Source organism: Tiliqua scincoides, chromosome 4, assembly GCF_035046505.1.
Source record: "Tiliqua scincoides isolate rTilSci1 chromosome 4, rTilSci1.hap2, whole genome shotgun sequence".
Lineage (NCBI taxonomy): Eukaryota > Metazoa > Chordata > Lepidosauria > Squamata > Scincidae > Tiliqua > Tiliqua scincoides.
Genome location: NC_089824.1, coordinates 208137789 through 208281967, shown reverse-complemented (window position 1 = coordinate 208281967; position 144179 = coordinate 208137789). Strand labels below are relative to the sequence as shown.

Sequence of the window (144179 nt, the reverse complement as noted above, 5' to 3'; positions counted from 1 at the left end):
GGCCTGCTTCAGCAGGACAGCGAAGAAAATCCCAAACAAGGTTGGTGCAAGAACACAGCCCTGCTTCACTCCGCTTCGGATGTCAAAAGGGTCTGATGTGGAGCCATCGAAGACAACAGTGCCCTTCATGTCCTTGTGGAAAGATCTGATGATGCTGAGGAGCCTGGGTGGACATCCAATCTTGGGGAGAATCTTGAAGAGGCCGTCTCTGCTGACCAGGTCGAAAGCCTTTGTGAGATCTATGAAGGCTATAAAGAGTGGCTGTCGTTGTTCCCTGCATTTCTCCTGCAGTTGTCTAAGGGAGAATACCATATCAGTGGTGGACCTGTTGGCTCGGAATCCACACTGCGATTCTGGATAGACGCTCTCTGCAAGTACCTGGAGCCTCTTTAGTACAACTCGGGCAAACAGCTTTCCTACAACGCTAAGGAGAGAGATGCCGCGGTAGTTGTTGCAGTCACCCCTGTCACCTTTGTTCTTGTACAGCGTGATGATGTTTGCATCCCTCATGTCTTGAGGTACTCCACCTTCTCTCCAGCAGAGACAGAGGATTTCATGCAGCTCAGTGACGATGATCTCTTTGCAGCATTTTAGGACTTCAGCAGGGATGCTGTCTTTTCCAGGTGCCTTGCCAAAGGCAAGGGAGTCCAGGGCCACGTGAAGTTCTTCTAGGGTTGGTTCACTGTCAAGCTCTTCCAGCACAGGCAGGCACTCAATGTTGTTCAGTGCTTCTTCGGTGACTACATTTTCTCTGGAATATAGCTCAGAGTAGTGCTGCACCCAGCGTTCCATCTGCTGCGCCCGATCCTGGATGACCTCGCCTGTGGCAGACTTCAGAGGGGCAATTTTCTTCTGTGTTGGACCTAGGGCCTGCTTGATACCATCATACATCCCCTTGATGTTGCCCGTGTCAGCTGCTATCTGTATCTCGGAACAGAGCTGGAGCCAGTAGTCGTTAGCACATCTCCTGGCAGTCTGTTGGACTTTGCTGCGAGCAGTTCGGAGGACCTGCAGGTTGCGCTCACTGGGACAGGCCTTGTATGCTGCTTGAGCTCTCCTCTTTTCCTCAATGACTGGTGTCAACTCCTCAGAGTGGGCTTCAAACCAGTCTGCCGCCTTGTTGGTCTTCTTGCCGAATATGGACAAGGCGGTGTTGTAAACGGTATTCTTGAAATGTTCCCATCTGTTGGATGCGTTTGCGTCGGCCGGGCCTGGAAGAGATTCCTCAAGCGCTTGTGCAAATTCCTCCACTTTTCTCTGATCCCGGGTCTTGCTGGTATCAATGCGAGGTCTTCCTTCCTTTTTCGTGTGATACAGTCGCTTTGTTTGCAGTTTCACTCTGCTGCACACCAGGGAGTGGTCAGTGTCGCAGGCAGCACCATGATAACTGCGTGTGATCTTGATGCTGGGAAGGCTGGAGCGTCTGGTGAGGATCAGGTCGAGCTGGTGCCAGTGCTTTGATCTTGGATGTCTCCAAGAGACTCTATGTTGGGGCTTTGTGTTGAAGAACGTGTTGCTGACACAGAGACCGTGATGACAGCAAAACTCTAGCAGGCGTTGGCCATTTTCGTTCATCCTCCCAGTGCCAAACTGACCTAAGCAAGTGGGCCATGAACTGTTATCAGCACCAACTCTAGCATTGAAATCGCCGAGGATGAACAATGGCTCTTTTACAGGGATTTTCTTGACAGTGGTGGCCAGGTCATCATAGAATTTGTCTTTGGCTTCTGCTGGAGACGACAGAGTCGGTGCATAAGCACTGATGAGAGTGATCGGTCCTGCTGATGACTGGAGCTGCAGGGACAAAATTCTTTCACTTCCCACAGTAGGTGGGATGATGGATTTCAGCAGGGTATTTCTGACCGCAAAGCCAACGCCATGTTCCCTGGTTTCGTTTGGTGGTTTTCCCTGCCAGAAAAATGAGAAATTTCTCTCCTTGACAGATCCGGAATCTGGCAGCCTAGTCTCTTGAAGGGCGACGATGTCCATCTGCAGTCTGCTCAGCTCCATGTCGATGACAGCTGTTTTGCGTGCGTCGTCTATTTCTTGCAGGTCATCAGAGAAGCCAGGTGTCATTGTCCTAACGTTCCAGGTGCCCAGCTTTAGGGCAGTAGTTTTCTGTTTTCTGTTGCATGGTGCAGAGTTGTCGATCCGCTTGTCGGTTTTCACCCTAAACCCCACGCACCCCATGAGGTTAACGGACCGTGGCGAGGCAACACCTTACTGGCTGGGGACTGCCCAGCTTAAGGCGGGCGGTAGCTGCCCAATGAGATGCAATGATCTCTCCCACCGTCGGAAGCAGCCCCTGGCGTCATGCTCTACGCCAATCGAGCAAAGACTTATAACCGGTAAACTGCTGCTTCCCGTGTTGTGCCGACGCCGTATGGCGAAGTTGGAGTGTCCTCTCCAGTGCGCGAAGCCTGGGTAAAGAAGGTATGGAGGATAGGCTGTTACCCATGCAGCAAATCCCCCCTCTCCACGTCGCTGGAATGGTCCAATGGAAAGGCAGAAGCCAATACGGTTGGTTCCAGCGGCGTCGCAGGAGTTGCCAGAACGTGACTGTGTTCAGCCATGAACTGCCTAAGGGACTCCGGCTCCTGATTTTGCCTCGAGGTTGACTCCTGAAGCCTTTTCCAGAACTGGATGTAGCCACAAGGCAGTGGAGGTTTGAGGTCAGAGTTTCCTTCTCTTAGATGAGCTGCCTTCCTAGGCTGACGAGTCCCATCTACCCGGTGGCTGTTTAGTCGCCTCTTACGACAAGTACAGCCAAACTGAGAGCCTATTCTTAGCCCCAGCCCCCAGGGTTACACCAACCCAAACAGGCAATACAAAGCTGCAGACAGTGGTCTGGCTCAGTGCAAGGCAATTCCCTATTTTTATCAGTGTAGCTGATTGAGTTCTCAAGCTGACTCATGCTCACCTACTAATGATGTACATGTGGACCTTCATACAGGTTGCTAAATATAGCTGAGATGCAAGTGAGGCACATTTGCCCTGCTCCCTCCCTGCAACTGGTTGCAATGCAGTTATAAAGACAGTATATAGAGCTGCAATCCTAACCACACTTTCCTGAGAGTAAGCCCCACTGAACAAAACAGGACTTACTTCTGAGTACACCTGGTTAGGATTGCAGCCTAGGATTGTTCCTATGAGACTCATGTACTGTTGCAAGCTCATAACATTGTTCTTTGACTCAATAGTGGCCAGAAACACCTTTAAGGTGATGCACAGCAAGTAATCAACAGCCGTGTAAAGGCTTCATTATCCATCTGTAGAGTGGCACATTTCTGGTACTGAAGCCTTTGCGACACAAGACCAGGATGATTCACTTCAGTGGTTTGGTCACCAAGTAGTGATATTCAGTTTGATACTATCAGTGCCAAACAGAATCCCTTATCATCTCTTCTTGCTCCCACCATGCTCTCTTTCAATCTGTGACAGCAAGCAATGCTGTGCAATGTTTCAGTGCCATAGATGGAAGTGGTCATGATGTCTGGCACAATAGTATTGATACATGATGTCTTTCCAGTGCAATCTCCAAGCTAAAAATGACTGTTTTGCTCTGATTCAGCCAACTTGATATTTGGGAGGAAATGATTAGCTACACCACCAGATTAGGGCTGCAGTCCCCAGGATCACACCACTCAGGGAGGCTGCAGGGGCTTGGGTACATGTACCCAAGCCCCTGCAGCCTCCGGGGAGTGCAGGGAGCCCGGCATGACCTGCAGCAGGGCTCCCCGCAGCAGTGAAAGTAGATGCGGAGTGATCGCCCCCTGCCTCTGCTAAAGCTGTTCCATTTCTGCAGATTTGGGCTCAAATTATGAGTTACCTTTGGTTCAGTGGTACACAGATAGATTTTATTGTTACTGGAAGGTATTATCACTCAGTGGAATGGTGCAGCCTGTGCTTTGCAAGCAGAAGATTGCAGGATCCGTTCCAAAGACCACTGGTAGAAGTGGAGGGAAAGATCTCTGCCATACCTTGGAGGCTACAGCTAGATAGACCAATGATGTCTATCTCAGTCTAGAAGAAAGGCACCTGAGAAGGGACATGATTGAGACATACAAAATTATGCAGTGGATGGACAGAGTGGATAGAGAGATGCTCTTTTCCCTCTCGTATAACACCAGAACCAGGGGACATCCACTAAAATTGAGTGTTGGGAGAGTTAGGACAGACAAAAGAAAACACCTCTTTACTCAGCATGTAGTTAGTCTGCGGAACTCCTTGCCACAGGATGTAGTGTTGGCATGTTTTAAAGATGCCTTTAAAAGGGGATTGGACAAATTTCTGGAGGAAAAGTTCATCATGGTTACAGGCCATGATGTGTATGTGCAACCTCCTGATTTTGGAAGTGGGTTACCTCAGAATGCCAGATACAAGGCATGGCACCAGGATGCAGGTCTCTTGCTGTCTTGTGTGCTCCCTGAGGCATTTGGTGGACCACTGTGTGAGATGCAAGAAGCTGGACTAGATGGACCTATGGCTGTTCTTATGATGTGATTAAATACAAGACCTACTGTATGTTTCCATGAAAGACTGTGAGCTGTATTAGACTTAACTATCTGACTGGTTGGAAAAGATGGCTACATGCTCTCTCCCCACTTGCTCACAGAAGCTGTCGGGGTTCCCCTCCTCCCGCGAGTCCCCAACTTACCAAGGGAGAAGGCTGCTGGACCAGAGCAGAGGCCGCAGCCTTCCCAGCCCTCTCAGTAACAACCCTGACAGCTCCAGGTGAGAGGAGGTGGGAGGGAGACACAAAGGGGAGGAGTTGTGGTAAGCCCAGGGAAGGGCAGGCCCACAGACAGGCCCTATTTGTACCCTCCCTGTGAGGGAAGGGGAGGGGCCAAAGGGGAGGGGTCTGCCCTACATAAACCTGGAGGCCAGGGATGACAAGGCAGTTGGGAGTTAACAGAGCAGGCAGGAGGATCTGCTGACAGCAGCCCTTGCTCCTGACTAGCTAATGCTGCCAACTCAAAGAGGGGGAACCGGGTGATGCAACCCCCCCTTCTTGTGGGGGAGGTCTGAGGCCTCCACTAGGGGGCCCCCCTCAGAAAGGCCAGGCGGGCCCTCCCCCCGAGGGAGGCCTCACAGAAGCCATATAGTTTCTGTTGGCTTCTAAAGTTCTCCCATTGTTTCAGTCTACCCACCCCCACCAATTTTCTCTTTTGACTCTTGTTTTTCTTGTTGTTCTTTCCCTTTTTGCTAGAGCTGCAATAGCAAGTCCTGTTACGGAGAACGCATACCTAAATTTCAGGAATGCAATAAAGCTTCAAAAGGACATTCCAGAGTGCCAAGCGCTCAGCATGAGTGGTCTTGTACTCAGTTTCAAAAACATACTGCTTGATTTCTCTCCACTAATTGGACACCTTAAGCCTATTACTAAACCATTATTGGCAGTTGCAAGAACAGCCTCACCCATAATTAATTTACACCGCAAAGGGGCATTTTTTTAATCATTAAGGACTAAACCAACCAACAGGTTGGATTTTCCAGCCCATTAAAAGCTGTTGCACAACTGGCAACATTGTGTAATTGCTGAACAACTTCGAAGGATTAAAAACAACCAAATCTATTTTTGCTTACAGGGCATCCGTGACCCTGACTTGTGATTTAGTGTCTAATGCTCTAGACTAGACCAACTGTATTATACATAGCCTCGTTGAATGAAGCAATATTGTCTCCTTTCATAGAGGACAAAAGGATTTAGTACACATGCATGCAATTGCAGCACTTGTAGCACTCAGGGTTTACCAGCCTATTCAGTTCATTCTTTCTTATGAAGGGGGGGGCAAGCACATGTTTTACAGGCAGAGGGTCCAAGGTTGAATCTCCAGCATCTCCAGGTAGGGCTGGGAAAGACCTTTGAAGAATAGACAATGCAAGGCTAAGTAGGTCAATTGTCTGACTCAGTATAAGGGAGCTGCTTTGTCATATGTTCATAAGAAATTGGGCAGTACCCAACGCTTGGTTTTAACGCTAGCATCAAAAAGCAAGTGCTTCCTAGACAGTCACTGGGCTCAGTGGTTCCCAAAGGCTTCCTGGGCAAGCCCGCTGAATCAAAATAAACATCAGAATGTTTGTAAGTTAGTAAGAACTGATTCACACATACATGTGCGCCTGGAGTCGGATGAGTTTAATCTTGTGTGGTTCACTTTAAGCAAAAACCATGACCACCTAAGATACTCCCAGTATGTGAAATGCAGAAAGTACTGAGAATCAGCTTTGGTCTATTGCTGTCTACAGATGTAGATGTGCTTGTGTCCATCTCATTGATAACAGTGAAATTTCCATCTTGTTCCATTCAAGTGAATTAGCGACCCTTCAATGGAGGGGGGGGGGTAGGAAAGATCCGTTGGGATTAAGTGTTGCAGTCATTGGGTTCACTGGAAAAAATAAAGCTGAAATTCTATCATTTGTATTTCAGCATTATGATTCATTCTTGAGTAAGGGAATAATGAGATTCATTGTAAAAAATCAGTTTGTTCTCTGGTGAGTACAAAGCGTAGGAATGTGTGACATTTGGACAGCAAAAGTACATGGGAAAAGCAGTAATGAAAGCAAAAAAAAAAAAAAAAAAAGGTCCTTTTAAAAAAATCCAGAACTGATGTTTGGCTTGGCTGCTAATGAGCAATTCCAAAATGTATTTATTTTGTTTCATTTACTTTATTTAAAGAAATTTATACCCCACTTTTCCTATGCCGAAGCAAATGCCCAAGGCAGTTTACAAAGCTTTTAGTCAAGTACTGAGTATCACAACAAGGAAAAATATCAAACAAGACAGGATAATGTTAATTTTAACATTACATGGTGAAAAATGACTATCAAACAGAGCAAAGTTTAAGGGAAAAAGAAAAAAGCCAATGGTGAACAGATAAGTCAAGGGAGGCCATCAAGACAAGGCAGTATGATAGAGGCGCAGAGGGGAAATATCCACTCAGTAACCAAATACCAGACGAAACAAATATGTTTTGAGCCCTCGCCAAAAAACCATGAGAGAAGCAGCAGTTCTCAGTTCCCCTGGGAGGGCACTCCACAGCTGTGGTACCACTACCTGGGACAAAGGTGGCACTGATAGAAGAGCCCCTTCAGTTGACCTGAGAGAGTGGGCTGAAATATATGGAAGGAGGTGGTATTACAGGTAGCATGGACCCAAGTCATGGAGGGCCTTAAAGGTTAGAACTAGCACCTTGAATTGGGACCGGAAGCAAACGGACAGCCAGTGTAGCTGCTGGAGCAGTGGTCCAGCCCAGTCATAACGTCTGGCCCCCCGTAACCACTCAGGCCTCCGCATTCTGCACTAATTGCAGTTTCCAAACTGTTTTAGTAGGTAGCCTTCTGAGTTTAGTAGGTAGCCTTCTGAGTTCATGGGCTTTTTTAACATCTTTTCTATATCTTTTAGTATTTTTACAGGCCTGATTCCTCTATGATTTGCTGTGTTTTGCTCTTTTTATCTGACTTTTTATCTGACTACTGTTTTTATGGGTATCTGTTAATGTGTTTTAATATGTTTTAATTTGCGGTTAAATTATGTTTTTAATCTGTTTTTAATATGTTGTAAGCTGCCCTGGATCCCTTCGGGGAGAAGGGCGGGATATAAATAAAGTTATTATTATTATTATTATTATTATTATTATTATTATTATTATTATTATTATCCCCACATAGAGTGCATTGCATTCCAGTCTTAAAGTTACTAACACATGGGTCACTGTAGCCAGGTCCAAACAGCTCAAGTATGGTTTCAGTTGGCGCAATTCAAAGCTCTAAACCAGCTACAGTTAGTTGCACATCAGTTGCATTGAAAGAAATCGGCAAAGGTACCGATTTCGGTGAGAAGGAAGGGCAAAATTTCAGTTGTGCAAAAGAAATCTAGGCTTTAGCAAGAATCTGATTTTATTACAGAAATGACATAAGGGTATAAAGGTTGCCAGTGGACTAAAGAAACCTTTGTTGATGAACCGTTTCCAGACGTTCAGTTAATTGATGGATTTACAGGTGGGACCTCGGTATCCACTGATTTAGCATCCACTGATTTGACTCACCACTGAATCTGGCATCCACCTTTAAATGCTTTGTAACAAGGATAAAAGCACCAAAATCCCTTTTCCTTCCTTCACACTGTTAAACTGCACTGGTTGCAAGCTTCTCTGGGAATAGATAGCCTTAAAGACCCACTTCCGGGTTTCTTGCTCCTCCATTGTCACCCCAGAATGCATCAGTATAGTCCAGCAGTTCTCAAACTTTTAGCACCAGGACCCACTTTTTTAGAATGAGAATCTGTCCGGACCCACCAGAAGAGATGTCATGAACGGAAGAGACTTCATCAAGCAGAAAATTTTTTAACAATCCTAGGCTGCAATCCTACCCACACTTACCCAGGAGTAAGTCCCATTAACTAACATTGTTAAAAGTATATACATAGTAGGTTGTTCAGAGTACAGATCTGTCACATTTCCCAAATGCAGTCACATACCATAGGAGCATCAAGTCTTATATATTAAAAATAAAATAGTAAAATGAATGGGGACCCACCTGAAATTGGCTCATGACCCATCTAGTGGGTTCTGACCCACAGTTTGAGAAACACTATTATAGGCGCTATACATTATTCGCCACTAGATAGGACAAACAATGGAATCTAATGGAATAATTTCCACTATAGCGTCTAAACCAATGGATTCCGGGACAACAATGGAGGAGTAAGAAACCTGGAAGTGGGTCTTTAAAGCTATTTTTCCACTGATTTGATATCCACTTATTTTTTTAATCCACTGGGGGTTCCGGAACAGAACTTCAGTGGATAATGAAGCATGACCTATACATTTAAATATATTTGCATATTTACTTACCACTGTAAAAGTCCTACTTTTAGCAGCCAATGTTCCTACTACAAGCCCAGTTTATAACTGAAGCAAGGCCTGGTTTGACAAGAAAAAAATGAGAGGAGCGTTGAAAAAAAGAGAAACAAGTCCTCTGCAGATGTTCTAAGTGAGTATTCAGTATGAATGTAGAAAGAGAAGTGAGATGATGCCAGCAATACCTCCAATGCCAACACCTTTTCTGGTCATGCCTCCAAAGGACCCAACGTTCAATGGCTGTCAGCAGAAGCAAATACTGAACTCAAGGAGAGTTCCACCCTGTGACTGGGAACCCTGGCTATCCATGGTTCTAAACTGCAAGGAAAGCAACCAAGTGTTTTGTGTCACCTTAAAGGCTGACACAGTTTCAGCAAGAGCTTTCATGGAATACTGTCCTCTTCAACAGATGTGTGACGTGAGCTTCTCAGCAGGCAGGTTTGGACAATCCTTTCAGCCCAATCCTATGCTGGGTTTATGGTGACAGATCTCATGATCCGCCAACAGAAGTCCCAGGCAAGTGATGTAGCAGCGGTTCTGCCATTTGGCAGACCACGGTCACCAGTGCAAACAGCCAGAGGCCATGTAAGGCAACAGTGGCTTGCTGAACCTCCACCATCCTCCTCTGCTGGCAGTAAGTTAGCGCAGGGCAGTTTGGAGGAGGATTGTGGGTGGTTCACAGATTGGAGCGGGCTGGGCTGAAGGCTGTTCAGGGGCAGGAGGGGGAGGAACTTAGCAGCAGTGGTGCATGCCTAGATTCTATTCCTTCTTTCTGGGCCGATCTGCCTCTAGGAGTCTCCTGGGACTAATGCAAGCAAAAGAGCTGGCGTAGGTTTGAAGAGACCCACTAGAGGCCAGGCAACCTACGAAAAGGAATGTAAAAAAGATTTTGACATACCTCTTCTGAACCATCTGGTCAAGACCCCCCCCCCCCAATACTCCATGGGCAGGAGGTCTGGTCTAGAGGGTAGAGCCTCTGTCTGCCTGAAGATAACATCCACAAGGTCGCCAGTTCGAGGCCACCGGCACCGTGCGACCTTGAAGCAGCTGACAAGCTGAAGCCGAGCGATTCCATCTGCTCTGAGCGTGGGAGGATGGAGGCCAGAATGTGAAACCAGATCAGAGTGAAACACCTGGACTGTTGTGGTTCTTGAAAGATAGAACTTTCTTTCAATTGTAAAAATCCCTACGGGGATTTAATCAGCCTGCCTATGTAAACCGCCTTGAATAAAGTCTTGAATAAAGACCAAGAAAGGCGGTATATAAATACCTGTTATTTATTATTATTATTATTATTATTATTATTATTATTATTATTATTATTATTATTATTATTATTATTAGTGTGTAGTGCACACTCCATTAGCGGTGCTGCAAGCTATGGACTAGCAGGAGATAGGATTGGGTCTGTAGCCCACATGGCATGGGGACTCAGAAGGTCTGCCAGAAGCCTTAGAAAGGCACTTCTGGTTTTTCTGCAAACTGAAAGTGCCTTTCTGAGGCCCAGGGATGTGTTAAAAATTTTTGTTTATGTAAGGTCTTAACGGTTTGATGTCGATACACTTTTAGCCTGTATGTTTTAAGATTAAATGACATGTTATGAGAAGCACATTCTTAGTTCTTCCATGACTATTTTTTTTAAATAATAAGTAATAATTACAGGGGGGAATTCAGATTCTAAAATTGGGTTTGGATCATGGCATGGGGAGGAGGGGTTTAACCCTTTACCGATGCCATGGGTTGCTTACTCATTTCCATAACAATTTCTTTCCTATGAACAAAATTCCAATGCATCATTTAGAACACGGGTGTCCAAACTTTTTGGCAGGAGGGCCACATCATCTCTCAGACACTGTCTCGGGGGCCTGGAAAAAAAAGAATTAATTTACATTTCAAATTTGAATAAATTTACATAAATGAATACATTAGAGATGGAACTTATATGAATGAATGAAGGTTTTGCAATAGCTCAAGGCCTATAAAAGGCCTTGCACAAAGATAGGCCAGCCTTCCTTTGTTGCAGCATCATGGATGTGAAACAGCAAGCAGTGGAGGGAGCCCTCATCCCACAGCTCACTGAGAGGTCAAACTGTTGGCTATCATGCTGAGAGCAGTTGCATCAGGCCAGCACAGGCTCCAGCAAGTCTCTGGGGGGAGCAGAGGCTCATTGGAGACTGGGGCCTCCCTGAGGGCCACATTGGGAGTTCTCAAGGGCCGCAGGTGGCCCCAGGGCCAGGGTTTGGGCACCCCTGATTTAGAACAACCATTTTAAAGAATGAAGAGAAGCTAAGTGAGGTTCTATGACCAATAACATTGGGGGAATTAAAAGGAAGTTTATTTAGGGATCACAGAGAACTATTTCAACAGGGTTTGGCTGGCAGTTGATCAATATGTTAACCTGAAGACCGGAACCTTTCAAAGATCAAGTTGACCTTCAGTGCTGACTCTCAAAAGTATTCTGAGAAAGAGATTTTATACAACTGGAACAAACATGTAAGATCTGCCAGAACAACTTTTTGAACAAGGCAGGCACAATGCTTTCTCAATGGTTTCACAATACCTAAATGGCTTCAGTTAGGGCACCGCTGCTGTTTGTCCATCATAACAGTATCCTTCCCAGCTGAATGTATTTCTTCCCTATTTTCTAGTGCTCTGCGTCACCCAATAGCTTCTCCCAGCTACGGTCATTTCAGAATTCTGTCTTTTTTGCATCCTGTACTAACCACTTCTTCCCTGCCATTTTCTAGTTCTCATCCCAGGCATCCTTTTATTTAGGGCCCAAGCCAATCCAGTTTTCCGGTGCTGGTGCAACAGTGCCAATGGGGCATGCACTGCACCCTGTGGTGGGGAAGCAGTCACAGAGGCCTCCTCAAGGTGTGGGAACTGAGGGTTCTAAGGGCCCAATCCTTTCCAACTTTCCAGCATCGGTGCAACCACAACGCAGCCCCGAGGCGGGGAGAGGGCAGGGAGGAGGCATGACAGGGAGGCGGGAGGAGGGGAGAGGGTAGGCGGGAGGCATGCCAGGGGAGGGAGCGGGGAGTGAGGGAGGCAGGTCCAGTGGAGCAGAGTGTTCATGTGGGGCTCGGCACCTGACACGAACTCTCTTACTTCACCACCGACTTTTTGGTCAACGGTGAATCGAGTAGCCCCATTGAGGGACTACTTCCCTTACCCGGGAGAAGGGGACAAAAGTCCCCTTCTCCCGCGGTGCTGCCCGTAGCTGCTGTCGGTGCATAGGATGCAGTGGCAGCTGTTTTCTGTGCCGCCGCAGCCACATGCCACGGGAGCTCAGGACTGGGCTGCCCATCTCCTACATGGTTGCCCTGGCAGTGGTAATCATCACAATGTGGCTTTTACACATCATTCACATATGCTGACCATGTCTTCTGAATGCACCCTAATATTGTGAGAACTTTGATCTGAGGATGGGGTGCAGGTGCAGCTTGGGAGGGTGCTGTCTGTTAGAACAGACAAAAGAAAATATTTCTTTACTCAGCGTGTGGTTGGTCTGTGGAACTCCTTGCCACAGGATGTGGTTATGGCATCTGACCTGGATGCCTTTAAAAGGGGATTGGACAAGTTTCTGGAGGAAAGATCCAGTACAGGTTACAAGCCATGATGTGCATTTGCAACCTCCTGATTTTAGAAATGGGCTCTGTCAGAATGCCAGATGCAAGGGAGGGCACCAGGATGAGGTCTCTAGTTATCTGGTGTGCTCCCTGGGGCATTTGGTGCGCCTCTGTCAGATACAGGAAGCTGGACTAGATGGGCCTATGGCCTGATCCAGTGGGGCTGTTCTTATGTTCTTATGTTATATGAGTCTTATTATCTCATTTCCTACTTTGAGCATCTTTTCTCAGAAGTGCTGTTGTGCTAACATTAGTGCTGACTTATTGGCCAGGGGGAAAATTTTGTGCAATCCCAGGAGAGTAATGTAAATGGGAACTGGACATATCTTCCAATTAGGACTAAAAGAAAGCAGGTTAAAAACTATGTAAATGAATTCAAATTCCTTGGTCTAAATCAGCTGCATCCTAACACACCAAAAATAACTTGCAGATGTACTCTCAGAACCTCTGTCAATTAGCTTCAGGGAATCCTGAAAGACAAGGGAGGTGCCATTACACTGGAGACAGGCTAATGTCCTGATCTTCAAAAAGGGGGGAAATAGGGACCCAGGAAATACCAGACCCACAGTCTGATTCCAATACCAGGACAGATTTTAGAATAAATTATAATTCTCTCTCTCTCTCTCTCTCTTTCTCTCTCTCTCTGTGTGTACATATGATTTTCAGTGATATATATATTCAGTGATTTTCATATATACAGTGATTTTCAACCTTTTCTCATCTCAGGGCACACTGACAAGGCACTAAAATTGTCAAGGTTTTCATCAGTCTTTTAAACAATAGACAAGGCACATCACACTGCAGGATGAGGGCTCACATCCCCCAATGACCGTACTAACAAATGACCTTCCTCCAAACTCACACTGCGCACTGGCGCATCATGTGCGGCACACAGTGCTCCACGGCACTGTGGTTGAAAATCACTGCCTTAGACTCTATTTGCATACTCAATTTGCATATAGCACATTACCACATTGAGATCATGCCATGGCTGTCAGAAGTTGATATCTCAATCAGGTGTAGTTTGCATTTTTAAAACTTTCATTTACATATATCTCCTGTTCTGTCTCCCAGACTCCAGGCAATGGAAAAATGATAACATGACTATATCATAAAGGTGTACAAGAACAGGTGTAAGAGCCTAATGCCACCCATATCTTGCTGACTGCTGCACATTCAGAGCTATGTTAGAAGAGCTTTCTAATGATTTACAATTAAAAGTAGATTTTTTTTACCCGGCATGCTCTGCTGTTCCATGAGCCCCATCACTGCTCAGGCTTAGCAGTGTTGCAAATCTGGCCCCAGTATCGTAGCCTAAGTATAAAGAGCATTGGCAAGGAGCCCATTAATTCATTAGGACGAACACATGAATTCTATCAAGGGTTTTGATGACATGAAATGCAATTATAGATGAAATACAGAATATCTGGAGCAGATACTTTCACTACGTGTTCTTCTTTTACTACATGGCTTGGCTTGGCTTCAAGTTGGCAAACTCAATGACCCTGTTGCTTGGCAAAATAAATAGTCATAAAAATTTCCACTTCCCTTTACTATGTTCTTTACTCCTTGAATGACATGAATGCAATCTTCAGGAAAGATCAGGCATCAGCACCTACTCAAAACCAGTTCAGCATCAAAAAGAAACTCTGAGAACATTAATAGCTCAGAAAACAGCCATTGCCCAATATTCCCGCAGTCATATTAATCATAACTATGCTTAGCTTTCTTACTAGAGGATAAGCTTTTATTTATTTGCTTCCAACAGCCTCATGATTCATGATAGCTGGGAGCAGAAGAGAGTGCAGATGCTTGGTTACCCAACAACAACATTTCAGGAGTCTTAAAGAATCCCAAAGGCTTATTACACAATGAAACCCTAGAATTTTCTTGTACTGTTTTAACGTATCCCGCAGCACAATATTAATTGAACCGATTCATTCTCTACAGTTGCTTGTTTATGGAATCCAGCAGTCAATGAAGCAATACACTCTCCAGGCCAACAAAGTGGGACCTCTCATTCCTTTGCCCCCTGGGTGATGTTGGGCTAGTGCTAGTCAGTGAATCACTTTCTCCTGGGTTTTGGTCAGAATAAAAGGTGGGGAGAGACTATGTATAATGTTATGAGCTCCTTGGAAAACAAGTGAGGTAAAGCCCTGGTGTCTCCTGTTTGTGTAGGGCAGAACCATAGTAGCTCCTCACGTAGCCAGTGGTTTCTACCAAATGTATGAGTTGGATGGTTGGAGAGGGAGCAGCTTTTCTTTCATACTATTATTGCCCCTACCAAGGGCAACTTGCCGTGCAAAGGAGAATTTTGGACATCGTTTATTTTATGGTTTTATTAAAATATCCCACCTTTTCGCCCCTCAGTTATCCCTTTCCCTTGCAACAACAGCCCCCATTGCAGTGGTTCCCAAACTTTTTTGGCTGGGGGCTCCCTTGATATACTGGGTCATTGGCTGCTTCTCCCTGTTAGGGCTACAATCCTATACAGTGGGAGGTTTTTTGTGAGGATACTGAAGCTGCCCTGGCTGCTTTTCGTGACTCCCCAGAGAGCCACGACGCACAGTTTGGGAACCACTGCCCTATAAAAACAGCAGCAGCATGAAGAGGAGGAATCCTATCTCTCTTTCTGTAGGTGGCCTGCATGTTGCTTCCCATTGTGGGAATGGCAAAGAAAAGGTTGAGTGGTTTTTCAAGAGGTCAGAGAATATTCTGTCCTCTTTTCAGCTGTTGGGCTTTAGGGGCAACTGGTACATAAGAACATAAGAAGAGCCCTGCTAGATCAGGCCAAGGGCCCACCTAGTCCAGTTTCCTGTATCTCACAGTGGCCCACCAGATGCCGTGGGGAGCACACAAGACCACAAGAGACCTGTACCAACAAGCACCTCCCTTAGGGTTCTTAATTCTTAGGGTTACTGCTGCTGGAGTCAAGAAGGGCAAAATCATCAAAACGAATGGCAGCTATCTTCCCCACAGCGTTCCTCTGAGGGGAATTGGCAAACAGTACTGCTGTGAGAGAAAAAGAAGTGATTGACGTAGGAAGATGAGATGGTAGGAGTCCCTCCCGCTGTACATGAATATCCTAAGCAAAACCCAATAATTTGTATAGGGCCTTCAGGGGGTCCTTGGAAAACTGTTCTCTGTGCATCCTTCCTGCCTTGGTGATGTTTGAGGGCTGACTTGATCAAGCAGATATATCACAGTCAGGCATGCTGACTGCTTTATCCTTCTGAATTCAACTACTGTAGAGAGCTTTCCGTATTTATTCATATTTTTATACTGCCCTTCCTGCAAGGAGCTCAGAGTGGTATGCACTTTCCCTCCTTTAGTGCTCATAAAACCTTGTGAGGTAGCTGAGCCCGAGAGATGGGTACTGGCCCAAGGTCAACCAGGACGCCTCATGGCTGAGCCGGGATTTGAATCTGGATCTTCCAGGTCTCGAGTCCAACTCCTAAAACACTTCACCATCCTGGCTCTCAATCTGGAGTCAAGCCTGCCACCTCCTCACCCCAGCTTGTTAATAGCAGCTCTTCCATGTTGTGACATGATCCATAGGTGCATTGCAGAATGGTGACATGGCATTCCTAGCCATTATTCTTTGTTTTCAACTCTTTGTTATGGATATACATAATAGCTTCATCTCATGTAACTGAAGAGAGTTCATATCAGCACTGACACCTTTTTTGTACAATTATGAGTACAAGGCAGATCTTGCCAAAGTACTTTGCCAAAGTAAACAGTGCTGGATTAGATGAACCATGGGTCTGACAGTACCTGTACAATACAGACAGCTTCCTGTGTTCCTAAAGGGATATCCCATGACCCTTTTCTTCAAATTATCAGAAGTACACAAAAATGTAATAAAGGCACAATATATAAAGAGTAGCAAGTAAAGTGCATTTTTATTCTTATTTTAAATAGAAAATAAAACACTACAATATGAGGTCACTTGCTGGAGATGCTCTGGGAGCATTTCTTGTTACAGGTTGGATTAGATGACCTTGTGAGTCCCCTCCGACTCCATGATTCTATAAGCCTGTAATGCATCTGTGACCAGAAGACACATTTTTTATCTCTGGCCCAGTGCAGCTTTTTCAAAATGAAATTGTTAGCTATTATGCTTATTCTACAGTTTAACATGACCTCGAGTAACGCTTTCGTTGGCCCAGTATGGTACTTATTTTTATCTTCACAAATTAAAGTTTTACCAGGGTTGAACTTTTGTCTATTTTTAACTTTCTTTCATAGAAAACTGCCCTGGGTGAACCTACACAACTGACACTCTGAGGTTGGTGTACTATTAATAGGAGACTTTGGCCTAGTTTGCACTGAGGTGACATATCACTGCCAAGTCGATGCCAATTCAGTCGGGCACGGGTCGGGACTCACATAAGTTCATGCTCCTCACATAAGTTCATGCTCACATAAGTTCACATAAGTTCATGCTGCAGCGTGCAAGTAATAGTCCTTGCACACTGAAAACTAGTAGGTTAGGAAGACACTAAGCTAAAATTCTCCTAAACATTTAGTTTTCTGTGAGTAGGAGAAGTTTTGGAAGGAGGAACATTTGATCATGTCCCCCCTGCAGACTGAAATGATGCAGCAGAAGCAAAGGTTTTACCACCTCAGTAGGAACAATGACTTTGATGAATATGGAACGCAACCAGGGGTCACAATGGGCTTTCCAAACACCCATCACCTTTCCCTTAGATCTGTGGACTTGATACTTCATTAGTTTGGATGAAAACAACAAGACTGCCAGTAACATTGCTTGAGTTTGGGGCAACACCTGGCTTCAGGGCAAACTGGAACACATGCTATGATTCACACTCTTTTTCCTACTTGTACTCATCTGCCCCTTCCAGCCTTCCCTTCCCCCTTCCACCTGTCCCTTCTCAAGTGGTTCTTGATCTGATCCAGCAAAACACTCCCTGTGTTCAAGAGCTCATACTCAAGCTCACATAACAGACGTTCAGATTATGCGCTGTTTTGCTTGAAGCACACTGATGACCCATAGCTTCAAGCCAGTAAAAAGACTAAAGGCACAGTTCCTACAGAATGGCTATTTAATTTGTTTTGATTTGTATTTATTTTGATTTGTCCCACCTCCTCCTATCCTAAAGTCTTAGAAATTGTTACAAAATGAGATACCTATGAGATTGGCTTTTCTCCCCCACCATGACAGCTTTGCAAGGTTAAAATTTCACAAGAGGAGCCATGTTAAAATGAGCCTTTTGATAGCATCAAGACCAACAAATTTACTCAAATTTTACTCTTCTACTTCGGAGCCTGTTTTTGGTGGATGTATGAAGGACATGCAACAAAGCTGGCTCTGGCCTTACATGAAGCCAACTCAATACAGATACACCAGACAGTTTTGTTTATGACAATCAGTAGATATGTACAGTATTCCAGGAGCAGCTTCCATCTAGATCGGGGTGCCCAAACCCTGACCTGGGGGTCACTTGCGGCCTTCTGGGGCTCTCAATCCAGCCCGTAGGGAGCCCCCAGTCTCCAATGAGCCTCTGGCCCTCCAGTGACATGCTGGACCCCATGCTGTCCCGACGCAACTGTTCTCAGCATGAGGATGACTGTTCAACCTCTCACCTGAGCTGTGGGATAAGAGCGCCCTCCACTACTTGCTGTTTCACATCTGTGTTGTAGCAGTGGCAGCAAAGGAAAGGCTGTCCTTGCTTTGTGCAAGGCCTTTTATAGACCCTGAGCTATTGCAAGTCCTTCATTCATTCATATAAGTGTCATCTCTAATAAATTCATTTATGTAAATTTATTCAAATTTTAAATGTAAATTAATTCCATTTTTCCCCAGCCCCTGACACAGTGTCAGAGAGATGATGTGATCCTCCTGCCAAAATGTTTGGACACCACAGATCTAGATGATGGAGAAAAGAGTTTGCTTGTGTTTCCTCAATTCAGTCCAGTTCTGGGAAGCGGTCCTGCCTGTGCAGAACAGGCTGTTACACAGTCCCAAGATAACATTGTATGCATCCTTTTCTCCAGGATTATCTTTTATTTTTCTTTCCATTCGGCTGGGTCATATCATTTTTTTTTTTGCATCCATTTTTTGACATCCGTTCCAAGAATGTGTCATTTCACCAGCTGTGATTAATGCAAACAAACATTAATTTGCTCCTTTGCCTCACTTCCCATTTCTCTCTTTTTTCCCAGCTGACCCAATTTTTTCTGAGCCTTCCCTAACACCTTGGCTATCTAGTTCTGTAGAATCTGCCTTTGCGCCACACTCCACCATCACAGCAGGACAGATATATGTACTTGGCTGAAAGACTTTTCTGAATTACCTTCCCCTCCAGACCATTGGCAGCTTATTAGAAAGGTAGTCTGCCATTTTTTCCCTTGGATTGTCTTAAAACACCGTGTGTGTGTGTGTGTGTGTGTGTGTGTGTGTGTGTGTGTGTGTGTGTTAGTTCTGTTCTTTCACCTGTAAGGGTGAGAGTCCTTCCTCCAGGCAATGGCAATGGGGGGGGGGGGGCAAAGCGCAAAGTTTATCAGGTGCCTGAATATTAAAGTGCCCCCTTGCCTTCAGAGCTATTTGGAGTGGTGGAGGCATGTTCTCTGCTTTATTCCCACAGTTCCAACCGGCTCTGAAGGCGAACGGGACGGACCACAGCTTTGCTTTCGACACTCCAAATGACTCTGAAGGGGAAGGGGCACTTTACACATTGCATTCAGACTGGGTATAGGTGGGCATGCAGGCAGCTTCAACACTCCCTCTTGCCGTCAGCTGTTCTGCCCCAGCTCCTCCACCACCTTATGAGACTCTTTGCCCTCTTTCTTCACTAGCCAGAGCAAACCAAAGCAGTGGCTCCACTTGCTCCGGTCCCAGCCCATCAAGGGGCAGCCCCAGCACTAGGATGTGTGCCATCTGCACAGGTTTCCCATTTCTGGCTCTCATCTTGTTTCCCATGACCTGGGAATGAACTTGCCTGCACATCTGGGGACATAGCTTCCATGACAGCTAGAGCCTTTTTTTAAATTATTCTTTTTTTCCCCCCTTTATTTTTTGTTTGTTAAATGAAACTTTGGAACTATGGCCCAGTCAGGCAGGGTGTCACATGCACAGAATCCAGACCAAACCTGGCCATCTGAGTAAAATGGCAACCATGTGAATACCCCCCAGGGCTGAAGTCACACTTAATAATATAATAATATACAGTATTTATATACCACCTTTCTTGGTCTTTATTCAAGACTTTATTCAAGGCGGTTTACACAGGCAGGCTTATTAAATCCACACAGGGATTTTTACAAATTGAAAGAAGGTTCTCTCTTTCAAGAACCACCACATTCAAGGTGTTACACTCCGATCTGGTTTAACATTACACTTTAACTACAAACACATTATTAATCATTCTGTCCTCTTTAAACCCAGCTTTCTGTTATCAGTATAAGGCTGAAGAGCAGGATTTTTTCAGAGAATATAGTATATTGTTTCCCTGATAAGCCCTATCCAATCAGTTTACAGTGAAGCAACAACAGTAGACACAACTGAGAAAGATACTTTGAGAAGATACTCTGCACTTTCCTCTTTTCTTCTTCCTCACTTTTGAACCGCTCCACCTGCACACAATGGACTGATAAGAGCGTTAGGTGAGTCAGAGAGATGTCAAGTCAGCAATGACATGACCTGGAGGTAAGAGTGACAGACAAGACTCATTAAACAATTAACCCCCACTGAGAACTCTGCCATGTACTTCATGACCCCAGAGCGAGACCATCTGAAAAACTAGTTTTAGCAGCATACAGCCTTGCCCTCCCCAACCCCACACCTCCCCAACCCCACTACTGTTGTAAAACAACAGCGGTAAAGAGGGAAGTGTCCTTGAAGGTAGGTGAGACAATCTCCTCTCCAACACTCATCAGGTGGTTACCACCATAGCTCTGGAACACACATAGCAAAATATTCACACTCGCACGCCCAAATGAGCATGCTCGGGGAACTGTTTGCCATGACACACCAACCTCCCAACCTGATACCAGAGAAAATGAGAGTTAGAATCTCAATCTGACATTAAGTGAAAGAGAATCAAAGTTTATTGAGGCAAAGAATTGCAAGAATAGAGAGTAGGTGTGTAAAACAACACAATCCCAATAAGTGAAATTGGCCAGCTGGCAGGAGGGGGAGACAAGAGAGAACAATAAGAAGGGAGGCAACAAGTATGCGAAGCAGACTTCTCCCAAGAAAATAGCTTCAGGTTCTAGGCCAAGTTAGGAGGACAGAGGAAAATTTCAAGGGACGTTGTGTAAAAAATGAAGGGTGTTTGGTTCAGAGGCATGGTCTTGGCAGAGTTCCTTGAGGGGGGTGGAGACAGAAGTTAGTGGACGAGGCTTCAGACAAGCCTACCACCATGGCAAAGAAGGGAGTTTACTCCAGCCTTCTTGATGGATGACTCAAGGCCAAGAATGGGGCAACAAAGGATGCCTTTCTCTGGACAGCAGAGACATAGGCAACAGTGTATCTGCCACTAGGCCTGCTGAATAAGCAGCCAAGGTTCCTGAAGTGTTGGAGACCTTGAGGTTAAGGGAGCTGAGTTCCCAAGTAGGCTTGACTACCAAGCCGAAAGTTGTGGCTTAGATCCAGATGGACACCTAGATTGAAGTCCAAGAGCACACTAAGGTTTGCTGAGGTTGAAGGCAGGTCCTTGCTCTGGCAATTCGTTTGATCGACAGTCCAATCCTATCCCCCATCAGCAGGCACAATGCAGGGCTACCAGTGCAGTCTCCATTGCATCCTGTGCATTGGGGACCAGGTCAGCCAGGAGAGGTAAGAAAAGAAAAACATACCTCCCCAGCCACTGCCTGGTCCCCGATGGGACTTCTCAGGTCGATGACAGTTATTTTGCTGACAAGAACTGAAGTGAAGCACGGGCTGTGTCAGGTCCAAGATGGGGGCTTGGGAGGCACACAAGCCAGTCCCATTGTGATCTGCCTTGTCCCACCCCCAACTTGCCACCAACCCGCCCCTGATCTGCCCCAAGCCACCCCCAACCATCAGCAGAAACCCATCGGGGACCAGTCTCTGTGGCAGTACTAGTGGTACACAGCCTTCCACCCTTTTCACCTGTGGCAATGGAAAGGCCTCCATGACACCATATGATTGTAAGGATAGGATTGTGCCATTAAGCTTTTAGAGGGGAAGGGTGTTGGGCACAAAGCCAGGGACTATAGCTCTGAGTCAGCCGAAAAAAGCTCAACTGAAGTATGCCTTACACAGCACAAAATGAGTGACATCTCCTGAGAGATCCAAGACAGACACAGCTGAGAAAGCCAGGGATAATTTTGAACTCCTGAGAATTGAAAAGGTGAATCCTGACAGGTCAGGGCAGGTAAAAGGTGGGAGGGCAATGGGGACACTTTTGAACATAGCCAGGGATAGTCAGGCTTTCCAGTAACAGCCACTCTTGCACTAATAGTAGGTAGGTGGTTTTTAGCCACTGTAACTTGTTTTTACCTGTTTGCTTTCACCTGGTGCAACAAATGGGTCAATCAAGGTACAGGACAGAGTAATCAAGCATGGCCGGCTAGCTGAGGAGACTGGCATACCATTGAAAGGTCTGGGTGAAGATGGTGTTGCGAGAACGTTCTCACAAGCTTCCAGGCTGTCTTGATTTGATTAGCTAACCTCTGCCTGCCTGCATCTGGTTAGGAAGGCTCTTCTTCTTCTGAACTCTTCAATTTTCTGAGAGCTTGCAAGGCATTTGGATAAGGTTGCTTCTGTGTGGCCAAGGCTCCCGCCCTTCCAATGCAGGGATCTTTGCGTGCAACCTCTGGCGCTCTGATCATTTTGTTTACACACTGTTAACATGGAGTCAGCAGGCCAGGCATCAGAGGCGGAGGACTTCATCACTAGGCTTTTGCTCCACTGCTGTTCAGATGGGAGGCCCAGACTTCACTTTTTCCACTGTTAAAATCGTGGTCAAATTATGGGGTGAAAAGGAGTGCAATTCACAAGCTCCACCCCTGACTCCCCCCACATTGAGTGCCTCCATAGCCTTCTAAAATCAAGAAAGGAGGGTTGCCACAAAAACAGGGGGCAGGGGGGTAATTCAAGCACTGCTTTAAAGCAGAAAACTTTGCAGAATTTAGAGGGTACAGAAGTGTATGCTCCAAAGTGAACTCTGGAACAACTGGACTCTGGTGAGCTGTGTTTTGTGCTTAGCGAATGAAATTGCAGTGGGCTTCCCTTGGAGTGGTTTCATCTTCTGACAGCCTGTTTAATGAAACAGAGAATGTGTGCAAAACAAAGATCAGACTTTTGCCCTAAAAACGATTGAGTCCTAGAGGGCAGTCAGTCTTCATAGCACTCCTGTGGCCATTCTCTTGTCATCATTGGAACATCTTGGCTTTGTCTAAGAGATGGACATTACATAATCACTGAGACTGAATCACAAGAAAACACAGAATAAGCAGGAAACATTTAAGTGCAACTCCTGCGACGCCGCTGGAACCAACCATATTGGCTTCTGCCTTTCCATTGGACCATTTCAGCAATGTGGAGAGGGGGGATTTGCTGCATGGGTAACAGCCTATCCTTCATGCCTTCTTTACCCAGGCTTCGCGCACTGGAGAGGACACTCCAACTTCGCCATACGGCGTCGGCACCACACGGGAAGCAGCAGTTTACCGGTTATAAGTCTTCGCTCGTTTACCGGTTTACCAAGTTTAAGCAGTTTACCGGTTATAAGTCTTGGCATAGAGCGTGACGCCAGGGGCTGCTTCCGACGGTGGGAGAGATCATTACTCCCGAATTGGCCTTTTCAGCCACACTAGATGCTGTGCCAGAACCACCTTTCAGAGCACGATACCATAGTCTTTCGAGACTGAAGGTGGGCATTCCAGTGCAAACTCCCCCATGCTGATGCAGTAGTGCTGCCACCTCTTGCGCTGCATCCCACAGGGGAATTTCACAGGTGGAAAGTCTCCTCAAGGTAAGGAGACTTTGCCATGGGGGAAGACCCAGCCGCCGCTACAGGGCACCTTGGGCCTATGCCAATGATATCGCTAGCACAAGTCTGCGTTGTCCTGTGTTGGTGGATCAGGCCCGGGAAGGTGGATAGGATACAACATGAGCCAGCACTGCCAATCTGGCCCTCCCCCAAATTGCCCACCTCCCCCATTCTGTTGCCACCCTCCCCCGCCCATTCCACCCCCTCCCTACCCTACCCTTCCCCTGCCCCTGCACTACCCTGCAGGAGCTTACCTGCTCTGCCGCGTGCTGCTCCCTGCAGCAGGCCTAGATGGTGTTGTGTTGCAATCTAGTTTACGATTTTCTCTAGCAACTAGAAAAAAAAGAAAAGTCAGTGATTTGGTAGTTGAATGGAATCGTTAGTTGAAAATGCACATACAATCATGCTAAATATTCACACACTTGAATATTGTGTGCAACTGAAAATGGGACAAAATTATCTCTGTTCGTTACAGACTTCTAAATGCATTCCAACAAAAATAACAAATTCTAAGGGTTCTTTATTTTTCTCACGTGATTTTAGAAGCAGGAAACGAACACAATAAAATATTTATCTTTAAATATAACTACATCCTTCCCACCAAGATGTTTGCATTTAATGGTTTATACCAGGTAGACAACAGAGAAAGATTGAGGGAAGATTGAGGAAGACAGGGGGGGGGAAGGGGAAAGAAAATGCAATTATTTCAGGTTCATAGACTCAGGCTATGGGCTATGGAGGTCTAGGAGTTGGGCCGAAGGCTTCACAGGAAAGGTAGGCTTTCAGGAGAGATCTGGAGAGAGTATGTATCACTGAGGAATTTTGGCTGAGGGTTCACAGGGCATCGGGGATAGCAAAGGCAAAAACATGAAGATATTTGATGTAACAGGAGAACTCCAGATATCTAGCAGCAATTTTCAACCTTTTTCATCTCACGGCACACTGACAAGGCACTGAAATCGTCAAGGCGCACCATCAGGTTTTTGACAATTGACAAAGCACACCATGCTGCCAGTGGGGGTTCACATCCCCCATGGACCCTACTAATAGATTACCTTTCCCCAAATTCCTGTGGCACATCTGTGGACCACGCACAGCACACCAATGTGCCATGGCACAGTGGCTGAAAATGGTTAGCTTAAATAGAGAGGGTAACAGGTTTCTCTTACCCCCCCCCCATTCCCCATTTCGTACAGGCAGATCAAGTAGATCTTGATTGAAGTATGCATCTATTAGTACCCTAATCCTTTTTATTCCCCCCTTGGCCCTTACTGCAGTAGCAAATGTTGTGCTTTGAACTCTCAAAAGCTCTTTATAAATGCTAACTACTGTGTTGTTGTTGTTGCTGTTATAATTATTAGATATATAAGGTGACATGATTTAGCTGGAGTCGTGACTGAGAGATGACTTTAAAAGGGAGAGTTCCTTTCACTGAATCACTAACTTCATTTCCTTAAGTTTACAAGAGTTTTCCAGTAATTACACTCACACTGTGGGCCTTTACTGGAAAAATGTTCTTGACAGCTCGACTCACGAAAGGGCGAATTTTTCATCATGTCATTTAGAACACTTTCCCGACTTGGGAGCCCGGCATAAAAACATTTCTCTAAACACAGTAGTAATGCTTTGATCTAAAATGTGAGGATGGCTGGCTGTAGCAACACATGTGCTGCACAACTAAGTTTTCAGCCCTCTCCATTCATCCAGTTCAGAAATCCAGCTGGTATCATGAATGCCTCTTAATCATCCATTCCTCAAATGGGGAAAAGGTGCTGCTCAACGCACAGATTTCTCGAGCTGAAACCATGTCAAAATATAGCTGTCAAATGCTGTTATTGTTAGCAGGGTGCAAAAAAAAAAAAATCACATGGTGAGTCTTACTTAGCGGTTGGCTATAATGAGTGGGAAGAAATTACCATTGTCCATTTCCAGTTATGGGAACCTCCAATTGTGGGTTCTCAAAGTAGCTGGCCCCAGAAGGTTAAAAAAAAAAGACACAAAAAGTGCTATTTCAGGGCTGTGGTGTTGACCAGACCATGGGAAAATCAAAAATAGAATTGTGTCAAGAATTGCAAGGTTTAGCTTTCTCTTGAGTTGCTTATACTACAAACCGCAAATGCCTGGATTAGCTGAGATTCAAGTGGGTGGGTTGACAGAGCACTTTCAGGCTATCCCAGGGTATCACAGGTCAAAATAACTCTAGACGTACCCTGAGCTGTTCATATTGTTCTGGTCAGGCACAACATAATTGAAACAAACTAAGTATGCATCTTTCCTAGCACAGAAATAAGAATCAGTCTATTCACCTTTCTACCTATAGATCACCTTCTGAGAATCCAAGCTTTTCTATATCTCCCACTGCGAAGAAGGAGTCGAAGAAGTTCTAAATTCCATCACCTGCCCAAACCACAAAGCCTTTGGAATTGACTTTGCAATCACTGCTCAGAGGGATTCCAGTCAGCACCCCAAACCACAAAGCTTGCGACCGAAGCCCACTGGGATTGGTCTTGGGCCTCCTTTAACCAATTTGCTTGCCTCCATGTGTAAATGGTTCCTATTCTTCACCCCATATCCACGCTACACCTGCCATACAGAGGGCCTAGTTTAGGCATAGCATCCCATCACCCCACCTGCCAAGAGTAAAACACCGGTTTGCCGCAGATCCCTCAAAAACAGATCCATAGCTGTATAAAGTGAGCGGAGAATGCACAATATCAAGATAAACAAAGAATGCTCCATCTGACTGGACCACAATCCTCCCCAAGTTCCAATTCACCTTATGGCATTATCAACTTTACCATCTAGCATTTTACATCTAGCATCCCTCCAAAGAGCAAGCTGGAGAAGGTCAGGTCACAGAACCACCTACATCTGAATTATTGGAAATCGCTACAGGCCTAAAGGCTCAAGGACAAAGTTGCCCACTGTCCAGGTCATTTTCTCCCAAATAAACAAAATGGTCCTGGGAAGAGGGTGCCCATGCAAATATTCCAGTGTGATAGTGCTACCATCACCTCCACCTCCTCCTCCTGGACCAAGCCTTCTCCAAAGATTCAAAGCAGTCACTAATGCCCATACCATGCCCATATCCTCTTCCTCATCCAACCACACGGCATCTGATTGGAAGTCACTTGGATGTTCTTTCCCCCAACTTCTGCATGTACTTAGGTATTGCTGAAGGACAAGAGTTCTTTTGGACTTAGAAGCAATAAACACACTCACAGGTAAAGCAAGCACCTGATAACACAGGGGCAGAGTTAACAATCTCCAAAAAGCATCCAGAACAGATGGCACACTTGCACCCCTTTCATTGCAGGAGGTAGAGGATCAGCAATAGGCAAACTCCTCATGACCATAAGGGTGTGTGGCACCTCTGTGGCAGGTTGGCACTGATGCTTGCCTGATAATGGGAACAGGCACCATTATATATGCATTATAAGACAAGCACCAGCATTATATGTGCTACTATGTTTCATGAGTTTTATATGTGCTACTATGTTTCAAATGTTTCACTATATGTGCTACTATGTTTCATGCAAGGAAAGCGCCCTACAGGTAGACCACAGCTGCAATACAAGGACATCTGCAAGAAGGATCTGAGGGCCTTAGGAGTGGACCTCAACAGGTGGGAAACCCTGGCCTCTGAGTGGCCCGCTTGGAGGCAGGCTGTGCAGCATGGCCTTTCCCAGTTTGAAGAGACACTTGGCCAACAGTCTGAGGCAAAGAGGCAAAGAAGGAAGGCCCATAGCCAGGGAGAGAGACCAGGGACAGACTGCACTTGCTCCCAGTGTGGAAGGGATTGTCACTCCCGAATCAGCCTTTTCAGCCACACTAGACGCTGTTCCAGAACCACCATCCAGAGCGCGATACCATAGTCTTCCGAGACTGAAGGCTGCCAACAACATGTTACATGATAACTATTAATAGATTTCTATCCCTACACATTAGTAGGAGAGGAAAAACTTACCAGGGGAAAACCAGGGGAAATAGATGTTCGAACACACTGGGTAGGTTTGCAGGTGTTTGGCCCTGAAAGTACTATATGCCCAGTATTTTCCAAGATGAGATAAGCAAGGGTTGGGCAGAAGGCTCAGCCAAATAAAATAGATACAGCACTTGTTAGTCCCTGCTCAATTAGCATGGAATCGCCCATTTGCAGCCCAAAATGAGCCTGGCAATGCACTAAGGACACATCATCCTTTCTGATAGTCACAATGGTCTTTTGGCATGGTTGCCAAGGTGCAATATGCAGCCAAATGACCCACACAAGGGAAGAAAAGGAAGAGGAACTAGAGAAATCATAGAGAAACACTCCCCGCATGTGCACAAAGCCAGCCCAACATATATGTGCTCCCACACCCTCTCCTCTGCTCTATAAATCCCCTCAGCTCCTCAATTCATTAAAAATATTAATTATCAGAAGTGCCATGTCTCCTGCAATACTCCCCACCAAAATCAACAAGACCGCCATGCCACCAAAGTCTCTGCTGAAACCAAGGCTTAGCCAGAAGTTAGTTTTGGGTATCCTGCCACTCTCAATCATGCCAGTGGACTGAAAAGTGGCAGGGAGGTGCAACCATGGCAGCCAGTAAAGCGCTGCCCATAAAAGAGCCAGTCAGAAGGCACCACATGTCTCCTTGCCTTGTGTAGGATTGGGGTAAAGGCAACCCCGCCCCCCACCTCCACTCGACAATTTCTAGTTCAGTGCATCACAAGAATGGGGCTATGGCCATTACAAGCCACTCTCCCTTATCATAGCAATACTTCACCAGACATCATTCTGATACGCACCTCTTGACATCATAGCAGCTAATGAGGTGAAGCAAGAGCAGGGAAACGGCAAGGCATTAGGTAAGATGTGCTACAGGAGAGGGCAGCAACCCGGGCTCACAAAGTCCCTTTGTCATGCTGCACAGAACAGCTCTGCCATTCCCTGTCTGGTGTGCCACAACTCGGGTGGGGGGCTTTGCCACCCAAGCCAAGCTCCGGTAGACCAGATTACGTTAGGTGGTGGGCTGGATCCATCCCATGAACTGCAGGTTGCTGACTCCTTGCATAACATAATGAGAGGGGGAACTCAAAAGACTGTTGCCATTTTTGATGGCCATCTTGCTGTTGCCTGTGATGCTTTTCCTGAATTATTTTCCTTTATTTTCCCTAGTACTCTGCCTGCATAGGCAATCATGGGCCGTTTATGCCTCGATGCCCAACCTGCATGCATTTGCCAACCTGCATTGCATCATGGATTGTTATGCTATGGATCCACATGTCTCGAATGGCTACTATGAACGTGGGGCGCGGCTTGCCTGGAAAGCTGGGTCAAGTCCAACAAGAATTCTCTTTGCCATCTCTTGTCACACACTCCCTTGGGAGAAGAAGATGATCCCATGATGCAACATCCTGCTTCCAATGTCCCCTTTCTGTACACTCAGTGGCGTCACTAGGATTCGCGTCACTCGGTGCGGGAGGCCTGCGCATCACCCCATGCAGTGGGCAGGGCAACACCCCAGATGGTGGGCATGGTGATGTACCATTGCCCTACCCCCCACTGGTTTTTTGGCAATACCTTTTGATAGAACACAGACATTTCAATGTGGTTTGTTTCATTGCATTCTGCATGAAATTACGCATTGATTGATATATAACATGATGGTATTATTCCTCCAAACTCTGATTTTAGTGATTTTGAACACCCTGGGAATACCGGGTGCTGTAGGCTTATACCATAGTCTTTCGAGACTGAAGGTCGCCAACGAACACTTGTGGAGTCACGCACACGCACGCGTGCCAACTTACTAATACCTTATTGCAGCAGTTCTCATACTTTTAGCACTGAGACCCACTTTTTAGAATGACAGTCTGACCCATTGGAAGTGATGTCATGGCCAGAAGTGACATCATCAAGCAAATTATAAATAAATAATTATAAATAATTAAATTAAAATAAAAGAAATAATTAAATAAGGGGGAGCCAGTCCTGTTCCACCAAGTGAGTTTTCTCTGTAGTCTGCCTGCAATTACACCCCGCCCCAAAAGAATCAGTGAGATCAACAGCCCTCCCAGTGCCCAGTTTAAAGTCCTTCTATTTCATGCACATCAATACAAAGACCCACCTGGCTTTACAAGTCTGAGAGCCCAATCCTATGCCTGTCTACTCAGAAGTAAGTCCCATTAGAGTCAGTTGGGCTTACTCCCAGGAAAGTGTGGGTAGGATTGGGCTGTGAGGGAAAGTGCAAGTGCAAAATGTGAGGGAAATTGCAAGTGCAAAATAGAAAACATTCCCCTTAGCAGTTCAACCCTCTTTGTTGGTCCTTTCTAGTGGGGGGGGGCTGCTTTCTGGGGCTTTTGTGCACTCCAGTCCCATCGGATCAGGACCATTCTGGTGTCCTCACATTCTTTGCCTGGCCTGACCATCAGCCAAGGCACGTCTGCCTACTTGTGAGTAAACACTATGTGAGGCTGCTTCGCTTCCCAGAGGGCTCCATACACTCGCAGCTGGGGGGGAGCCCCCAAACACCTTTTTTGGGGGGCTGCACTCATTGGATCAGGACCATTCTGACATTGTTGGAATCCTCTTGGCCTGCCCTTTCCGATGGACTATGGCATGTATGCCTACTCATGAGTAAACGCACCATACGGCTTACTTTCACTTTCCATAGGGCTCCATGCATTTTTTCCTTCTGGTTTTTTGGCCATAACTTTTGAACAAAAGGAGTTCTCTCAACGGGGTTTTCTGCATTGTGTTCCGCTGGTCATTCAGCATTCAATGGTGTATGGCATGACACGGTGGCTCGTAAAGGCACGATTTCAGTGCGTCACCCCCGGGCACGTCACCCAGTGCGGCCCACACCCCCGCCCTCCCCTAGCGATTCCACTGTGTACACTCCTTGTTTTGTATTTGCCTATTGTGTCTTTGACCCCACTAAATGAAGACTTTCAGTATAATCTCTGCACCTTTCCTTCAACACTGTATCAAGAGATTTGCATTGATTGATGCCACCACACAACCCTCTGCTCATACCGACATTTTGCACGTAGCCTTTTTGATGATGTAACCCCATTCCAATGTGCCTGACATTCCTTGGCACATCTGCATTGTGAAACTGTACTTAAGTCTTGGTTATGAGATATACCTTGTACACCTGTGTTTTCTCTGTTACCTTATGCCACATCTCCTATCTAACTGCATTTTGATTCCCTTGATTGTGTGCCAGGAACTGGCACATCACCACCTGTTCTGATCCATTTGCCCGCCAAGTCAAGCATCTGCACATGAATACAGAAGGCTCCAGAGCCGCTTTCTCATCCTGATAATGATACACTGTTCAATCCTATCCCACCACCATTGGCACCAATTCTTAACTGCAACTGTTTATGACGAGGACCAATCAGACAGACAGCAAGAGGTAAGCAAAAAAAAATTTACTTACCCCCTGCTAGGCTGCCTGATCACCTGTGTGTTTCCTTGGACACAAGCCATTTTGCTGGCATATGTCCCAGGAGAGAAGAGAGGCAGGACGGCCTGGGAACGAGGAGATCGGATCTAGCCTAGCACATGCTGCTGCTTGTGCCACACCACTACCTACTTGGGGCAGTGGTCCAGCTTTCCCACTGCCATAAAGGGCCTTGCGCTGCCAGAATTCTGCCCTCAGCAGGATTGGGACATAAACTGCACACCACCCAGAGCTGCACAAAGCAGCAGCTCCAAAAATTACTGGAGAATGCTGACAGCAAGCTGCCACTCAACCTCATGCAACACCCCTTGTTTCCATAACACAGGGTTTCCATATGCTACTCAGAACCCTCTGGACTCCAGCACAGCTCTCAGAATCAGGCAGCTAAGATCATGCTTTGAAACTTTCTCTTTTGGCAACTTCCTATCTCTCTGCTTCACCCCCCCCCCCCCCCCATTTCTCTCTCCTCAAGCTTCGTGGTGGGGACAAAAGCAGGGTTCCCCTGGTTCTCCTTCCCTGAAAAGCATCCTCTTCCCCTTTCTCACTGGTACACCAAATACAAGCACATACATGCTCACACCACAGCCTAGGAACTTTCCACACAAGCATATCTGTTCAGGTTTAGAAACTCTTTTATTGAGCCTGTATCTTTGCAATTACATATTTCTTTAATCAACCTTTTGTAACTTGGATAACACTCTCTTGCTCGTCTCGTAAATTGATTCTCACTAACGCTGGTCTTCCTCACCTTACCCAAAGGATCCCATGTTTTCGCTGACTGCTCCTTCAGGAAAGGTGACAGCTGCAGAGGGTTTAGCTACCTGTGGTAACACTGTGTTTCTGAACATATGGAGCTCTGCCATCAGTGCTTCCCATCCTGGTAGTTCCTGCAGTTTACATCAATCCCCCACAGTTCCACATGGCTGGTGGTTACTTCCCATAGTGAACCTTCCCATGGAGATCTTGGCAACATTCCAGGGGCAAAATACTTGCTTTTTCCTTATGCACCTTCCAGGGTCCTAATGCCCTTCACATTACTAGAAGGATCTGGGAGTCACCAGTTGTGTCTATGTCAGGTTTCTGCTACCCAATATGTACTTGTTCCTACTGTGAATATATGAAAAGGATACAACTGTATCATGGTTGAAACAGTAGACTGGAGAGAGCAATGACTGGAACCCTCAGCAAGCAAAGCATAGCTCTACCATGAAGCTGTGTCCCCTTCCCAGATATGATGCAGCTGTCTAGCCCAGTACTGACGCAGGAGACTGAACCTGGGACCTTCTGCATGCAATGTTTATTTTCCATCCACTGAGCGATGGACACTCCCATATCGGTAGCCAATTCATAATCAAGTCTAAGAATGAGTCAACATTCCTTGGAGAGAAAACATGCCAACTCTGTGGGCTTCAGACTAATTCTCTGAGACAGTTCTCCAAGATATTGGCAGAACCTCAACTGAAGGTGTGGTTCTCTCATTCTAAACCTATGGGAAAGAAAAAAAAATTTTTTAAAGGTAAACCGAACAAATTTGGGGCTGTTTTATTCCAGAGAAACAGGTTTAAATGTCCTATAGGCAGACTTAAATCCATTTGTTCCATTATTTCTGGTTTAACTGACTAGGGACCCAAACCTATCCAATTTTCCAGTGCTGATGCAACCACAATTCAGCCCCAAGATAAGGGAACCAACATTCTCTTCCCTTGAGGAGGCCTCTATGACTGTCCCTCCAAGGCAGAATGCAGCACATACCCTGTTGGTACGCCTGCATCGTGGTGCTGTGAAGTTGGATAGGAGTGGGCCCTGAGGCTGCAATCCTAACCACAGTTTCCTGAGAGTAAGCCCCACTGAACAAACTAGGACTTACTTCTGAGTAGACCTAGTTAGGCTTGTGCCCTGAGAAGCATTCAAAGAACTGGATGTGTTGTATCTGACCACTGACATAGTGGCTAGAGCAGCAGTTTTCAACGGGTGTGCCGTGGCACACTAGTGTACGGAAAAAGGTCCACAGGTGAGCCATGGGAATTTGGAGCCCAGCGGTTGAAAAAAAATCACTGAAAAACTCTTCCAAATGGAAATTACAACAGAAAAACCTGCTCAAAAGAAACAGCCTCTCCATTCAATGACAATCAAAAGCCATGTTGATGAAAATCAGACTGTACTACTTTTCCAGACTGAAGTGATTGATTTCATTAGTTCCCTGATGACGTGTGACATGCCTATTATTCTCCAATTACATTTGAGTGTAACAGTTTGGAGGAGGAATTTGGCCTTTCGGAAACATAAATCCACAGGGGAATTCCTCCACATGAAACATACCATTATCCCATTGTATATTTCCTAAGAAGTGTCATTGGGATCGTAGTGAAAATGAAACTGCTGATAAAATAGCCTACTTACCAGAAGTGAAAACAAGCGTGGGCACTAGTCCCAGAATAGAACTAGAAGTGGAAATGAAAATGTTTTCTTTTTTCAAAAATGTTTCCTTAGAATCTACAGTCTTTCCTTAGAGACTGCAATCTAAACCACACCTACTGGGAGTAAGCCTCATTGACTATAATGGGACTTATGTCTGACGCACATATGATTGGGCTGTTAGTTCCTCAGAACTAGGCATTAGGACCACCCAGTGGCATCACTAGGAGTTTGTGTCACCTGGTGCGGGATGCCTGCACGTCACCCCCAGGGTGGACCTTCTGCCATGCAGTGGGCAGGGCAACACCCTGGGTGGTGGGCATGGTGATGTACCAGTGCCCAGCCCCACTGGTTTTTGGCTATACCTTTTGATAGAACACAGATCTTTCAACATGGTTTTTCATGCTGTAAATTATGCATTGAATGGTATTGTCGCCCAGGCCTGGCCCAGCCACTGCAGGTCTCCTCAGGAGCAGGGGTCTCCTCAAGAGCAAGGGAAGGGAGTAAGTACTGCACAGATCTGGCCAGGCCTGAGATATCACAAGAACTCAGGCTGATCACATGGTGGAAGGGGTGAGGTCCGCTGGGCTGGCTGCCGGATTCATAAGAAGCCCAGCAGGCAGAGGAAGGGGACGTTCCTCCCTCAGCTCCAAACCAGAGGAGAGAACAAGGGGGAACGGTTGCCCTGGGCCTTGCCCAATTTCTGCCTCTGGCCTGGGAGGGGCTGGAGGAGCCCTGTGGAGGAATGGAGGGCCCTACCCACCAAGAGCAAGCCAACTCTGGTAGGGCATGAGGACTACCCAACTCCCTGTGGTTCAGGAGTACCAGGCACCCAGCTCCTCAGGGACCTGGGAGCAGCCCCTGAGAATGCACCCCAGGCTACAGACTCCAGGAGGAAGCCCTCCAGAGGCAATTCTTCCACAGCCTCCAGCCCAGGACGGCAGGGCTAATAATCCTGGTCTAGTGCCTCTGCCCATGAGGTGCAACCGGAGAAGGTCTCTTTAACAAGGACTATTAACAAAGACCGGCGGACGCCTATGTCAGAATGCCAATGCAAGGGAGGGCACCAGAATGAGGTCTCTTGTTATCTGGTGTGCTCCCTGGGGCATTTGGTGGGCCGCTGTGAGATACAGGAAGCTGGACTAGATGGGCCTATGACCTGATCCAGTGGGGCTGTTCTTATGTATTAGCACACTCCAATTGGAGAACATGCATTGACACAGAGCTGTCAGTCCATTCCAAGAGCAGAAGACAGAGAGGAAGCCACGGTCTCTCATTCTATCACACAGTGATCTTTTGATATGGAAATAGGGGTGTTATTAACATTATTTTTCTCTGAGATATTGAAGTGCATATAAAAGCACTTCTGTTGTGCTCACTATAGAAGCATAATTTAGCTGGGCCTGGTACAGACAGGTCCCCTCCTTTCCCTACACCCAAGCATGGAAGGCCTTATCTGTTCTGTTCCCAAGATCCTGCTCACCCAGCCAGTGAAAGTGCAGAGGAGGAAGAGGTGGCGGCAGAGGGAGGCAGTGATCCCCTTTCCAGTCACTGGATCAGGAGTTGAACATCCACCCTAATTTCTTACTCTGCTGCACTTTTTGGCAGCAGAGGAGATGGTAACCCCTCCCCCCAACCGCCACTTGCTCGCTCTCCAAGTAGAATGAGTAAGATGAGGCAGCAGTCAGGTTGCGCGGGAGGGTGCAAGGTGACCCCTGCCATCTTGCTATCTTCCCCAGGCTGCCGCTGAAAGCCTGTGATTCAATCCACCCCATGGCTGGGCCACCCTTGCCCATTATCAGCATTGGCTCCTTCCCACTGTCCCAGGGGATCTGGTCATTACGATTTTTGTCCACCTCCCCTGTTGCCACTTGGATGCCACACAACCTGTTGGCTTCTGCTCTATTGGTTCCTCCTGCCCTTGTAGGAAATGCCAGCAAGGGGCTCTGGGACTTTTCATTCTTGATAAAACATGTTTCATACAGTGGCTCACATCATTCTTCTCTGAAATGACTTTAGTTGTCTACAATCTCTCCCTCTGTTTTAAAGAATGACTTAGGGCAGCAGATCTTGTTCACTGTTTCTCATCATTCTAGCAAATCTCACCAGAATTTACTTACTTACTTATTTGTTTGGGTCCTGCTGCTGCTATTGTTGTATATTCTAGAGAGCAACTTGAATAATAGTCTCTGTTATATAGTGGGTCCATGCAAATAAAGGAAGGCATAGAGATAACAGCTCAATACATTTATTCCATCTTCAGAACAGGACCTGGTAATGTGTCTGACACACATGAATCTAAAACACCTCTGGCTTTTATACCCTTTAGCTCTCCCAAGACTCCCCATGATTGGTGCAAATGAAACATTAACTAGAGGTCCAATCGGATCCATCACCCGATTGGCCAGCCATAAGTCTGGGCCAATCAGTTATGCAGGATTTCAATCCTGCATAACTTACATACATAACAGTCTAATTCTGTAGTTTTGCAACATGAATAATAGTCTCATTCGCCTCTGTTTTGCTTCAGAGCCACTTGGAATGGCTCTGAAGGGGATGGGGAGAGGTTGCTTGCATGCTGCGGTGAGGCTCCCTGCAAAACTTTGCGCTTTGCACCCCCTCTAGCTACACCACAGGTCTCATGTCAGCTTGCCAATGGGTCAGTAAAACAGCCTTTCGTGAAGGTTTCACATGTAGAAATCAGCAGGTGATTTTTCACAGTGTGGAATAATGGCTGCAAACCAAACTGCTGAGTGCTGGACCAGATTACCAACTGGCGACCCCAGTTGCATATGTAAACCTGAATTTTTTTTAAAGTAAAAGAATGGAGTAGTTCTCCTTAAACAGAGTAAAAAAAAAGTAGTTCTCTACCTGAAACTTTCCTGATAATATGAAAAAGAGAACTTCCTTCTGACTTCTTTCACCAGGAGGTTCTCTTTTGTTTTGACTGAATATTATCAGCCTCATAATATCAGGAAAGTTTCAGAAAGAGATTGTCATTGATATAATCCAGGAGTCTCTAAGGTACAGCCAGGGCTACATGAGGCTACCATAAGATTTTATCCAGCCTGCAGCAACTTTTTGGTTTTGGTCAGTATTCTGTTAATGTTTGATACTAACTCATTTCTCAGGTTAAGAATGATATTGCGTCTTTGTAATTGTCACATTTCTCTTTTACTCTGAAACATATGCTGATTCCAAAAAAGATCCCAAATAAAATTTATTCAGTCATTTATAAAAGTTATATTTTTCAGCCCATGAAAATGTGTAAAATATACAATATGCCCCTTGTACTGAAGAATTTGGAGACCACTGATATAACCCTTCACAGCCTGTACACTTAAAAAACAGTTAACTGGTTTTCCCTTTCAAAAATGTATACCCCAAGCTCCATTATAGTTTCTAGTTAGTTGTCATTTTTAGATTTCTGTATCATTGTTTTATTAGTTTCTGTTTTATTTTGTTACCTAGGTTGGACTGTTGAGTTTTAAATGCAACTTGTAAACTACTTTGGTGTGGGCCCTTGTAGGCAAATAAAGTAAACTATTCTAATTTTATGAGAAACCAGCATTGAATTCAATGAGGCTTATTTCTGAGTAAACATGGTTAGGATCATGCTGCATGATTCATACAGCCAGTGGCATAGCTAGAGGGGGTGCAAAGCACTAAGTTTGGCAGGGTGTCTCACTGCAGCATGCAAGCGGCCCCTCCCCTCCCCTCTGGAGACATTCCAGCTGGTGGGAGCAAAATGGAGGCATACACTCCAAAGGGGAGGGAGAGGGATCACTTGCACGCTGCAGTGAGGCACCCTGCAAAACTTAGTGCTTTGCACCCCCTCTAGCTATGCCACTGCACACAGCGCCATGTAGCAAATATTCAGTACTAGGTCATTGGTTAAGGCTTTCTGTACATACTGTATCCTTAAACTAATTCAACACTGCCATCTGCTGGCTGCTTGTGAAATAACAAGGTTATTGTTATGTTATTGTTATGTTATTTGCACAAGCGCTTGAGGAATCTCTTCCAGGCCCGGCCGACGCAAACGCATCCAACAGATGGGAACATTTCAAGAATACCGTTTACAACACCGCCTTGTCCATATTCGGCAAGAAGACCAACAAGGCGGCAGACTGGTTTGAAGCCCACTCTGAGGAGTTGACACCAGTCATTGAGGAAAAGAGGAGAGCTCAAGCAGCATACAAGGTCTGTCCCAGTGAGCGCAACCTGCAGGTCCTCCGAACTGCTCGCAGCAAAGTCCAACAGACTGCCAGGAGATGTGCTAACGACTACTGGCTCCAGCTCTGTTCCGAGATACAGATAGCAGCTGACACGGGCAACATCAAGGGGATGTATGATGGTATCAAGCAGGCCCTAGGTCCAACACAGAAGAAAATTGCCCCTCTGAAGTCTGCCACAGGCGAGGTCATCCAGGATCGGGCGCAGCAGATGGAACGCTGGGTGCAGCACTACTCTGAGCTATATTCCAGAGAAAATGTAGTCACCGAAGAAGCACTGAACAACATTGAGTGCCTGCCTGTGCTGGAAGAGCTTGACAGTGAACCAACCCTAGAAGAACTTCACGTGGCCCTGGACTCCCTTGCCTTTGGCAAGGCACCTGGAAAAGACAGCATCCCTGCTGAAGTCCTAAAATGCTGCAAAGAGATCATCGTCACTGAGCTGCATGAAATCCTCTGTCTCTGCTGGAGAGAAGGTGGAGTACCTCAAGACATGAGGGATGCAAACATCATCACGCTGTACAAGAACAAAGGTGACAGGGGTGACTGCAACAACTACCGCGGCATCTCTCTCCTTAGCGTTGTAGGAAAGCTGTTTGCCCGAGTTGTACTAAAGAGGCTCCAGGTACTTGCAGAGAGCGTCTATCCAGAATCGCAGTGTGGATTCCGAGCCAACAGGTCCACCACTGATATGGTATTCTCCCTTAGACAACTGCAGGAGAAATGCAGGGAACAACGACAGCCACTCTTTATAGCCTTCATAGATCTCACAAAGGCTTTCGACCTGGTCAGCAGAGACGGCCTCTTCAAGATTCTCCCCAAGATTGGATGTCCACCCAGGCTCCTCAGCATCATCAGATCCTTCCACAAGGACATGAAGGGCACTGTTGTCTTCGATGGCTCCACATCAGACCCTTTTGACATCCGAAGCGGAGTGAAGCAGGGCTGTGTTCTTGCACCAACCTTGTTTGGGATTTTCTTCGCTGTCCTGCTGAAGCAGGCCTTTGGAACTGCAACAGAAGGCATCTATCTCCGGACCAGATCAGACGGAAAGCTCTTCAACCTCTCCAGACTGAGAGCAAAATCCAAAGTCCAGCTGAAATGTCTGCGTGACTTCCTCTTTGCCGACGATGCAGCTGTCACTACCCACTCTGCCAAAGATCTCCAGCAGCTCATGGATCGTTTTAGCAAGGCCTGCCAAGATTTTGGACTGACAATCAGCCTGAAGAAAACACAGGTCATGGTTCAGGATGTGGACTCACCTCCCTGCATTACAATCTCTGAGCATGAACTGGAGGTTGTCCATGACTTTGTGTACCTTGGCTCAACGATCTCCGACACTCATTCTCTCGATGCCGAGCTAAACAGGCGCATCGGTAAAGCAGCTACCACGTTTTCCAGACTCACAAAGAGAGTCTGGTCCAACAAGAAGCTGACGGAACATACCAAGATCCAGGTCTACAGAGCTTGCGTCCTGAGTACACTTCTGTACTGCAGCGAGTCATGGACTCTTCGCCCACAACAGGAGAGGAAACTGAGCGCTTTCCACATGCGCTGCCTCCGACGCATCCTCGGCATCACCTGGCAGGACAAAGTTCCAAACAACACAGTCCTGGAACGTGCTGGAATCCCTAGCATGTATTCACTGCTGAAACAGAGACGCCTGCGTTGGCTTGGTCATGTCGTGAGAATGGATGATGGCCGGATCCCAAAGGATCTCCTCTATGGAGAACTCGTGCAAGGAAAGCGCCCTACAGGTAGACCACAGCTGCGATACAAGGACATCTGCAAGAGGGATCTGAAGGCCTTAGGGATGGACCTCAACAAGTGGGAAACCCTGGCCTCTGAGCGGCCCGCTTGGAGGCAGGCTGTGCAGCATGGCCTTTCCCAGTTTGAAGAGACACTTTGCCAACAGTCTGAGGCTAAGAGGCAAAGAAGGAAGGCCCATAGCCAGGGAGACAGACCAGGGACAGACTGCACTTGCTCCCGGTGTGGAAGGGATTGTCACTCCCGGATTGGCCTTTTCAGCCACACTAGACGCTGTGCCAGAACCACCTTTCAGAGCGCGATACCATAGTCTTTCGAGACTGAAGGTTGCCAATACAATGTTATGGGGAAAGAGACTGATATTGGAGGCTCACGAAAAATCATCATGGAGATTTAGCAGAATATTTCATCCATACTTATGGCCAAGTATGGAACAGTACAAGCATTTATGTTCTATTAATATCTATAGTCCTTTAAAAATAACATGGAAAAAGATGGGCCTTTGCACTATGGCAATCATAACACAAACTTCAAAGAAGAAGTTAAGTGATGGTAAGTGGGAAGGTAGGAAACAAGCAAGAACCTGTCTTATGAATTTGTCCAGATGCCACGATCCACTTCCCTAACCATCGGATGTGCTCCTGACAAGCAAAAGAGGCAGCCCCTATGGCAGTGGTTCCCAAACTGTGAGCCATGGCTCCCCAGGAAGCCACAGAAACCAGCTGGGGAGCCACAGAATCCTCACAAAAAACCCACTATGTATAGGATTGTAGCCTTAATGGAGAGTATAATGGCCCGGTAGGTAAAGGGAGCCACTAGTCGTAAAAGTTTGGGAACCACACCTTTATGGGGTGGTGGTGATGTCCCAAATAACTCCCTAGAGAGGTTCATTTGGTGTCATCACTGCTTACCTTTTTGGCAGGCAGCTGAGACTGTTTTATTTCTCCAGATGCTGCTGCTATATAAATAGATCTGATCGCAGCAGTCATTTCTGGTGTCCTGATTATTTGTTTTTCTGATTATTTACTGCTGTCATTGTTTGCACTGCTGAAACAGAGACGCCTGCGTTGGCTCGGTCATGTCGTGAGAATGGATGATGGCCAGATCCCAAAGGATCTCCTCTATGGAGAACTCGTGCAAGGAAAGCGCCCTACAGATAGACCACAGCTGCGATATAAGGACATCTGCAAGAGGGATCTGAAGGCCTTAGGAGTGGACCTCAACAAGTGGGAAACCCTGGCCTCTGAGCAGCCCGCTTGGAGGCAGGCTGTGCAGCATGGCCTTTCCCAGTTTGAAGAGACACTTGGCCAACAGTCTGAGGCTAAGAGGCAAAGAAGGAAGGCCCATAGCCAGGGAGACAGACCAGGGACAGACTGCACTTGCTCCCAGTGTGGAAGGGATTGTCACTCCCGAACTGGCCTTTTCAGCCACACTAGACGCTGTTCCAGAACCACCATCCAGAGCGCGATACCATAGTCTTCCGAGACTGAAGGTTGCCAACAACTGATGTCATTGTTATCTTACTGCTGTATTGATCGCCTGGCTTGGTTAGCCACCTTGATTATTTGTTAGAAGAGGTGGAGTGGCTAAATAAACAAGGAATGAATGGTATCCAAATCTTATTTTATTCCTTTGTTTTTATTACAGTATCGGCATTTATATCCTGCCATTCCTGGCAACAGGGTTACAGAGTGCCTGGCATAAGGGACCAAAGGATGAGCTTCAGCGAATGATGTAATTGTCAATTTTAATCACTGGTTATTCAAAGTGTCGTGAACAAGCTACCTGGGTTCTTGATCAAGAGTAGTTGTACCAGGTGAAAAATACCTGCACACCCCCCCCCCCCAAAAACCAAACCAAAACCTTACAAATATACTTTGTTCAGTGCCACTTTTAGGCACGGTGACCTTTGACCCTAGACCGTAGTCACTGGATAGCCCAGTAAAGTATAAGCAGAGTAGAAAGAATTAAAAGCCTTTTGGTTGGCAACCTTCAGTCTCGAAAGACTATGGTAAAAGCCTACAGCACCCAGTATTTCCAGGCGGTTTCCCATCCAAGTACTAACCAGGCCTGACCCTGCTTAGCTTCCGAGATCAGACAAGGCCTTTTAGCCCAGAGATATAGCATAATACACAATGAAAGAGAGCTGCTTGATTTTAGAAACAAATGCTTAAAAGCTTAAAAGCCACACTGCTAAAGCATAAAGGCACATAGAATAGTGAAAGCTGTTCTCATCTTAAAATCATAGTTAGTCTCACAGAAAAGCTGCTTGAAGGAATAATTTAGAACTGAGACCTTGGGCTTCAAAGGCTGTGATACACTTTAGAATTTGGAAAAGGGAGTTGCAACTAGGGCAACGGAGAAGAAAAACTCCTTCTTGGCAGAAGTATAAGACCAGCAAAGATATCACAAGCTGAGAAAACACATATATGCAACAATTGTAGTCATTAGAAGTAAGTTTTAGCGGCTGGCTTATCAGTTGGCAATGTTTCTTATCAGTTGGCAAGGATGTTCTTGGCAGACTGATATAGCGTCTAGCTAACCGCAGACAGCTGCAGGAGACGAATTTAGAAAAAGAATACATTTAATTAGATAACCAGGAGCATCCTTAAGAATCAATCTTTGTTTGAATTGCAACTGAAATGAAGAAATGAATGTTAGAGGGGGTTGGTGCAGGTTTGATTAGCAAGGTGCAGATAGAGAGCGAGAGCAGTTTGCCTAGGAAATCTGAGTACATAAGAACATAAGAACAGCCCCACTGGATCAGGCCATAGGCCCATCTAGTCCAGCTTCCTGTATCTCACAGCGGCCCACCAAATGCCCCAGGGAGCACACCAGATAACAAGAGACCTCATCCTGGTGCCCTCCCCTACATCTGGCATTCTGACTTAACCCATTCCTAAAATCAGGAGGTTGCGCATACTCATCATGGCTTGTACCCCATAATGGATTTTTCCTCCAGAAACTCGTCCAATCCCCTTTTAAAGGCATCTAGGCTAGACGCCAGCACCACATCCTGTGGCAAAGAGTTCCACAGACCGACCACACGCTGAGTAAAGAAATATTTTCTTTTGTCTGTCCTAACCCGCCCAACACTCAATTTTAGTGGATGTCCCCTGGTTCTGGTATTATGTGAGAGTGTAAAGAGCATCTCCCTATCCACTCTGTCCATCCCCTGCATAATTTTGTATGTCTCAATCATGTCCCCCCTCAAGCGTCTCTTTTCTAGGCTGAAGAGGCCCAAACGCCTCTTGTTTGAGTAACTTGAGTAACTTGTTTGAAGGTAAATGGGAGAAGGATTTCTTAAAAAGAAAATGTGAAGCAGTGAAAGTATGGCTTGTTTTATGTTAAAATATATGAAAAATCATAAGAAGCTGGCTAAAGCCTTAGCTCAAAGAGATTATACTTTAACAGGTGCTAGGGAACCACTAAAAGGGAAGAGGTCACATATACACCACTATAGAGCCCTCAATACAATGTACTCAAAGTAACTGGTCACAGTAGTCATACAGAATTAAGACATAGAGTAAAACTGTTAAAAGGAAGTTTAAAGGACCTTGCTTAACAGAGAGCCCACGATGTTTTACTAAAACCAGAAGAGATGCAGAAGAGATAAGATGGGAGGCTCAAGCAAGGCCATCCTAATTAGGAAGGGTCTGAAGGGAATATATGCCAATAAATGGGTCAGAAGTTCTGCCAAATAAGGTCTTCACACCCGTGTTTAAGTGTTTTTGTGTTCTCTTTAATGAGGATGTTACAGCGAAGCCTACTGGTTTTTGAAAACTTTTGAAAATTGTGTAATTTTGGCTAAGTTTTAAGGTGAAACCCCACCTGTATGTAAATAAGAGCCAATTGATGGTTTTGCTCACATATTGCCCACCTATTTTCTAGCTTTTATGTAAATGGTATTTTATCTAGAGCCTATTAAGAGTTAGCCCCATTTATGATGTCAAACTTTCAGCGAATGAGAAGTCTAGATTTTCAGACAAAGGATTGTGTGGTATAAAGGTTACTGTTGGCAACCTTCAGTCTCGAAAGACTATGGTATTGCGCTCTGAAAGGTGGTTCTGGAACAGCGTCTAGTGTGGCTGAAAAGGCCGATTCGGGAGTGACAATCCCTTCCACATTGGGAGCAAGTGCAGTCTGTCCCTGGTCTGTCTCCCTGGCTATGGGCCTTCCTTCTTTGACTCTTAGCCTCAGACTGTTGGCCAAGTGTCTCTTCAAACTGGGAAAGACCAAGCTGCACAGCCTGCCTCCAAGCGGGCCGCTCACAGGCCAGGGTTTCCCACTTGTTGAGGTCCACTCCTAAGGCCTTCAGATCCCTGTTGCAGATGTCCTTGTATTGCAGCTGTGGTCTACCTATAGGGTGCTTTCCTTGCACGAGTTCTCCATAGAGGAGATCCTTTGGGATCCGCCCATCATCCATTCTCACGACATGACCGAGCCAACACAGGGGTCTCTGTTTCAGCAGTGCATACATGCTAGGGGTTCCAGCACGTTCCAGGACTGTGTTGTTTGGAACTTTGTCCTGCCAGGTGATGCCGAGGATGCGTCAGAGGCAGCGCATGTGGAAATGTGATGCCGAGAATGCGTCGGAGGCAGCGCTCTTCAACCTCTCCAGACTGGTATAAAGGTTAAGGACCAGCGTTCAGATGGGGTCCATGCTTTGGAGATGAGTCCCATGGACCAATTGTATACAATTCAATAAAAACCTGTGAACCTTCTTCCCTGTGTACCGAGTCGTTCTGAGTTGCTTATCTGAGTTGCTGATTTGCCTTGCAACAACTTCAAATTATTTTCTCAGCTATGTAATCTGAGATCTTTTTCACTGGAAATAGCAGGAACTGACCCTGAGTGTTCCAATATTTAGCTTGGGAATCTTTCCTTAAAAGAGCAACAAGATAATTAGATATCTGCTGAGGTTGTAAGAGCTCCTACTCCCCAGGCATGACAAAACCACAAATAGGGTTGCCAACATAATTAGAAAATACTTGTTCAGAAGGCACAGTCAAAAGTGGGTTTCAACTGGGGCGAAGCTTGAAACGTGTTGGCAGGACTGGGCAGATGAGGTTGCAGAGTCAGAAAGATCAGGGTGTAGCAAAAATATGCAAGGGCCAACTGCATGCAACTTTAACAGCCCCATCCAAGCAGGGCTTTTTACCAGCAGAAGTGTCACTGTGGCGGTGGAAGGGGTGCTGCAGCAACACACACAATGAGGCCACTAAAGCCAGCATTGTAACTACAGTGGATGCAAAACATTAAGTTTGGCAGGCACCTGAATGCAACATGCAAGCGTCCCCTACCCCTGGAAGCCACATCCCTTTTGCTCCCACCATCCGGACTGGCTCTGAAGTGGAGGGGGAGGGACTGATTGCACAGTGCGTTCAGGTGCCTGCAAAACTTAGAGCATAGCCCTAATCAACTTCCCAGCACTGAGGTATAAGGGCAATATAGCTCTGTGGTAAGGGAACAAACATTCCCTTACCTTGGGGAGGCCCCTGTGATTGCCATTCAACTGCAGAATGCAGCATATGCCCCATTGGTACAGCTATGTCAGTATGGGAAAGTTGGTTAGGATTTGGGCTTTAGTGTATTGCACCCCCTCTAGCTATGCCATTGGACAGAGCACAAGGCTGGCGGCTGCATGTGCAGGGTGGTGGAGAGACTTCCCATTGTGAGTACCAGTAAGTTGGTGGTGGGTGTGGTCGATCAGAAAACATAAGAACAGCCCCACTGGATCAGGCCACAGGCCCATCTAGTCCAGTTTCCTGTATCTCACAGTGGCCCACCAAATGCTCCACAGAGCACACCAGATAACAAGAGACCTACATCCTGGTGCCCTCCCTTGCATCTGACATTCTGACATAGCCCATTTCTAAAATCAGGATGTTGCGCATACGCAGCATGGCTTGTAACCCGTGATGGATATTTCCTCCAGAAGTTTGTCCAATCCCCTTTTAAAGGCATCTAGGCCAGATGCCATCACCACCTCCTGTGGCAAGGAGTTCCACAGACCAACCACACGCTGAGTAAACATATGGGGGAAAAGAAGGGGGAAAGGGAAGCTCAACCATCAATTCCACCCCCATAAATGAAGCACTCAGAATGGACTAAGGACAGAACGTAAGAGGAAATAGCTCTTGGTGAGGGGCTACAAGATGCTAGCAGAGCACAGGGTTCAAAATTACTCAAACAGACAAGGTGTAGATATTCGCAGCCATTGACAGCAGCTACTGTAGGAGCAGCAATGCTGAAATGTGTGGTATGGTGTTTTGCCAAATCCCAAGCTACTGGGCCTTGTAAACCAGTCCAATCAATCAGAGTTGCCAATAAGCCAAGTTACTATCCAAAGTCAGGTTCCAGGTAGGTCAGTCCAATCAGTCAAGGTATCCAAATCAAAGTCCAAAGCCAAAGTCCAGTCACAATCCAGTCTGATTCCCAATGCCATAAACCAAGTCAGTCAGTCAGCCAGTCTCCTCTCCTACTTCCAACCTGCACTCCTTCAAAACCCACCAAACCCTTTCTCCCTCAGGTGCTCCCTATATACCTGAGGGATCTCCTTATGCTCTAGTGGCTGCAGCTGTGCAGCACACCTCCAGCTACCACCTGGGCTTTAATCCTGCATTTACTCAGAGCAAGGGGCACTGTGGACACCACACCCTATCTCCTCGGTAATATCTTCCGCAATTCCAATACATATGGGTGCCTAAATAAATAAATAAATAGCCCTTTGTGGATTACCCCAGTCAGGTGCAACTTTGATACTACTGTTGTTTTTTTCCCCCAACTCTGCCTTCATCCTGGCATCCGAGATGTCATCATGTAGCAAATCAAAATGAGCCACTTCATGACATCACTGTGGAAAAATGAAGCTGATTCAGAGGAAAGTCATGCCTCATGCAAGTGGGAGCCTGCAGTCCACTGTCTCAAGCTTTGGCATCTCTGTAGAAGTGGACCAAGTCTGGCAACACCTAGAGAGATGTTGGCTGCAGGTATTGATGGACTGTGGCAGGGCAAAAGTGAATATGAGAATAAGGCTTTGCTGATCAGGTTCTACAATCCTGGATAAAGTTTGTTTAAAACCAATTGAAGGTCCTTGGATGTTTGTGAATGTCCAGAGCCATATCATCAGAGAGTGGGCATCAGGAAATCTAAGGGAACATGAAAATGAAGAATTCAGAAAGCAGCGTAACCAGCAGGGTAACCATCTTGTCAACCATAGTTGTGCCTTTTAACTGCTGCTTGGGGTGCATTCATGAGCCAGTGATCTTGCATATTCACATGCTACAAAAGTGTTGCCGGTTGGTATCTGCACACCAGACTGCTACTAAAGGGCACAAGAGCAGGCCAGGTCTTTTTTCCCTGGTCAGTTAGCAACCCTTTAGCGAGACAGGCTAGAACAGTCAATGCCAGAGGGCGGACAGTTGATGCGTCATTTCAGTAACTGACATGGGGAATTACACTGCCAAAGGTCTAATGGGTAGGGCTGAGTTATACAATTTGGGTTTCTTAACCTGCAGCAAAGGTTCATTGGCTTCATCTTTGACGTGGTAGCACTTTTTGAAGCTGAAGCAGCCTCGCTGCAAAATGCAGGATTCAACCACTGACAGCAGGAAAGGGTCAGCCTACGTATAAATGAGCCATTCCATGAGTTTGCTGCTGGGCCAGTGGCGTAGCTAGAGGGGGTGCAAAGCACTATGTTTCACAGGGAGTCTCACAGCAGCGCACAAGCAGCCCCCCCCCTTCAGAGCCATTCTGGAGGAAGGGAGCAAAACGGAGGCATTCGTCTCCCTGTCTCTGTTTTGCTTCCCTGCCTGGAATGTCTCCAAAGGGGAGGGGCCCCTTACACGCTGCAGTGAGGCTCCCTGCAAAACTTAGTGCTTTTTACCCCCCCTCTAGCTATGCCACTGTGCTGGGCTCTTAATGCTTCACATGGGGGGGGGGGAGAGAGAGAAAGAAGACGTCAAGGAAAACAATCTCGCTTGAAAACTACAACTGCTTGTACCAAGGAGGACAATCAGCATTGCAACTTGGTAGCAGTGGAATTAAGGAAGTGAAATATTTCTCATAGTATTGCAATCAATGGGACATATTTGGTTGGAATGTAAAAGCACTCACACAGGAGCACGATTGTGCTTCCAAAATGCCTGCCCCACCCACCTCTCCGGCCTTTGCACAATGGCTTTCTGTTTCCCTTTGCGTTCCTGACACAGTAACCTTCTATCTTTCTCTAGCAGCTCCCACGTGCAGAAATAGCTGTTGTTCAGTTTGGTCATTCTTTTAAACATCACACTCATAGAAACGATGCACGGTGTGCCCTCTGCCTCATCGTTTTTTGACACAACCTTTCCTTCCCAGCAACAGCCCTGCCTTTGGCCAGGGCAAGGCAGATTTCGGGTGCCTCCAAAGGACATTCAATTTATTATCAAATAATGTTTTTTAAAAGCTACGTTTTGAAAGTGCTTCTGTGAATGTGCTCTTACGCTGTTCTGTAAAATGTAGTGATAAACAATAAGGATTGTGATATTAACAAAAATTCCTTCAACTTTTCCCTTTGAGTTACAGTGGTAACACACATTGTATGCACAGCCATTTTGAGCACCGCAGTGCACCACACTGTAGAGTTCCTCTTATCATAAGGTCCTTCACCACATCTTCCCACTTGCTGTTCCCTGGATCCTGTTGAAGCAAACAGGGTGGGCAAAGCATGCTGGAACCATTCCCAGAATGTTCTGCGCATTCCTGTTTGCACCAATAGGGCTAGTAGAAAGAGATGTCACAGTAGAAAGAAGGAGGGGGGTTGCCAGAACTTGCCTGATCGCTGCTGCTTAGGGAAGTAGCAGGTGAGGCTGTGACAATGACACTGGGGTGGGGTGCGCACAAGTTTCTTTTTTAAAAGGGGGGAGATGCAAGCTGGTGGGCTAGATGGATCTTCTCCAATACAGGTGGCAGGTCCACTGGAATCATCACTGTCCCCAGCCCACATGACACGATAGTTGAGAGGAAGCTACAAAGGCTGCAATCCTGTATATACTTACCTGACAGTAAGCCCTATTGAATGCAAAGGGACTTACTTCCAAGTAAACAAGTACAGGATTGCCTTGTCGGAATGTTTTGCCAAATTCCTGCTCCAAGGTTTATGGTAAACCTGGTCCAAGGTTTACGCCCACTTTATGCTAAGTAGCTCCCCTTTGTTCCCCGACAAACGGCCCTAGTTCTGCACTGCAGCACTGCTAGACCCCACCACCAGGACAGCTTGCCTGTTCAACCTGCAGAGGTCCCCTTTCCTCCCTTCTCCTGCCAGCAGCAGCTCCAGCCACCACAGCAACACCTTGGTCCTCAGCAGGTCTTGGGCATGGCAGCCTCACACCAGACTCCAGAAGTCTCTGTTCCAGCAGTCCCCATTCCAGCAATCCTCTGAAGTACATTCACCCATCTGTCCACTAGTCAGTTAAGTCCAATGGCCAAACAGCAAGTCCAGTAGCCAGTTCATTAGTTCCTCAGTCCATTAATTCATTAGGTGCATGCATACCCACCCTTCCTTCCCAGCTTTCCTCCTCCTACTATCCACACCCTTTTCCTTCCTGCAAGTGCTACTTTTAACCCTGAGGGCCTTTTTGCCTCCAAGTGGCTGCAGCTATGAAGCATACTCACTGGCCCTGGTGTTAAATCCATGCTTGCCTTCCAGAGCAAGGGGTCACTGCTGACACCACACCTTATCTTCTCGAGGGATCCTGTGCATTTCCATTACAAGGAGCTGCAGCAATCTCTGTCCACCAGGCTATGCTTGTCACAAACTGAATGAAGTTGACCTGTATAAAACAGTTTTAAGAGACTTCGTTCCTTTTTTTCCCCATAAGCCCACCTTTCAGGTTACAACCAAAGCATGTGTTTATGCTACCATTGGGGCTATTCACCTCTCATAAAGACATCTGTACATGTGTACTCATTTTCAGGTGATTAATTGTACATACATGTTTAAAATCAAGAAAGGAACTTGATCTCCCCCCCAAAAATGTAAAGTGTTGTTCACATGTACTTAGGTACAATGTTACATGTGAATAACTGTGGATGTGTACAGATCAATAATTATGTACACCACCCACAAATTGCATGTGCATCAAGTCCTTTACTGCTGAACTGATCCCCTGCTGCTGATCCCCTCGTTATGCTGGTTATACTTGTATATGTATGTTCCTTTCTATGGCTCAGATCGTATGGCTTAATTCTACACCACTGTTGCAGCTCCTGTTCTTACTGTTGTGTTCAAAAGCAACCACTGGAGACAATCTCTGACTTGCACAGTTACAAAATGTAATTAATTATACACTTGAGGATTACCAAACGAGCATGATCTCCATAGACTCACTCATATATGAGACAGTGACACCGCCCAACATTTTCAACTCCGTTGATCTAAATCTTAAGTTCTTTACTTAGGGGAACAAGGAGATGATAGATAAAATGGAAGTAAACAGAAAATTTATTAAGCAAACATTGAGTAAGGGCTGCAACATTTAAACAGTATTACTAATTGTCACCATCAACTTTTGTTCTCTTTCAGAGTACACACACACACACCCTTCAGGGACTTATAGGTAGTAGATACAATCCACGGATCTGCTCAGTTTTTAAGCCATTGCAAATTTTGGGTGGTTGGCCTCAGATTATAGGTATTCTGTGAAATTGCTTAGTTGGGTCAAAGATCTGTCTGCTCCAGAATTCTGCTTCCAGTAACCTGAGGAGGATCACAAGCAGGCCACGATTATTAGAACCATAAGAATTGAAAAAATCATCAGAGGGGCTGTAGCTCTGTGCCAGAGCGCCAGATTTACAACTCAGAACTACGGCTGCCAGTCTGTCAGCGTACACAGTGATTTTCAACATTTTTCATCTCAAGGCACACTGACCTCTATGGTTTTCTCTATGGTCTTCGCCTCTTGTGATGTCACTTCTGGGAGACTCTTCCAAGTTTCGTGGCTCTCTTTCTAAAGCAACTGTCTGTAGTAATTGCCTGTTCCACTTCCTCCTCCAGCTCTAATGACCAGCAGAGGAAGAGGGACAGACAATTCTTTACAACAGACAGTTGCCCTAGAAACAGAACTGTGGAACCCAGAAGAGTTTTTTAGTGATTTTCAATTGCTGTGCTCCAAACTCCCACTGCACACCTGCGGACCTTCTGCAGCGCAACAATGTGCCATGGCGCACCAGTGGAAAATTGCTAGTGGAGAATACCAAGTTAGATGATTCAATGGACTGATTCGTTAGGAGGCAGCTTCACAGGTTCACTTGCAGTGATGACAGCTGTCCAATGCCCACAAATGATCCCACCAGATTTTTAATACATGCATATGATGTGCACATGCAAAGAAATTTTATCTTCTTTTTCTGAGTGGATGTCTCAATTAAGCATACCCAGAGCTGCTTTCTCAATATGTGGAGGTTTTCAAAAGCGATTTGAGATGCAGAGGAAGTGGGTGACTAGCAGTGAGTCAGCTGTAGCTCAGTATCAAGAGAACAAAAGCCACCCCCACCTACAAACAAGATCTCCCTGCTTCCTTTGTGCTTTCCTAGAAGGCCTGGAAGCCATTTTCTCCAAAACAAAAAAGCAAGCAAATACAGTACATTCTTCACCATGCTGATGTTATCGGCATACTGAGGGAGTACTTCCATGGCTGAAGCACATGAGCCAGTCCAAGATCAAGCCAAATCAGATGACATGTTGGAGAAAAATGTTTGGATAAAATGTCTAGAAAAATGTTCCAAAGGGGGGAAAAAAACAACAATAAGCTTCCTGCAACTAGAAGAAAGTGAAAGCCTTCCAGAGCAAATTCAGCAAGTCAGAGCCAGAATGAGGCCATCCCAGTGGTGTAACTAGCGCCACTGGTACCTAGTAAGGACTCACTGTGGCAAATAGGAACAGATAGAGCATAAGCAAACAGTGGGCCAATTCCTTGCTCTGCTTCTTCTAAGGAAGATTTCATTTATTTAGCTGCGACATTTATTTGTTAATGGAGCAACTTATAAAGGTGGACTCCTTGGTCCTGTAAATTGGATTGAATATTGATATCACTAGTCAGAAGTGCCGGCTGCCATTGCAGGACTATCAAGAGAGGAAAATTCCTAGCCATATACTCTCAGAGACTGTGGTGGAGGCAGGGTCCCTGTTGTTGGAGCGACAGGTGAACCTGGAGTGGGTGCAACCTGCTGGAGCCTGTCCATCCATCTCGCAATTACATGCTTGCAAGCTACAATGCTCCCTGCCTCCACTGTTGCATCCTGGGTAATGGTTGCAGCCAGCAGGTACAGGCAGGAATTCCTCTTCCCCTTTTGGTGGAGTGCAGCATTCTGCTTAGCAAAGCACTTCATTGCCTACCGCTACCACGCCTGCGTTGGCTCGGTCATGTCATGAGAATGGATGATGGCCGGATCCCAAAGGATCTCCTCTATGGAGAACTCGTGCAAGGAAAGCGCCCTACAGGTAGACCACAGCTGCGATACAAGGACATCTGCAAGAGGGATCTGAAGGCCTTAGGGGTGGACCTCAACAAGTGGGAAACCCTGGCCTCTGAGCGGCCCACTTGGAGGCAGGCTGTGCAGCATGGCCTTTCCCAGTTTGAAGAGACACTTGGCCAACAGTCTGAGGCAAAGAGGCAAAGAAGGAAGGCCCATAGCCAGGGAGACAGGCCAGGGACAGACTGCACTTGCTCCCAGTGTGGAAGGGATTGTCACTCCCGGATTGGCCTTTTCAGCCACACTAGATGCTGTTCCAGAACCACCATTCAGAGCGCGATACCAGAGTCTTTCGAGACTGAAGGTTGCCTACTATTACCACTGGCACTGGTCATTCCAGTGGCAAGCCAATGTGCAAATACTTCATGGTAAAGCAGCTGGCCTTTCTCTGTGGAGACCTGTAATAAAGGGTCGCTTGTTGACACTTTCAGCTTATGGACGTTGCCTAAGGTTTGTTGTCTAAGGTTGGAATCTGCCACAATGCAGCACCATTGCACCTGTACCAGTAGGGGGCAGTAAGGCTAGCTAGCTAGAGGGAGGGGGACAAGAAAGTTCTCTGTTTACTAGCCCTTGGTAATACACCTTCTCTTTGAGAACCAAGAGTGCTATTCTGAAGCCTTCTGCTCTCTCTCACTCTCTCTCCCCCCTCTTCCTATTGAAGATGCATTCTCCTTAAATAAACTTACCTTTGACTTTTGAATACAAGCCTTATGCAAAGCTTCCTATCTAGACTTTCTTGCACAATGTGCCTTTTTGCATTTGAGCTCTGCCCACACTGATAAGTGCCCATGCAAACCAATAATTCCAGGGTATTTCAGCCACATGGGTCCCTTACTATCAGTTCTCTGATTCTTGTTGGTCATTCACAAGCCATTGCCACTCTCTTCCTCTCTGCATTCAGATGAGACACTGAACTCCATCCACCAGAGATAGCAGAATTGTGATCATCTACAATCATGTATTCTGGATGATGAAACAGAGCTGAGTCAAGAGCCCCCGATCTTGAAAGATGTTTACTCTCTTTCTAGTCACCCAACATCATCCACCACCACCCCAAAAAAAGAAAAAAAAAAAGAGGATCACTTGAAGGAGTCTTTGATAAATAAAGAAAGTACTGTACAGCTGGACGGTAGAGCTCCTCTTCATTCATTCATCATGGGTTCCTTCAGGTGATTTTTTTCCCCTGATGATGCTCAGTGGGCTTTGACTTCACAGTAGCCTCTTGGTTTATAATGTTTTCCTTCAAGTCACTTCAAAGTATGATTTTCCCCTTGAACATGTGAACATATCAGAATTCAACAAGGTCAGCCTGATGACAAAACAGCCTGAAGACAGAGGCATCACTACAGTTTGCATCACCGAGTGCGAGAGCTTATTGCGTCATGATGGACCTCCTGCCGTACCAGACCAAACAGAAAAAGTACAGTATCTTATGCACAACCTAAATGCAGTGGCATCGCTAGGGTTGGTGTAACCCCTATCATTATTTATTTAAATATATAAGTGCAGGTCACCAAACAAATCAGGAAATGAGGGCTGACTCATACTAACAGCTGGTTGGTTCCCTGTTGAGGCTCTCAGATCAATCTCATTGGTTAGTTTTGAGTTAAGGAAATTCATTCTTTGTTAGGGAGGCTGCTGAGGTCTCCTTGTGGGAAGAGGACTTTTATCCCCTTCCCCTGAGGAAAGTCCCAGTCCTTGCAATGGGGCTACTTTAGTCTCCACCAGCTATTTTGTTGATATAGATCAGGGGTGCCAAACCCCGGCCCGGGGGCCACTTGCGGCCCTCGGGGACTTCCACTCTGGCCCGCGGGCAGCCCCCAGTCTCCAATGAGACTCTGGCCCTCCAGAGACTTGCTGGAGCTCATGCTTGCCCAATGAGAGTGCTCTCGGCATGAGGGTGATTGATTAACCTCTCGTGTGAGGTGTGGGATGAGGTCTCCCTCACTGCTTGCCATTTCACATTTGTGATGCAGCAGTGGCAGCAAAAGAAAGGCCAGCCTTGCTTTGTGCAAGGCCTTTTATAGGCCTTGAGCTATTGCAAGACCTTCATTCATTCATATAAGTTCCATCTCTAATATATTCATTTATGTATATTTACTCAAATTTGAAATGTAAATTAATTCGTTTTTTTTCCTGGCCCCCCGCACAGTGTCAGAGAGATGATGTGGCCCTTCTGCCAAAAAGTTTGGACACCCCTGGTATAGATAAGCCCCATGTCAGACTTTGCAGTCCGACGCAGAGGATAGGTTCAGTGGAGGAGTCCCATCCCCCTCCCATATTGGTCCCTCCTCCCATTCTGATCTCCCTTCCAGAATGCTTCCCCCCACCCCAAAAAGCTGTACCACTGCCCGGCGGCTCCCGGCAGCTCTTCATGGGCATCCTCCTAGTGCTGAGGCCCAGTGCTGACTGGTGCTGGCCCAGTGGTGCTGCTCCCTCCTCTCTGGGTGCCACAGATATGCTTTACAGCGTATTTGCAACACCTGGAGCCAGCTGTATGTGCGCACTGCCAGCGGTAAGAGCTCGGGATCGGGTTCTTAATTCCTAAAAGATTATTCACTTTAAGAAGAATCCTTGTGATGGTGAATATTGTTGGAAAGCTGAAAAAAGGGATCCTGTGCTTCTCCTGGAACTTTTTGCAACTTGGAGAAGTGGTGCAGAAGCATGTAGCAGTAGAATAGATTTGGCATCTGGCTTGAATAGATCTGGAAAACCAGACACTGCACAGAGAGTTAGAGAATGCAAGGAAATGATGAATTCCTTCCTGGTCATCTGTCTATAACCCAAACAAGAGACAAGTCTGTTCAATGGACTGCCCTCACTTTGCTGTGTGAAAGAGATGCTGGCTTAGGAACTCTTGAATTACCAAGTGGTCACTCAGTGGCAGAGCATGTGCTTTGCACCCAGACTGCTCTAGGTCCAATCCCTGGCATCACCAGCTTGGACAGAGAAAGACAGCTGCTTGAATCCCTAGAGCGCAGCAATCAGTCAGTACGGAAGATGCTGACTCAGATGGACTAATGGCTTACTCAGCAGGAGACAGCTCCATATATATTTGTATCATATGTGCTGCATTCAAGATTGCAAAAAATATTTTTTTTAAAAAAAAGTAAATCCAGGTGCCTTGTAGGAAGTGGCATCTAAAAACAGTTTTCTGAAGAGGCCAGAGAGCAGATCTTGTTCTCCTCTTCAGCTTTCATTCCTATAATTCCTAACAATGATTTTATCATCATCATCATTTATATACTGCTTTTCAACAAAAAAGTTCACAAAGCAGTTTACAGGGGGGAAAAAATCAAATAACTAAATGGCTCTCTGTCCTAAAAGGACTCACAATCTGAAAAGATACAGAAGAACACCAGCAAACAGCCACTAGAAAACACCTTGTGCTGGGATGAGATCAGTCAGTTACTCTCCCCCTGCTAAATATAAGAGGTGGGCCACTTGAAAAAGTGACTCTTGCTCAGTTAGCAGTGGGGACTCATCCCTCCCTTCCTTTAATTGGGCTCCCAGGAATTCCCAGTAGCTTCTGCATCCAGGCTTGTGAGCATGAGCAGCGTACCTGGAGGGGGTGCAAAGCACTAAGTTTTGCAGGGAGCCTCACCAAAGAGTGCAAGGGGCCCCTCCCCTATGGAGCTATTCCAGGCAGTGGGAGCAAAAGGGATCCAAAGGCTCCAAAGGAGAGGGGTCGCTTGCAAGTTGCGGTGAGACTTCCTGCAAAACTTAGTACTTTGCACCCCCTGTAGCTACGCCATTGGTGTGCATTCTCCATTCTTGCTCTCTTTTGGCTTCCCAGGTTGAAGTAAGGCCCCAATAAGCACACTTTTTCTTTAGGTACACAGAAAATTGGATGACTCTCTGGGTGCAATCCATCTGGCACAAGGTTTAGATTTGCAGATCCTTCCAACCTTCCTGCCTGATCCTGACTCATTCATTCATTGACAATGAAAATGTTAATCGCCTACCCTTCAGGCAGAAGTCTCCCACAATCTAAAATAAGAATGACAACCCAGTCAATATTTTTGTTATAAGAGGAGTAGAGTTGCAAAGTTGGCACAAAACCAACAGAAATCTCCACAGCTGCTATTTGCCCCAAGAGGGAAATTGCCCATGAAACAGCAAATACATTCAGGGCAGGCTGCAGGCAGGGATCCCAGTTTCCCCCATTCCACTCAGACACATGTTCATTGCACTGTTTAAAAAGTGCTGCAGGATTTTTTTGTGGAGGGATTATTATTTATTTTATTCCCCCCTATGTTTATACTGCCCTTTCTCCAAGGAGCTCAGGATGGTGTACACAGTTCCTCCTCTCCTTTACAGGTAGACCACAGCTGCGATACAAGGACATCTGCAAGAGGGATCTGAAGGCCTTAGGAGTGGACCTCAACAAGTGGGAAACCCTGGCCTCTGAGCGGCCTGCTTGGAGGCAGGCTGTGCAGCATGGGCTTTCCCACTTTGAAGAGACACTTGGCCAACAGTCTGAGGCAAAGACGGAAGGCTCATAGCCAGGGAGACAGACCAGGGACAGACTGCACTTGCTCCCAGTGTGGAAGGGATTGTCACTCTCGAATTGGCCTTTTCAACCACACTAGACGCTGTTCCAGAACCACTTTTCAGAGCGCGATACCATAGTCTTTCGAGACTGAAGGTTGCCAACACAGGATTCAACCCTATGAGGTAGGCGAGGCTGAGAGATGATGACTGGCCCAAAGTCACCCAGGAACTTTCACGGCTGAGTGAGAATTTGAACCTGGATCTTCCAGGTCTCATTCCAACTTCTGAACAACTACACCATCCTGGCTCTTGAGGAGAACCCTTCATTATTTTGATTCTGGTTTGTTCCAGTTCTTTCTCAATTTATTTTCAAGTCAAGGTACAAAAACACGGAACTGGCTATACAATTTCCAAGAAATTGCACCAAGCCAGCAGGGACAGGCTGCAATCCTATCCACACTTACCTGGGAGCAAGTCCCATTGACTATAACAGGACTTTTGAATACATATGCATAGGATTGGGCTGTCAGTCAGTTGCAGAAAGTGTGTCTCTGACCAAACAGGTTAGGTTGGCCCTGAAGGCCAGGAAAAGAGTTGAGGGCAGGGATGTTTATTGACAGGAACTCCACCCTCTCCGTGTGTTTCCACCTAGTGCTTGTGCTGCTTCCTCCTTAAGACTGCTTTGGGCACCTGCAGGAGCACCTCTTGGCATCGGGAAGAGCTCTCCATAAGGACTGCAGCACCTGTCCCAGAACAGCCCCCAGGGGAGCTCAGCAGTGCCTGCCCAGGTCTGTCCTGAGAGGCTCCACCAGGTAAGTTGGATCTTTGTGACTATGGTCTGTCTCAGATTGTGAAAATGCCCAGTCTGCTGAGCTGGGTGGTTCTTTCTTTCCTCTGCCCTGTTCTCTGCCACAAGTCACTGAGAGAGAGAGAGAGAGAGAGCTGTCTGGGGTGCATAGGAATCTGTCTGGGGTGAATAGCTGTCTGGGGTGCATAGGGTGCATAGCTGTCTGGGGTGCAACTTCTTGAGCTGCAAAAAAGAGTGTAATTTTGTCTGCTTGTCAGTATGGCTAGCTAGGGTGACTTTTGAGTCCTCCTCGATGAAGACTGACACTTCTGATCTGAAAAGAAAGGAGCAAGAGGGAATTTGTAACTTTCTATAGCGGAGAAGTAAGGTGAGTGCCTGCCCAAAAGCTGAGTGCCTGCACTAAAGCCAGGGGGTGAACTCCAGGATCCCTTACAGTGATTCTCAGACTTTTACACCAAGACCCACTTTTTACAATGAGAATCTGTCAGGACCCACCGGGAGTCATGACCGGAAATGACATCATCGAGCAGGAAAATTTTAAACATTCTTAGACTGCTATCCTACCACATTTACCCATTTACTGTCATTGTTAAAAGCATATACACAGTAGCCTGTTAACAGTTCAGATCTGTAACATTTCCCCAAATGCAGTCACATACCGTGGTAGCATCAAATATAATATATTAAAAATAAAATATTGAAATGAATGGGGACCCACCTGAAATTGGCTCACGACCTGCCTAGTGGGTCCCGACCCACAGTTTGAGAAACACTGCCCTATAAGACTATCTGAGGGGCCTATAAGGACATCTCCTATAAGATGTCCTATAAGAGCATCTCAGCCAATGATATAGGTATAATAGGGCAAGAATAGGGCAGGAGGTCTGGCTCAGTTGGTAGAGCTGCTGCCTTGTATGCCTGAAGATCTGCCAGTTCGAAACAACCGGAAGTACCCAAGAACTGACGACACGCTGATATACTGATGAGCTGACCCTCAGTGGCAGAGAAGAGTTGCTGTCAAGTGGAGCGTGGGAGGCGAAGGGCCAGAGAGAGGCCAGACCGGGAAGGAATCCAGCTGGAACAAGGAGTTCTATGAAAGACTAGAACTATTCAATTGTAAAAATTCCTACGGGGCTTTAGAACAGCCTGCCTATGTAAACCGCCTTGGATTAAAGTCTAAGGAGAAATCTGACGACCAAAGAAAGGCGGTATATAAATACCTGTATAAATAAATAAATAAATAAATAAATATCCTACTTCATCCTCACAACAACCCTGTAAGGCAGGCTAGGTTGAGACAAAGTTCATGTGACTGGACCAAGACTGATTGATTGATTCAAATGATTTATCTCCTGCCTTTCCCTCCAAATAAATGGCATGCTCAAAGCAGCATACAAAACAGAGAAAAAGGATCAAAATGCAAAAGAAATGAAAACTAAAGTGCAATAATCGTGAACAATCAAAGAAGTGTGCAATTAAAAAATTAAAACATTTTTAATGAACATTTTTGTTTTAAAAAATTAAAACAAAACACTGAGGGCACTGTTTGCGCAATGCCACTCTTTGTGCAATACTGAGAAGTACAGGATGATGCGCTAAGAAATTGCACATCATTTGCGACTGCCACTTCATCCTAGTGTGAGAATTGTCTTAGTAAGGCTACCATTCTATACACCAGCCATTTTCAACCACTGTGCCATGGCACATTGGTGTACCACAAGTGGTCCACAGGCGTGCCACAAGAATTTGGGGGGAGGTCATTTATTAGTAGGGACAGTGGGTGATGTCAGCCCCCCACTGGGAGCATGGTGTGCCTTGGCAATTGTCAAAAACCTGATAGTGTGCCTTGACAATTTTAGTGCCTTGTCAGTGTGCCGTGAAAAGAAAAAGGTTGAAAATTGCTGCTACAAACACTCATGTGGGAGTAAGGCCTATTGAACTCAGGAGGACTTACTTCTGAGTAGTCATCCCTAGGATTGTGCTGTTCGTTTCAACCTTCGGAATGCCACTCTTCAGATAAGAAGCATCCAGCATGGGTAGCAACATAGCAATAAACTACGATAGTAAAATCTGGCAAAAAAAAAAAAAAAGATCGGAGACAAAACCAATCATACAGAACTAACAACAAGAGCTTAATAAAAACAATAAGACCAGTGGAAGAGCAAACAAATCAGCCATTAAAAGTTGCAAATTAACATACTGAAAGGCCTGGACAAATAAAAAGGTCTTTACCTGGCATCAGGCAACAATTTGGAGCCAAGTGATACTCCCTGGTAAAGGCTTTCTGTATACTGGGGGCCATGACAGAGAAGGCCCCGTTTCCTTTCTCTACCTGCCTAATCTCTGAAGGTGGAAATACTTCTTGGGTGGGAAGGGCTCTGTTCAGTAACACAGTGATCAGTATTGATTCAGAACTGGAATTGAATCCAAGGCTGAGCTCAGGGAGAGGGGTTATTTTTAAGCCTAGCCACAGAGTTGGCACCTGCAAGGTCTAGAATACAGCTTTTGTATCCCAAACCTTTTAATTTTATTTTCAAGGTACAAGGCACTGTTCCACAACAGAGATGCCCAAAGCAGCATAGAACACAATCAGAACTATTACAAAGCATTAAACAGGTTAACAGAAATTTCAAATAACCAGATCACTCACCGGCATTTCTTTGCATTATTGACACTGAGTATTTTGCTTTCAAGTTTTATTACTTTTTTTTTAGAATTTGCTTTCATCTTTATATATTGCCCCAAATATGCAGCAGAAAAACAGCTCACAAATGCTTGTCTGCCTATGGATATGTGTAGTATATAATTAAAAATAATAAAGATGGAAAGTTCTAAAGTGTCTCTGAACATGTGCAGAGTTCTGTCACCACTGGGTAGTTATGGCTAGTCCACATTTGTTTGGAATTAAGGGAACCTGCTTGATCGCAGTCTAGCTTTCACATTACACTTGTCAGACAAGTAGACAGCTCATGTGAAACAAACAGCAAGAGGGAATAAGGGGCTTTCTATACATTGCAGAGAAATGCATGGAATGTAACACTGATTACTTTGGGAGGGGCTGTATTTAGAATGGAGAAGTGTTGTGTGGGGCTAACCCTTCCTTCACCAGCCATTTTTCCATGCCAAATCTCCCTCCTTGCAATCTGCTTTTCTCTTCAGGGGGTGTGTGTGTGCTTGCTACATGTCAGTAATGCGAGTTAGCTGTATGAGAAGTTTTGACTGCAGGGCATGTACAATCTGGAGGCTTGCATCTAAGGCTGATTGGAAGTTATTTTAAAGGCTGGGAGTATGGCATGAGCTCAGATGTGTGCCTGTTTGAATTGTGCAAGGGTGGTTCTTGTTTACTCCGTCTGACTAATTCCCGTCCCATCCCTTCCCTTCACCATTGCCTCTGAGCAGACAAACTCTTGTTGCTGAGCATACACTGATCAGAAGCATTTTTCTTCCAGCTTCATGGGGTTTGCATTCACTTCCTGGGAAAATATTTCCTGGGATCCGTATGAGGAAAGCACAAAGTCAGAGGAAGCATTTTGGAAGGCTTTTCCCAGTCTTGCCTGCCTCTCCCGGGCAGGTTCACCAGTGGCATCTGTGATGGAGTGCTGCTGACTATAGAACCGGATATTTATTTAGCAGCAGGTAGTCACATGTTGGACACATTTCACATGATCAACATTCCTATTCTCTTAGCAGAATGTAGGCTGCATTCGTCTGTGCCTTCTATGTTCCAGGCTTGTGATCTAGTCCTGAATTGAGCTTCCTTCTGGAAAATGTACGAGCAATTAGGTTTATCATGTAGAATTATCCAGTGCTGAAATAGTGTGAGTTTCTGACTGCTATAAGAGTCAGGCAGTCCTCTGTAGTATTTAATACAGCGATTTTCAACCAGTGTGCCGTGGCACACTGGTGTGCCATGAATTGTCTGCAGGTGTGCAACAGGAATTTGGGGGAGGGTCGTTAGGGCCATTGGGGGATATTAGTCCCCCACCAGCAGCATGGTGTGCCTTGTCAATTATCAAAAAGCTGATGGTGAACCTTGACAATTTGAGCACCCTGTCAGTGTGCCCTGAGATGAAAAAGGCTGAAAATTACTGACCTAATAACCCCTCCTTTACATGATGGTTGCAGAACCCTCTTTTTAAAAATGGATCTACTCCAATCATATGCAAAATGGTGGTGGTGGGTGCAATTTAAAGTGCAAAAGAGGCGCATGGATGGGGATGTTAAGTCGTCCCACCCAGGTGCCACTTTCTCCCACAATCTAACTGCCAAGGGGACATCCACTAAAACTGAGTGTTGGGAGAGTTGGGCTGCAATCCTAACCATACTTTCCTGAGAGCAAGCCCCATTGAACAAAATAGGACTTACTTCTGAGTAGACCTGGTTAGGACTGTACCCTTAGTTTCTTTACCCAGCATATAATTAGTCTGTGGAAATCCTTGCCACAGGATGTGGTGATGGCATCTGGCCAGAGATGCTTTTAAAGAAGGATTGAACAGATATATGGATGAAATGTCCATCACAGGTTGCAAGACGTGATGGATGTAGGCAACCTCCTGATTTTAGAAGTGGGCTACCTCTGAGTGCCAGATGCAGGGGAGTGGAAACAGGATGCAGGTATCTGGTTGTCTTGTGTGCTCCCTGAGGTATCTGGTAGGCTGCTGTAAGATACAGGAAGCTGGACTAGATGAGCCTTTGGCCTGATCCAATGGGGCTCTTCTTATGTTCTTATAATAAATAATCAAACTCCACCTCTTTAATAGGACTTTTATAGATAACAAACACAAATGCCGTCAAACAAGTTTAGAGGAGAGACTATTCCTGAACTGTGTACCAGACACAGTCCATTAATGTTGTCTTTTCAGGGTATGTTTCAACTCCATTCCTACCAGACAGCCTTGAGCAGAAGAGACAAAGTTTTAACTCAAAGAAATTCCTTCCAGTTCCTAGTTCCCATGTGTGGCACCTTTTAGGATGAGTGAACGAGCCAAACTACCTGTGACACTGGAATTCCATGATTGGCATGCTCAATGTCATTTTCTTTTGTAAAACACCACCAAAAGAACCCCTGTTTTGGACTGGACTTGTGGAAAATGGGAGGGGGTCTAACCCTTTTTCCAGTGCTGCAATCCTAATTCAAATATCACCCCAAAGCTGCTGATAGCCATGAACTGGAAAACTTACAGTTGTGCTCAGTTTGCAGCTAATAGCAGCTGGGGGGATTTTGATAGGAAATTGGTGAAAGGGAAAAGAGTTAACAAAGTGCCCCCCCCATGACCACGGTGACCAGATGTCAAAACCGCAAGAGGACAAGGCATCCTAAAATGTAGGACACCAAGAAAAATGTAGGACATGACAAAACAAAACTATTTTGCTATATTTATACACTCGTATATTGAGTGTATAAATATATACCTTTAAAAACTATATACACTCATATATTGATTTCATGTGGTTAATTTAAACACTATACTACTTATTAAATTTAAAACTATTACATATAATTTATTAATTACCAGAAGGCTATGCGCTGCCTGCAGGGGCTGGCTCACAGGGAAAAGGAGAATTTTTAAGGTCTTTTCCAGGACACAAGGCTAACAAAGAGGACATGTCCTGGATAAAGAGGATGCCTGGTCACCCTGCTTATGACACCAGTTCGGACTGGTCACACCCCATGACTACATTGTGAAAAGACAATGTGAATTCCGTGTCCAGTTTGGCCTTAAAAAGACCTGTTTATCTTCTTCTTTTTTAAAGTTAGATGGTATGAAAAAAGAAGACGGCACATTGCAGCCATTACATCTCAGTGTTTACAAATGATAGCAGATAGAGGACAGCACTCTGAAAAGCAGTTGAAAGTACTAGGCAAAAACAAAAAAGAAAGTACTTCACAAATCAACCTCACCTACCCAGTCAAAGCCCGAGTGTGCAGGACTTACTTAACTTGAGAGATAGTAGCAAAGGGGTTGGGTGAATTTATTTCGGGATGGGAGCTGCAAGGCTATTTAAAAATAATTGCATTATTATTTAAAAATAAAAATTAAAAAACTAAAAATTAAAAAATTAAAAATGATTGAATAACATGCTTAATGAATAACAACATCTATTCCTTCTATGCACACTTACCTAGGAGTAAGTCTCATTGATGTCAGTGGGACTTGCTTCTGAGTAGTCAAGTAGTACTAGTAATTGCCCTTCTGTTGCACATACTCATATGGATTCTGCTATACATGCTTGCTTTACTGCATGGATAAACCCAAGCAGACATTTCCTAAACTTCAATTTTGTGTTTTTCTTTTCTCCCAAATATAGCCATCATGGGGAACACATGGTCTGCACAAAGAGAATATGAAGACCAAGAAGTCGTGCAAGGAACAGCTTATTCACAGGTAACCTTTCCTTGTGCCTTGCCTTGGCCAGAGGTCTTTATATAAGGCTGCAATCTTATGCACACATTCATGGAAGTAACAATGACTACTTTACTTTGGGATTTACTACATTGACTACAATGGGACTTACTTCTGAATAGATATGCATAGGATTGGGCTCTCAGGGTCCAATCCTATCCAGTTTTTCATTGCTGCTGCAGTTGTGCCAGTGTGGTGTGTGCTGCATCTTGTGGTGGGCAGTCACTGGGGCCTTCTCAAGGTATGGGAAAATGTGTTCCCTTATCACAGGACTGCATTGTGGCTACACCGGAGCTGGAAAGTTGGACAGGATTGGGCCCTCAGTCAAATTGTGGCAAGAATTCACCAATACAATCTGTAAAATACCACCCCAAAGGGTCAGACTGTACAAAATATTAAAAATATTACTGTATTGCATTGCATTGCATTCTCTCTCTCTCTCTCTCTCTCTCTCTCTCTCTCTCTCTTTCTAAGGCACAACTGGGCTGCATTCAAATAAGAACTATGGCATTGGGGAAAGGATTAACCCTTTCCTCAGTGTTGTGGTCCCAGGGAAATTCCCACCTCCCTGCTATTTGTCTGGATGATAAACGTGAATACAGTACAATAATCTCAATATGTTTCCATACAGCATGATATACATCTTATCAAGAAGAAATAAGATGTAACATTGTTAAACACTAATGGCCAAATTCAAATTACCTTTTTGCCCTGTGTGTGTTTGTGTGAGAGAGAGAAACTGAGACTGAAACTGCTTTTCAGATATTGTCTGTTGCTAGGGTGTACCTAGTGCTACAAGAGTTTGTTTGTGACCAGGCTGGTTCCAATGACTAACTTGCAATTTGATATTCCATTCCAGGTCTCCTCTGAACCTCCAGACAATGTTAAGAATGGGCCTGTCATAAGCCAAAATGCACAGCCTGTTCCTTATGCAAATGGTGATGCAGGTATGTTCTGGACAGGCTGGTCTTAACCCTCTCCGTCAACTGCTGTAATTGTGACTGAGCTGTGTTGGTCACAAGATGGTATCGTGCTAGGGTGCAGCCAGTGTTCTTTCATGGGTAGAGTGCTGGACTTGCACCAAGATAAGCAATTCAGCTGTGAAGTCCACTGGTTAACCTTGTGTCAGTTGCTGTTTCTCAGGTCAACTAACCTCACAGTGTAGTTGAATGCATAAAATGGGAACACTCCAAGCATGCTGGTCTGAGCTCTTTGGAGGAAGGAGACATGCACGAAGTTTGAAGCACTCGCATGCACTGCTGAAAATAGTCCCCATGATAGTTGACATGCAGCTACCTGTGGTGAACTCAGCATGGGGAGCATTTAGCTTTAGCATGCCACTGAAATGTTTCTGTTTTGCTCTGGTGTGCCAAAAGCTGAATTCTATGCATGATTTCCTTGGTGTGGGCTGAATCGGAAGGGAGTCAACATGGGTAAACTTTTGCTGTGGCTAGCACATGCTGAAATCTTTGCATGAGTTGTTGGCCCAATATTGAATCAATATGGGTGTGTGAGAATATACAAGTGCATAAGGATGAGAAAGGTTGGGGGGAAAATTGTACTCACTAGGGTTATCACTTTTTTTTTTTTTAAATTTGCAGGCTCCTGTGCCTTTAGCAACAGTCTGATGTACAAAGATTAATGGACCATTCCTATGCCTGTCTATGCGTACATAATTAGCATTTCGTTAAATGGAGCTTACTCCCAGGAGAATGTACCTGGGAGTAAGTCCCATTAAACTTAGAGGGATTTACTTCTGAGTAGACATGCATGGAACTGTGCAATTAGAAAGTAACTTTTTTTCCCCATCACATATCCCTGCAAGGAAATACTTTGCCTGCTAAGCTACTGTGTAGTAAACTGTTATTCAACTTAAAGGAACATAGCCAAATGTACAACAGTCCTACTGATAAGAACAGCAGCAACTGTTACCCTGCACATGCCTGATCTTGTCTGATCTTGGAAGCTAAGCAGGGTCAGGCCTGGTTAGTACTTGGATGGGAGACCGCCTGGGAATACCAGGTGCTGTAGGCTTATATACCATAGTCTTTCGAGACTGAAGGTTGCCAACCAAAAAGGGAACCTACTGATAAACAGTGTGGCACGGAAGCCATCTATGGTAGTAGGGAGACAAATGAAGCATCAGATGAAAGCTCTCAACATACATTTTCAGGAAAAAAGTTATAATATGCAGTATTTCAGGTGTCACCTGCTATGTCATCTAAAATGAGAGTAGGCAACTATGATGGCCTTAGAGCAGGGGTCTCCAAACAAGGGCCACATTGTTTATCTGACACGGTGTTGAGGGCCAGAAAATAAATAAATAAATGGAGAACTGATTATTGACTACAATAAGGGGGTAGGGGTGGAAGGAGGAGGGGAGCAGAGGGCAAAATTGACTTGCACAGGAAGAGGAAGGTGCATTACATTCAGCACCTTTAGTGGGTGAATGAGGAATATATCCAGAAAATGCATAACTCTGCACATGCCCAATCTTGTCTGATCTTGGAAGCTAAGCAGGGTCAGGTCTGGTTAGTATTTGGATGGGAGACTGCCTGGGAATACCCGCTGCTGTAGGCTTATACCATAGTCTTTTGAGACTGAAGGTTGCCAACCAGCCTGGCATCTTTTGAGTTATTTTTAGCCCTGAGAGGCCGGGGAAACTTAGAGGCCAGATAAAATCTTCCCTAGGTCCTGATTTGGCGCTTGGGCTGGGGTTTGGAGAACCCTGCCTTAGAAGATGAAAGATGCAATGGTTCTCAAACTATTTAGCCCAGGACCCACTTTTTTAAAAAACTTCTTTAGAATGTTAATCTGTTGAAACCCCCCCCCCCCCAGAAGTGATGTCATTGACCTGGAAGTGATGTCATGGCCAGTAGTGACATAATCAAGCAGGAAATTTTTTTTACAATCCTAGGCTGCAATCCTATCCACAGAAATTATTACCCAGGAATAAGCCCCATTGACTATAATTGTTAAAAGCATATACCTTGTAGCATTTTAAAAGTTCAGATCTCATCAAATGCATTCACATAACATGCTGGCATCAAGTCTAATATACTAAAAATAAAATACTGAAATGAATGGGGGCCCATGTGAAATTGGCTCGCCTTGGATCAATACAATATTTTGCAGTGTCTTTGTCAACACAGGTAGGCTGAACTAATCAGAATGGAAAGGAATCTTAGGTCTGACCTAAGTGTGCATGTGCATATGAGCCATTTTTCTTAGATAAATATATGGTAGAGGCAAATGCTGTGGCTTCATTAGTTCACAGGAATCCTGGTCTGGACGAAAAAAAATTCCACTTTTCTGTTTTGTGGACTTTTACTGGCAGTGGATGATGGCCGGATCCCAAAGGATCTCCTCTATGGAGAACTTGTGCAAGGAAAGCGCCTTACAGGTAGACCACAGCTGCGATACAAGGACATCTGCAAGAGGGATCTGAAGGCCTTAGGGATGGACCTCAACAAGTGGGAAACCCTGGCCTCTGAGCGGCCCACTTGGAGGCAGGCTGTGCAGCATGGCCTTTCCCAGTTTGAAGAGACAATTAGCCAACAGTCTGAGGCTAAGAGGCAAAGAAGGAAGGCCCATAGCCAGGGAGACAGACCAGGGACAGACTGCACTTGCTCCCAGTGTGGAAGGGATTGTCACTCCCGGATTGGCCTTCTCAGCCACACTAGACACTGTGCCAGAACCACCTTTCAGAGCGCAATACCATAGTCTTTCCAGACTGAAGGTTGCCAATACAATACTGGCAGTGAAATTCAATGCATGTCTGCTTAGGAGTAAGTCCTATTGAGTTAAGTGGGACTTACTTCCAGGTAAATGAATCTAGCTTTGCAACCTAGGCTGACAAACAGTTTGACCAATAAAAAATATCAATGGTTTCTTTTCTAGGCACAACAGATATTTGCAAAACCTGTAATTTAAGAAGGAACTAAGCACATTTGGTCTATAGGCCATGGCTGAGAGCCAGCAATGGCAGGGAGCCACCAGGGAGCTCAAAATTGCATGACATCTTGTGGAAGACAAGAACCGCATAACTTAACACACCCCTGAGGAAAGCCTTCCCTGCTAATGAGTCCTCGCATTGCTTTTGCATGACTATTCTGGTTAGTCCATAAAGGTGTGTGTTTAAGAACAAGATAGGAAATCAGTTTTGAAAAACAGAAGCCCTGTGGCATTAGTGCAGTGAATACGAATGAATACGATCTTCATTCGATCAGAACAATCTGGAAAGACTCACCTCCAGACAGGGAGGCAGCCATCAAGTCTCATGTGAAATCTAAAATCCCTCCAAGCAGCAGGGAGCGGCAGTGGAGTGACAGGGTCCAGGTCCCAGACTGACTGGGGTTTTGATAGTACTTCATTTGTCAAGCGGGATGGCAAGGGATCTAGCTTCCTTGAAAATAGGATTGCTAACTGACCAGAGATAAACCTTGCCTGGTTTGGTTTGGGGTGGATTGTATTGATTTGGAGTCAGTTGCCAGTAAAGCTTTAGAATAGATCTTTCCCCATCCATTGGGGTAGGATTTTTTAGCAACACATATGCAATGACTAGAAGGGTCTGCCCTTGGAATGTGCGGCGGCAGTAAAGAAGGCCAATTCTATGCTTGGGATCATTAGAAAAGGCATTGCGAACAAAACAGCTAATATTATAATGCCGTTGTACAAATCGATGGTAAGGCCACACCTGGAGTACTGTGTCCAGTTCTGGTCGCCGCATCTCAAAAAGGATATAGTGGAAATGGAAAAGGTGCAAAAGAGAGCGACTAAGACGATTACTGGGCTGGGGCACCTTCCTTATGAGGAAAGGCTACGGCATTTGGGCCTCTTTAGCCTAGAAAAGAGACACCTGAGGGGGGACATGATTGAGACATACAAAAAAATGCATGGGAAGGATAAAGTGGATAGAGAGATGCTGTTTACACTCTCACATATCACCAGAACCAGGGGACATCCACTAAAATTGAGTGTTGGGAGAGTTAGAACAGACAAAAGAAAATATTTCTTTACTCAGCGTGTGGTTGGTCTGTGGAACTCCTTGCCACAGGATGTGGTGACGGCATCTGGCCTGGATGCCTTATAAAGGCCAAGCCGCCTTGGGTGCCCTTCGGGGAGAAAGGCAGAATACAAATCAAATCAATCAATCAATCAATCAATAAGGGGATTGGACAAGTTTCTGGAGGAAAAATCCATTACGGGTTACAAGCCATGATGTGTATGTGCAACCTCCTGATTTTAGAAATGGCCTATGTCAGATGCAAGGGAGGACACCAGGATGCAGGTCTCTTGTGATCAGGTGTGCTCCCTGGGGCATTTGGCGGGCCGCTGTGAGATACAGGAAGCTGGACTAGATGGGCCTATGGCCTGATCCAGTGGGGCTGTTCTTATGTTCTTAGGAACTGCCTAAAACCATCCCAGGACCCACCTTTGTGCTTCACCTCTGCACCAGCTCCAAATTGCTAGGCTTGTGCTGTCTCCAGGCCCTGCCAGAATTTTCTTATTTCAAGAGTTGGCCACCTTACCTGAAAGTCATTCCCTTCTCTAACTGAGAAGATTTATTGCTTAGTCCATAAATTAAGATGTCTGGAGATCTGAGATTGTTAATTGTGGGGGAAATAACATATCTCACTCTCAGGACGAAGACCTCCAGGCACCTTCGGTGACATGCCAAATTTTACCTGCTTAGTTGGTGATACAGCAGCTTCTGATCCTCCCTCTATCTGGGTAGGAAATGGAAGGGAGAACAGAGCAAAAGAGAAAGTGTGGGAGAGACAAGAGTGGTGGGTTAGGTAGACTTTTAAACCCCCACATTTGGTCTTCCACCTTACCTGAAAGTCATTCCCTTCTCTAACTGAGAAGATTTATTGCTTAGTCCATAAATTAAGATGTCTGGAGATCTGAGATTGTTAATTGTGGGGGAAATAACATATCTCACTCTCAGGACGAAGACCTCCAGGCACCTTCGGTGACATGCCAAATTTTACCTGCTTAGTTGGTGATACAGCAGCTTCTGATCCTCCCTCTATCTGGGTAGGAAATGGAAGGGAGAACAGAGCAAAAGAGAAAGTGTGGGAGAGACAAGAGTGGTGGGTTAGGTAGACTTTTAAACCCCCACATTTGGTCTTCCACTGTGCCTCCTTTTCCAATCCAGGGAATGGGAAGAGAAGACAGAACAGTGAAAGCACGTGCGGATGGAGGTGGGCATGCCCTCTCTCTGCTGTTTGAGGCCACCACTTCAGAAAGCCTGATGGCTGTGCCAGCCTTGCTCACTCTGCACATGTTCATAGCACTGTGTCCTTGATTCCTCCACATTTCCTAGGATCAAGCTTAGTCATGGTCAACAGCTTCCCAGAATTACCCTGAAGTTTGGGCAACAACAAAGAAATCTGCATTTGCCAAGTATGAAGGTTGCACTGAATAGCTCAATGCTAACCATAGACTATAACAAAGCTGAACACGGAAAGTAGTTCGGCAGAACATGGGGTAGTGGGGCATGTTTTTTGGAGAGCAGAACAAGGCTTTTGGGAGGAAGCTTTGCAATGGAACTGCAGTGCTCCCTGGGCGCGAACAGGAACCTAGACTGCTGTTGGCTCCTGTTCAAGGCTACAGTTCAGACAAATTGGTGTGGCTGACTAATCCCCACAGAACTTTTCCACATATTGAGGTTTGCAGGATGGTCTTAAAAAGTCAATCTGTGAGTTGAGATGATTGCATTTCCAGTGACTCCTGTTCTCAGCATCCTTATTTTTGTTGCTGTCTGAACTTACAGGACTATTTACTGTGTACGCTAATATAGGTGGAGGTGCATGTTTAGTCCAAAAAAGCTGATATGTCAATATCATGTATAAGTTGTGGGTGTAGTAGAACTTGGAATGATTAATGGTATTGACTTGGTTCTGACTCACATAAAACCGGCCTTGTCACTCTTGTCTTCCATACTGTGTTCTCCACAAAACACATTTACTTGTGCTTGTGTCCACATCTGTGTTGTGTGCACTTGGGACTGGCTCCGGGGTGATGTGGCTCTGATGGGCCCAACCTGCCTCTGTGGTTGCCTGCCATTTGTCGCTGACACAACTCCAAATGGATGCAAGGGGGTGGATTGAGGCCAGGAAGAGGGATTGGATATTGGCAGAGCCACTACTACTAATAACCTTTTCCACCCTCAACCCATCCCTTTTCTGCGCTTATCTCCATCCCATTCTTCCCCCTCTTTTTCCATGTCATGAGTACAGTTATTCACACATTCCATTCAGTGCAGGTACAGTCTGCCTACTGTGTGCAAAGATTGTGGATTTGTAAAAATGAACCCAGGAGTGACCCATGGTATGGACCCATGGAAATGTACAGATAACTGTATCCAGTTGGGCACAGCATAATGGTTAAGGCTACTGAAAGATACACCCATGTATTCAAATCCTGGTGTGAGAAGTGGGCCCAAAAGCCATCTTAGCACAACGCTTTCAAAACTTTGGCTAATGCAATGAAGTGGAGTCTTTTGTCTTAGAAACAAGCCTGGCCTTGCTGGAAAACTGGCACAGTTTTACTGCACTGGTATGCAACATTTAGGAAAGCCATAAATAATTGTGCATCAGTCTAAAATGTTCTGGATCTTGAATTTCAAGAAATGTTGCATTACTCTGTCGAGCTACTTACATAAGCTGTTGAAAGTCATATCATGTAAATCCAGGGAAGAAAGTAAAGATTTGTCTATATATGTACATGTATGTGTGATATCACATCTCACTAAGGAGCAGGGTACTCTTATTTTGTCTGGAAACAAGAAATCAATACTGAATGTGGGCATACCAAAGTGAGAAACCGCTAATACAAGGTCAGATCCAATGATTCTTCAGTCTCTCCTATACACATGATTGGATATGAAAGCAAGAGTGTGCTGAACCTCCATACTTACCCTGCACACCTACATTACCTCCATTCACACAGGGGCATAACTTTCTAATATGGCCTAAGGATACAACATTCCGGTGGATCTAGGTTCAGATTACATGTTTGAATCAATGATTTTATCTAGGAAATCAACTGTGAAATACGTTAACATGTGCTGGATCGGATACATATTGGTTCCATTTAAACCTTACCCCCTCAAACGTTCTTCAATTCCTTAATAACTCTTGGGTGGATGCCATCAGGGCCCGGTGACTTATTGATCTTTAATTTATCAATGAGGTCTGAAACATCTTCTCTTTTAACCTCTATCTGACTTAACTCCTTGGTCAGGAGGGGCCGTTCGGGCAGCAGTATCTGCCTGAGGTCTTCTGCCGTGAAGACAGATGCAAAGAACTCATTTAATTTCTCTGCCATCTCTAAGTCTCCTTTTATCTCCCCTTTCCCTCCCTCACCATCCAGAGGGCCAACCGCTTCTCTGGCAGGTTCCCTGCTTCTAACATATTTGAAGAAGCTTTTATTATTCCCCTTAATGCTGCTGGCCATGCGTTCCTCATAGTCTCGCTTGGCCTCCCATATCACCTTCTTACATTTCTTTTGCCACAGTTTATATTCCTTTTTATACTCCTCATTGGGGCAAGACTTCCATTTATGGAAGGAAGCTTCCTTGCCCTTCACAGCCTCTCTAACTTGGCTCATTAGCCATGCGGGCACCCTCCTGGATTTAGTGGAACCCTTCTTTCTTTGTGGTATACACCTCTGCTGGGCCTCTATTACTGATGTTTTAAGCAGCCTCCATGCACTCTGGAGAGATTGGACTCTTTTTACCCTCCCTTTCAACCTCCTTCCAACCAGCCTCCTCATTTGAGGGAAGTCTGCCCGTCGGAAGTCAAGGGTTTTTGTTAGAGATTTGCCTGGTATTCTTCCCCCAACGTGCACATCAAAACGGATCGCAGCATGATCACTGTTCTCCAATGGCTCAGTAACATTTACATCTCTAACCAGGTCCTGTGTACCGCACAATATTAAATCCAGAGTCACCTGCCCTCTGGTGGGTGCCGTGACTAGCTGCTCTAAGCCACAGTCATTTAGCACGTCAAGAAATCCGGTCTCCTTATCGTGACCAGAACACAAATTGACCCAGTCTATATGAGGATAATTGAAGTCCCCCATGATTACAACCCTGTCCCTCCTTGTCACCTCCCTGATCTGTTTCCTCATTTCAAGGTCCCCATCCGATTTCTGGATGATAGCACACCCCCAGTATTACATCGCTGCACAAGCCTGGTAATTTAACCCACAGAGATTCTACGGTGGAGTCGGACCCACCTTCAATCTCTACTTTGCTGGTTTCTATCCCTTCCTTAACATAAACGGCCACCCCACCTCCAACACGCCCCTGCCTGTCCCTCCTGTAGAATTTATAGCCCAGGATTGCGGTATCCCACTGATTTTCCGCATTCCACCAGGTTTCCGTTATGCCCACTATGTCAATGTTTTCCCTTGTCAACAGACATTCCAGTTCTCCCATCTTTGCTCGGAGACTTCGGGCATTTGCATAAAAGCATTTGTACACAGAATGCCCCAGGATGGGCTGCTTATTAGCTCCTTTGTCCCCGCATCCTCTCACTGTGCCAAACCGTCTATCACATCCCATCACGCTACCTTTCCCAATTTCTTCTCCTACTCTGCCTTTGTCTTGTTGTTCTCTAACCTCCCCATCCTCATCCCATAGGGATGAGGAGTCCCGAACCTGATGCCCCTCGGCTCCTGTCGGCCTTCCCCCAGGGATCAGTTTAAAAACTGCTCTGCCACCTTTTTAATGTTATGCATCAGCAGTCTGGTTCCATTCTGGTTCAAGTGGAGCCCGTCCCTCTTGTACAGGCCCCGCTTGTCCCAAAATGTTCCCCAGTGCCTAAGGAATCTAAACCCCTCCTCCCTACACCACCATCTCATCCACGCATTGAGACCCCTGATCTCCGCCTGCCTAGCTGGCCCTGCGCGTGGAACAGGTAGCACTTCCGAGAACGCTACCTTTGACGTCCTGGCTTTCAGCTTCCTGCCTAAAAGCCTAAATTTGGCCTCCAGGACCTCCCAGCTACACTTGCCCACGTCATTGGTACCGACATGCTCCACAACCGCTACCTCTCCCCCAGCACTGTCTACCAGCCTGTCTAGACGAGAAGTGAATTTGAGTCGCTGGATCATGACCAGGATACAGCCCTCCTCCGACAAAGCTTTGTATATAATCAATGAGAGAATTAAGTGATCACAAATTATAGTGAATTAAGTGATCCCTTAACTAACAGTCAATAGGATTGGGTTGCCAGCTGGAACGTATTGTGACAGTGGAACCTACTTCTGTGCTAGAACCTATAGTGGAACCTATAGCAGTGCTCCTGGGCTTTCGCTGGTTCCTGCACGCCCACCAGAGCAGGTAATGCAGCGGTAGGGTAGGGGGTGGGTGGGAAGGGGGAAAATATGGGCAGGGAGAGGGAAGGAATGGGGAGCAGGGAGACGGGGAGACTGCAAGAGGGAGTGGAACTGGCCGCGATGGAGTGCACCAGATCCTATTCCTTCATTTTGCAGCCTCCCCACTCCTTTTTTCTATTCTCCTCAGACTTGTGCCAGCTACAAAGCTGGCTTAGGTCCAAGGACACCCATTGCAGAATGGGAGGCTTACAGAGGGGTAAGAGGAAATAATTCCCCTTTCCTCTCTGAAGCTTTCTGACCCCCCCCCCCCCACTGAATATAGTATGCCCATTTTCATCACGACTGTGTTGGGGGGGAGGCAAGAATAGCATAGGGCCCTAAGTTTCTCATTTTTCCCCATGTCATTTATTTTGTAGACTTTTTTTGAACCTCCCAGTTCCCTGACTTAAGCTGTGTATTTAGCAGCATGCTGTATTTAGTAATGGGTGTAGTAAGCCTGCCAATCTGCTAAAATAACAAGGGCAGCCAGATAGTCAACCAATCCAAGCTATTTCTTTGGCCAGATGGAGCCTCAGGGATAGGCCAAAGCTCACCTTCCTCTTATTCATGTGGACACACTCCTTTTTAAAGGCAGTCCTGATTCTGCAGTTAAAAGCTCCAGGATGGGGTAGAGCCTAATGAACTCAGAGCTGTCCCTGGGTCCTTATCTTTTGTTCCATGTACAGCAAAGGGTGCTAGCTCTTTGGCCTCTGTCACCCCCTATTACTGTTTGCCTTCTGATGCAGCTTAAGCAAATGACCCACCTGTAACTCAACCCATGTTTGAATGGGTTGACTCCACCATAGCATCAAATAGTCAGTCCACTATACAAATCGACTGTATCTTTGTGTTTGGCTTTACTTGCATAAGTATGGACACAAGCCTAACCAGGTCTACTCAGAAGTAAGTCTTATTTTGTTCAACAGGACTTACTCTCAGGAAAGTGTGGTTAGGATTGCAGCCTATGTCATTTTCAAGTCAGAATCTAACATGTTATTGATCCATAAATGCAAAATGAGTATATCAGCGCAATCCTAACTGCACCTTGGGCCGGCACAAGTCCCTTGTGCCAGCCCAGGAGGGTTGTAAATGTGCTATAAAGTACGTTTGCACCGCCTCGAGAGTTGGCTGGGCCAGCACAGGAATTTGCACCAGCGTAATGTAGGATTGTACTGCATGTTGATTAACAAAGGGGCAAGTTTTCAGAAGCATTCCTCTAGGACCAAAATTCTTGAAGTAGGAGGCAGGCCTACCTAAGGAAGTATAGGAAGTAACAAAGGCCCTCCTGAGGTCCCTCCCTAATGAATGGTGGGATGGGATAGCCCTCACACAAGCTATGGGTTAAGGGAGAGGAAGTGGCAGACAGATGAGACCCATGGGTGCAGTCTACCCGGAAGTTATTCTGAGTAGTTCATGTTCATTTCAGTGACTACACTGGAGAACTTCCCATGTTAATTTGTGCTAGTGGGTGTGCCATTTAGATTTTATGCTTCAGGAATCAAAATGTCTTGGGACAGCCTTGTGGGGCCCTCAACTTCCACCCCATCCTGAGCACCTGGAAATCCCACCATGTTGGGATCTAGAACCCTGAGGTAGCGGGGCTCCAACTTGGTAAGCACCATTTTACTGCTCAAATGAGAAACGAAAACTGTTGTGGAGTTGGCAGCAAGCTCCACAAGCTCCCAGCCTGGCCCTTCTCAAGGACAAGAGAACATGGCTTGGGGATTCTACAGTTTGGAGGAACTGGATGGGCTTCTGTAGGGAGGAAAAGCCCCTACTAATAGATGGAACTATTTATAGCATCTAAGAGAGTTCCAGGCATGTCTGATTCCTTCTTGACCACAGGGTCAGGCTGCAGGTTACCAACTTCAAAGTCTAGAAATGGTTTTTTTTACATTTATAGCGCCCAGACTGTGGAACGAGCCTCTCTCCAACTTCTGCAACGTCTCTTTGTATGTAGCCTTTCAGAAGAGGCATAAAGTGCATCTCTTTTGGCTGGTTTTGGTGCAGTGCTGCAAGTTTTGTTTGCTGTTGGTGGTTCTTGGCAGCTGCCATTACTGCTGTCCTTTGTTTGCTGGCTTGGTTTTTGTCTGATGGTGTTTGACTTTTTCTGTTTATTTTTAGCGTTTGTTGTGTGCTGTCTTGACTGCAAGAAATTAAATGATTACATTACTTAGAGTGCAATCCAGGAATGCTTTTGGGCTGGAGATGTTGCAAAAGTCTGTTGGGAGGACTGGCCCTAGGAGGGGGCTGAACTAGAATCCGGCACTTAGGCTGGATCCTAACCCTCCTCCTGATCGGCCCAGCCGTACACCCAGCCATTGGGATCTGTGCTACCTCTTTAGGTGGCATAGATCCAAGTAGCCCCATAGGGGCAGCTGCCACATGACACAGGATAAGAGGAATGAATTCCCTTTACTCTGAGTTGTGCTGCAACCCAGCCCAGCCCTGCTCCAGATGCAGGGCAGGCCAATCAGCCGGCCTGCTCCAGGTCAGGTTAGAATTGAGATGTTAGTTAGTTTATTAATTTAGGGCGCAATCCTAACCAACTTTCCAGCACTGACATAGCTGTACCAGTGTGGTGTGCACTGCATCCAGCAGTGGGGAGATAGTCAAGGGGGCCTCCTCAAGTTGAGGACATGTTTGTTACCTTACCTTGGGGGCTGCATTGTAGCTAAGTCAATGCTGGAAAGTTGGTTAGGATTGCGCCCTTAATTAATTAAATGTTATGATCAATTACTAGAACATTAGAGAAAAGGCTGAAGGCAGCATCATGCTGATGTCAATGAAGACCATTTTTATTGGAGCAAAACAGGAAATCGTGATTATACTTTGCCAGTGTAGTAAACTGAGGGTGCAATCCTAACTGGTAGTTAGACCCGGGAGGGTCTCAAACGTGCTGTAAGGCACATTTCGCCTCCTTGAGAGGGAGCCAGGCTGGCGCTCCAAGAAGTGCCGGCCTGTGGAGGCTGACAGAAGCCACTGAGCCAGCTTCCTCCCCAGCGCCTTGCGTTGGCTCGGATGAGCTGATGCAAGGATGAAAGGTAGGCATGGAGGAGGCGGGGAGGAGGAGGAGGGAGGGAGGCATTCCTGGGCGGGGGGAGGGTGGGTGGTGGGCAGCACTGGGGGCAGATAGGTGGTGAGCGGTAGGTGGGGCTGGGATCCAGCAGTTTTGCCAGATTCCAACTCCCATTCCTGGGAAGAATGGTGCAACTTCAAGTAGCTCTGCTCTCCTCAGACTTGTGCCACCTCCAGAGGTGTGCCAACCCTCCAGAGGTGGCGCAAGTCCGAGGAGACCCATAGGAGCCAGCAGCCCTCACCCAAAGGTAAGAGAAAATGTTTCCCCTTACCTCTAGCTGAGCTGCTTATGGCCACTATCCTGCGCTGGATACAGAGCAAGCCTCCTAGTTTGCCTGTTCCAGCGCAGGATAGGATTGTGCCCTCAGAAAAATATCCATTTAGATGTGGCATGGGAATTCTCAAGGGATAGGTGCAAAAGATAATGTGTAATAATCACCTAATGTGTGTTTTTGCACAAAAGAAGAAAGGGTAGTGAAAAAGATGATTTACAGTGGATTCGGTAAAGGAGGGGGCAGGGAACATTAAGAGGATATGATTATCCATTATTCAATAAAAGTTTGTTTCTGTTCCACCACTTTAATTCCTGGAAACAGCACCTGGGATCTTCTGTATTTCTGATGTCCCTGCCTTAGGGGAATTTTATGCTGTTTCCTGTAAAGAGAAACTTCCCTTTTCTTATTGGAATTTTACCTTTGGCTCAGAGACAATGCAAAGAATGTTTGTCAGTTTTCAAGACTTCTCTGTTCCCAGATTTAAAGGAACTGGCTACAACTAAGTCAAAGCATGCTTTATCTTTCTGACTTCTCCAGCATGGAACTTCTCATGCAATTTCAAGTTCTTGTGATCGACAAAGAGCTACAATCAGGAAGTTATGCTTTTGTAGTTTGCCTCTCAAATAAATAATAATCCTGCCCCCCGTGTCATTATGGCATGTTGTATTACAATAGGATTAAGCAATTTAAAAAGTAAAAGACTTGCAGCTGATTAGGAGGATCTTCCTTTTAGCCATGTCATCCTGTTGAGGAAGCATTCCTCTGTCATAAAAATGTGGTCCATTGGAAGTGGGCCAGTGACAATATAGGGGGTTTGGACAAGCCAGATCCACATGCAGGTCGATAGGTCAAAGCTCACACTTTGTGATGCGAATGACACGTACACACTGTGTTTATTTGGCCACTGCAGTTTACAATCAGTCCATTAAAGATGCAGGCAGCTATGATTAATAGTGCATCTTTCCTCTCGCGACGGATAATTGCTGTTTTCTTGTTTGCACTTGTAGTGGATGCAAGAGTGAGTGTTGTCCAGGATAATGTGGCCGTTTCTTCCCCCAAGACAATGGAGATAAGCTCCGTCACTGAGGCCAGTGGAAATAATCTTGGGAAGGAGGCCAAGCCAGCCCCGCCAGCTGCCAGATCCCGTTTTGTCTTGGCGTTTTCACGGCCTGTACCAGGACGTACCGAAGAGCCAGCGACAAATTCATCAGTTGCATCGGCTCAGCTTGATGTCAGCTCAGAAGCACCCCCGGCGAACAAAGCGTCGAGTGAGCCCTTGGACCTGGCTGCTGCAGCTGTCCCAGAACAAGCCTCCGATAAAAACATAAATGAAGCATCGCTGAGCGAAATTGAACTCACGCCATCCACCGAGGCAGAGGATGCCGCTTTGGCCAAGCCGAAAGAGCTGACCTTTTTCGACAGACTCTTCAAAGTGGACAAAGCAAAAGACAAGAACAAAAAACTGCAAGACCAAAGCCAAGGGGAGGTGAAGGCAGAAGCTCCAGGTGTAACTGTAATCGCTGAAGAAGCAACTGCGGGATTACAAAGCACTCCAGATAATGCCCTCCAGGGAAAGGCAAGTATTTAAACAAGAATATCTACATTGTTCATATTGAAATCTGTTCAAAAATATTTATGGGGAAAGACAGCACAACAGGGGAGAACTGAATAGGCAAATTCCAATGAACGAGATGCAGTAGCTAGAAGGGAAATGAAAGTCTTCACCACTGTGCTTTTAGGTCATTTTCTTTCATCCAGACTGCCAGCTGGTGGCCCACACACTAAATCTGACCTGCAAAGCATCCTTGCTAAATTTCAATCAAGGTGCTGTACACTGTTGCCTGTGCTTACACTCACATTAAAAATACATATATTCAGAAGTTGGCATCCTGCGGGGTGTTCTGTTTTCTCTTGGGGTTTGGCAGGGCAGCTGTGCTAAAGCATGATATATTCTTCCTAAGTGGGAAGCCCTCCTTGCTAGATGTCACCAGCTTGATAATAGAGTATCATCACCTCTGTGTCTGGTAGTGGTGGAAGGGAGAGGCTGAATGACAAATAGGCTTCCCAACCTATTCTTGAGGAACAGACGGAAACCTTGAGAATACCAAAATGAACTATTTCAGGTTGGCTGTCTAAGGGTAATCCTAACCAACTTTCCAGCACTGACTTAGCCACAATACAGCCCCCAAGGTAAGGGAACAAGCATGCCCTTACCTTGAGGAGGCCCCCTTGACTGCCTCCCCACTGCAGGATGCAGTGCATGCCACATTGGAACAGCTATGTCAGTGCTGAAAAATTGGTTAGGACTGCGCCCTAAATTCACATGTCTTTCATTATATTTTGTCGTTTGGTTGTGGTTACAAGAGGTAACTTTGGGGTCTGTGTACTAGTAGTTTTTTAAAATGGATGGTGAAATTCTTAGGCATTCTAATAGGATTCCACAGGCCTAAGCAATGGATACTTTTATCTCTCTTATTGCATCCTACCTTTTTCATTTTTTTTTTATTTTGTCTATAATGAATGTAGGGGTGTCCAGTGCAGATTATAATGCGGGCTTATTTCTGTCTACAAATATGGAACAACATTCACTGAAATTACATTTATTAAATTGGTAGGATTTCAACCTTGGAGAAGACCCTATTTTTTTTTTTTTTTTTTTTACCCAACATGTATTTTGGATGTGTGTAACACATCAGTGGCATGTAAGGAATGAGCGTCCCATGCAGTTTATTCCATTGCCAGTCTGGTCTAATGCAATACTGCAGCAATTTTCAACACTTTTCATTTTGTGGCACACTGAGAAGGTGCTAAAATTGTCAATGTACACCATCTGGTTTTTAAGGATATATTTTAACATTTAAAAAACCAAGAATTAAGCTATAGAAATAACAAACAAAATGCATTAGCACAATCTTACATGGAATAACACACCCAACTCAAACAACAGCCGAGAGAAGACTGGTTTAGAATGCTGGTTCTGCTCTCCCTCAGATTCCCCGAATGCCCTACAAATAAACAGCCTTCTCCAAACATGAATGGCATGTCTGTGGACCATTCATGACACACCAGTGTGCCATGGCATAGTGGCTGAAAATCACTGATCTAGTTGCATAGGTAGGATTGAGCCATTTCTGCCCAACGTTGCATATACATAACAAGGATCAAATGTGTACACTTGTAGGCTGGGCAGAAATGGGTTAATTTATTGCAAAAATAACGGCTGTGTGGATGGGACTACTTCTTTCTCAGTCTTGCTACTTGGACCAAATTAAATTTCAGCAACACAGGAGGTCCACAATGGGCTCTCCCAACATTTCCTTCTTTTTAAAATAACAGCCACTGGACCATGTATATTGTATTAGGGCGCTGGGGGAGGCAGGTGTAACCCATTTTCCCCATGCCATTTTTCTGATCAAAATTATCCCCACCCTGAAAGCTCCTGCTTTTCTTGCTGAGGAAACTGTATACTAGTCAGTCCTATGCCTTCCAGTGTGGGGGAGATAGCAGTCAGTTGCGTAGCTAAAAGGATCCCATGTGGCACTCTTACGGATGCAGCTCTGCAACACTGCCCCTGCTGCAGCGATCCCGTCGCTGTGGTCTGGCCCCCACTTGCTCACAGCAGAGCCGTAGTCCGTCGGAGTGAAGCCATCCGCTTCCATAAGAACATAAGAACCGCCCCACTGGATCAGGCCATAGGCCCATCTAGTCCAGCTTCCTGTATCTCACAGCGGCCCACCAAATGCCCCAGGGAGCACACCAGATAACAAGAGACCTCATCCAGAAGAAGTGTCAGGCTTTGCTCTAACTGCATTGGAAGTAATTGCCATGACGTCATCATGTTACTTCCAGGTTGGAGGGGGTGGCAGGTTGACTGGCATGCCCTGGGGCAGCACGTTGGTCAGCTACGTGGCTGACAGCAGTTTCAGGGAGGCAATTTAGTTCAGGAAACTGGTAAAGATTGTCAGCATTAACATCATCGAGTGCTGTGAGTCTTAGACAATCCCACCCCCCACCCTCCATGGCTGCTATTAAATTTTAAAAAAAAATTCTTATTTAGTTTGACCCTTATCCTCAGCAGAGTATTGAGCGTATTGCTTTCCCTTGTCTCTCCTTGGCATATGCTTAAATATTTGATTGTCAATGGCAAACAACTTCTAATTGTAGGCCTTGTCTTTACCACTTCTGCTCTTTAGTTAGTGGAATTGCAAATGTGCAACCATCACAAAACATTTTCACAAGGTCACAGGAGAGTTTGACCCAGGACGCAAGAAAGCTACAAAATCCTGACCAGACCAGAGCAGATCAAATTCACAGCCTTTCTAGAGGATGAAACAATCTTGAATCATCCCACACCTTGGGTTGCAAATCAGTCTTTTGCTTACCTTATCAATGGTTGGCAACCTTCAGTCTCGAAAGACTATGGTATAAGCCTATAGCACCTGGTATTCCCAGGCGGTCTCCAATCCAAGTACTAACCAGGCCTGACCCTGCTTAGCTTCCGAGATTAGACAAGATTAGGCATCTGCAGGGTGGACTATGTTCTGGGAGGCCACCAGTATTCTGGCATGAAAAACTAGTAAAAACCCTAATTTTGTCCTGCCTCCCTCCTTGATCCACCGGTACTTGACACCCATCCAAATAACCAGTATTTATGCAATAAATTAATCCTACCCATGCCACATTATTAGAAGAATCAAGGACTAGCCTTCTGGAGATCAGAAGTTTAACTACAGAAAGCATTCCCCTTCTCTACTTCTGCTATAGCAGCAAGAAGATATGAAGGAGGATTCATGTTTATCTGCTTTCCAGTTCCCAGATACCACTGGAAGGGTATAGCTAGTGGGTGTGCACATTTTTTAAAGCATGGAGAGAGCAGGCAATGGGCAGGACTCCAAGGTTTTTATCCTCCCCCCCCCCCAAAAAAAAAGCTGGAGCATGCTGGTTCCCCAACTTATATTGCCCTCCACCTCACTAGCTACAGAGAAAACTTATGAACAGTTTTGTGGTTATAAGTATTCCCCTCCATCATTAATAGCTTCTTCAGTGTGGGCTTTGGATTAGAACCACAAAGTATGGGAAAATGCTATTCCAAGTTGGCCCCACCCCCCTTGGTTGCTTCTTGATAAAGAAAATATCAGGTGTACCGGTCACAAGACCCTCATATCACATCTAGTTTTCCTTTGACTTGCTTATTTTCATGTATTTAAGGCAGTGGTTCTCAAACTGTGAGCTGTGGCTCACGAGGGAGCCATGGAAACCAGTCAAAGTAGCCATGGAATCCAACCCATGTATAGGTTAGGTTGGCAACCTTCAGTCTCAAAAGACTATGGTATAAGCCTACAGCACCTAGTATTCTCTGGCGGTCTCCCATCCAAGTACTAACCAGGCCTGATCCTGCTTAGCTTCCAAGATCAGACAAGATCAGGCATGTGCAGGATAACAGTTGCTGTTCTAGCCCTAATGGGGAGCCATGGTAAAAGGAGCCAGCAGTCTAAAAGATTTGGGAACCAGTGATCTTAGGGTATTGATTTACATACTGCTCTTCAGTGGACATTGCCAGACAGATCTGCAACACAATCAAAGACATAAGAACATAAGAACATAAGAACAGCCCCACTGGATCAGGCCATAGGCCCATCTAGTCCAGCTTCCTGTATCTCACAGCGGCCTACCAAATGCCCCAGGGAGCACACCAGATAACAAGAGACCTCATCCTGGTGCTCTCCCCTACATCTGGCATTCTGACTTAACCCATTCCTAAAATCAGGAGGTTGCGCATACACATCATGGCTTGTACCCCATAATGGATTTTTCCTCCAGAAACTCGTCCAATCCCCTTTTAAAGGCGTCTAGGCTAGACGCCAGCACCACATCCTGTGGCAAGGAGTTCCACAGACTGACCACGCGCTGAGTAAAGAAATATTTTCTTTTGTCTGTCCTAACCCGCCCAACACTCAATTTTAGTGGATGTCCCCTGGTTCTGGTATTATGTGAGAGTGTAAAGAGCATCTCCCTATCCACTCTGTCCATCCCCTGCATGATTTTGTATGTCTCAATCATGTCCCCCCTCAAGCGTCTCTTTTCTAGGCTGAAGAGGCCCAAACGCCGTAGCCTTTCCTCATAAGGAAGGTGCCCCAGCCCCGTAATCATCTTAGTCGCTCTCTTTTGCACCTTTTCCATTTCCACTATGTCTTTTTTGAGATGCGGCGACCAGAACTGGACACAATACTCCAGGTGTGGCCTTACCATCGATTTGTACAACGGCATTATAATACTAACCGTTTTGTTCTCAATACCCTTCCTAATGATCCCAAGCATAGAATTGGCCTTCTTCACTGCCGCCGCACATTGGGTCGACACTTTCATCGACCTGTCCACCACCACCCCAAGATCTCTCTCCTGATCTGTCACAGACAGCTCAGAACCCATCAGCCTATATCTAAAGTTTTGATTTTTTGCCCCAATGTGCATGACTTTACACTTACTGACATTGAAGCGCATCTGCCATTTTGCTGCCCATTCTGCCAGTCTGGAGAGATCCTTCTGGAGCTCCTCACAATCACTTCTACAATAAAAATGATCAGCATGCATACTTTAAGACAGAAGGATAAAAGCAATGAATATTAAAACTCTTCAGATATCATAAAACTTGGGAGAATAAAGAAGTTCTCATTTGGGGCCTAAGAGACACTTGTGTATCATCAGACAAGCCTCATGGGGGAGAGAGTTCACCCAATGGAAATGTTAATAAGACAAGATTGGGCCCTAAGGCTGCAATCCTATGCACACTTTCTTGGGAGTAAGTACCACAATGGGACTTACTACTGAGTAGGCATGCTGAGGATTTTGCTTTTAGAAGCCCAAACAAAAACAGCGCACTTCCTATAAAATAGGCTTCTTTGCGTGGCTGATGGCAGATAAGCCTAATTTCTGATTGTGTGGATGATATATTTGCACTGGACGGCTACATGTTTGATAGAATCACAATTATCCAGATATTTCTTCAGGCACACATCACTCTTTTAGTAAACCATGACTGACAGCTCCAGTGGAAGTTTAATCACATCAGAGCCTTTTTCTGTGTGTCGCCATGCCAGGAAGCAACAAGGAGCACTGCTGAGCAGGAGGGAGGGAGAAGCCTCCATTTTAGGTTTTAATCCAGAAACTACACAAGCATTCTGTATTCAGCAGAACCATAGCCTTCTTCTCAAGCCCCACAAAACTACATTCAGGAAGCTGCATAATTAAAACAAGGGCAGGATTCATGAATCGATGAAGCATTTACTATTCAAGCCAAGGTAAATTATGTCCCTGAAAAATTGCGCTGACTGAGCCATGCTTCATGTGAACAAAGCAGTGTTGGATGGATAAAATGCATTCTTTTTATATGGGTTCCCAGTCACTATACCCCCCCCCCCAAATGGCAGAGTTGACGCTAACATATATTTTACTTACTTGGGAATTTTCTTCAGTGCAAGACTCTTAGGGTAGCATTCTGAACAACAGAACATAATTTTAACAAACCCATATTAAATATCCAAGAATACCAGAAGCAGCAATACAAATCCACAGAGTGATTAAAACCATGGATTAAAAAAATCAGTGTGTTACTGAAATGCCTGAATTAATGGGCATGATTTAAAAGACGGTTTTGTCTACTGTCAAGGAGGTATCAGAATTGACACTGGGGAAGGATATTCCACATACAGGGAGCCGTAACTAAGAAGGCCTTTCCCCTACTCGCTGCCTACCTAATCTGGAGCATGTAGTAATGGCCTCAGATGGTGCGGGGAGGGCCTCCTGCTCATGTAGTAGAAGGCATTTTATAAAGCTTTCTTACTGAGATGTGTTCGGTATGTACAGGATATTGCACCTGTAACACTATTCTGTACTTTGGATTGCTTTCATTTTTATTTTTTTAAAAAAAGGTATACAGTGGGCCCTCGGTGTCCGTGGGGGATCTGTTCCAAGACCCCCTGTGGATACCAAATTCCGTGGATAATGAAATCCACTAGGAGGTCACTGCAGCACTGTAATTACTTATCTGGGGGGAGCACCTGGCTCTCTGGAGTCCTGGAGCTCCATACATGGTCCAGGGGAGCCCCAGAGCGCCAGGCTTATGTTACTGTCTAGGCCAGTGATTTTCAACCTTTTTATCTTGTGACACGTTGACAAGGTACTAAAATTGTCAAGGCACATCATCAGTCTTTTGACAATTGACAAGGCACACTGTACTGCCAGCAGGGGGCTCACATCCCCCAATGGCTTTACTAATAAATGTCCCTCCCCCAAATTCCTGCAGCAGACCAATGCAGACCATTCGCGGCACACCAGTGTGCCATGGCACAGTGGTTGAAAATGGCTAGTCTAGGCCAGTGGTTCTCAAACTTTCAGTCTCTGGAGCCCTCAATGGAGCCCTTTTGGTCTCTGGAGCCGTCAATGGAGTCCCGGAGCTCCGTACCTGAAGTCCAGGGAAGCCCCAGAGTGCCAGCGCATGCACAGAATGGTACAATGCTGAGCAGATGGCAGCCACTTATGGAGTGCTCATGGAGCCCAAAGCACATTTTGAGAAATTCTAGTCTAGCCAATATTTTTCCCAAGGGTTGCCTAAGAGATAGTATGTAACTCATGTTGCATTAAGGCTACAGTCCTATGTAAATTTACCCAGGAGTAAGCCCTACTGAACAGAGTGGAATATGCATCGGCTAGGACTTTTAACACACCTGTTGAATTGATCTGGGATATTTTTGTCCCATTTATCTGGGTCAATTCTATTTCTATACAGTTTTAAGTTATTGCAACCCACTCCAAGGCGTGGAATTAAATGAGCTACATCTTTGAATGAAATGGAACAAGTTTCAAAGTAGGAAAAAGTATGTGGAGAATCAAACATCTTATGAAGAAATTTAAAGTTGATTTTCCCCCATGTAGTCTTAATTGGGCTTGGCTGTGGGAGTTGTCATGTTGAATACCTGCACTTCAAATATAACCACACCACCATGGCTTAGCAACAACACTGCACTAGTCAAAAGCCAGATACCATTCCTGATGTTAGTGCAGCTACCACCAGCAGAGACCCTTAGCATTTTCTTAGCAGAGAGTTTAGCGTTTTCTCTCCTCCCCCTTCAGAGGGCTGCTCCAGCACCAGAAGGGAAGGGCCAGGGTTGGAAAACCAAATCTGGCCGTGCCTCTTCTTGCCTTCACTCCTGGAGGTGACCCTAGTGACGTTGACTGGTTAGGAGAGTTGAGAAGGCGGAGAAAGAGTGGTCCACCTCTTCCTCCTGGCTGTCTCATCTGTCACTAAGGGCAGAAGAAGGGGGACCATCAGAATTGCTTCTCCTCTTGGGAGAATGTGTGTTGGCATCCTTCAGTCTCGGAAGACTATGGCGTCACGCTCCGAATGGTGGTTCTGGAACAGAGTGTCCTCTCCAGTGCGCGAAGCCTGGGTAAAGTAGGTATGGAGGATAGGCTGTTACCCATGCAGCAAATCCCCCCTCTCCACGTCTCGTTGGGAGAATATAAGATGACAATTAGTGGGGTTGGCAAAGACCCCAGAATTGTCTATCCCATTCACCACCCATAAAGCTTGATGGGCTTTTACTTAAGCTCCTTACAAGCTTTCTTCAGGTTGAATGAACATACACAGGGCTGAGCAGCATGAGGTGTCAGGCTCCACCTTTAACCCAGCAGTCCTCAAACATTTTTGCTGTGTGCCGCCCTTACCACTGCCAATGCGGTGATCCGGACCCAGAAGTGATGGCGATGATGCAGTGTCATCATCATGCAACAGCCATTACTTCCAGGATGAAGACTGTGGAGCAAATGAAAAAAATGGCAGTAAGCAGCGCATGCAGGCAGGTGGATCATTCAAAGCACCCAAAATTGTGCTCTTAGAGCTTTGGACATTGAGATGAACCTCTTACCACCATTTTTTCAGTCGTTCTGTTGTCTTCATGTTCCCACTGCTGAGCAGCTCCAGGGGTGGCAAGGGTCCCATGATATCCCTGGGGGGGGGGGTCATCACACTGCCCCCCTGGAGCCTTGTGGCCTGGAGCCATACCTCACAGTTTGGGAACTACTGCTCTAACCTATACTCATTTCTTTGAATGCCAGAGGTGAGCCTACACACAAACCAAGTTCTAGACTTGTTTGACTTTGACAAGGTGTCTGCATCATCGGTCCCTCAAACCATTCCATGGGACCCTAGTTGTTGCGTTTCCTACTTCTGGCCGCTGTGACTGCCAGCTCCTCCATAAACTGACTTGTGCCTCTTTCACATTGCGCTACTCACTCACTTGCCCGTTGATTTGACAACCAGTTTTCCCGACTACCTGGAACCTGACCTTTTGTAGGTCTGACCCTGCAAAGTTTTGATTGTGTTGAGAGAGGCCCCAATCCTTCCAACGTTCAAACAAACATGCATAGGTTCAAATGGAGCCTATCGCTGTATAGCCATTCCCCTCTCCCTCATACACACATATATGGGTTTATCCTATTCAAAAATCTATATGGGGCTCTAGTCAGGGCTGACCCAAGACCTCCTGAGGTGGCATGCCAAATGCTGCCAACACTTACCTGGTGCTGTGCCAGCCTTGCCTCTTCCCATTCTCAGAATAGGAAAAGGAAGAAGGGGATGGAGTAGAAGAGAAAATGTGGAAGAGAGGACAGTGGTAGGCTAGAGTGCCTCAACAACCTATCCCACCACTCTCTCCTCCTACACACTTCCTCTTCCACTCTCTTCCCCTCTTTTTTTTTTCCAATCCAGGGAGGAGAAGGAAGACTCATGGAGGCAAGTGGGGAGAACAGACTTGGATGCCTTCCTTCAATCTGTTCCATGAGGCAATTGACTCAGGCTAAAATCCAATTACACTTTCCTGAGAGTAAGCCGAGTGGCGTTGCTAGGGAGGTGTAGGGGGTGCGGAACTCACCAGGTGACGTGCACGGGGGGGGTAACACCACTACTGGCCAAAATTTTTAACATTTTGGTATTTTTGAATAATACCATCATGTTATATATCAACGACGTGTAATTTCATGCAGAGTGCAATGAAACAAACTGCATTGAAATATCTCTATTCTATCAAAAGTTATAGCTAAAAAAACAGTGGGGTGGGGCAATGGTGCATCACCCAGTGCATTGCCCTGCTCACTGCTTGGGAGGAAGTCTATCAGGGGGTGACATGCTAGACTCCTGCACCAGGTGATGCAAACCCCAGTGACGCCACTGAGTAAGCCTCATGCAACACAATGGAATCTACTTCTCAGTAGACGTGCATAGGATTGTTCTGTCAATCATCCTCATGGATGGGCTGTCCCTGGCTCTAGTCATCATTCCCTCAAATAATGAACTTGGCTAATCTGTTGCCTATCACAGTGGCAGGGGGGAAAGGATATGTATTCTGCAGGGCGTATTATTTTTCTTGGAAAGACTTAACCCTGCTCCATGGCAGCTGTTCCTAACAGTTGCATACATTTCTTAGTACAAGATATTTCCAAACAATCTCTCGACACATTCCAAGCTGCTGATCTACATAACGCTTGGGGGGTCAGCTTACAGAATAATAGGTGGTGGCAAGTGCCGAGGAGGAGCAAACTTAAGCAGGCATTGTCTTGTGGCTCTGCCTAATTAGACTAGCACATGTAACTCTTTGGATGCCAGCCTGAAAATGAATCCTATTCCCGTGAACTTTTCATGAAGCTAAGGAGCTTTTGTTGTACTGCCATTCCATGCATGCAAGATTTCACACATATCCAGAATCTCTGTCCACAGCCCACTGCCAACCCACTCCACTGTGTGTGTTCCTTTCTTTATAATATGTAAGTTATTCTCTATAAATTCTTTGGAAGAAGGAGATGAAGGGAGAGAAGAGGGCACATAAGAACATAAGAACAGCCCCACTGGATCAGGCCATAGGCCCACCTAGTCCAGCTTCCTGTATCTCAAAGCGGCCCACCAAATGCCCCAGGGAGCACACCACATAACAAGAGACCTGCATCCTGGTGCCCTCCCTTGCATCTGACATAGCCCATTTCTAAAATCAGGAGGTTGCACATACACATCATGGCAACTTGTCCAATCCCCTTTTAAAGGTGTCCAGGCCAGATGCCGTCACCACATCCTGTGGCAAGGAGTTCCACAGACCAACCACACACTGAGTAAAGAAATATTTTCTTTTGTCTTTCCTAACTCTCTCAATTTTAGTGGATATCCCCTGGTTCTGGTGTTATGTGAGAGTGTAAAGAGCATCTCTCTATCCACTTTATCCTTCCCATGCATAATTTTGTATGTCTCAATCATGTCCCCCCTCAGGCATCTCTTTTCTAGACTGAAGAGGCCCAAACACCATAGCCGTTTCTGGAGGAAAAATCCATTACGGGGTACAAGCCATGATGTGTATGCGCAACCTCCTGATTTTAGAAATGGGCTATGTCAGAAGGCCAGATGTAAGGGAGGGCACCAGGATGAGGTCTCTTGTTATCTGGTGTGCTCCCTGGGGCATTTGGTGGGCTGCTGTGAGATACAGGAAGCTGGACTAGATGGGCCTATGGCCTGATCCAGTGGGGCTGTTCTTATGTTCTTATGTTCTTTCCTCATAAGGAAGGTGCCCCAGCCCAGCAATCATCTTAGTTGCCCTCTTTTGCACCTTTTCCATTTTCACTATATCCTTTTTGAGATGCGGCAACCAGAACTGGACACAATACTCCAGGTGTGGCCTTACCATCGATTTGTACAACGGCATTATAATATTAGCTATTTTGTTCTCAATACCTTTTCTAATGATCTCAAGCATAGAATTGGCCTTCTTCACTGCCGCCGCACATTGGGCCAACACTTTCATCGAGCTGTCCACCACCACTCCAAGATCTCTCTCCTGATCTGTCACAGACAGCTCAGAACCCATTAGCCTATATGTGAAGTTTTGATTTTTTGCCCCAATGTGCATGACTTTACACTTACTTACATTGAAACGCATCTGCCATTTTGCTGCCCATTCTGCCAGTTTGGAGAGATCCTTCTGGAGCTCCTCACAATCACTTCTGGTCTTCACCACTCGAAAAAGTTTGGTGTTGGCTGCAAACTTAGCCACCTCACTGCTCACCCTGTCTCCAGGTCATTTATGAAGAGGTTGAAGAGCACCAGTCCCAGGACAGATCCTTGGGGTACACCGCTTTTCACCTCTCTCTGTTGTGAAAATTGCCCATTGACACCCACTCTCTGTTTCCTGGTCTTCAACCAGGTCTCAATCCAGGAGAGGACCTGCCCTCTAATTCCCTGACTGTGGAGTTTTTTCAGTAGCCTTTGGTGAGGGACCATGTCAAACGCCTTCTGAAAGTCCAGATTTATAATGTCCACGGGTTCTCCCGCATCCACATGCCTGTTGACCTTTTCAAAGAATTCTATAAGGTTTGTGAGGCAAGACTTACCCTTACAGAAGCCATGCTGATTCTCCCTCAGCAAGGCCTGTTCGTCTATGTCAGGGGTGCTCAATAGGTGGATCGCGATCTACCGGTAGATCGCGAGGCAAAATGAGTAGATCATGGAGTGCCGACCCCCCCTTCAGGTGCCTCTGGGAGGAAACGCCGGGAGTAAGGCCCATTGTACTCAATGGGGCTTACTCCCAGGTAAGTGTGGCTAGGATTGCAGCCTCACAGCCTAATCCTAGGCATGTCTACTCAGGAGTAATACTCAGTGGGGCTCAAGGTACACCAACATACATTGTACACATAAATTTTATATGTTATGATGGCGCGAACATTGTAAAAAAAACTCTGGTTTTTTATCTCCGGGCCTTGCTGGGTTTCAAAGTAGCTCTCGAGCCAAAAAAGTGTGAGCACCCCTGGTCTATGTGTTTTGAGATTCCATCTTTGATGAGGCATTCCACCATCTTACCTGGTATAGATGTTAGGCTGACTGGCCTATAGTTTCTCGGGTCCCCCCTCTTTCCCTTTTTAAAGATCGGTGTGACATTTGCTATCCTCCAATCCTCTGGCACCATGGCCATTTTGAGGGACAAGTTGCATATTTTAGTCAAGAGATCAGCAACTTCATTCTTCAATTCCTTAATAACTCTAGGGTGGATGCCAGTGGGTCCTAGTACTAAAAGTGTGAGAACTACTGTTCTATAGCATATACAGGCACATCAGTTCTGACATTAAACATTGTTTTAAAGTTTGTCAAGTTCTTAATAATGAAAAATGTTCAGATCAGGTTACTAACCACGCCATCTTCACAAGCCATCGCAGAGCTTGTGAATGCAGTGCAAATGAATACAGCTGGAGAGGAGCCTTCAGTGATCTGTAATTGCGCGTGTACAAGAGTGTTCCTGTGATTGTCTGTGAAATGTTGCAGGGGATGAAATCAATTAGGCCTCGCTGGGCACACAGAGAAAGGACGACGGAGGAGCAGGAAGGAGTGGGCGGACACGAAACAGGTGTCAGAACTGAACTTTGGACTGGGTGACCTGGCTTCTGTGCTGCACTCCCAGTCAACTGTGCGGAGAAGGGCTGAAAGCACATCTCTCTGCTTCTCACAGCAGTGTGTTGGCACTGTTTGAAAGGAAACTGAAATAAAAGAAGAGGAAAGATACCAACTAAGCCTGGGGTATCAACCTCATTTCATACAGAGGGCCAAAAAGCATTCATGTTGCCAGCTGAGGGCCGGAAGTGATGTCATTATGCAGGAAGTGATGTCATTAACCAAAAATAAGCACTTTTTCTCACTTAGGAACTCATTAGCTTAGGAACTCTTCTGTCAAATGACAGAAGAGAAAATACACAAATCTTTATCAGATTTCAAGGTACGGGACAGTCCAATTTTTATGTGGGCTGCCCTTGCAGCAGTGACACCTCAGAAGCTGAGAGCCTGAAAGCCAGATAAAAAGCTTTCATGGGCCGCATCCGGCCCCTGGGCCTTATGTTTGACACCCCTGAACTAAGCCACACAGAGAGTGTGAGAGAGAGAAAGCTGCACACACCATACGGGCAAAAGGATGTTCCTTGAGAAAGTCACTAGTGAGGAAGAAAGGTTGTCACTTTTGAGAAATGATCAGGCTGTAAGATCACTTCTCTCTGTCCTGTTGGTCCTTACAAAGCCTCAAGTGGGCAGAGCCCACCCATCCCCTTCCTTGTCCTTTCCATACCAGAAGCGCCACATGCAGCCTCCCTGCTCCGCACCACTTCTGTTTCCAATGAACAGAACTGGTGCATGCAGAGGAAAAGATCAGAGCCCCTCTTGGGATGGCAGCCTGGAGAGGATGGTGGACAAAAAGGTTGGGGGCTCATTTGTTTGCTTCTACTCCAGTGCTGCTGCTTCATGTGAGCATTTCAGGTTGCTTTATGGCCTGGCCAGCCCCGGCCAAACTGTTGTTCGGCATGGAGGTGAGATAGAGCACAACATTGTGAAGGGTGATTTAAGGAAACTGGGAGAATTGGCACTGAGGGAAATGGCTGGACATCCTAACTCATGGCAGGATTTTGATTTTTGTTTTTTAAATCACTCTTAATATTTATAAAGCAGGTATGCTGTGTGTGAATGTGCTAGGAACTCAAAAGGGGGCTGGGGATATTAAGAACATAAGAAGAGCCCCGCTGGATCAGGCCAAAGGCCCATCTAGTCCAGCTTCCTGTATCTCACAGTGGCCCACCAAATGCCCCAGTGAGATACAGGAAGCTGGACTAGATGGGCCTTTGGCCTGATCCAGCGGGGCTCTTCTTATGTTATGAGATGTTGAACATCTCAGCAGAAGGCAAAAGACTCATAATGCTTATAGGAAAATATTGGGGTCCTCTATCCCCTTGCAAGCATCCCAAAATGGTATAAGTTGGTGGAGAGCATGTTTTTTGGCCTCATACTGCTAGATAACTTGGACAGGAGGACTCAGCGTGAAGTCCTGAGCTCCTGCTGACTGAGGGTGTGAATAGGCTTCCTTCAGCTTCAGGTGGAGAGAAGGGAGAACTCCCATCCCGAGCTAGGTGTATCTGCATCCTCAGAGGTAACCCCCCCAGCCGGTGGATCCCTTCATCAGTGGGGAACTCCCTGTGGTGTGTGTCCTCCAAATCCAATACCACACCTGCAGGACTAACTGTGAGGTCAGGGCTGGCAACGGAATTGAGCAAGTTGGACAGTGGCCCATCAGAGGACCCATGAAGCCTGAAAGCTCAGTATGTGTGGCCATGGTAGTGTCTAATGCCTTGAGAACTTGTGGGTGACATGGGTGCAGACTGACATTGGCACTGTGTGAGAGGAACTCACTGCAATAAAGGGTCTTCTGGGGAGGGAAGAAATTGGCTGTGGTGGCCCAATTGGAATGTGTATACCTTTGAGGTTTTCTTCCCATTTATTCTCTGATGCAGGCTGCAGACCAGAATGCATACCAGTCTGAGTTAAACCCCATTGAACACAGTGGGATTTACTTCTGAGCAAATAGGCACTGGATTGTGTGGCTTCATCTATGCCTTCCCCTCAAAGTCTACTGAGTGAAGCCTGTACACTATGGTGGTACAGTTTTTGGTTCCACTGAAGACCCAGCTTTCCTAAAGACGCTAGATAAGATGCAAGTCTTCTCTTCTCTAAAGTGTTGACTGGCTGAGATTTTTCAACAGCGCTGTTTGGAACTTGAACTTCAATTTATTCCAGGAAGGCTCCTGACTCTGAAGTCCAAGTCACCCTGATCCAGTGGGGCTGTTCTTATGTTCTTATGTTCTTACCCCAAGAAGAGTTCCTTTTCCGGGACCTGACTCAGGAGACTGAGATAGTCTGAAACTGATAGTCTGATTCAGGCTCACTGTATGGGGAGGCCCCATATCCGTGGTTTCATTTAACCTTGGATCAGACCCATGGGGCCCCCATGCCCCCCTGTGTGCCCCCTCTGGAGGCTAGGGGAGCCCAGCTCATCTGAGATTCTTCTAAGGCCTGCAGAGGCTGTATGCAACCGCCCGTGGCCGCAGCAAGCCTCAGAATGGCTGAAAAGGCCAAAAAAAAGTGATTTCCAGTTTTACGGTAAAATAGGAAGTGATGTTTTTAATGCCTTAGAAGGCATTGGGAGGCCCAGGGAAGCCGTCGAGGGCATCCCCGTGTCTCCCAATGCCTTATAAAGCCTTTAAAAGGTCACTTCCGATTTTATTGTAAAACCAGAAGTTTTTGTTTTTTTTTTTTCCTTTTCAACCATTCTGAGGCCCGCAGCAGTCATGTGTGCCCTCTGCGGGCCTCAGAAAGTCTCTGGAGGAGAGGGGGCCCAACTCCCCTCACCTCTGGAGGATGGGAGGACATCCCCTCATATATGCAGATTTGGGTATCCACAGGGGTTCTGAAACAGAACCCCGATGGATACGGGGGCACGCCTGTACTTCCTGACCATTCTATCATGGATTCCTGTCCGTATCACCATGGGTACATCCAGTGGAAAAGCCACCAGCTTGCTTACGCTTAGGAATGATGGACAAAGTGAGCATTAGAATTAAGGAAGTTTAGCAGCTGAGCCATATTGTTTTAGCATTGTACGTGAACCTATTTATTCTCTTAAGTCGTTATCTGCCTTTGGAACCTGTAACCAATTCTTATTCTTTAATAAATCTTCATATATTTATGAAGTCTGTGGCCTGTGAGGCCTGTGTCTGTGCAGATATTGACCTAGTTAAGTCTTGCCTTGGCCACTTAGGCATTCTGCCAAACTGAAGTAGCCTTGAAACTTGAGCCCTGGAGTTGAGGGCCCCAGAGTTTGCAAGGGCTGGGGAATAATCCTGTAGGTTTTCAGCTCTACTTGACTGAAGGACTGGCTGTTAGAAGGGGTGGTAGCACCTACTGTTAAATAAGTTACTGTAATTCTCACCCTGACCATTTTGGTCCTAGTCCATCAGTACTGAGAGTTTTGTTTTGTTTTGTTGCTAGACCTGAACTATAACAAATCAATAAAACCAATTTCTCCTAAACTCACACAAATTATAAGAACAGACATTCTGAACGTGTCATAAACTGAGGACTAGAGGCTCCTCTGTGTGGAGTGATCAGAGATGAAGGCTGCAGAGATCAACACAACAGCTGTGTGTTACTGACTATTCAGTGTTCGGCTGCAACAAACAGAAGAGGGGTGTTGTTTGGTGTGCCATACGCAACCTGACTTCTCGTATTTGTTGTTTTCTGTCGTCCCGAACAATGTTCCCCCAACGGGTGGCAAATGCTGCATATATTAGACGTGGCTAGCATAAATGCCCAATTGTTTCAAAGATGTAGGCTGAAGAAATATGGATGGAATTAGGATTGTGACTCGGAGAGGCAAGTGGCAAACAGATCACTTCTACAATCTTTGACCAGGCATTCAGCAAGGAAGAAACTAAAAAGATCTGTGCTCCCTTTTTTTTACAGGACATAGCTGATGAGGGCAAGGGCAGCAGCGTTCCACAGGACGCAGCAGGTGTCAATTGCTTGGCCTCTGAGGATCTTGCCCAAGAAGACGTAAAACCGGAGACCATTAAGTCAACAGGCGGGACAGAGTATAATAACGCCGTCATGAGTTTCTTTAAAACACTGGTAAGACTTTGCCATCACTTTTTCTCTATAGAGTTGGTGTGGGTTGTAAGATTGCTTTCCAGTATGGAGATAGAAGAGGGGACACTGAGCATTGAGGAGAAGTTTATGCTCAAGTTGGATGTGAAAATAAAATAGTATGTGTACTGAGCATTGTCAGCCAAGGCAGAAAACTACTGGCTTGTCTCTATTTTAAGTTTTGAAATATGTGGGGAAATGGATGTTTTTTTCATGAACTGCAAAAATGAGAACAAACTAATAAGCAATTCTCAGCACAAGCATTTCCAGTCAGGGCAAAGCTAGGACAATTGTCATACGGCTGTTATAAAAGACAGGCATCTAATAAAATGTTAATATAAGGTGGCAAGGTTGGGAATGTGGCCATGGAGGTCTGTCATTTTATATACGATTTGCAGATTTCTCCAACGTGTGATTGTCTGTTTGCCTCTTCAGCTCTATTTTCATATTCCTGTTCCAAAATTGAATTTACAAGTCGGGCATCCCTTACCTGGATTTCTGAAATACAAAGTATTCCAAAAACCACAACTTTCTCGACCACACCTGACCTCATGAGTCGGGTCACATAAAATACACTAAATTATTAAAAATATTGTATAAAATTACCTTCAGGCTATGTGTATGCCCCCAGGTATCCCGTTAGGTATATGCAAGTATTCCAAAATATAGAAAAATTTGATATCTAAAATGCTTCTGATCCAAGCACTTTGGAGAAGGGATGCCCAACCTGTATTTTGAGAACATAGGGAAAGCCCTGCTGGATCTGACCAAATCCACAGCTTCTGTCAGTGCAAAGCCAGATACCTCTGGGGAGTGCACAAGCAAGGCAAGAAGGCAAACCTGCATGTTGTTTGCTTCCGCCAGTCTGGGCCAGCCAACCGTTGAGGCCAGGCGAAGCAATTTCTTCTTCAGGTGGTGGGTTGTGAGAGGTGTCAACTTGGCAAGGGCATCTCATGCGTTCCAGCCCACCAACCACTCAGTCACCCTATAGCCCAGTCTTCTTCCTACTCACTGAGAGTGAACTGAGAGCATCAGCAGCCCAAATTTTCCTCCAGTGCCACTACCATTAACGATTCCAGCCACAGGGCTGGAGGACACAGCAGGGAGCTACTAGAAGCCTGTTCCACTCAGTCCCCTTCTAGCGCAGTAGTCAAAGCAGGATCACTCCATTGAACCCCTTCCTCCTTGTTTGCACAAAGGCTTCTTCCAAAAAACTGGGGGAGTTTGCAGGGAGCAGAACAGGACTTGACTTTGGAGTCTGGACATGTGAGGATGAGGCAATGGTGGCAGCAAGGGGTTGGGTGGGGATCACAGCACTTACATACATGCATGCACACACATACATAAAGAAGATAAGAGAAGAAATGGGTTGGAAAATATAGGCACTGTTCCAGGCGCCACTTCAGTGAGGGCTGAGTCTGACCCCTGCAACTGGTATACTACCCCTGAACAAGGAGGCTCTTATTTATTTGTTTAAAGGTTTATATGCCATACTTTCCCTACAATAAAGACACTCAAGGCAGCTAACAAGAACAAATGCATTAAATCAAGCTAAGTTTTTTTAATGCTAAATTTTAAAAAAAAATGACAGTAACAGAACTCACAAAGAGGATCCCTGCAAAAGAACAGCGCATCAGTTATCATCAGCAAAATTTCAAATAGGGCAAAGCAGTCTTTAGCTGGCATTGAAATGGAAACAAAGATTGCTTTGACCTTACCTCTTGAGGGAGGGAGTTCCACAACTTTGGCGCCACTACAGGGAAGACCCTTTTGTGCATCACTACCAGGCACACTTCTGTTGGGGGTGGAACATGTAAAAGAGCATCTCAGATGAGATGGGTTGGGGGACTGAGGCCAGGAAGGAGATTTGGATTTAGTAGATGCCGCTGCTGACAAATCCACCCCTTTCCTGATCCCAATCCCCTCCCCACCCCCATTCGGCCCATCCCCACCCCATTCCTCCCTGCCCTGCCCTGCCCTCTGCACTCACCTGTTCTAATGAGCATTGGGAGACCACTGGCAGATGGAGCCAGCTCTTCACCGTTTGCACTGTCAGCCAGGCTGCACATCCCAGTGTGTCTGCTTTTGCAACAGCCAGACAGTGCCCTTTGCTGCCAGAATGCTCGTTCCAGCTGTGTATGGCTCGAATAGGATTGGGCCACTAGTGTGTTTCAAAGCTGAGCAAGGATTTCAACCCAGGCCTCGCTGATCTGGTTCCAACACTCCAACAGTTTATTAGACTGATGATTAACCATAGTTCTTAGCTATAGGTAAAGGTAAAGCTATACTGTAGGAATTTGTCCAACATAGGTACTTTGGTTTTTTTCCACATTTTGAAGATAATTTTTTGTTAATGTTTTTTGTAGAATCATGGGGCTAGAATTGACCAAGGGTGTAATCTATCCTATCTGGAGGCATGCTCAACCATCTCTGGGACTATGCTTAAAGAGCTTTGACGATGCTATGTTAAACATAGCCTGTGCCTATCTACACTCAGTGAAATAGGGTTTTCAGCTTTGTGGAACATTGCAAAAAAACACATGAAATCTATTCAGACAGAGATGGTGGAGAGACGCAGCCAAATGTGAACATGCACCATGAGTAACGATGTCACATCACTTTCAGTTCTCTATGAGAAAACTGCTTATAATCCGTCTTCAGCCTGTTGGATGCCTGTCCAGTATCTGTTCCTAAAGAAGACATGTCTTAGGTAGCTTGCTTTAACACTGAATCGCTCTTATAATTAGCAAGTTCTCCCTAGTACAGTACTTTACTTCAGACTCCCTTCCTTGCCCCCTTTGCCCAAACTTTGGTGCATATCATCCATTTTTATTTTGCGCAGTGGTGTAGCTAGAGGGGGTTCAAAGCACTCAGTTTTGCAGGGAGCCCCTCCACAGTGTGCAAGGCTCACCCTCCTCTTCAGCGCATTCCAGGTGGGAGGGGCAAAATGGAGACATATACTAGAATGGCTCCGAAGGGGAGGGAGAGGAACTCCTTGCATGCTGCGGCAAGGATGGCTGTAAAACTTAGTTCTTTGCACCCCTCTAAGCTATGCCACTGATTTTGTGCATCCTCTATTTCTCCTTTTGTGTCTGGACCAAAGATTTTCACAGAGATAATTTCAGAGAATTGCTTTGTTCTGTTAAAAAAAAAATTGCACAACTCATGGATTGTTTTGTCCTCTTGATCGGAAAGGTTTCTCCAAGCAAAGCAGATTCCAAGAGTGAAACCGAGGATAAGGTGAGTGTTTTGTTCATGGCAAAATGAGCTCCGGATAGGCTTTTCTCCCCCTGAAGATTTCAACTGAGGCAGATCATTGTATTTGAGTTGATTTTATTGGATTTTATTGGTCTGTGGAATTACATCTGCAATATAGTTATTAGTTTATGTGTATTCCAATTGACTTCCAAGATGCTCGAGAATTGCCTTTTTTATGTACCTTTTTTACTCTTCACAATCTTGCAGGGTAAATTGAATTGAGACGACTAGCCCAAAATTTATTTAATTAATGTAATATTCAGTAAGCTATATAGTTGACCAGGTATTGGAATCTGGGTCTCCTTTGCCTGATACTCTGACCACCACATCACATGGGCTCATTCACATATGCAGCTCACTACTTGACATTGTGGTTGTCAAGAGATAATTTAGGGCCTCTTCAGAGATTATGTTTTCAGATCTCCAACAAAACTACGAAAAGGTAAATAAAAACACATCTGTCCTTCAAGGATATCTGACAGAAAATTGGGATTGGCAGTGACTACCTGTGTAAACAAACACTCGGGAGCAAACCTGGGTCACTTTTACATGATATGCACAACGTGGCATATGGTGTGTTGTTATTTCTTTGTATCAGCACTTGTCACATCTCTCAGGAGGGAAGGGGAACATGAGTTCCTCTCTTTGGCTCAGAGTAGAAACTTTACCCATGCTCATAAACAAACATCGAATGTGCCATATTGACCCGTCTGACTCAATGCCTACTCTCACTGCCAACAGCACTCATAGATCTTAGGCCAAGGTCTTCCCAGACTTGCTGCTCATGATTTTTTAACTGGAGATGGCAAGGATCAACTCTTGGGACTGAAACATGTGCTCCACCAATGAGGTACGGAGCCTTTCCTCACAGGAAAATTATACCCCTTTATCAAAGTATCAGTTCCCAAACAGGAGACTACCTGGCCCACAGGAGTACTGAAGATATTTGAACAATGACATTTGCACACTATTAGATGTTTATTGTGCTATGATACGTTCCTTTTTTAATCAATGGAATCAAACATGCAGGGTCATCACCATAATTCTTCTGGCTGCCAGCCTTTTTACATTAATTCTGAGGGTCCAGTTAAATAAGGAATAAAAACGAATCTTTGTAAATTTGCTCCTCTTAGAACCACGTGGCTTCTTGCCAGTTCTTGCATGCCAGCTTGCAGAATTGATACATTTCCAAAAAAAAATACTCTATTTCATGTATTCATTTTGTTCAAAATCGTTGGATTTGTACACAAGCAAACTTTTTTTTTCTTTTTAGCTGTAGGTGAAGGATGAAAGCTGGTAACAGTCCTCCCAAAAATGTTTTCAAGTTGGAAAAAAATAAAGATTCTGTACTTGTTGCCTTGCTCTTTTAGATGTTGTATACAATATACAAATGCAGAGGTTTCATGGGGGAGTGGAGGACCAGGCTTCTCCTACAGAAGGAGTGGTGACATCATCACTAGGAGTGCTCAAGTGCACCATTTTGAAACTTTTTTGCAAAAGACCTGCACCAGCCTCTGCAGAAAGCAGGCTAAGAAATTTGCCTAGGGGCATATCTAGGCCATCATTTTTCCCAGTGGCTACTGAGAGGCAGTATGTAGCTCATGTTACATTAAGGCAGGGGTCTCCAAACCCCAGCCTGGGGGCCAGATGTCGCCCACAGAGAGCCTGTATCCGGCCTGTGGCCAGCCTCTGATCCCCTAACAGCCTCTGGCCCAGTTGACGAAACACAACCAGAGTTGTGGGGTGGGGGAATGGGGGCCCATTTAAGTGTGTGCTTTATTTCTTAGCCTGTGTTAGTGCTTGGAGAAATCCTGGACATTTGAGCATATTCATTCATTCATCTAAGTTCTATCTCTAATGTATTTATTTAAAATTTATATTTAATTTTTTTTCCTGGCCCTTGACACTTGTATTTGATGCGGCCCTTTGGCCAAAAAGTTTAGAGACCCCTGCATTAAGGCTACAATTGTGTGCAAATTTACCTAGGAGTACTCCTTATTGTACACAGTGGAATTTACTTCTGAGCAAACATGCATAGATTAACATTCTAAGACATGGGATATTTGGGATATTTTTAAAACCTATATATAACTATTCTAATCAAGTCCAGTTTGTAATCAAGTCCAGGAGTTTGAGATAAAATAAACCAGATCTTTAAATGAAGTATAATTTTTGAATTAGGAATATAGGACAGGAGAAGAAAACAGTCTAATGAATGGATTTAAAGTAGATGTTTTGTTGTTACATAGTCGTAAAGCAGCATGATGGGGAAAGGTGTCATGACATGCTCTTACACTTCAATATTTACCACTAAGCCACTGTGTAGATGAACATATTTCTATATCTTACTTTGCCTGAGCAACAGTGAAGTCCTTACTTCTTACTGGTGCCAACTTTATAATGAAGCTATCTGTTTCTGAGCCACTTTCTGGAGAATATAGCAGCCCATGAAACTACAGAAGCAGGCCATCCCTGATCTACAGTTGAATCCTAAGCATGCTTATTCAAAATTAATCTCTTGAGCTGAGTTCACGTGGACTCACTCCTGTATACATTTGCATAGGATTGCAGCCCTTGATGAGTAGTCCCTAGAGAAGAAAGATGACATCAAAGCTCTAAGCAACATATGGCTGTACTTTTCAGGTAGCATATCCTGCTAGAATCGCCCAGCCATGTTTGTATTCACAGCAAACCAAACCCATTTAGTATATTTGCTTCCTGGTTTTCTTTCTTTAAGTCACAACTCTGACAATGCATTGATTTTAATGTTGAAGGATTAAAGACACTGTGTAGGAATACAAGCTTGCCTGGTGTTTGTCCCATAAAATGAGGAGCAGGGTTCTAGAAACTAAGCACGCACCATTTACACGTTGCTGTGGTCTAGGCTGACTAGATATGATCACTGTTCTGTGGATCAGTGATTGGATCAATTGTCAAGCATCCTGGTGAAGTCTCTTCTTGGGGTGTGGAAAATATAATTGATGGAAGCTGTAGAGTCATCCATTCCTGATGACAGAAGTAACCCAGAAAGTTGGTCAACAATGAGCTTTGTCAAAGGACCACTTTGGGAAGTGTATTTGAAATGGCCCTGATTCTCTTCATGCAAAGTAGCCTTTTGGTGATTCCTATCAGTCCCTAGTCCCTTCATGCCCATTTTTACATCCCATTTGCTTTGGAAGGGCCTGAAACAATTGTTCAGGGGACCAGAGTTGGCCCAGGGGCATTTGGTTGCTGACTTAAAGGAAAGCTACATAGTGTGATTGCCAGTTGCTAGCAGGGACTGAATCTCTGGTCCTCTAATCCTAGGCAAGTAAGGGCCCTCCTTGTGATAATCACTTTTGCCCAACAAAAAATAAAAGTGGACTTGGTGTTACTTGATTTTTTTTAATTGTTGCTATTGGTGAAACACTTCCAAGTATTCAAGCCATTGCCTCACAGTAACCCTGAGAAGTACATTGTGATCATGTACATTTTACAAAAAGGGAACTCAGGCAAGGAGGAAGTTGTTTTTTCCAGGTGCCACCCTCTAGATCAGGGGTGTCAAACATAAAGCCAGGGGGCCGGATGTGGCCCACGGAAGCTTTTTATCCTGCCCTCAGGCTCTCAGCTGCTGAGCAGTGCTGAGGTGTTACTGTTGAAAGGGCAGCCCACATGATACTTGGACTCCCCCATATCTTGAAATATGATAAATATGTGCGTGTTTTCTCTTCTGTCATTTGCAGCTAATGAATTTTTAAGTGAGAAAAAGTGTTTACTTTTGGTTGTGATCTGTTCAGTGACATTACTTCCTGCCTAACAACATCACTTCCAGCCCTCAGTAGGCATCATGAATGCCTCTCGGCGCTCGGTATGAAAAAGGTTTGACACCCCTGCACTAGATTCATGCCTGGGCATGTATTTTAACCCAGGTTCCCCAGATTCAAGTTCAAAGTATCATCCATGGGGGCAGACTGGCTCGTATTACATCAGAAGTCAGAACTGGCCTAGTATGCAAAACTTATTGAATTAAGAATTTCAGTAGTGCAATGGTTTTCAAACTATGTTTTTGGGGGGCTCTGAAGTTTTTTGTAGACTTTCCAGGGGCTTCTTAATGAGAAGATAAATCATTGCAGTCAAGCCTGAAAGACAGGATAAGCTTGCCCATTGTAATTTGACTTTCTAGTGCAATGGGCTGCTATTTAAGTGTGGGCACTTATAGCCTATTTTCTCAGTTTGTGCAGGGTTGTGGGGGGGCCTCCAACAGGCTTAGCCAGAGCTCCTCATGAGCTGAGTATGCACCTTAGAAAAGACTTTGATAGATTTCAGGCTTGTGGGAATTACCTTATTTTTTACTAGAACCCCAAAGACAGCAAGCTGGAGCCAGGTGCAAAATAGATATGGTGGTGAGTGAGTGCAGTATGTAAAATATGGTGGGAGAGATGGTGGTGTATGTAAATAGTGGTTAAGAAACCATACACTGGGATGTTCTACATATACAAGTACAAATGGATATCTGATTGACTACAGAATGAGGATTCAAAAGTCTAATTTCTGGGAGAAATCATGGTTGCTAATTTTCAACTATTAGAACCCCCACAACCACCCTTGTTGATCTGCTGCAAACCATCCACCAATCTACCAATAAGCCCCTGTATACTTTCTGCCCACAGGTACCTTTGACAACGTCCCATAATTTTCTGCAATGTACTGAGCTTCCTTGGTAGACACGCAGGTGTTCTTCATCAAAAGAATCAGTGACAGAAGACTGCCCTGAAGGCAGAATTCACTAGAACAGGGGTCTCCAAACCCCGGCCAGGGGACCAGATGCGGTCTGCAGCTAGCTTCTATCCGGCCCGCAGCCAGTCTCTTGTCCCCTGAAAGCCTCTGGCCCACTTGACTGAACATGACCAGAGCTGCGCTCTGATTGCATTTGGAGGGTGTTCTGAGGGCCAGAGAGGCTGAGTGAATGAGCCCACTCATTCATTTATTCATTCATCTAAGTTCCATCTCTAATTTATTTATTTAAATTTTCTTCAGGCCCTCAGCACTGCACCAGATATTTCATGCGGCCCTCTGGCCAAAAAGTTTGGAGACCCCTGCACTAGAATATTATATATATTTATGGGAATCTGGAGGTTTGTGTGTGTGTGTTTTTTTAAAGAAAGTGAAGGATGGTAGTCAGAACAGTGAAACACTGAATGATTGCAGGAAGGCAATGTCTGTGAACGTGGGTCCTCTTATTACAAAGTAGCACGCTTAGTCATGCTGGTGCATACTATAAGTGGAAATCAAATAGAGTTTGCAATGGAGACTCAGCTCTGAATGATGTCGTACAAAGGGATCTCAAACAGGCAAGAGCCATGGTGGGCAGCTTGCTGAGAAGACGGCGGTTGACTCCCATGTGAAAGGCACCAAGAAAAAGAAGCCAGACAGCCCCAGATTAGGACACAGTACGTTTAGCAAACTGTTTAGGCATAAGGTCAGTATTGGTGAATAATGAAAACTGAACCCTGAATGGCAACAGATGATTCTGAAGACAGTCAACACACAGTTTGTTGTTTAAATCCCTCTGAGCATGTTTAAATCCCTCTGAGCTCAGTGGGATTTACTAAAGTGTGTTTAGGACTGCAGCCACACAGTGTAAAATTGAAAGAGTCAGACAATCTTCTAGGGCCAAAAACTAGCAAAAGTACAAAAAATTACTGGGCAGCAGGGAAAGCGTCTTGAGCATTATGAAAAATGGAAATTTGCCCCTCAAATATTATCTGTGAATTCAGGGTTCAGCAAACAAACAAAAAAATCCCTCTGACCATATCATAACCATTTCCTGTGTCACTTTAAGAAGACCCTCTCACTAACTCAGTGCATGTTGCCCATAACCAGAAGTGAATCTGAAAAACAATAAGAGAAAAAGTGGCAGACCTGGCACCTTGCATCATAGCACTTAGCACTATTGTAATGCATTTAAAGTATCCAGGAAAGTTCATATACAGGAAGCATCTTGGTCATCCTTACTGTAGGCAGGCAGCACATTGATTCATATTGCAGATACTGGGACTTAGGCTGAGAAAATAGCTTGCTTAAAGCTATGTAGTGACTTCTTGTTTCAAGTGGTACTGAAATCATGGATTTTTCAGACCACACAGCACTAGCCCAGCTCCTATGTTTCTTCAGAACCCTTTAAATGAAGTCACCCTAGACTGGATCGAATCATTGATCCATCTACCCCACAAGTATCTACCCAGTTACAAGGCCCCTCAGTTTTTCATGTGGAGATCTTTGACAATCTCACCTGGATTGTCTGCAATGTACTGAGCTTCCTGCTTCAACATTGCTCCATTAAAATTGTAATAATGGACTTCAGTTCATTTTCACAGGAAAACTTCTCAGTGTTTATATTTTGTTGGCATTGATACAGAGATGAGCAAATACAGCAGGAAGCTAAGGGCCCAGTTCTACCCAATATACCAGCACTGATGCAGCTGTGCCAACGGGGCATGTGCTGCATCCTGCAGAGGGTGGGCATTCAGTGAGCCCTCCCTCAAGTTAAGACAATGTTTGTTACCTTTCTTCGGGGCTGCAAAGCAGCTGCATCAGCACAGGAACATTGGATAGGATTGGGCTGTAAGCACCTGATGAGTGCTTAGCAATAGATTCTTGTTCTCTCCCAACAGATAATCAGAGCTGATCCCTTGTTGAGTGCAAAGGAAGAAGCAAGCTGCAGACTCGATGTTACCATGAATGGGGGTCTGTTCTTATTATCAATGGAGACTGGCTGCTTGAGCACTGAATTGCCATTTTGCAACAGTTCCAGCAGCAAAATACCATTGTGAATATATGGTTCATTTTCCAGAACTTATGACCCAATTTTATGGGCTGTTTACAATGGCAGAACTTCCATAAATGCTGCGGTCCTGCCATAAAAGGCACACCACTGCCGAGCATGTTGCAGCTGCTGGTGCAAATGGCCAGCAGCTTCACACATTTGCCACCTATGGACCAGGCCTGCACCAGAGCAAGTAAGGTGGTGGTGGGGGTGGCAGGCTATGGGCAGTTCAGGGAGGTTCAGGGCAGAGAGGGGGAGGGCAGAAGGCAGGGAGGAGCTGGAAGGGGTGGATCCCAATTGCAGAATCATGAACCAGGAAGCTATCCCCTTTTTTGCAGCCCAACACACCCCCTTCCTCTCATCCAACTTATTACCGCTAAATAGCTGATGTGGGTCCAAGGAGATCCATAGGCAACTCGATAGCCTACCAGGAGATAAGTATAAGGAGATTTGACTTACCTCTCTAGTCATCTGGTTGCCCCTTCATAGTATGTAGTGCGCACTCCTTTGGTGAGACTGCATTCTATGGACTGGCGGGGGATAAGATTGGATCATTATTCTGATTATAGGATTCGGGTTAGTGCAGAATTCTAGACTTCTTTGCCCTAACCCCGTTGATTTTTAAATTTGCACATAAATCAATACTTTTGTTTATTGAAAACCGGGAGCATGAATGACAAGAATGGCAGCATTATTTCCTGAGGAATGCATAAAGACAGAGTTTGAGCTGTGATTGGAAAGTGAAATTGAGCTGACGCCCAAATTCCCCTAGACACCCACATGGAATTTTTGTGAGTAGGGGGCTTATGTGACAAGTACATTTATTTGGAAAGGAATGGTGGTAGAAAAGGCACTTGGGATAGCCATAGAAAAAGTGTATTGTATTTGATTCTGTCTTTAAAAAGGAAAGATCTGCCTTTTCCCCCTAAAAAAGAAGAGCTATGGCTCTTATACAGCAGTTAGGATTACCTGACCTGGTTTTGGTTCAAGAAATACATTTAAGGTTGCAATAATCATAATTACAAGGAAATCAGTCCCAAATAGTTCAGAAGCATGTATTTCTGAGCAGACAAGATAAGGATCAAGTTGGAAATAAATGTTTAAAGGCAAGCAGTTATTGCCACATATGCATCCCAGGCTATAGGGCCATATGTGAATGTAAGATCAGCCCTATTGCATCAGCATTTAGCCAAGCATTTTCAGTGGTAGTCAGCCACATATCCCTGGGAGGTTTAACAAGCAAGGTATGAAGGCAACAGCTCTCTCTGGTTGTTCGCTATCAGCAATTATACACTGAGGTGAATGGGGCATCCCCTGTTCATTCAGACGTCTGCTTCCTGTCCTTGCGTCTCATATCTGATGGGATGTCACTAGCGTGTTTTGTTTAGAACATTAAACGTAGGCTAGAGAACAGGAAGTGCCAGTCACTCACACTTCCTGCCTTCCTCACATCTCATAACTTCTGAAGATACCTTCATTTAATGTCCCCGAACCCCCAAGGAAGTATTGTTTTTCATGAGTTCATGCTAAATACTAACTTCAGCCAAAAGCTGTATTTGTTTTAAATGTGATGTTCTCACCAAATAACATAGACGCTAACAGTGGATACAAGCTCATTGCTGCACTGGGATTAAAGGAGAAGTCAGTATTTCTGAGTGGGAAATTTACAGTGCAAACCTACCACATTTTCAAAAATTGGTCCTGGCATTTTGATATTATGATAGGATTTTTTAAAATGTAAAAACTTGCCTGCACAAAAAATGTCACAGAATCCATTTTTGATTTTTTTTTTTCCACCTGTGAAATACTTAGATATGTCAACTTTCATTAAAGGCATGGAAGTTAAATCACAAGGCTACAATGCATCATGGTGTTTACATACTTATATGGGTGGGACCTTGGTATCCAATGATTTGGCACCCACTGATTTGACTCACCACTGATGTGGGCGTCCACCTTTAAATGCCTTGTAACAAGGATAAAAAGTACCAAAATCCAATTTCCTGCCTTTATACTGTTAAATAATTATAATTTCATTCCACTAGATTCCATTATTCACCCCATCTTGGTGGCTGAATACGGTATAGCATCTATATCAATGCATTCTGGTGTGACAATAAAGGAGCAAGAAACCTGAAAGTGGGTCTTTAAAGCCATTTTTCCACTGATTTGGTGTCCACTGATTTTTTTTAATCCATTAGGGGTTCTGGAACGGAAGCCCAGTGGATAACAAGGCATGACCTATATGCATGTTAGCTTTAACCCAACAGTCATAATTAAGCTAAACTTCCTCTGAAATCAATAGAATGGGACATAGTCCTGTCTCATTTTATTTCAGTGGACTGTACAGTTGGAACATACGCACAGTAACTTTGCAATCCTCCTACACTTATTCTTAAGAAAGTGTGCATGGTAGGATTGCAGCCTCAGCATCGTGGTTGAACACAATCATACTTCAATATGCCCAGGATCATACTATGGTCATGACAGACTTATGTGGACTGCCGCCACCCTGCCCCCCCCAAAAAAAAAATATATTGCTTTTATATAAATATGTTGTAAACCATTGCTCCCCTCAGTAATCAGTTTCATTTTTGAACCTCTCCTAGCTCATTAAGAAATTTTTCCTGATATTGAACAGAAACCTCCTCTTCAGCAGTTTAGGCCCATTAGATCTAGGTCTGTTCACTGGGGCAAAAGAGGACAAATCTGTGCCTTCTTCTACGTGACAGCCGTTCAGGTATTTGAAGAGTGCTGTCACATCCCTCTTCAGTCTTCTCTTCCCCAGCCTAAACATACCTAGTTCTAGGGTTACCAGATACAATGGAGGACAGAGTACCCATACCTAGTTCTAGGGTTACCAGATACAATGGAGGACAGAGTACCTATACCTTTAACCATTGCATAGAAGAGGGAATTTTGGTAGGTACAGCTTTTTAAACCCTTTCATGTGGAGCTGCACCTGCCAAAATTCCCTGTCCTCCTTTGTATTTGGTAAGTCTACCTAGTTCCCTCAACTTTTCTTCACAGGATTTGCTTTCATATTTTTAGTCTAATATTTTTGGGGGGTTTCTTTCACCTTGATTCTGAAAATGGTAGGTTGGGTCCTGCCAATTGACTAGAGAAACATGGTCTCTTTCTTGAAAATGTGTGAAAATGATACGGAATAATGGGCTAATATGGTAGGGAGACCAATTCTCTGATTGCCACTGCCATTTTTTGTAAATCAGTCTCATTTGTTTCTGTAGAAGTTCCGTAGAACTTCTTTCTAAGTTATTATTATTATTATTATTATTATTATTATTATTATTATTATTATTATTATTATTATTAACAGTATTTATATACCGCTTTTCAACTCAAAGTTCACAAAGCGGTTTACAGAGAAAAATCAAATAACTAAATGGCTCCCTGTCCCAAAAGGGCTCACAATCTAAAAAGATGCAAATGAATACCAGCAGACAGCCACTAGAACAGACAGTGCTGGGGTGAGGTGGGCCAGTTACTCTCCCCCTGCTAAAAAAAGGAGCACCCACTTGAAAAAGTGCCTCTTACTCAGTTAGCAGGGGTTGTACCACATTCTGTCTTATTTTATTTAACTATGACATGTCTCAGTAATGTAACACTGGGAAGTGAGGGTGTGGCAGCAATGAACTTAACCATTTGTGTAAAGTCAGAATATATGCTGAAAATGTGTGAAGATCATTACCTTGAATTGAGGGTTGGTGATCATTAAAAATGTTGCAGGCATTCAACAGAGTTGATGCTGCTAAAGAGTATATTACGTTCTGTCAAAGGTGGCTGAATGGCAAATAAATGAGTTGATTTTGTTTTCATCATTAGAGGAACATGGAGCGTAGCATAAATTCCCATAAGCATTGTCTGCTGGGAAACAATGTACTAGATGTATCACAGGGTGCTTTTTCCTCCATGGGGGGCATGCATGCTATTCACTTATGTGACTGTTCAAACACATCTTCAGTTCAGCTATCAGTTCACCATCTCCAGGGAAATATTCAAAATTTGTGGACCACAATCTTAAGGCCTAATCCTAACCAACTTTCTAGTACTGAGGAAGTCAAGCCAGTGGGGTGTGCGGTGCATCCTGTGGTGGTGGGGTAGCCATGGAGGCCTCCTCAAGTTAAGGGAACGCTTACCTCAGAGCTGCATTGTGGCTGCAGCAGCACTGGAAAGTTGGATAGGATTGTGCCCTTAGTATGTTAGAGAAATACTGAAACATTTACATCACCAGCCATCATGCAGTGTCCAGTATATGATGACTTCACCATTCCAACAGTCATGCAAAATGAGTGTGTGATCATATATACAAAGATATATATTTGATCCTTGAAAGTGATGGAGTCACAGATAGCTCCCAATGGTATAGACTGGCAGACCCTGAATGACTAGCTTCTCTGCATGTGTCTTGTTCCCTTTTAGGCAAAGAAAGAAGCCCAACAGGACACCAATATCAAAGTGAGTAAGATTATCGAATAACATTGCTGTGTGCCATCCCACCATTGCTACAAATTTCACCATTATGGACACTGTAATTAGACTTGGTTTCCCATGTGAATGTCTTTGAACTTGCCTTAACCTGTTTCATAACTGCATAGGTGGTACAGTGTAGTACCTAAGAGACTGAGCTGCAAATCAGGACTCCCCTGGTCTGACGCTCATCTCTGCCATGAAGTCACTGAGCCTCAACTCTCCAACTGCAATATGGGGAAAATAATACTTATGGAGTAAACCTGAGACGTGTGCACACTGGCACAGCATGTGCTGCACTGGTTCTTGACATCACAAAAGTGACATAAAGCACTTTGCAATGGCATAGCAATTGGGTGGGCTGGCACAAAGGGTCGAACTGGCCCACGTAGCAGTAGAAGAGCCAGAGCATGCCAGACACAGTAGGTTCCATGCCCTGTGGTTTCAGAGTTGGGGGGAGGGCAGGCGAGGGTGGTGAGAGGGTATAACAGGGTAGAGGAGTGTGGCAATGGGGATGGGTGGATCAGGCCCGGGAGGGTGCCAGTGGCACGTGCCGCATCTTATCCCCCTTTCAAGGCCTGATCTGCCTACACAAGGCAATGTGGAGTTGCGCCAGCTATGTAGCTCACACAGGTCCGAGTTGCCCCATTGCAGCTGCTGGGACTTGCATCCAGAAATCACTTTTCCAATGCAGAATGCAGCATAGCCCACCCCAGCACTGCTGAGTCTCTGTGCAGGGATTTGCGCTGGATTGGGCTGTTATTTTCCTTACAGAGTTGCTGTAAAGATTACATCAAGACACATATGGAGTGCATGGCGTACTTAGAAAGTGGTAGACAAGTATTAGGTATTATTATTTATTTTTAATTCTGAGATGTGTAATAATCAGTGGCCTTGTGCAAAGCATAGTTATGCTACATCATTTTGTCTTGTCTTTCTCCTGAGAGTACAAGTTGTGCCTATTCCCAGGGGTAATGTTGAAAACTGTTCACTTGTGTTTCTAGGGTACTGAGCCGCCTGTAAGCTCCGCTAATGTGACATCAGAGACAAGCGTCCTTCCATCACAAGAGATTCCCACAACAAAGCAAATCACAAAAGCCCCTGAACCTCCTGTACAACAGCAACCAACAGCATCGCCAGCAGTCATCATCAATGAAACTCCAAAAGAGATGACAAAAGAGAGATCTTCTTCCACTCCCACACCCCTAAGTAAATTCTTTTGGAAAAAGGTACATGTAGACTCCAGATATTTGCTTTCTTTTGTGACAGTGGCATAGCTAGAGGGGGTGCAAAGCACTTAGTTTTGCAGGGAGCCTCACCATGGTGTACAAGCAGTCCCTCCCACTCCCCTTCAGAGCCATTCAGATGCTCCCCCAAAACCAACCTGTTTCATTTATTTTTGTATGCTTTATTTCCACCCAGTCTTCAAAAGTAACCCTCAAATTTGTACCATCATCAGCATGTGAGAGACACTCTTCTTAATACTTGTTATGGTTTTGGCAAGCCATAAAACAGCCAGTTAATTAGGCTTCCTGGGTGACTGAATATCCCACGTTTTCTTTGAACATGAGGCTGTCTGGAATTTCCTCCCAGGATACAATTGTTATCACTAGTGAAACTCAACCCACTGCATCAACAGAGCGTGAGAGACAAAATGCATTTGGTCTACAGCTGTAGCAGCAGTAGCCGTAATATGATCTCATGTGAGGCTGTTTAAAAAAATGAACGCTTGGCAGAGAGTTTGCTTTATGGAGAATGTGTCCTGCTTTGTTAACTCCTGCACCTAAACAAGTAGTGACTACGTCTGAGTTCCAGGAGCTCATTCTCTTACTACTGGCAGCAATAGAAATGCAATTGCTGAAGTAGCTGCTTTTGCATGTGCCCCAACAAAATATGATCAAAGATATGCTGAGAACAAAAAAAGCAGGGGTGAGGGCATGTGATGCAATTTTCCAAGTACAGCATTAGTATCTGTTATTTTTAATTATTGAAAAGCTTCTTCCAGTAGTGCCATGGTTTTCAATTGTTATGACTCATTTGTATTATTTATTGGCTCTTGTTACTATTAATATGAGATACGAGATTTGATTAGGCTGTGTCTTTCCGTGTATCTCTTTCTGCTGTCACAACAGTACTATTATTACACTGTGCTTTATAGTCAAGGACAAACAGAAAAGTTTAAATAAAAGATAAGGGTGAGAACAATATAGAATAGGATGAGGAATAATAGTGCTTGTTCTTTTTACTGTTGTTTTATTAAATCATGACTATGTACTTCTTATGACATAGGTGAGAACCTTATGAAGGGTGAGAACAATATAGAATAGGATGAGGAATAATAGTGCTTGTTCTTTTTACTGTTGTTTTATTAAATCATGACTATGTACTTCTTATGACATAGGTGAGAACCTTATGAAGGGTGAGAACAATATAGAGTAGGATGAGGAATAATAGTGCTTGTTCTTTTTACTGTTGTTTTATTAAATCATGACTATGTACTTCTTATGACAAAGAGCCTTGTCAATATTTATTGCTTTTTAAAAAGTATTATATCCCGTCTTTCCTCATTCCATTAGGAATTGCCCAAGGTGGCCTACAATATTTATGTTTTCTACATATTGGTAGTTCTGTCCCCAAGGGGCTCACAATCTTAATAATAGATGTAATTGATGTAATTATATCACTACTGTTAACAATAGTACAGACTAAATTGATGGAAGTGTGCATCATGATGAAACATGCTACTACTGCTGAAAATGGCAGCCTCGAGTCAAGTTTTCTCTATCCTCCTTCATAATGTATATTAATTACATTCTGATGTCGCAGTGCTGTCAGCTTTCCAAGCCCTCCTTAGCGTCATTGATGGCTCTTGAAGCACTTAACATTGTGATTTTAGAACACAGGTAATTGTAACACACTATGAAGGAGAAGGGGAGAAATTGACAGAGGGTTTCCATTTTTGGTGGTAGCCCAGTATTGTTTCTTCCTATAACATAATCCCATAGATTTGCACAAACAAATAAGTAGTGTTGCATTAGGAGGGCCTACAAGTCCACATTTACTGTTCTAGTACAAAACTGTCAAAAATAGACAACATAGCGGTTTGTGCAGCTACACTGAAATGTGAATTTGAAAGCTCTCTGTACATACAATGACATTGTACTGTCTTGCTGAATTGTATCACTGCTGATGGACGACTACATTTTTCATGGCTCTCTATATAAAAAGAAAATAAGTTCCTGAAAGTAGAAAAGGAGCATGTCAGAAAGATTCTAGCCTAACTATACATTTCACATTCTACTTTTCTAAGTACAGGAAGAAACATGTACTTTAAACATGTACTTTAAAGAAACATGTGTAGGTAGCATCTGCTGTGCTGCATGCAAGTGTCTCTGAATCAGGGACTAAGCATTTCTTCTTTAAAAACTCTAAAACTAGTCTATGGTTGAAAGAGAAAAAAGTATTAAAGGCATGGAGTGCAAAAATTAATGGCATGGGGTGGCACACAGCCATTGGGATTGGAAAAAAAAAATGGTTCTGACACTCCAGCTGTTGAAGACCATAAGTGATTGTGAGGAGCTCCAGAAGGATCTCTCCAGACTGGCAGAATGGGCAGCAAAATGGCAGATGCGCTTCAATGTCAGTAAGTGTAAAGTCATGCACATTGGGGCAAAAAATCAAAACTTCACATATAGGCTGATGGGTTCTGAGCTGTCTGTGACAGATCAGGAGAGAGATCTTGGGGTGGCGGTGGACAGGTCGATGAAAGTGTCACTCAATGTGCGGTGGCAGTGAAGAAGGCCAATTTTATGCTTGGGATCATTAGAAAAGGTATTGAGAACAAAACGGCTAATACAGGGGTGCTCAAACTTTCAACTTTAGGGATCCTGGACCTTTAAAATTGTGTAGGAGAGATAATTTCAGCAGCTGCAGCTTGTCATCTGTGGGATGACAAGTTGCTACTGCTGAAATTCTCTCTTCTATACACTTGTTAAAGGTCCAGCATCCCTAAAGTTGAAAGTTTGAGCACCCCTGGGCTAATATTATAATGCCATTGTACAAATCGATGGTAAGGCCACACCTGGAGTATTGTGTCCAGTTCTGGTCGCCGCATCTCAAAAAAGACATAGTGGAAATGGAAAAGGTGCAAAAGAGAGCGACTAAGATGATTACGGGGCTGGGGCACCTTCCTTATGAGGAAAGGCTACGGCGTTTGGGCCTCTTCAACCTAGAAAAGAGACGCCTGAGGGGGAACATGATTGAGACATACAAAATTATGCAGGGGATGGACAGAGTGGATAGAGAGATGCTCTTTACACTCTCACATAACACCAGAACCAGGGGGCATCCACTAAAATTGAGTGTTGGAAGAGTTAGAACAGACAAAAGAAAATATTTCTTTACTCAGCGTGTGGTTGGTCTGTGGAACTCCTTGCCACAGGATGTGGTGATGGTGTCTGGCCCGGACGCCTTTAAAAGGGGATTGGACAAGTTTCTGGAGGAAAAATCCATTACGGGTTACAAGCCATGATGTGTATGTGCAACCTCCTGATTTTAGAACTGGGCTATGTCAGATGCAAGGGAGGGCACCAGGATGCAGGTCTCTTGTTATCTGCTGTGCTCCCTGGGGCATTTGGTGGGCTGCTGTGAGATGCAGGAAGCTGGACTAGATGGGCCTATAGCCTGATCCAGTGGGGCTGTTCTTATGTTCTTATGTTCTTAAGATAGTATGAAGATAGCTTCTCCTCCCAGTGTGCTGCTCCACGAAGAACTGGGCAGATCACCCTGGCCACTCATTTCGGTTACTCTGAAAATGAAAATGCTTCTGAAAATGAGAAGAAACAGTTTTGTTTTTATCTCCTTATATATGGCATGAATGAACCACACATTTATAGAGCCATAACTGCAAATTTATGTAACCCCCCATGTGCCATTGCAGCTGTACCAATGGGGCAGTTGTTGCATCCAGCAGGAAGAGTTTTGGGTCCCAGAGGCCTCCTCCAAGTAAGGGAACATTTTTTCCCCTAGCCCTTGGGCAAACCTCCATTGCCCTGATAGGTCTACTTGGACCTGCTTTGGTACCAAGACCTGAGTCGGGGGATCAAGGCTGGGAACAGGGATAATATCAGTGGTGTCGCTGCCACCGATACTGCCCCCTTCCCAGTGTCAATTCATCTTTCTCCCCACCCCAATTTCCTCCCAGTTCCTCCCCCTCCTCTCCTCATTTTGTCCACCCCGCCCATGCTGACTTACTGGCAGCGGGGACTCCTTGGCAGGCCACCTGTGCAGAGGCCCAGCTGCTTGCCACTTGTGACTTTCAGGTCACACTGTATAGCGTGCCCCCTTTTGAGACAGCCGTAAAGCATACTGTGCTGCCGGAACAGGATCAAGTGGCCCATAAGGACTGGGATAATCCTAATTGGGGAAATTATTAGCGATAATTAAGGATTTGGATAAAGATTTGCGATATATGATAGGGATAGATCATTCATCCATATAGATTCTGCATTAAAGATTTGAAAAGGGCTACAAATGCAATTAAATATAAGGTGTTTAAAAGGTATGCAAAACTTAAACCCTGGAAATGGGCACTTGAGATGCTCCTCACCTGAGGCACCATTTACAGCACAATCCTATGCACGTCTACTCAGAAGTATGTCCCATTATATTTAATGGAGCTTATTCCCTGGAAAGTGTGCATAGCATTGCAGCCTTAAGCTAAGGCTGGCCCAGCCTTTTGACAGTGGCTTTCTTGAGCCTCAGGGAAGGAACTTACCCAGCCCTGCTATCCAATATCTTTCTAACTGGAAATGCCAGGGAAACTGGGCCCTTCGGCCTGTGCTCTGTAAACTTTCAGCTGTTTCAGTTAAAGATTGTCCTGGGGAAGAGGTGGGGAGCAGAACACCCCCCCCCTCCAAAATACAGGACCCTTGTTCTTACTTGTGTGGCCACATGTTTCCCTCTTTGGCAGTTGGCTCATAAGTTTTGAAATAAATGTTTGTATCCCTATGTGGCATTATTCTTTTTCTGAGTGAGAGTCTGAATTTTTAAAATAGACCATCTGGCTATACAGGAGCTACATGCTTAATCATGTGTTAAGACTTGCAGTCTTGTACTTGAACAATGCAACACTTTGACTGCATGTTAACATTTGTCGCACTGACCTGCAGAGCCCAACAGATGACATAGAGGTGATACACACTGAGAGAATGGAAGCCCCTCCTGAAGCCCTTCCTAAAGATGACAGCAAAAGCCAGGAAGTTGCAGAAATAAAACCCAAAGGAAATGAGAAGCCTTCCAAAACAAATCTGAGGAAATTCTTCAAATTGGTAAGGGCATTTTCAAACTTGTGTGAACAAGATATAGCATATGACCCCAGTGGTACTGCAGTTCTTTGAATAGGCACACTCCTTGGTTTTTCACCAGCTCATCTTGTTTGGGTAAGCATTGGATCTTGCTTGGAACAAGCATTGTCAATCAGCCAGCTTTGTAGTGATGAACTCTTTCCCACCATATATAATACAACAAAGTCAAGTAGATGTAAATATAATTCAGAAGATTATTCCCAAAGTATTTTCTAATTTGCGAAGACATTATGTCTCCTAGTGGACAAGCAGTGGGGGAGAGCTGTAGCCATCTTATAGGCATCCCAGAAGTAGCTGGCTGGTCATTGTGGGAAACAGAATACTTGACTAGATGACCTCTGATCTGATCCATGGCTTCAAATCCTTGTTTGCTACATAACTCTGCTTTGAATAAGCAACAGAATCCCAGGTTCATACATAATGGGGAACTGTGGCTTATTACAAACGGAAAGTGATACTTTCTATCACATACAGCAAATCAAGAGAGGAGAGGAGAAGCATGCAAAACCAAATCTCTCAACTGCTCATTCATGTAGCAGAAACCATGGTATCCCATTACATTTGAACTGGAACAGATCTTGTATGCTGAGCTTGTATTGGCTCAAGCAGGAGCTTAAACCTGACACCATTTCTTACGTTTGAGTTGAATCACCATCTTAGCCCTCCCCAAGTGGAAAAATAGAGCACATCTTGAGACACCTTGTTCTGTGCTATCTTTTTATTGAACACCCAGTAGGTGGGAAATGTAATTGGATTCTACGTACACATAGATTCATGCATATACCCTTGAATTCCACTAAAACACATCAGACAGGAAGTGATGTCCCTAATTTCAAGGTAGTTTTATCGATATCAACCATTTCAGTGAATTGCTTCCCCTCCCCCCCCACTTGGGGCACTTGCCCTTTTAGTACCTCCAAAAGAACATTTGTGATTTGATAGTGTCACAGGAGGCCATGAAGGGTCCAAGGGGCAAATGTACACTGAGAAACAATACATTTTCATGTAATTTTTAAACTGACGGTCATATGTGTTGAAGGGAAAATAGCATGGGGCTTTCCTGAAACGGGATTCCTAGTGTGTTCATTGTAGCATTAAAAAAGCAATACCATCTACCACTTGTTGCTTCTCCTCCTATCTCCTCCTTCCAATGCTGACATTACACTGCAGAGACATCTTGGTTTGGCCTGCAGGACATTCACCAGGCCAGCCTGAATTTCATTTTTGCCACACAGTTGAAACCCCCTTTGTTTTATGCTAATTTTCCAACATGCTACTCATATGAAAATACACACTTTAGTTCCTTCTGGTATATGAACACCTAAATTAGCCCCTACAGTAGTGGTTTCCAAACTTTTTCAAACGGTGGTTCCCTTGACCTACTGGGCCATTCGCTGTGGCTTCCCATTAGGGCTGCAATCCTGTTAATTGTATAGCAGGTTTTTCATGAGGATTCAGTGGTTCCCCTGACTGGTTTCCACAGCTCCCTGGGGAGCCACGGCTCGCAGTTGGGGAACCACTGCTTTATACTGTCAAAGCATTAGCCCAAAACTATCTTTCTTGAATGACAGCACCTTTCCCAGAGACCTGAGCTGAGTCTTCCTGGCTTGTTGTCTGAAACCCCTTAAAGCAGGGGGTTACTGGGGATTACAGCTGGAACACTATATGTGCCACTGAGTTATGGTCTCTCTTGTACTTCCATGCATGGAGATAAGTCTCAGAGGACATCCTCAGTGAAATTGCCCACTCTGAGAGCTGAGTACAGTGAAAAAAACCATGTCCAAGGAGGCAAGGAATTCCCAAGCAAGTCCTTAAAGAACACACCCAGGAAGCTTTCCAGCTTGGGGAAAGTGAGCTGTGAAATCTTTGAGTTGCATTCTGATAAAAAGAACTTTTCCCCTGTTCATAAGTTCAGAACCAGAGTTCAAGACAAAAGGGCCTAACAAGCATCATCTGAGAAGACTATTTTTAATCACTATGTTAGAAATGTATATTATATTCTGTTATTTTAGTCAGTCAAAACTGATGCAGAGGTAACCCCTACAGAAGAGGTAAATGGGCAAGCACCTGATCACCAAGTAAGTGTACCAGTTCAGTCTTCCCTTGGTGATGGGTTCATCTATATTCTCCTTTCAGTCTTTCACCTTGCTACTCTAGTGACAGGATCAAGTTTTTGTACAAGATACTGTTATACTGTGTTCATTCTATGACTCTTGTATTCCTATTTTTTGTATTCCTCTTTTCTTTCCAATGAATTCAGAATGGTACTGTTGGGTTAAAAAAAAAAAAGTATCGCCTTTGAAGATAGAAAGTGAAAAACTACAATTCTATGCATGTTTACTCAGAAGTAAGCCCCATAGTATTCAATGAAGCTTACCCCAATGAAAGTGTGTCTAAGATTGCAACCTTCAATCCTATCTCCCAGCTGCTGTTGGTGGGACATGCATTCCACCAGCTGAAGTTCCACGGTCCAAGCAGAAGTGCATGGATCCTGGTGTGTTGCATGATATTGTCATGCTCATTGATACCACCAGTGAGTATAAGGAGGACTCCAGGGCAGTCTCTGGCAGCTGTGTGAATGGGCTAGGGGTGAGGCCTCTGTCTTCCATGGGATGCAGCGTGAGCCTTTTTTGGTGTGAATGTATGAGTGGGGGGTTATAGATAAGATTGGAGCCTTAGCCAAGAATAAATGGTTATGCTTCAATTGTTATATATTGGACCAGTCAATTAGAACTCTAATGTCACAATCCACTGCTGTAAGTTGTGGGCTGGCATCGTAAAAGCCATGCTGTCTTCATGCACTGTGGAACCACCAGGGCAAACAGTTGAAGACCCCATGCGCATGGTAGCCACCTCATGCAGGGAAGGTGCAGGGAAGGTGGCAGTGGGGGCAGTTTGAGAAAGGAGTGGAGTGGAAAGTGCGCCAAACTGAGACAGTTCAGAGGCAGGAGGGGGTGGGTCTCAGTGGCATAGGTGCATGCCAAGACACGGACCCCTTTTCCCAGCCCAATGCATCCCTTGAGACTTCTCCAGTGGGGTGTTGGATTGGGCTGGATTGGGATGTGTCAATTTTCTGCTTTTAAACATTAATATGGTCAGCCTTAAAGAAATTCTCTGATGATATTGCTTCCAGTTTTTCTACTAAAACATTCTACTGATATTCAGACAAAAGCAGGGATAAAATTACCTCCCAAGTGTACTCTCTCTGCTCCCTTGCAAGCTGTTCTTGACACCGCCATTTGTTCTCCACAGACAACTGAAACTTAAAGCAAGACTTGACAATGAGGGGGGAGAGGAACTGGGGAAATCAGATGGCTGGTGGCAAAGCAATGAACCTACCATTTTTTTTAATGGCAGGGATCCTCTCCCTGTAACATTTTCATGACAAGTGGAAATTGAAAGGTGAAATCTTTTCCATCAGTGCACCTCCCTGCTAGACAACCACAAACTTTCTCTAGTTCTTCTCTCTCCCTTTTAACAGGTCTAATGTTAGTGCCTGTTATATATTTGCTCATTTAAAACATGTATCTCTTGTCTTTCTGTCTGACAACAGACCTCCAAGGTGACTGACAGCAGTAGTGATTGGCAAGGGCCTGTAGGAGAACAATGTTCACTTTCCAGGTCTCAACAATTGCCGCTCTTGCTGCTGCAGGTGTCCAAGAAATTTGTTTTAGTCCTTGCTAAATGCCATTGTGTCAAATGCTGCATGACGAGGGCACCCTGGTTAACACTGGTGAAAATGTCAAGGGCTGCTGGGACGGGTGAAATCAGCATAAGGGAGGGGAAGGATTTGGGCGAGGAAATGTGCAATCTTGCAACCCATTCCCAAACCTCTTAGCCATGGTTTGAGCCATTACCCAGATACTACATGTTCACCAACATATATGATAAAGGAGGAACATCTGTCAGTAAAAGTGGGAGAATTTTCTTCAGCCAGTGTTTTGAATTCAGTGCTTATTCAGAGTCCAGAGGTTGGTTGTGCAGTTTGCAAATGTAAAATAAGAGGCTGAATATACCAGATCCTTGTGCCCAAGCAAATAAAGTTCAGAAACACTGTCTTATAAATAATTAAACTGAGAGCGTGAAGCTAGGCCATAGCTTTGCCACGAACACTGAACATAAGCAGTAGCAGAACTAGAGGGGACAAAACAATAAGTACTGCAGGCTCAGCAATGTACCATGTAAGCGGCCCTTCCTACTCACCATTGGAGCCATTCCGGGCAGCAACAACTACATGCAGGAGATATCATTTGGTTCGGCAAGTGCCTGCATGTTTCCGTTACTGCCCGGAATGACTTCGGCAGCAAGTGAGAGGGGCTGCTTACACGGCATGTTGCGGCACCTGCAGTACTTACCATTTTGCCCCCCTCTAGCTATGCTGCTAAACATATTACAACCTGTGGGCCATTCATAAAGAGTGTGCTTGTTTCCAGATGTTCAACTTGAGTATGATATACCAGACTGGAGTTAGTCTGAAATGTAGAGTGTGGGAGGGATGGGTGTTAATTCATGACAGTTTGTAATCCGGAACTGCAGAAATACTAACAGTGCCATTTAGTTTCTTTTAAAATCTTCATCATTGTCAATTCTTTTAAACGTCAAACCTTGCCTAAACGCTTCTCTCCCTCCTTTTGCTGGGGTGAACTGCCTTGTAATAGTTTTTTGCTATGCAAAAAAAAAAAAAAAATTGAAATAAAATAAAATAAATCATAGTTTCTCCATTTGCAATTCCATGCAGAATTTTCTATATCATTGGACTTCCTTGACCAAATCATGGCTTGTCAATCTTCTGGTGGAGTATTGTAATTTAATACAGAGGGAATTTGTTCTTACAACCTTTCCTTTCTGTAGCCTGCTGTCTTTTACCTCTTGTTTTAATATTTCTGATATCTTTCTTTTTCTGGGTTTTTGTGCTTCATGTCTTGGAATGAACACGTAGTTACTGCTTTGTTATAGTGGCATCGGTGCATGCATGCATGTGAACACTCCCCCCCCCCACGCTGTGTCCATATGGCAACTTCCTGGACTTCAGATTTGGCCATGTAAAAGATAATGAGGAACATGGGAAGCATGTAACTTTCCCCCTAGAAACCCTGGTACTTATTGCAGGGGAGTCAGCAGTACCCAGTGTATAGCGTTTATCACCTTCTGCCCCCCCATTATTAACAGTATTTATTAAATATAAATAAATAATAAATTTATTATTTATTATAATAAATAATAAATAAATAAATTTAATAAATTTAATATTTACTGTGTATCAACTGTGTATTGATGGGGCTCAGCATTGGCTTAGTCACTCTGCATGGTCTAGATCAGGGGTGAAACTCATTTCATTCAGAGGGCCGAAATTAGCATTCAGGACTCCTGCTGAGGGCCGGAAGTGACGCCATTAACCAGAAAGTGACATCATTAAGCAGCTGACAGCCAGAAATCAGCACTTTGTTCTCATTAACTGCAAATGACGGAAGAGAAAATACGCAAAACTTGATTATATTTCAAGATATGGGAGAGCCCAATTTTCATGTGGGCTGCTGTTTCAGCAGTAACACCCCAGCACAGTGCTCAGCAGCTGAGAGCCTGAGGGCCATATAAAAAGCTTCTGGGAGGGGCGTATCTGGCCCCCGGGCCTTATGTTTGACACCCCTGGTCTAGATCTTGCCCCCCCCAGCCATGATCTCACCAAATGGCCTCGTGCTCTCTCTACATCCTCCTCCTGTCTCTAATATGGAATGATAAGAATACTGGGTGGTTTTACAGAGTTGTTATCAGAATGACTGGGTAATAGATGTGAAATACTTTGGACACTCTAAAATGGAGTTGGGAGTGCTGAAAAGGCACATCAATATTATAATTATTATTATTATTAACAGTATTAATATACCGCTTTTCAACTAAAGTTCACAAAGCGGTTTACAGAGAAAAATCAAATAACTAAATGGCTCCCTGTCCCAAAAGGGCTCACAATCTAAAAAGATGCAAATGAATACCAGCAGACTGCCACTAGAACAGACAGTGCTGGGGTGAGGTGGGCCGGTTACTCTCCCCCTGCTAAAAAAAGGAGCACCCACTTGAAAAAGTGCCTCTTACCCAATCAGCAGGAATATCATTCCTATATATAGATATATAATGCTTTATAAGAATATAAGAAATATGCATGTAAGAATATATATGACTCCATATATATAAATATATAAGAATATAAGAAATGCTTTGCAGAACGTCAGTTGTGCAGTTTTTAATCCCTCAAATTGTTAAGAGGGGCTGCTCACGTGGTCAATCCTGGGCCTGTGGACTCAGAAGTAAGCCCCACAGGGTTCAGCTCAATTCAGAGTTCAGTGGGTCTTCCTCCCAAGAAAGTCTGCACAGGATTGCAGCCTTCAGTGCACTGAAGGATTTTCCATCCAGTTGGTGGGAGGGGAGGAAAAAAACTCAAAAACTCCTTCCAAATCAAATGCATTTCTTACTGTAAAAAAAAAAATAACTGCTGTTTGAAACTGCTTTAGACCCTGGACTTCACAGACAGGCCTTCTACGCAGGAGAACAGAGAATCTTATGGTGAGAGGAGCAAGCAGGGCTCAACAGAGATGCTAAGCAAGCAGAAAGAAAACAAGGAGGAAGCCAAAGACCAGCAAGACTCTGGGGAGCAAGAAAGAGCCGAGACAGACTCCTTTCAGAATGGAGGGGATGCCACGAAGGAAAACACTCCCAAGAAGACGGAGAAGCGCCAGTCCTTTGGAGGGTTTTTTAAGGGCCTTGTACGTTACCTTTCATCCTTTTCTTTTTTCAGCAGTTTTCACGCAGCCGCCATCTCTGGACGCTTCCATGTGGGAGCAGATCAGGGCTTAACCTCAAATTGGGGACAAGCAGATTCCCTCGGTTTTGCTTTCTTATGGTTTCAACATACTGACATTGCTTTGGTTTCACTCCATTTGAATTCCAAAAGGAATTCTGGATTTTGGAATGTCAATAACAGATTTTACATAGTTACCCTTTACCATAACTAAGAAGCAAACTTCCCCAGTCCTGGTGGAAGAAGGCTTTTTGGTTTGGTTTGGGTTTTCCGTTCTTGTTTTTTAAAAATGCAGTTGTGCTAGGCTGAAGGCTCTAGACCAGATGCTGAGGTCACTCCAAGAAACACAGAATTGCATCAGCTGCCATGAAATTTTTCTCTGCAGCTGAAGAGGAGGATGCGTCTGAGCATGAACCAAGTGCCCTTTCCTTGCTATTGAAGGCTGATCATCAATTTTATTATACTTTTGCATTGATACCTGATTACAAAAGACATGAGCAGTTTACTATGGGAACATTGGCGTGCACGTAATATTTGACACCTTCCTTCAGAAGAGCTAATTCTATTGACACATGCCCAGTTACATGTATGCTCCCTTCACACATGATAAGAGGTTTGCATGTTTTAGACTGGGGAATTCAGTACAGAATTCTAAACTGCAGAGTGAGAATTGGTGCCTGAACCACCACAGCACCCAAAGGTGTGAGTTTTAGGACTTTTTTTTTTTAACCAGAGAAGCACAAAGGGTGCCATCCTAACCAACTTTCCAGCACTGGCATAGCTGTACTAGTGGGGCATGTGCTGCATCCTGCAGTTGGGGGGCAGTCATGGAGGCCTCCTCAAGGAAGGGCAATGTTTGTTGCCTTACCTTGGAGTTGCATTGCCCTTACATCGGTGTGCCTAAGCATCTCCCATGCAGAAGACTTTTCAGTGTAGGGAAGCTACTCTTATGGGGAAAAAAAACCTCTCTAAACAGAACGTGCCTTAAGGGCTGTTTTGATGCCCACATGCTAGTATATAAACAAAGTAATGCTATATATGAACTTTATATGAACAAATTGCAGTGCTATGAACAACGTAGTGCTTTGTAAGCCCAGGTTGATTTTATTGTAGTTTATTGTATGGAAAGGTTCCATGTACAATGCCTCGTCCTCTCTTAACTTCAACTTTTTTTAATTTCCTAAGGCCCAAACCCTAACCAGCTTTTCAGCACTGGCATAGCTATGCTAATGGGATGTGTGCTACATCCTGTAGTTGGGTGGCACTCAAGGAGGCTTCCTCAAAGTAAGCGAATGTTTGTTCCCTTACCTAGGAGCTGCATTGCCCTTATGTAGGCACTGGAAAGTGAGTTAGGATTGCACCCTAAAATAATGTTGGGTTCCCGAAATCATGTGTGTGCTGGACCAGTGGAATGTGATTATGGACTGTGAACATGTGTGGGCACATTTTTTGCTGACTCCCAGGTAGAGCTGTAAGGGGTTCAGGTTCACAGACTGAACAAGCGAGTAAACACCCACGCATGCACAGAAAGCTATGCAGGTTCAGTATGTATTTGGCACGCGAAACAATTCTGTTTGTCCCCTGCTTGGAGCTGCCTAATGTTTTCATGGCCCTCTGATGGCTCCAGCAGGCATTTGCTGTCCTCACTGCACACATCCTGTTGGAAAGTGAGAAGCACCTGCATTGCCAAAGCCCCATCCACATCTCGTGGGGTACACTGGCACCCTAGAATGGCAATTTATGCATCGCTGTGCCCACACATTGTGATTTATTTAAGATGGTGGGGTGGTTAGCAAAATGATGGTGGGGGATTTATTTAAGATGGTGGGATGGTTAGCAAAATGATGGTGGGGTGAATCCATGTGGAGGCAAGGTGTGTGTACCGCAATGGGGAAGGAAAGCAGTGCACAACACATTTGCACAACACATTTGCGTTCAGGGACGGCCACACTATCCATTTCAAAGGGCAATGCTTTGTTTTATTCTCTCCAATATAAGAGAATAGCTGCCACTCACTCCTAGAGTGAAAAGTAAAGCACTTAATTTTGGGTGCTCTTGGGGTGGAGACAAAATCTTTTTTTGCCCTGATGACTCCAGCCTGCTTCTCTGTGTACACTGCTATGCCTTCACAGGCCTAGGCCCATCACTGGTTATGGCTGCAATCCTAACCTCACTTTCCTTTGAGTAAGTTCCATTGAACACAATAGGACTTACTTCTGAGTAGACCTGGTTAGGATTGTGCCCTATGTTTCTTGGTCACATTACAGAGAACTTGTGTGTGTGTGTGCATGCATCTATGTGCATGCATCTATGTGCCTGTGGGTGTGTACAAACCCAATGAGAACCACAGCATGTGAGAAAGGATTTAACCCTTTGCCCCACCACAATCCCCAACTGGATCCCATCCCCCACAGCTGCTATTTGCTCTGGGAGCAAAGCTCCCATTGTGTTGTGTTGAACACTCATTTCTGATGGGGAGGGGGATTGAAAACATGCATTGCTTTTGAACAATGAATTGGATCAGGCCATGTCCACAATTCAGTACTTTGGTAGAGTCTCCTGTAATTGTCTTTTGGAACACTGTTTTTAATGATTGGTTTCATCTAGAAAGTTCTTGTCACTGACAAATCCCACCATCTTCCTTAACAGTGATCACATTTCATCAGTGAGTCATTTTAAAACAGGGTGGTAAAGGCTATCCACCAGGGATAAACATTAAGAGATAATTGTAACTGTAATAATGTACTTATGGCCCAATCCTATACTTCCTGGCCATTGTTGTCACACCTCTTCCACTGGCACTGACTGCCATAAAGTCAATCATAAAAGGTGCTCCAGCAGCACACTAAGTGTGCTGTCGGGGATGCTGGCAGGAATACCAGAGCCTTCCTGCTAGTATCAGCCGTTTTGGAGCCACCTACCGTCAGGTAAGATGGCGAGGGAGGCAAGGCGGGGTGGAAGGAGGGCAGAACGGGGGTACGGGAGGGCCAAACAAGGCAGCAATGGATTGGGGCAGGGCAGAATAGGGTGATGACAGGGCAGGGGTGGGCAGATTAGGTCTAGGAAGGGGCAGGTCGCATGGCAGCTGCCAAATCCTAACCCTTCTGAGTTCTGATCTCATGGCATGGGTCCACACAGACCTGCGCCAGCTATGCAGCTAGCACAGATCCAAGTAGAACACCCACACTGTGGAGGCGTACGCCTGGACTGCTCCTGTAAAGCAGGATGCAGAAGTAGCCATTTTAGTGTTGCTGCAATGAGGAAGGGTGCTTTTAGGAAGTCAGAGTGGGGAAACTGGGATTGATTTTGTTTCTCACTGACATTTCTTCTGGAATCTGCAACAGTGTTCTTTAGAATGGTCAAAAAAAATAGTGATATAGTCAAAGTGGAGACGCTAAACCCGACTAAATTCTCTCCCTGTCAGCCAGCACACATCAAGCCCTGTCATGGACAGGCTTTCTGCGGGAAGAGTTATTCACTACAGATGAATGCTGTGGCACTTCTCAGGCTATGAAATGTATTGTGCCATGAGCTTTTGTACACTCCAGAGGGCTGTATGTGATTTTGCAGGAAGGTGGGGAAAGATAAGTACCAAAAAAGGGCAGAATATGGCATTAGATACAGATTCTACAACCTACTTCACCATAAGCATGAAGTTACCTACAAATCTTATAGGAACGTATGTGAAAAATGCTAAATAAGTCACCAAGAATAGTCCCTACTTTTATTCCTGTTACACCTCTCTCTTTTTCCCCCTTTCCACAGAGCCCCAAACGGATGTCTGATGCTGAAGTGCAAACGGACCCAGTCTCTATTGTGCCTGCTGCCATTGCGAAACCCAAGTAATGAATGTTGTGACGCTCCAAAGGATCATTGGCTCCCCATAATTTCTTTCCCATGCCATAAAAAAATGACTTTGTTTTAATTCATTTCTCCCCCCTCCACTCCACCCTGCTCCACTCCTGCTTTTTATATGTCTGATGCCAAATGAGTGCTATGCCTAAGGCAAAGACTGATGTACATTTTGAGAGTCACAGAATGCTTCCTTTAAAAGACAAGTCAGTAAGTAAAGGTCACTGAGAAAACAGTGGGTGCACTATTGCAGCTAGAGAAAGGTCAGCAGCAACAAGGATGCATTTTAAGTTAATGGAAAAGAGAAAACCAAGATATATCAACTGTTTAGTGCAGGGAGGAGACCAGCTATGGCCCCTAAATACCACCCAACTATTTAAAAAAAAAAAAGAAAACCTTTATAGGCCTTGAACTATTGCAAGACCTTCATTCATTCATAAGTTCCATCTCTAACATATGCATTTATGTATCAAATTTTAAATGTAAATTAATTCTTTTTTCCCAGCCCCCAACACAATGTCAGAGAGATGATGTGGTCCTCCTGCCAAAAAGTTTGGACACCCCTGATCTAGAGTTTTTATGAACAAACAAAGTCGTTGCTGAGAAAGCAGTCAAGAGGTAGGATGTTTTCCGTACCATAGGCAGGGGAACAAAGCAGACTGAATTGTGGCACAGAGCCTGTGAGATGATGTGCAAAACAAAGAAGTTTGCAGCTGTCCACAAAACTGCACACTGAAGATTCAAAACTGTTCCCTTATGAAGATGTGAAGTTGCCTTTTAACAGGGGTGTCAAACTCATTTAATACAGAGGGCCGAATAGCATTCATGCTGAGGGCCGGAAGTGATGTCATTAAGCAGCAAGTGATATTATTAAGCAGGTCATGACCAGAAATAGGCTCTTTTTCACACTTAGCTGCAAATGGCAGAGAAGAAAGTATGCAAAATCTTGATAGTACTTTCAAAGTGTGAGAGAGCCCAATTATCAAGGCTGCCCTTTCAGCAGTGACACCTCAGCACAGAAGCTGAGAACAGCTGATGGTGGAGCTCCAAGGGCTGGAGCTTCCGAGGCTACATATGGCCCGCTGACCCTATATTTGGCACCCCTGCCTTATAGTGCCATTCAGTGGTCTGTTTAGCCTACTAGTGCCTGTTCTATCTGGGAGCAGCTCCCAGAGGTATCCCCCCCTCGCTCCCATTACCTGAGATCCTCTAACAGGATTCTGGGAACTGAACCTGAGAATTTTTGCAGGACAAGCATATGCTCTGTCACTGAGCCATATGTCCTTTCTCATGCCCGTTAAAATGAGTTTTGTCATCGCTGAAGGTTTTATAGAGTATGGTATAATAGCCAGTAAAGACAGAGGCTCATTTAGAAGCCAGTGGCCTCCTTACAAGTACGTATAGTCCTGCAGAAATAGAAATGATGCTTAACCATGATTATCTTTCATCTCCTTAGCCCTAGATAAAATTCCTTGCCGTAAAATAGTGGTTTATTTTGCCTAGTGAATCCCTGCCCCAAGAGCTTACATATATGGAGACACCTATCACATCTGCCACTTGCAAGTGGACACTTAGTGATTCACTTAGTGTAGATGTAAGTTTTGACAATGGCTAATAGAAACTATGGTTTGCAAATATACTTCAAACCGTGATTTCACCTCCTATTTTCCAGCCCAGTCCTTAACCATAGATTAATCCAGTAGTTTCCAAACTGTGAGCCGTGGCTCCCTGGGGAGTCACGGAAACCAGCCAAGGGAGCCACAGAAGCCTCGTGAAAAACCCATCGCCCTATACAATGTGTAGGATTGTAGCCCTAATGGGAAGTCATGGCCAATGGTAGGTCAAGGAAGCCTCCAGTTGAAAAAGTTTAGAACCACTGGATTAATCAGATACCTTTGTTAAAGGGAAAACAAGTCAGGGTTGAGCATTTTGTCTTTATTGACCAACAAGGGAGAGAGGAAGCTGTGATTACCTGAGCCACGAAGATACAAAAGCACTAGTGATAAGAAAAAGTCAGGTTATAATTAAATATGGTAAAACGCATGTGATGAGAAGGATTTCCATTTCTGTGACAAGATTAGGAAGGGAAAAAACAAGTATGAAACCCCAGAGCAACTATAAAAATCACTGTTGGATAAACTGCACATTGAATAGATTATTAAAACAATTTATGGTTATTAGAGGTACCAAGGTCACTGAATCATCACCTTTTAAGAGTAAGCATCAAGTTGGTTTTCAAGTTTTTAATATTAAAAGGCTGATATGTACAGGATTTATAACTCATCCTCATTCTTCCTTGATGTAATCAAACAGAAGACATTAACTTTCTAAAAGCAAGTAATTAGTAGTAGTAACAGGAATGAAACACAAGGGGGCAGACCTGGACCCTTTTTCTTTCTAACTCAGAGGATGTATTTACTTTTGTGTATTAATTTTTCCCCCCTATCATTGGGGGAAACAAGCCCTTCCTTTTTTTCAGACACTTTTCTCAATTTATGCCTGTCATTGAACCTAATTTCTTGTTTAAATTCACCAGATCCTAAGACTGAACACATTTCTGCGTGCTTTACCAAGGTCCTGTGATATGCAAGTTTAATAGCATTTATAGAAAACAAGGGGTGCAATCCTAACTAACTTTCCAGCACTGACTTAGCCACAATGCAGTCCCCAAGGTAAGGTAACAAGCATGCCCTTACCTCGAGGAGGCCCCCTTGTCTTCCTCCCCACTGCAGGATGCAGTACGCGTCACATTGGCACAGCTATGTCAGTGCTGGAATATCGGTTAGGATTGCGCTCCCAGATATTTGCATTATTGTGAAAGTGGGGGGGGGGGGGAATAAGACTAATGTTATAATTTAAACTACCATCTCAATTTTAAATAGCTGTATATATTGATTTCCTTCTGATTCAATAAAACATTCCTTAAGAAAATTCATTTGCATTTTGCATCTCTAATTGAAAGTCATCATTCATTGTCACTGTTCTTTAATTATTGGTTTGGAGCAGTTGCAAGAGCAATATTAAACAAGAATTACACAAGGAAGTACACACACACACACACATACACACACACAGGCACACAAGAAGAATGCTTAGTGCAGAATAATTATCTCACAAGCTATGTGTTGTACCTAGATTAGTTTTGTGTGCATCCCATATCTTAAAATTGAATGGACCAAACATTGGATGTACTAAAGCCCCATTCCTATAGCATTCCAGAAGTCCTTATGGCAGGCCATTGTCATGCGCTGCTACATTGTCTCTGTCTTAAATGACAAGAGGCCATAAATGACCTTCTTATGGGGCAGTGGCTCTGGGAAGCTCTGCAGGTGGGTGGACCATGAGCAAGGAGGGGGAGCCTCCCCTACCCTTTTCTGTCCTTGGACTTATGCCAACAAAATGACTGGCAAAGGTCCAAGGAGAACCATAGGTAATTAAGCAACCTACCTGGGAGTAAGTAAAAAATATTTTTACTTCCTTCCTGCTGGTTGTCCTATTGCCAGCTACCACCACCATTGGATTCAATGCGTGCTCCACCAGCATGGATACATTGGCACCAATGTTGGGGGATACAATTGGGCAGTAAGGATTTTTGGCTGCTAGACATGGATACACCAGCATGGATACATTGGCACCAATGTTGGGGGATACAATTGGGCAGTAAGGATTTTTGGCTGCTAGACATCTCCTAGGGGTAAGGAGGCACTTGTCTTCTTGCCCTCTAGCCCCAGTAGCTGCTGTGGAGCAACTTGGACTTGCACAAGCTCAATCACTGGCACAAATCCATGTTGACCCAATTGGGCAGACCAGGCCCAAGAAGACCACTGAGAATCCCGCTTCCTTTCTGGGCCTGATCTGCCCTCCTCTCTGCCTCTGCTCCCTCCCCATTCTGCCCACCACCCAATCCATCCTCCACCTCTCTCATTTGACCATCTCCCTGCCCTGTTTAAATCCTTCCCTGCTTTCCCCAACCCCCTGTGCAGGCCTACCTGTTCTTGTGGGTATCCATGGACTTGCCGGTGAGTTATGCCAGATCCCAATCCCATTCCCTGAGCAGCTGCAAGCTGCTCCACTTTTCTTGGACTTGTGCCACCTCAGGAGGTGGCACAAGTCCAAGGAGACCCATTGAGGCTGCGGTGGCTTACCTGGAGTAAGGGGAAGAATTCTCCCCTTACCTCCCGCTGAGCCACTTTGGGCCCCTATCTTGCACTGGATCCAGCACAGGTCTCCTGAAAGCTTCACCTTGCCTCAGAAACCTTCACTTTGCCTCACCTGAAATCACTACCTTACCTGTGGAATGTTGGCAGGTGGCAAAGAATGGCTGGTTTGAAAGCCAAATGTAAAGTGAGCTGCATAAGGAAAAACACAATTCCAGTTGCTAGACTGACAACATTTCATCACATCTGCAGGGTGGCTGTTCATTTCTAATGCTTTGTGCAATGACACCTCAGTTGTGTGCATGCTAGTTACACCATTTCTGCCCAAGGTTGCATATACGCAAATCTGTATACGTGTGGGCCGGGAAAAAGTGGGTTAATTCTGGTTTAAGAACAGAGGAGGAAACCAGATTAGGAAAGAAACAACCTAGCCATTGACATAAGCGCATTTGAGAGAAGTGCTATGTGGAAGTGTATAAAAATGTATAAAAATACTTGTATAAATACATGTATAATAAGTGCTTTATTTTCCTACCTGTTCAGTTTCAAGTATTAATCTAAGAACTCTTCCAAAGAACACACTCTAGAATACAGTTCCTCATCTTTACTGGCAATTTAGCAAACACATAAAAACAGGACATTCTACACTACCCTGCTTGAAGGTTATAATAGTGTGTGAACCCCCTTGTGTCACAACAGAAATACTTAAGGAATAGAGAAGAAGTTCAGATAGCAGGAAATTCGAACTTTTGGGAATGTTTTTGTTGCACATTTTCTACTGACAAAGGCCACAATCCTTACTATTTCTGAATGCACTCCATCTACAACACTAGATTCAGGACAAATGGAGATACTTCTTCATACAGCATATAAATAGCCTCTGGGATTGATTGCCACAAGATGTGGCAATGATCATAAGCTTGATTTGCTGTAAAAAAGAAAATGAACAAATGTGTGAACACAAACCAGTATGGATATTGTGGGGTTTCTTAGGCCTGCAATCAAGCTGACAATGCCCACTGAGCACAATCCAGTGGTTCAATGATACCTCAGGGCAATTTGGGAACCGGGGATGCTGGCTTCTCTGCTACAGAGGGGCTGGTGGGCTGTTGAAACTTTTCTCCACCTAGCATATGAGTTCTTCCAGGGGGAGTCTTGGTTTATTTGCCTGCACAATGTCATAAAGTGTGATGCCACACACAGGCACTGAATTAATAAAAACACACACATAGAATGGATAGGAAGTATAGATTGTGCAGTACTGTTTATAGTCCTTGTCATTTTGGATGCATGTTTCTGGTTGGGGTGGCACATTTTCAATAACATCATTATGTAGGAAAAAAATGAGGGGAAAAAAGAATCTTGAAGTTTTTGAAATGTGTCGGAGGAGAATATGTAAAACTGACTGGCAAGAAAGGAAAATAAAAGAAGGACATTTTGGGAACAATTTGAGATGATTGTGAAGGTTGCTGAAAGTGTGAAGACGTGAACTTCAGGGATGATGCCTCAGTGTTCCTTATCTGTAAAATAGGAACATTAATGGTTGCCTCTGACCAGGTCTTTGAACAGCAGTGCTGGTCAATTTTGAGTTTTGTGCTGGAATTTCTGATCCTGGACTAGCCCTGTCCTCTAATGAGACCTAGTGAGACCACAGGCACATAATGAGACTAGGGGGAACAGCTGCCTGTCACTTCAGACAGGAAGTGGGCAAAGGAGCCCCCCCTAGTTCCCCAGTCTCTACTTCTCTCTCCATTTTCTCTCTCCTTACCTCCACCTTTTGAAAAGGCAGGGAACAGGAAGAGGGTTCCAGCAGGATGTTGAGAGGCTAAGCAAAGTATGAGGGAGATCTGGAGGGCTGAGGAGGGGTGGGATGGGATGGCAGTGGAAAAATTGGCATGGTACACTTTGCACCCCAGAAGGGGCAGCACCTGATCTCTTGGCTTTCAATGCCAGGAGCTTGGATTGGGCCTGCCCTGATCTGTGGTAACTCAGATGTAAATAGATTATGCTTGTATATGCAAGTCATCCCAGTGTGTGGTTGAAAAGGTAGAGCAGGTAACTTGCTCCACCCAGACCTAATGTTTTGCATCCTGCTCTGTGCCAGCTAGAGGATCTAATAGTTCGGGAAGGGGAGGAAATTCTACAAGCTTGACATCTACAGGAATTAGATGTCCCTTGTAGAGGGAATTCTACAAGCCCACCTATGTTCGGAGAGCCAAAATAGATGTGATGACCCCTATGCAGGTGTCTTTCCCGTATATAAAACAGGGGCGGTGACTACTTTTTCAGGAATAAAAAGAGAATTAAACATGATCTGGAAAGGAAGGAGCGGGGGGGGGGGGTACTAAAAAAGTGTCCAGAAAGCCAACTGAACTGGCTGACCTCAACCTCTCTGCAGCTGTACACACAAGGCTTTGTAGCATGAGCCACAAATTATACAGGCCAACACACATTTTGCTTCCTTAAATGTTACACCAATTCCTGGGTATATTTGGGGTGCTGATTCCAAAAATGGCATCGGTTTTGCCCTATCACGTCTAGTTTTGGAGACATGGCATAACCCCTTTAGTGAATGGTTCAAGCAGCTTCCTCATGAGGAAGCCTACACCATGGAGCCCTGCTGGATCAGGCCAAAGGCGCATCTAGTCCAGCTTCCTGTATCTCACAGTGGCCTACCAAATGCCTCAGGGAGCACACAAGACAGCAAGATACAACTTGCATCCTGGTTCCCTCTAGTGGATCTAACATTCTGAGGTAGTCCACCTCTAAAATCAAAGGATCGCACGTAACCATCATGGCTTGTAACCTGCAATGGATTTTTCCTCCAGAAAATTATCCAATCCCCTCTTAAAGGCATCCAGGCAAGATGCCATCACCACTTCCTGTGGCAAGGAGTTCCACAGACTGACTACACACTGAGCAAAGAAATATTTTCTTTTGTCTGTCTTAACTCTCCCAACACTCAATTTTAGTGAATGTACCCTGGTTCTCACCCTGCTCCCACCCTGCTCCCTACTCAACTGAGACACTGGCCAGGCAAGAAGAAAATTACTTATAGCACCACCGGCAGCAGGATAAGATAGGGAAGAGTAGACACCCTCCCGCAACCATTTCATAAGCGAACAGAGCTGACACATCAATTTCAGCCCTAAGATGGAGGGAGAAGAAGGAAAAGAAGAAGGCCCTATGCTTGGATACAACCCCATAAAGCCAGTTTTTTAAAACTGAAGAGACTCACACAAGACAGTGATGGCCCATCTATGGATGAGAACATATTTAGAACTGGCATGCCATTACAGTAAATCCATCTAGTTGATCTTAACTGGATCATGGGTTTGTATAAAGATCTATTGAAAGCCATTACTAAGAAATGTTTTGTATGGTATAGTAATTTTTTTCCCCCCTAGGTAGATTAAAATCCTAGCAGAAACTCTGTTCCAGCAACCTGATGATTCACTGGAAATTACACTTCTGGCTCACCCAAAACTTGATTTATGTGAAAGTGGGTGTTTCAATTATAGGCAGCTTAGTCAAAACAGCTGTTCATCCCAATATTACTTCACAGTACTTGATAGATGTCCAACTCTCCATTTTACAACTAATCTCAAGATGTTTACAGTTCAGTGCCAGCCTCATTCTGCAACAAGGGAGGCAAATGTTGAGTATTGTCCTGTGCACGTCCCAGCTCATTTTTGCCATCATTCCATTGACACTCAGCAGTTACAGGGCATGCCCCCCCCTCCCAGCTCCTGTCTGGACAGAGCTCAAAAACTCACAATAAAACAGCAAAAAATAACTTCTCCACCCTTAAGGTCAGAGCTAGTTAAAGGTTCCAATAGGCCCTGGAGCAAAGCCCTGCAGTGGAACCCCATGGAGATCCCTGCCCATTCCTTATGGCACAACAAGGGTCTAGAACTGAGGGTCCAGAACAACCAGTGTGCTGAGGCATACAGGTGTGCTATGAAAAGTCCACAGGTATGCCACGGGAATTTGGAGCACAGCAGTTGAAAATAGCTGAAAAACTCTTCCAGGTTCTAGGAAGTGTTTTTCCATCTAGAACCATCTAGGGCAGTGATGCTGAACCTTTTAGAGACCGAGTGCCCAAACTGCAACCCAAAACCCACTTATTTATCTGAAAGTGCCAACATGGCAATTTAACCTGAATACTGAGGTTTTAGTTTAGAAAAAACAACTCATACATTAACATCTTTTACCTACTATTACTTGTAACCCGTAATGAACTTTTCCTCTAGAACAGGGGTGCCCAAACCCCAGCCCTGGGGCCACTTACAGCCCTCAAGGACTCCCAATCTGGCCCGCAGGAGGACCCCAGTCTCCAATAAGCCTCTGGCCCTCTGGAGACCTGCTGGAGCCCACGCTGGCCCGACACAGCTGCTCTCAGCATGACGGCCAACTGTTCAACCTCTTGTGTGAGCTGTGGGATGAGGGCTTCCTCCACTGCTTGCTATTTATGTCTGAGACGCAGCAGCGGCAGAGAAAGAAAGGCCAGTCTTGCTTTGTGCAAGGCCTTTTATAGGCCTTGAGTTATTGCAAGACCTTCATTTATTCATATAAGTTCCATCTCTAATATATTCATTTATATAAATTTATTCAAATTTGAAATGTAAATTAATTATTTTTTTTCCCCGGCCCCACAGTGTCAGAGAGATGATGTGGCCCTCCTGCCAAAAAGTTTGGACACCTCTGCTCTAGAAATTTGTCCAATCCCCTTTTAAAGGCATCTAGGCAAGTTGTCATCACTGCTTCCTGTGGCAAAGAGTTCCACAGACTAATTACATGCTGGGTAAAGAAATATTGGCAGAGAGAGGATGGCTGCAAGACCTTGCCACTGCTCATTTTCTCAAACAAGAAAATACGGTATATTTTAAAAAGCAGAGCGGCCAAAATTCAAAAGGAAAAGAAAACGTGGAGCAGGTGGGGTGGCAACAGAGCGACGGGAGAGGAGGGCAGTGAGCTGAGGAGGCGGAGGGAAGCAGCCTGCCCTTCCCAACACATGGAGGCTCGGAAAAAGCCTCCTTTTATTTAAAGTGACAAACGCAAGGGGGGAACCGCAGCTTCAGCGCCCCTCTCCAGGCTGCCTGGCTCAGCACCTGGGGCTTTTGCCCCATCTGCCCCATGCCCAGGCCCGCCAGTGGGCGTGCATGCCCACAGAGAGGGCTCTGAGTGCCTCCTCTGGCACGCGTGCCATCGGTTGAACACCACTGTTCTAAGACAACTGCCTGTAGTAACAAATTGTCTGTCTCTCTACAGCCTGTGGAGGAAGAGGGCCAGACAATTCATTACTACAGACAGTTGTCCTAGAAACAGAGCCACAGGACTTGGAAGACTCTGCTGGAAGCTGGAAGTAACATCACAAGAGGTGAAGACCACAGAGAAGACCATAGAGGTCAGTGTGCCATGAGAAAGAAGAAAAAAAAAGCATTGAAAATTGCTGGTCCAGATGTCAGCTTAGCCAGGTGGGCTTCTGTCCTCTGATGCCACTCCTGCTCAAGGTGCTCCCTCACAATATATACTCTAGAATTAGGGGGCATCTCAGCACCCCACAAATGAGACTCTCAAGGATATAAAAGTTTTATTCTGTATAAATGACACCAGCAATGTAAAAAAAAAAAAATGTACAAAACATGTAAGATAATATTTATTAAATCTATCTATCAGTGTAGGTGGATCAGATTACACAGAAGATTTCCTTAGGCAGCCTTGAAAAGTAGCTAACCCTCAGATTTACAAAGAGTAAATTTGGTTGATCTGAGATTAAGGTTTGGCCAACTGAAAGATTTAAATATGGCCTCATTTCCCTCCCCCTACTTCCCCAGCAGTAAGCCAGTAGCAGCAGCTGCCACCACCTATTCCTCTTATTTAGCCTACTCTACCTACCACTGTTCCTCTGTCAATCCACCCCAAAATTGTTGCAGGAGGGCTCTAGTTGAAGAAGGGCATAAGGTTTGGGCTGGTGGAAACCAGGGTGAGCTGGTTTGCAAGGGCAAATCGGGTCTATTAACAGGATACTCTGGCCATTTCAAAGCAGACTGAGGGAAGACCTCTTGGAATTTGCAGCACAGGATTAGCTCATCACTTTGGGGTCAATTAGGAATTGTTTGTCCAGATGGTCAAGGCTGTGGGACTGGAGATGGTTTTGCCTGCTGTGAAACTGATGAGATGTTTCAGCACTTCCTCGTTTGGTTACTTCTTGGGGATGTGAAACAGAGATTCAGCTTTCTCATCTGAAGGTATCAGGGGAACAGAAATCATCACATTGATTGTCCCATCATCCAGTTCAAATCAATCATATATATTTCTGAGGTGTGAGATGGAGCAATCCTCCACTCTTCTTTATCTACTCCATTTCTTTGTTACTTTTGGAACCTTTTATGAGGTTCAGGAGATCTTGAATCCACTAGGGTGCTCCTTACACACCTAGTCCATATTCAATCCATCATCATTCTCAGCTGGCTCAGTGGATGATTGTGAAACAATTCTCTTGTGCACAGTTTTTGGCTTGGCCAGTGATACTACTGTAGATACTCCAGATAAATTTCTGCCAATAAATCAAGTGTAAAGCTTCTCCTTATCTTATCTGTGGGTCACCCAGGGGTCAGGGCTGTTCAGGCAGCCAGGAGAAGCCCAGAGGAGAGCAAGAGGACAATGCAGAGATAATTAAATTATGGGCTATTAGTCTCCAGGGTAACCAGAGCATTATTCTCTGCAATCCGAAGCCAAAGTTAATCCTTTCACTCCTTCCTCCTGAGAAAAAAGTAAGCCAGTGTTCAACATCTCCATTTAAATCAGGCAAGCCTCTTGCTCTTTGGCAGGATCACGCCCAACCCTTCTGCAGCCTCCTTCCATTTTGCCAATGTTTGGCAAAGGTCTTCGTTTTTAAACATCAGGATGTCCTCCTCGTTTCCATCTGAAACAAAGTCCCAGGCTACAATTCAGTGCACCATTACTTAAGAATAACACCCATGGAAAGCAATTTTCTCTACTTCTGAGTAAATCAGGTTGCAACTATGTGTAACTGTGTTTGCTCATGCTCAGTCCTTGTTGCCTGTCTCTGCTGTGAACTGAATTGCGCACTCCTAGTTATGTGTCATATGTTGTATGTTATATGTAGAGCCTCTGGCTTAACACACTGGGCACCTTCAAGAAGGATTGGATTAATGGTTCTATTGTTGTGTTGTTCACAGCACACTTACTCTGATAGCATTTATAAAAAGGTTGTGAAGAATTTAAAAAAGTTAATGAATAAAAATGTATCTTGTGAGCTTTTACTAAATTTTAATAAATTATAGACTGTACAGTTCTTAGGTAACAATTACCGTTAGGCTATATTTCAGGATCTGGCCTTGGGTAAAATCAGATATTATTATTATTAACAGTATTTATATACTGCGTTTCAACAAAAAAAGTTCACAAAGTGGTTCACAGAGAAAAAAATCAAACAACTCATGGCTCCCTGTCCCAAAAGGGCTCACAATCTAAAAAGATGCAAAAGAATACCAGCAGGCAGCCACTAAAAAGACACTGCTGGGGTGAAGCGGGACAGTTACTCTCCCCCTGCTAAAAAGAGGAGCATCCACTTTAAAAAGTGCCTCTTACCCAGTTAGCAGGATAAAATTATAGCCAGACACCTCCCTAAGTTCAAACCCCCCCCAAAAAAAACTTAGGAAAGGGTCATAGGAAAATTCCATTATTTGGCTCAAAACCTGCCCTCAAATTCTTTGTGAGATTGACTTAAACTTAAACTTCTGCAAAACACTGCATGGGTTTCTGTAGCAGCCAGAGCAGTGCAAGAAAGCTGAGAACCACTTCCAACTCACCCGTCTCCTTGAACATAGTGAGTGCTTGCAGAAGACATCAGTGCACACTGCCACTTCCCTGCCTTACCCCTTTTGGCTATCTCTGGCTCCGCTTCCAGTGGCAGTAATGAACTCAACCCGCCCTGCACCCAGGGCAAAAGTCCACAGGCGATGCTGTCCCCTGTACTTATCCAGCGCATGGAGCCTCGTGCAACTCTAGGACTGACTGGAGAAGCGTTCTGAAGCTTCCCCACGGTCTAATACAGTACGACTGAAAAACCGGGAGTACTATTTCCCAAATTGAGCCCCTTGTACTGTAATGTTCCACCAACCATCCACTGAGAACGTCTTCATAAACTTGCAATGAGTATGATTCTCTCATCGCTAGGATCACTGTAGTTTTTGACACCTGGTGGACCATAGGCTGGCCAGCTGTTCTTCCTGTCAGTGAGACAAAATGACTCGAGAGTCACAAGGTTTACAGCAGCCACAGTATAAACATCGGTATGTAGTTACATGGTTGCAATTACTTTAATGATGAAATGCAAAGGTGACAAATGGGTCAATCATGTCTAATGGTCATTTACAGCCCTTTCCTATCATACACAAACTATGACATCAACACTAGACCTTAATCTTGCTAGAAAACATTTTGCGCTCATGCAATCCTTTTTAGAAAGGACACTGGCTGTTGCTTGTGTTGTGACTGTGCATTTGTCAGGGACAATTCTGATTTTCTGGTACCATCCTGGCATAAAGCACTCTCCCTGCCTATTTTGTCTGCAAGAGAAATCCTGGAGATGTCTTTTCCAAATGTTATTAAGTATGAATCACTGAAGTTGTTGTTCTTCTACCTTCAGACCCCTTTCCCAGCTTTCCACAAGGCAGATCATGGAGTTGAGGGGTGGTGATGGAATTGAATAGTGGGTGCACCATTTCTTTTAGTGCACACTCAGGGCAATGCATGCACACAAACAGGAGGACATCACATTCAGCAGAACCTGCCATTTCACCATCTGAAGGTGAAGTTGAAACTATGGGTAACATATGAAGGGAAAATTATGTTTTTCCTAGGATATACTTGCTCCAATGACTGCCTTTAAATCAGTGCAGGACAGGCAATTGCAGAGCAATTGAAGTCAACATACAGCAGCACCCTACAGTAATTCAACACGGGCAAAAAGAACATGGGGGTGATGGAGCTCCAAGATGAAGAAGAAGAAGAAGAAGAAGAAGAAGAAGAAGACGACGACGACGACGACGACGACGACGACGACGACGACGACGACGACGACGACGACGACGACGACGACGACGACGACGACGACGACGACGACGACGACGACGACGACGAGGAGGAGACGAGGAGGAGGAGGAGGAGCATGGCAGGGCCAGTGATGTGATTACAGTCACATCCAGGGAATGTCTCCTAGTACAGTAGATTGTTCTCCTAACTGCGGACAGAGCTCCTTAAATTAGATCCACCTATAAGCACGTAATGGACAGCAAGCCTATTTGACACTTTCTTACTACAAAGCATATTTTCCCTCTTTCCTCCTCTTCCTTCGACACCTGAACTTCAAAACATCATACATCTTGCAATCCTATCTCATTTTTCAGTCCTTGCAGCACAAGGAGCGGCTGGCAAGGGCGTTGGGAGCTGGCCCCTTGTTTCCATTTAAATAGGTTTCAGTCCCAACCAGCCAAAGCTATACAAAACTGCTATAAAGGAATTTCTCATTGTATGGAGGAAAAGAAAGGAATCTGAAAGCTATTTTGGCTCCATTTTTCTTTCTACTCCTAATAGCTTTCGTTTCAAAATCCTGAGTTGCTGACACTCATTTTCTCTTTTTTTCTTTCTCTCTCTCCCGGCACAGAAAGAGAGAGAGAGAAGGAGCACAAGGCCTGCCAGCAATTAGATAGTCCTGGCTGGTATGTGATTACAGTTGTTAGGCCTTGCCCAGTTTTATTGACAAAGCTTCCATAATCTGTTGCTTAATTTCACTTCCCTTCTCTACTGCTTGTTTCTTCCCACCCTGGCTTAGTTTCTGAAGTTTCGCTTCCAATGGCCAGTAGAGGGCACCTAGATTTAGTTTCTGGAGCCCTGGAACTATATTTAGCAGTTTATCCAGGAGTAGCTCTTTCTACTAATAAAACAGACATTACTGGCCAACATCTAACTATGAAACCTGGAACAGAATTTCTGGACATCTTTAATGAGGATCTTGAGTAAGATGCATTACATAAAGAGTTGGCTACACATTGGGAAAGGCCAGCTTTACCTTAATAAAAGTGTAGTACAAAATCATATGAGAGCATCTAATTGTTATCCCCCACAAAAAGAAAAAGGTCCATCTCAATAGTTGCCTCCTATCACTTGGTCTGGCTACACATTTAAGCTTCTTTGCCTACGTACCTAGTTCACCACTTCCTTTTCAGCTCCAGCTTTGCTAATGTTAAGACTGGACTGCTAGTGGGGGGGAAAAAAAGATTTATGTTTACACAGTATTTCTGCTCTCTTGTAAGTGAACCAGGTGTGGAGAGACTGCTACATTTTACATGTTCAAAACACGGGGGAACAGTAAAACGAATGAGTCCTGTTTTTAAGGTACATTTGTGCACTCTTCAGACATAGGTAACGAAATGAGATGGAAAAGTGGAAGAGTCCTGACATTTCATACAGTGGGGTGGGGGGGTGTCATTTTTTTAATGCTTTCCCAGTTTTAAAACAAAAGTTTGCAGTCAGAAGCACGACAGGGAGTAGGATGAGAAAGTTAAAATGAATGAAACAAATAAGTCAGTGGTAATGGGCAGTGTGAATGCATCAGGCCCAATTTCAAATGCCCATTCAAGAAGGGCACGGTCCTGTTGGGTGACTGTATTTCACATGGCAGGCTTCACATGGAGAAATGCTTGCACAGTAGGATCCACACCTGAAGATGGAATTTGGAAAAGATCTGGAGGTGGAACTAGGAGCACAGAGCCTGGTTGTTGCTGGTAAACCCAGGGACAAGTTGATTTATCTTTTTTTTTTTTTTTAATAGCTTTATCCCACCTTTCTTCTTTGTTCAGAACCAACACTGACTATTCACTTATGCGGTACAACCAAAAGGGGGGGAACTGGTGGGAAAAAAATAGCTTCTCGCTCTTCCCTACTTTCGTAGCAACCATCTTGAAAGCCGAAGACCAGCCACACTATTTGTTTTTATTTTCTCCCGGTTCTTTGGCAACCCAATATGGAAAAAGTCTTGAGGCTATGCCTTTACTATGCCTGGCTTTACTATGCCTGGCTGTTCTTCAAGGCACAGGAGCAGAGACTGAAGAAATTGTGGCCACGCTAATCTAGCACTCTTTCAAGGTCTTTGTAAAGGTTGTGTTGACTTGGTGGCCACAGAAAGATTATTTGGGTTGCAAAGGCATGTTACAAAAACCTTTGCTCCAGAGAAAAGCTGTGTGGGGGTGTGTGTGTGTATGAGTGAGAGAGAGAGAGAGAGAGAGAGGCCTGCTGCCTGTGGAGGCAGGAAATATGTTCGTTTACTTATTTGTGGGCTTTGCCACACAGTTTTGAAAAATTGCAGAGGACAGGCATTTGGTATTATGACTTCTTGGAAAGCAGTTTATATTTTGCTGTAGAGAAGTCACACAAGTATGAACTGGAGAACAGTTCATGGGTGGAAACAATGGTTTCTTCTGAGAGGTTTGCCCCAGCTGATAACAATCATTGATCCATTGAGCATACAAGAAGAGCGAGTGGCCGTGTCTCGGAAGACTATAGAAAGTTCTGCCAGGCCACAAAAGCAGCAGAGAAACCCGTTTGCTTTCCAATGGCGAGCATAAAATTGCTGCACCAGTTTGCACCAGCTGAAGAGTGGAGTGATCAGAGGCAGGGTGAAGTCTGGAACTCTGTCCTACATTCATGGAAACGGAAACCGCCTCAGATGCCTCTTTCGCATACCATTTTCCCCTTGACTGTTTCCTACACTGATTCTCCACCCCATGTGTTTGTGTGTGCGTTTTTTTTTTCTTTGTGGCTTTAAATTGCTGCATGAGAAAGGAAATCAGCAGGTATAGCTTTTCTTGCCATGGAGATCCAGTAATGGGGGAAAGAGTCATGTGCTGAATTTTTACTTTTTTATTACATTTCCAGCCTAACTTTCTTCTCAGATGGAACTCAAGGTGGCACACATGGCAGTCCCACACCTAGATCTGCAATTTTCAATGTTTTCCTTCTCACAGCACATGGACCTCCATGGTCTTCTCTATGGTCTTTGCCTCTTGTGAGGTCTCTTCCAGCTTCTGCTCTGCCAGAGGAAGAGGGACAGACAATTGATTACTACAGACAGTTGTCCTAGAAACAGAGCCACAGAACCTGGAAGGGTTTTTCAGCAATTTTCAACCACTGTGCTCCAAACACCTGCCGGACACCCACAGATCTTTCGCGGCATGCTGATATGCCAAGGCAGACTGGTTGAAAATAGCGGCTGTAGACATTGGGAAGACTCAGACCTGCTTAGCTGCAGTAATGCGGCTGCCTCCAGTCTCAGATCGTAGCCCTGGGATCAGTGTGTACACTTGTCCTGCAGGGGTTTAAGGTTGCGTGGAAAAAAAAAAACGGTGACATTATATGCTTATTCTAGCTCAGCTGGTTTGCTCTTAGGTTTGGGAGACTGGCAGCTCAATCCTATCCCTTGAGTATGACAGTTGTTGTCACCTCCCCTGTTGTAAATGTGGTGCCATTGGAAATGGTGTACCACTGCCTGGTAATTCAGAGCCACCAGTGCAAAGGTAAGCAGCCCTGT

The 144179-nt window shown here is 45.0% G+C and overlaps 1 protein-coding gene and 1 pseudogene across 1 annotated transcript; both read left to right on the top strand.

The window, feature by feature from the left end:
• The first annotated feature begins 63472 nt into the window (after positions 1-63472).
• Positions 63473-127400, top strand: BCAS1 (brain enriched myelin associated protein 1). The gene is made up of 11 exons (XM_066626209.1): positions 63473-63544; positions 64422-64509; positions 78312-78880; positions 95666-95830; positions 99041-99085; positions 104421-104561; positions 110349-110384; positions 111401-111625; positions 116567-116725; positions 123268-123519; positions 127320-127400. Exons 1-11 carry the CDS (start codon positions 63473-63475, stop codon positions 127398-127400), a joined length of 1833 nt encoding a protein of 610 aa, XP_066482306.1.
• Positions 65477-65596, top strand: LOC136650022 (5S ribosomal RNA; annotated as a pseudogene).
• Positions 127401-144179: the final 16779 nt, after the last annotated feature.

Excerpts from the sequence above, each read along its gene's own strand:
- BCAS1 (XM_066626209.1), top strand. The coding sequence starts at position 63,473 with ATGGGGAACACATGGTCTGCACAAAGAGAATATGAAGACCAAGAAGTC. Across the intron at positions 111,626-116,566 it reads GTAAATTCTTTTGGAAAAAG|AGCCCAACAGATGACATAGA; the intron begins GTACATGTAGAC and ends ACTGACCTGCAG. Across the intron at positions 116,726-123,267 it reads TGAGGAAATTCTTCAAATTG|ACCCTGGACTTCACAGACAG; the intron begins GTAAGGGCATTT and ends AAACTGCTTTAG.